Genomic DNA, 144179 nt, shown 5'->3' with positions numbered 1-144179 from the left:
ACAATCTTCTTCACGTGCTTGTTTTACTTTGTCTGTGAGGGATGGCAACATTCTCTTATGATTTCATGCAATGTCTTCCACGTGTCTATGCTTTAAATGGGACATAAAAATGTGAATAAGAAGACCGGCTGCTCTTCCAGAGGACCTCGGTTTAATTTCCAGCACCCACGTGGTGGCTTACAACTACCTGTAATTCCAGCCCCAGGGAATCTGATTCCCTCTGCAGACACCAGGTACACATGGTGCACATATGTGGCCCAGACACGCACTTAGGCAAAACATCCATTCGAATAAAGATAAAACAATAACCATGAAGAGTTGTCTTTTAAAAAAAAGTGAATAAAAAGGATGTGGGGTCAGTATACCCCTGAGTCTTAAAACATGTGTGAGTTAGTTGAGCCCAAAGTTTTTGAGAGAGTTGAGATTTGACAAAACTCCAGGCTTGAGCAGTCGATTGACCCCTCCCATTGCACCACCCTTGTGTCTATTCCCTCTTATTCTGAGATCCTGTGTGAGTTGTGGTTCATTTATTGGACTGTTGAAGTACCGATTTGGACAAAGCCTCTCATGGCATCTCTTTCCATGTATGTTTTCTATCCCCTAAGGCCTTCCTTTCTCTTCTCTGAGACCATTCATTAACATGCTATAATCCATTAGTATCAGATTAGTTTCCTTTCTCATTATCAGATATAGTCACAAATATCTGACAAATCAATATGGGGAGGAAGCATTTATTTTGTCTCAGAGTTTGAGGGTATAGGCATCATGGTAGGGAAGTCATGGCCGTAAGACCGTGATGCAGCGAAGAAAAGCCTGAAGCAGAGAGAGATGAGTGCTGCTCCTCAGTTCCCTTCCTCTTTTTTATTCAGTCTAAGACCTCAGCCCATGGGATGGTGTCACCCACAGTTAGGACAGCCATTTGTACCTCAGTTAATCTAACTTAGAAAATCCCTCACAGACAGGCCCAGGGATTTGTTTCCATGGTGATTCTATATTCTGTCAAGTGGATGATCAGAATTAACCACCACAATTATAGAAACCTGTATCACCTCACTTGCATCCCTCTCAGGCAGCTGAGTTAGGATAATTACATTTCTTCTTCCATAATCCCCAAGCAAGTTTCTATCATTTCATTTGCTGTGTGCTATTAGAATTGTCTGTTTACATGTTTATCCATTCTAAATGTTATGCAGCTTATTATTCTTTGCAAAGAGAAAAAATTGTTTTGAAAAATCCTTTTTCTGAACAAAGCTAGTTTCAGATAATGTAGCATATAGATGCTTAGTGGACTCCAGTTAAATGATCTGTGAAACCAGACACAAGAGCACATGTTATATTATTTCCTTGGTAGGACACATCCAGGACAGGACACCTGGTAGAGGGAGAAAACAGTTTCTTGGCTGCCACTGGCTAAGGGAAGAAACGTAGAGTGATTACTTAATGAGTATGGGATTTCCATATGGGATGAGGAAAAATTCTATGAACTACATAGTGATGATGGTGATAAAACATTGAAAATGTCCTTCAGCCACTGAATTAAACACCAGGAAGTGGCTACAAGACTCTCCTCAACTACAAGACTCATTTGAGTTTTTTAAAACCATAGTTTTTTAAAGTAAAATATTTACAGACAACAATAGCAATAAACAAAATGAGGCAGTTCCCACATGTCTCTGTGTCATTCAAGTGTTTTGATTCTTCACTACCTGAATTCTAAACGCTTGGTAGGATAGAACTCTACAGTGGCCCTGTAAACTACAGACTTTGCCATGGAGTTTTTCTTGTTTCAGTCTCCATCAAGGGCTGAAGAAGAAGGTTTTTATGAGGAAAGTATGGCTGGAATAAGATCAAGTATCTTACCAAGCAAAACCAGAGACTGATTTTCCTCTTTGTAATTTATTGATATTTATTTTAACCTTTGTTTTATTTTATGTGTACGAGAGTTTTGCCCACACATGTGCATGTGCACCATGTACATATGCCCGGTGACAACAGAGACCAGAAGGGGGCATCAGATGCCCTGGAACTCGAGTTATAGATGGCAGTGAGATGCCATGTGGGATCCAGAAACTAAAACCTGGTCCTCTGGAAAAGCAGCAGATGCCCTTAACCAGTGAGCTTTCTCTTCATCACCTATTCATGAATATTTTAAATTAAAAAACTTTACTGTTTTGAATAATAAGTTCACTTATGTAGAATAGGATATAACAGTCACTGAAGAGAAATCCCTGTGATAAAGTTGTATACAACCAGAGTGGGTCTTACTCTTCTTCCTGGACTTGTGAATTGCACCCCTTAAACTCCCATGCAGTATCCAGAAGCACTGTATAATTGTTCTGGCTAAAGGAGATTAACAAAATCCTAATATAATTGCATGAAGCTTCTGAAATTGAAGCACTATTTGTTCTCATTGTATAACTTCTCCTTCTGGATTCTTTATCTTTTAATTTCACTCATCAGAGGTAATTGAATATCGAATTTAGTGTTCAGAGAAAGCATCAAATATTTCAAGGTCATGTCTACTCCTGCTATTCCTTTCAGGTAGCTTTCCAGTATGTTAAGGCAACCTATTTATTGCTATAAGACCATATTCTTTGACAAACCAAACCAAAGAACCCTATTTCCCTTGCTTGGAATTTGTCTTAAATGTCTATGCCATATGATTTTGATTAAAGTATGTTCAAGGGATATTTCTGTTTGTTAAAAAATATGCCTTAAAATTTTTTTTGCTCAACATCTTGAAAAGCTTGTATTGGTGATACAATATATTGATGAATGAAATTACTAAGAAAATGAAGGTTATATGTCAAGCAGAGGAAGGTTATATGCCAATACAACAGCATCATTATTCTTTATGAAACATTAGTCCAATAAATAAACTAACTCTCAAGATATTTTCTAATGGAATTTTTTTTTTTTTTTTTTTTTTTTGGTTTTTCGAGACAGGGTTTCTCTGTGTAGCTTTGCGCCTTTCCTGGAACTCACTTGGTAGCCCAGGCTGGCCTCGAACTCACAGAGATCCGCCTGCCTCTGCCTCCCGAGTGCTGGGATTAAAGGCGTGCGCCACCACCGCCCGGCTCTAGTGGAATTTTTAATGGTGTGATAATAACATTTTCTAATTTTTGGCCATTTTGAATTTTTCTGTTACAGATTAAAGAATCCCAGTATTTAGATTTAAGTGATATTTAATAATATTTGTATTCAATTAATTATCAATGATTTTAATATTTCAAATTGTATTATAACCAATATTATTATATATTATACCCTTATGCATATAATGATATGTTCTCATTATAAAATATCATTATCATATATCACACACACATACAAAAATAAACACACACACACTATATATATATATATAAAATCGTGGGATATTTCTCTAATTCTTTCTATAATTGTATTTATATGTTACAGAACTCAAGCATTTAAACTCTTGAAGAAAATACCATACTTTCTCTAAAGAAATATACTTCCTTTGTTTTTTAAGCTTAATAATCTCAGGATTATCAATGTATTAATTTATTTCTGTCAACCTGATGGGCAAAATATTTCCTTTGTTTCCTATGTTTTTCTTTTGCTACTAATAGAGTTGAAGATCATTTTATATGATTAGTGATTTTTCATACCGATTTTATAAGTAACTAGCTCAGATTTTTTTTTTTTACCAATTTTCTATTGACTTTTGTATTTTTGTGATGATCCAAGTCAACTCTAAATTAAACAGGACTGTCAACCACTGTGTTGGAAATGCTCTCCTCCAGTCAGTTGTTTGATTTAGCTGTTAGCATCTGTCCTTGTGGTAAGAATTTCATGTTACATCTCAATACTCCATCTCTTTCAAGTTGAATGACTAATTTTTTATGTGGTCTAATGTTACAAGTGTCATATGATATGGCTCTGAAGGTAAAGTTGCTTGCTGCCAATCCCTACTGCCTGAGACCTGAGACCAGTGTCTGGAACTCACATTGTAGAAGGAGCAAACCAATTCCCATCAATTGTCCTCTGACCTGTGCGCAGGAGCACACAGGAATACACACACCACAAATAAATATAATAAACAAAATAATTTAAAAGATGTTTCAGTGGCCTTGTCAATTTCTGAGTATTATGCCTTTGATTTTTCTTTTTGAGAGAGGTATTGGGGATAAAACCCAGGACCTTAGGCAATATAGACGAGCATTCTAGCACTGAGCTAAATCTCCAATCACTGTTAAAGGTGAATTGTTCAAATTTGAAGTTGTTGAAGTGATATTTAGAAACCTAAGGGAGTAGGGCCTTCCTAAATATTTTATATAAGAAATGGATTTTTTCTGGGAAGGCACTTAAAAGAACAGAAATATATTTTAGTTGAATGCTTACTGTGTGCTGGACATTATTATTATACCTATTATTATTAGGTGTTTTATATGTGTTTAGTTTTCAAAATTAATCCTTGTGACAGGGCTTTACTTTCACTCTCTAAAAGATGAATAGTGATTAAATATATAGAATAAACAAAATTTGTACCTTGCCCTTCCATGGTTCTCTTTTTTTATACTCATTCTTTTATTCTGAAGCCGAGAATAAAAAAATCTACATGACTCAAGTGCCATTCTTTTTCCATTGTGTTCTCATGAACTGAAAGAATGAAAGAACAAAAGAATGAAAGGATGACAGAAGGAAGGAAGAAAGGAAGAAAAGAAAGAAAGAAAGGAAAGAAAGAAAGAAAGAAAGAAAGAAAGAAAGAAAGAAAGAAAGAAAGAAAGAAAGAAAGATTTAACATTTTTAGCTGTTTACATCAGGCAATTTTTGGCAATTTTCTTTAACAAAGCTGAGCTAATCACCAACATTTTCAAGAAAACTTTCATGATGTCTGGGACTAGCCCCACACTTTGTTTTGTTTAGTTCTGAGACACTGATCTGTTCACCTGATGGCATTGCCCTCTTTGTCATAGGGCTCATTTGTTAGGGACTTACCTTGCTCAATCCCTCCCTGTTTGAACAGTCACTTCCTCCTGTCTCCCCAGGCTGGCTTTGATGTCTCCTCCTGTCTGGTATTATTTTTAAGATGAGAGTGTGGGAAGCAAAGAGGAAATGTGTCTCCGTAATGTACCAACCTCTGATCCACCAGGACGTTTCCAGTTTTGAATTTTAACACATGCTCTGCCAGAGTTTGAAGTTGTTTTTGCATTGAAATTCCAATATGATCCTTGTTGGAAAAAAAAAAAAAAAAGCCCTTTTTAAGCAAACATTCAAAATAGACAACTAAAAGAATTTTAATTCAAGGGCTAAACATGTCCTAAAACTGGAATCCAGAAAAATTCTAAGAATCTTGAGAGCAAACACAAACACACACACCCCGCTGCCCACCTTTTTTGTTTTCTAATTCAGCAAGTCAGGTGGAAGGCTGAGAAGTTAGCGTTTTAACCTGTATTCTGTCACCAATCTGCTGAGTAGAGCTGAGAAGAGCACTTACCCATCTGGATCATAGTTTTATTATACATACAAAGACTTGGGGTGTGTCTCCAAGACCCTTTGTAGTATCACAGGATGACCTTGAGCTCACTACATAGCCGAGGATGACTCCAGTTTCTAATCTTCCATCTCCTACCTCTTCAAGGCTGGGATAACAGGTGTGAAAGATGTGGCCTGGTTAATGTGTGAGAATCTGAACCTAGAGCTAAGCGAATGCTGAGCAGGAAACCTGCCAACTGAACTATATGTCCAGCCTCATGAGCAAGCAGGTTTTACACAAAAGGAGAGAGAAAAAGAATATATGAGATTGGGGTTAATTTTGCAGGAGAGTTTGAGCCAGACAGATACTGGCTATCTGGATGTTGGTGCAGCCAAGGAGAAAAATGACTTGGTTTTGTCATGATGCTTAAAGATGTCATTTGGCACCAGGCAGTGGTGGCACACGCCTTTAATCCCAGCACTCAGGAGGCAGAGGCAGTTAGTTGGATCTCTGTGAGTTGGAGGCCAGCCTGGTCTACAGAGTGAGTTTCAGGACAGGTTCCAAAGCTACACAGAGAAACCCTGTCTTCAAACAAACAAACAAAATGTTATTTGGGTCCTTAACTGCCTGCCTCCAACATTGTCTTTATGTACTGCCATTTCAGAGTTTGAATTTGAGGTCTTAAGTTGTGTTACAGGTCTGCAACTTATAACTGGACAGCTTAATATCAACACAGTAGTGAACAGTGCAGAGCTTTGCCAGGTGCCCTCAAGGCCCTGCAGTGTGTCGTTCCCATCTGCTTCTGCCCCAGTACTTCAGCCACGTTGACATTTCTTCATGAGAACACACAAGTTTTAGCTCAGGGTTTCTGCAACTGCAGCCCCCCCCCTCCCCCGGGCGCCCCGCAGTGTTCTTCCTACAGACCTGAATGGCTGGTACCTCACTTCTCTTAAGGTTCTGTAGTGCCACTTTATCAACCATATGCCTTCCTCAATGGTAGAATTTAAAGTAGCCTTTCCTCAGACTCCAGCTCCCAGTTCTAAATGAATGCACTAGAACATCAAAGCTCAGTGGATAGGCTCCATGATGAAGAGGAACAGATTTTTAATGTTCTCACCACAAAACTGTAAATAAGTGAGTGACGCGATGCAATAGTTAGCTTAATTGAATCTTTCTACAATGTATTTGTAGATCAAATAATTAAGTTGTACCCCAGAAGTATACAAAATCCCTATTGCTAATTAAAAATTAAACTACCTACTTTGGCAAAAAGACAACTTATAAAGAAGTTGTTTGTCCTTTTAGCCTCAAATCTCAAATTATCTGATATATAGCCATGTAAAATTTGTTTAATGAGGAAAAAACCTCAGATTCTTTCTCTGTATTATGATATAGGAAGCAAGAGTCCTAAAGTTATATATCCTCCCTTTTCTTTTGGATGAGCTCATCCCATCATGCATGGTCGAAGTCAGGAAATCTTAAGGTACTAAACAAATGTAAAGCATTTTGGTTATTTTCATAATTCAGTTACTGCCAAGAAATTTAAGAAGGGTGGTAAATCTAAATAGTCAAAACTCAAAAAGTTCATGTGTTTGTTCTAAAACTAAATCTACCTCTTGAAAAACTATACACTGAATCTTACTTCATACATAAGAGTTTATAGTCATAAACTATAGGATGAACAAGAGTGGTGATCAGACACCTATTTTTATAATAGATATTTGTATAGAAATATTTTATATAGACAAGTTGTAAAAATGCAATGTATTATCCATTGATTCTTGTGTTTTATCAATTCCTTTATCTTAAAAAATAGAGTCATGGCTCCTGCTGCCTCTATGAGGGTGGGAGATTTTCTAGCTCCATGGTGGTATGTGAGGAGAACACCTTTGAGGTAGACAGTGATGACCCTGGCACACAGATCAAGAAGATGATGGGCTGGTGGAATCATCACAAGACAGTCCCTTGTGGGCTGTTGAAAATAAGCAAGTGGCAGGGCAAGGAGTTTGGAGGGACAGTTACTTTGATCTCTGAGGAAGATAATAGAATCAAATGGGAAAACTGGCATTCCCCTGCCCCATGTGACAATAGCAACTTAAAATTGCAAAACAGTGCCAGGAGTTCTGCATAAAAAAGATATCCTCGTTGGTGTTTTTCATGCACTGTTTCATTTAATAATTTTGCATAGATGTTTGCATTATTCCCCTTTTCACTGAGATGACCAAGTTTTAATGAAATAAGTTAATTTGCAAAAGCTAGAAACCTAGTCAGGCTAGGCACTGGCATTCACATCCAGGCTTGTCTAAGTTGGATTCCAACGCTTTTAGTCACAATTTCTGATAAGACAGAGTGTGTAATCTATGAAATAAGAAGTAAGTGTGTGTTCTCAGGAGGAAGTCTGAGCATCTGCCATGCATCCTGTCAGAAACCAAGGGAGTCACTGAACTAATTCCTTTCTCAGTTACTCAGCAGTCGACTCAGGTCTCAGGGTGGAGCCTGATACGACACCCCAGGATTTCATACTTCCTGCCTCTGTGTTGGATATTCACAACAGATCCTTCAGAAAAACAGCCACCTCCCATTTATTTTAAAGTGCTAGTACAATTGTGTGTAACTGGGGCTCTGCATTCACTTTTATCTCTGAAAGTATTGGGATATGTGTTATGTGAGTTTTTACATTGAGTTGAGATAAATATATGTCTTATAACTAAACTGAAATAGTTCCTGGCATGAAAGCCAAGAATGATAGATGGAACCCAGTATGATTGGATTATAATTGTACTTTCATGTCTGCCTTATGTCTTTTCCTATACTTAATTCCAAACAGGCTTAACACAGAGAAAGCAGCCCTGATAGATCACACAATATAATTCAATACAGTACTCGATGAGTGTTTGTAAGATAGGTATAATAAGGATGATAGTGTCTTAGTAAGGAGAAGAAAGTCTGGAGAAATGTGCAAAAATATGTTTAGAAGTGCATTTATTTCTTAAAAATATGTAGCTATGTCTCTCTTTCCTTCTTTCCTTCCTTGCTTCCTTCCTTCCTTCCTTCCTTCCTCCCTCCCGTCCTCCCTTCCTTCCTTCCTTCCTTCCTCCCTCCCTCCCTTCCTCCCTTCCTTCCTTCCTCCCTCCCTCCCTTCCTCTCTCTCCTCCTCTTCCCTCCTTCCTTTCTTTCTTAGGCATAACCTAGAGGGTTATACATGTGAGGATAGCACTCTTACTACTGTGCTATGGCCCTAGCCATCAAGTCAATGGTTTCTTTCTTTTTTTTTTCAAGCTTTAGTTATTTTTAAGCTTTCCTTTGTGTGTACATTATAGTGGAGGTGGCAGGTGACATGATTTTCATTTTCTCTATCAAGTTCTTGGGAGAAAGATATCACACAAATGGGTTTAGTAGACAGGAATTAATGTGAGCAAGCACTGATGTTGGTGTTTAAAACACACACACACACACACACACACACGCTGCACAAAACACACACATATACACACACATCTAGACACAAAGACTTGCACATGTTCACAGCAGGAGGTGGCTAGAGGACACAAGATTCAGAGTTATGCTAGAAATCTAGACAGACCAAGAGCAACAGACAATCAACTCCCAGCTGTCCTTGAATTTGGCAAAGATTTATGATCAAGTCTCCAGTTCTTGGCAGCTAGGACAGGTCAAAATAAAACCATTTTGAGTCCCTAGGCAGATTCTTATTATGGCAAGGAAGACTCAGAGAGAACCTAAAGAATTGCAGCTTTCAGAACCAGGGCCCAAGAGCCAAAGAGAAGAGCTAGGCCGCATGGGTCCTGCAATTCCAGAGCAACTGACACACCCCTGTCCTCTGCCAGGACCCCCACAAGGAACTGAAGCTGAGACCACTACAGTGGGAAGGTCAAGCAGATGCAGGTATAAAGTCACTGTATGGTTCGCTTCCTGTTCTAGACTCGGTTGCTTCGGTGTGCACGGTGATTACGAACCACACTAGCAAAGCTGATGATTTTAACAATAAATATATACAATAAACTCAAGTGAACAAATGTTTATTGAGCTCATCAATACCTTTTTCAGTTGCATTCCCAACAAGAAACAGATGGCATATTCGCATGGAATAATTGAAAGGAGTTTAATGAAAAGCTTATCTACAAGTGTGTGAGACAGAGTTATAGAAAACCAACTACAGATGGTGAAGTACTCTGAGGCTAAAAAGAGGAGCTATTACCGTCACTAGACCTAAACATGGAAGCTGAGAGCAGACACCACCTACACAAGTACATACATGACTGCTATTTCAGACAGCTCTTGCCTAGGGAAGTGAGGTTTCAAATACTTCACTGCTTGCTTTAAAATTTTACAAGTCCATTCATCTCAAAGCCATGCCACCTAAATTATCATAACTAGAGTAAGTATCATCTTCTCAAGGTGACAGGTGATGCAACCATGGTAACCAAACAATTGTTTGGTTCTTAGTTGATTGGTGGATCCATGTCTTAGATCCACCAATCCTAAATTATTTTACTGTAACCGTATTTTCAATTATAAGCAAGCCCTATGTTATCTCTTGAAGCTGGTTGTCTCCCACAAGCTTATAAAGCCTTGCTCCTAGCTGGTAGCAGTATTTGAGAAGGTATAAGAAACTTTAGGGTAAAGGGCCTAGATTGAAGAAGTAGATTCTAGGGGCACAGCTGGTCTCAGCTGCCTCTCCATTTTTTCTATCATGTCTGTCATGACGTAAGTGGTCTCTGATACATGCTTCTGTCTTTGTGAGGTTCTGCTTCCCTACAGGCCCAGAAACAGCAGAGCCCCAGTGTAAGAATTGTATCTCTGAAGCCAGGAAGCAAGACAAGCTTTTCTTTTCTTAAACTGCTTATGGTACATTTGTCATGCCAGCATCTCATTGAGGGTTGGGCGGGGGCAGTCATGATTCTATAAGATGCTCACATGACTTAGCAATATAGCATATTAGTTACTTTTCTTTTTCTAAGCTACTTTTACTATTGTTATGGCAAAATACCTGTGAAGAAGCCACTTAAAGGGTTTTCTTTGGTTCACAATTTGAAGGCTGTGGTGGTAGTCCCATGAGGTGGCTGTCTCATATGTGGATGGTTTGGGTAAAGGATAAAGGGAAATGTCAATGTCTGGGCTCACCTAGCTTTCTCCTTTTTCCTCTTTTATTTACCACAGGACTCCTGTTGGATAGTGCTGCCTACACTCAGGCTGGGCCTTCTTTCTCAGATCACCATCTCTGGAAACACCCTCATAGGTACACCCCCAAAGGTGCATCTCCATAATACCTTAGACATTGTTAATCCAACCCAATGATAATGAAGATCAGTCACCACACTTAATGAATATATTTCTGCTGTGAACACTAAGTCCAGCTTTGCCTTATGAATAGATTGTTCTAATAATATTTCTGCAGCCCACATTTGAAAATGCAGTTACTAGAAACTAGGACAAGCATACAAGGGCCACCCAGGATCTGTCACTGTCACAAAGGAGCCCAATATTCTCTTGTCAGGTACTGAGGTGGGCTCTGAAATAAACTCACCTCTTCCATTGTGTCTCCACTGTGTTCTCCCTTTGCCTATTCCAACCTAGAGCTATCAACAGTCATTAGGCTCTGATCATAAGAACAGATCAACACACTTCAAAGTGGCATAACCCCTGTCCTTAAAATTTACATGTTTGAAGTTTAACCTAAGGGTGAAAAAAAGTCCAACCTGGATTTTCTAGAAATACACTGCAGTAATATTTAAAAACTGGATTTAAGATCTTAAATAAGTTGAAAATTGTTCATAGTAAGAATTGCCCTGGAAAATCCCTAAATTGCCCATAAATACAGTGTATAATGTACTTACTGGATGCCTCTGTACAGTAATGTGCATGTATAACTTGGTAATACACACAGCATGCAATTCCATGCAAACACTGTAATCAGCAAGTAAATAATTGGAGGTTTTTGCAACACTTCTGCAATTTTGTGGAAATTTCAAATTGTTGGCTGTTACATTATCATTATTTCTCCATTAGATTTTAGCAATGTTCCCAATTTCGATCAGTTTCTATAAGGCTTTCCAGCCATACTCATAAAAATCGTGATCCTGAAATGAGTCCCAACTGAAAGAAATCTCATGGCCATGTTTAAAGCAATAGTATCTATCCATTTTCTTTTATAATGGGCACACACAGTTTTTTTTTTTTTCTGAACAACTGAAGTACAGATTGCATACAGTTTTACTTAATACTTTAGTATATATTTCCTGAGTATTTTCTTATGTAGCCACAGTCTAGTTACACAACACGGAAATTTCATATCGTTCTCTTGGTTTTCAGAATGTATTGTCCATATTCCTGGCTTACCTGTATCTTCCAGTACAGAATCTGGTCCAGGATGATGGGTTGCATTTGTTATCATGTTTCCTATCTTGTGTCTTTTTAGATTAATTTAGGACAGTCCCTTAGGGCTTTGTTGCCTTCCACTACTATGATAGTTTTGAAGACTGAAAGCTAGAGATTGCCCCTAACTTGATGGTTCTTTACAACTCAAACTAAGAATGTCTTATTTGGGTTGTTAAATGAGTGACATTGTGTCCTTCTGAGCCTTCTTTACCTGTAGGTCAGCCTGAGTGATATGAGCCATCATTTGGTTAACATTTTGCTGGATTTTGACAGTGTAAAATATTGGAATTCTTATAATTACAATTTGTATAGAGATATTTTATCACTAGGTTAATAATTTGCTTCTCACCAATACCCTTTCCCCATTTGTTCCTTAGTTTCTTCTTGGAGGAGTCACTACCCAGCTCTTGCTTCATGGGGTATAGAGCATTTTAATATTTGGAAATCCCTTGGGAGACCACTGAAAGCCTTAAGTTTATTTTAAATTTAGCCAACCTGATTGAATCCATGTAAATTAAATGTCGGTCTATGAAATTCAACTACAATATTCATAAAAGAAAAGTCCTATGGCTTGAGTTATACTTCATCACATTTGTTATAGACAGAATGAATAACAAATAAATGCAATGTTCAGTCCAAAGTTTACAGAAAAACTATTCTATGAATGTAATTTCAATAAAGGAAATATAAAAAACAGGCATTTAACTGTGATGGATAGAAAATTTAATAATAAATTAAAATAGCCTAACGATATTCACTCTGCAAAGTACTTACTTGACATTTTTTACTGTTATTATTATTCTAAATAAAACATTTGAATTGGTAAGGATGAAACATGGATGTCCATGTCACATAAGAATAGGGTATAAATGGCAGGGTGTGATAGCTTGGCACAAGGCTATTAGAACCTGAATGGTAGAGCTGGATTTTCACTTCTACTATTGACTAGATATGCCGATAGGTAAGTTTCTTAACTATTGCATCAATTTCCCTATCTGTAAAATGGGACATTAATAACATAGTACCTTACATGATTGTCTTGAATATTTAAATATTTATCATATGCAAAATGGTAAGATTAGTGCTGACACATAGTTAATCTCAGTAAAATACCACCACCATCATTACATTGTTCCTAATCATTTTAACCTCCATACTGTCTCTTGAAGAGAGGAATGTTTTGAAGCTGGGAAACTCACCAGCTCTGAGACCATTTGAAAGAAGAAAGTAATTCAGGATGTTATTCGTGATTCTTGGGTAGTTACAAAAATGTTATGTTCATTTATAAACTGGGTAACATAGCTGTGGAATTTCTTAGTGCCTAAGTCACTAAGGGAGATCTGTAAACGTTTAGATGATTCTCATTGGAGGTTTCACCCTCGAAGCCTCATTTCAACATCTCTGCTAGAATTACAGGTGTTATCAGGGTTTATTTTTTAATTTTTTAGTTTTTTAACTTTTTGAAATTATTGTGCAGTTATATCATTTCCTCCTCTTTCCTTCCTACAAACTCTCCCATATACCCCTCCTTGCTCTTTTTCAAATTCATGTTATATACATATATATGTATATACATGTACACATACAGACACACACATCGCTAAATACACAAATACCACCTGCCTGTCTGTATCATATTACTTGCATATATGTTTTTAGGACTGATTATTTGATATTGCATGACGAATTTCTGTGCTTTTCCCTGGGGAAGACTATAATCCTGCTCTCAGCATTTCTTGGTTGTCTTTCGTTCTTTGTGTATAGTCGAGTGAGGCCCTGTGGGATTTCTGCTGTCCACTTGAGCATGTATATTGTTGTTGGCCTTGTACAGCTCACACTTCAGCAGTCATGCCGATGAGACTTTATGGTGAAGCTACCGACATTACTAGGAGACATGATCTCACAGCAAACTCCCTGATCCTCTCTCTGGCTCTCACACTGTTTCTACCCTCTCTTCCTTTAATGTGCATAGTATGCTTTGTGTTTAAAAAAAAATGGTCTCATGTTATCTGAACAACATTTGTGAGGGGGGTGTTATTGTTATACTCGTCTTATTTAAAAGGAGATTTTTGAAAGGCTGGAGAGATGACTCATGTTTAAGAGTACTTATTGTTGCAGAGGAGCACATTTCCATTCCCAGAACCAACATTTGGCAGCTCATACACGCATGTAGCTCCAGCTCCAGGGGATCTGATGTTCTTTTCTGACCTCCTTAGGCACCTTCACACAAGTGTTACACACACACACACACACACACACACACACACACACACGTGTGGCTCTTCAAATGTAGTGTTACAATAAATGCTATTTCTTTTTCAATTTTATTAATCAGAGTCCTTTTTTTAATAAATTGGTTTTTTTAAGATTTTTTTTATTTATTTGTTATATATACAGTGTTCTGCCTGCATATATGCCTGCAGGCCAGAAGAGGGCACCAGATCTCATTATAGATGGTTGTGAGCCACCATGTGGTTGCTGGGAATTGAACTCGGGACCTCTGGAAGACCAGTCAGTATTTTTAACCTCTGAGCCACCTCTTCAGCCCCTATTAATCAGAGTCTTACAAGAAAAATAGAGAAATGCATGTGAATTATTTAGGCTAATATAAAGAGACTCTTTATTAAGGCATGTTTGGGGTTCAAGGTTTCAAAGAGTTAACAAAGCCTTCTGAAACCAGTAGCATCAGGAAGATGTCACCATAATTAGGCCAACATGGACAAAACATGTAGGCTACTTCTAAAACCTGGGAGAGCTGCTGCCATATGACAAGGTCTTTGATCACTCATGCTATAGTGCACCTTGTTGGAAGAGAAAACTAACAGTACTCTGGCCTCTATTTCATGCAGTTACCTGATTCCAATTGATGCTCCTTGCCAGCTACCTAGACCCATGTAGAAGCCAGAGGAAAGATTCTGAGGTGACTCCATTACTGGAAGTCATTCTTGGGTACAGATTGAGACTAGATGCATAGAGAATAAATGGAGCCAAGGCTAGGGGATGGCTTTCTGTTCTAGTGAGTAGGACTGAAACATTATTTTAAATTATATTCATGTAGAAATATCAGTGTGAAAACAGGGAGAATCAAGAACATGTAAGATGACAAACAGCATACACTGATGAGGGAAGAAAAACAGCTTTCATTAAAAGAGGATATCCCCAAGGTAGCGCTGTTGTGTGAGTAGGTAGACTGTCAGATATGCAAATGTGATTATGAATCACTGGAGGGTGACTAACTTTAATTTTAAAGTCTGTAAACCTTGCCAACTGCATTCTACTTTGACTCTTACTCTGCATCTTGATGCCAAGGAAATTACCAAACTGATTTGAGTTCAGCTCTGGGTTCTGAATGATCTCAGGGTCCTGTGGGTCAGTGTTTCTTTGGACACCATGTTTACTGTGTCTCTCTGTAGAGAAGAAGGGATTTCTGTGATCATCTGTTTATTCCCCTGTGAGCATCGTCCCATCTTCCCTTTAAGGAGTCCTTCTATGGATGTGCTCACGAGGATTTGATTCATGGGAAGCAACCTGAAAATGAATGTTAATAGTCTGTGTTTTATTTTACTCCTTTTGGAGATCCTGTGCCTTCCCCTCCTGGTGGTAGCTGGTAGCCTTCTGCAGAATTTTAGATTTTTGCAGAGTTCTAGCATCACTTCTGTTTGAGATATCTGTTCTTGCCTCTTAGCACATGAATGCATGCAGCCATGGTCATGCTCTAACAGGTTTGGAGACTGGGCCCAATCCAGATGAGTGCTGAGAACAGGAAACATCTGAAACCAAAATCCATTAGTAATTTGCAAAGCTTATTCTTTTCCCTTGTTCGGCAGCATAGTGTGTAGTCTAGGCACCATGTAAATTATTTCCAGTAGTCTCTTCCAACTGGGGAAGAGAGACTTTCCAAAACCAATCTGGAATAATTGGAAATTTTTAGTTTAAATAATAAAGTAAAATAAAAGACACTTCCCAATAGAGTGGAAAGAGGAAAAAGGAACGTCTGGGCCTCTCTTCCTGTTATAATGTAGTCAGTCACAATTTACTCCTCGATTCATCTTATTTTCATTTTCCTAATGATTGAAGCACTTTGTTTAGGGAGAAGAATTATAAATCAATAGTGAATTACTTAAGTAGGAAATGCAAATCAATAGTAACTTCCTACTGCAGGAACTTTCTGGTCTAAACTATGAGCAATATGCTGTTTGTTCTTAGAAAATGTGGCTTTAGTAAGTGATAGCTTATAGTAATGCTATTTACATATCAAAGCATTAAATAATAAATTTTGCTCAAGGTTCAATCTAATAGCATCTGTATGATATGGAGATAGGTCGAGAATAAATGGGCAAACAAGAATGTTGCTCCAAAAAGATAATTTTCAGTACTAATTAGTATATAACACTTGGTTAATCCAAATGTCTTAGACTTTCAGTTATAAATCTTTAATGAGAATCTGTGCATATAATGATCTTTTAGAAGATCTTTAAATGGCTTTTGAATTGGAAAAATTTATGATCATTTTGTTTGCTCTTGTTTTCATTTTTGTGTTTTGTTAGTTTTCTGTTTTCAAAAAGACAGAAATGCTGAGCCAGGAGAGTTAAAGTGTTTAGCATCTGCTATCATGCTTATAGAAAACACTTTCTACTGGAAAGGAACCTTTAAGTTTATGCTCCTGAGTCACCCACTATCTTGTTCTATCTGGAGTAAATCCCTTATGTCATGAGTTTTCTTTCCAGATTCTTCTGGGCAAATCCCCTTTCCTGTGCTATGTGCAAGTGTTTGCTCCTACATATCTCTTGAGTCTTTGCCCCTCTAGTCACGTCACGTTAACATGGACCTGTGCTGTGCCATCAAAAGCACTTACCCAGAATTCAGCTTGCCCCAGGGAGAGTCTCTTTGCACCAGCTGGGCATTATGACACCCAGTTTACAGGCCTTTAGTGGTTCACTACTTCTAAAGAATGCTTCTACAGAAAGACAAAGTCAGAAGTGATTCTACTAAGCCCTGTGTCTGCCGCTGCATAGGCGTCCAATGCCCCTCCCTCTCCTTTTCCTACTAACCCATTTAACACTCCCTTGGCTTGCATGTGCTCAAGTTGGCTTTTATCTTATTCAGCTATCTCATTTAGACTACTAACTCCTCACTTTCACAAGCCACAACCCTGTATTCCATTTTGCTATATGTTTAAAGACGGTTTTCAAAATTGTGTAAGCTTAATGCCCCCATAAAACAGGCATGGTTTTCATCCTTATTAGTGCAATCTAACATCCCTCATTCTTGGCTAACTTGTTTGCAAAAAATAGGAAATCAATCTTGAAAGTCACTAAAATTCTGAGGCTTTACCATTATATAAAGTATAACTTTCCTTCATGTTCTATTAATTTTTACAACCCATTGGGAAATGGATCCTTTGTTCAGACTTACACTGAAGCTATAATGAGGTACCATTGATTAGCAACAGTTAGTACTTCAAAGAGGAAGTGCCCAGGAGAACTGGAAACTTGAGGGGATTTTAGGTAGAATTCTACCTGTCATAACCCCCTGGAACAGACAAAGGGTCTTCATATTGAAAAGACAATTGCTGAAATGAAAATTTTAGGTATTGTACATTGGGGACTTTCTACATTAAATATCATACTTCCTCTGTAGTACTTGGATGGTACTTGGAAGTTTTGTGGCCTTTGATTCATTCTTTTGAAATTTTTTTCTATTTTATTTATTCTGACATGTTAAAAAGATTCAACTTTTCAGGTACATGAATTATACTATAAAAAGTTTATCACTCAAAAAGCATATATTATTAAGAGATAAAAATTTCACCTTAGTTTTGGGTTGCAGCTTCCCAGCTGTAAGTAGTCATATCATATGACTGGAGTTGCTTTTAATCTCTTTTCTTAGCATGTAATACCTTTTAACATTTTCTGTTTCTAAAGATTTTATTGGTCCTACTCTTTATCTAGTTATGGCTGGCTTTGTGCATTCTTAAGGAAGAACTTGAAGAAACAGGGTGGCAACTCACTAAAGCTTTTCTTTAACTAGAAGGAATTAACAATATAACTAATATATGGGATTCAAAAATAAACTTCAGTTGGATATGATTTTTTTTGTTCTCAATGACCACATCAATTATCAAAATAAGAAGGCCAATACTATTGAGAACTACAACTACCCACTATATATGTATGGCTCTCTTCGGCCTAGAAAGGACTCCTCTCTCTCATTTGAAGCACTATGATATGCAACATTGATTCAGGAATCCTCTCTCTAGTCCAACTCAAATTCTAATGAAGGACTTCAACTGCTTTAGTATTATATGCGCGCGCGCGTGCGTGCGTGCGTGCGTGCGTGCGTGCATGCGTGTGTGTGTGTGTGTGTGTATGCATATGCACATAAAATTCCACATATGTATATACATACAATTTTATGTTTATAATGTTAGATATGTACAATTTCATACATACATATATAAACATATGTGTGTAGATATATGTGTGTATATATAGATATATATGTGTGTATAAAATTGCATATATGTGAAATATATAAATATATATAGTCTCTATATACAAATATAAGTGTAATTAGCCAAAGTTACTCTTAATTTGCCACTAAGAATCCAAAATTAGTGGAGAAAAACATTTGTCTGATTCTAACTAACATAACTTGCTTGGGCTTGGAGAGTCTCTATTGGGCCAAATAAAGATTGGTTGGTATTAAGAAATTAAAAAGATATCCAAAAAGAAAAGAAAAAGGCAGTAACAGAGATCCTACACATATAATATATAGCATTTTACAAAAGAAGAAAAACTGCAACCACGGATTTGACAGAGTATGTAAAGTAAGGAATTTAGTAGATCAACACATTGATGTCATACAGGTATGTTAGATGGAAGGCTCTAGGAAGCATGCAGGCAGGGAAATGGAATCCTGATGTTCTGGGCTAGCTCAGGGTACTTGCACTGGGAAGATTAGTGTAGGGCCGACATGAGCCACTCTGAATCAATTTTGACTCATTCGAAATTAGCTCTTCACACATGGGTGTCAGACTGACATATTTGAGGCATGCTTTTCCCCTATTTAAATATTATAATAACTTCCATTGCCCTCCTGATAAAAGTCTAAACTCTCCAAAATGATCCAAGAATGTTTGTGGCATTGTCTATTTTCACTCCCATTCTCTATATTCCAATACACCACATTGCTATACTTCCAACACACACATCTGCTTTACTCCATGATCTTTTTGCACATGTCCTTACTTCTCTTACAAGACGTTCACCTTTGAAATTCTTCCTTGTCCTTCAAGTCTTAACTGCAATGGTGTGCTGCTTTTATGAAGCCTTTCTTACTTTTTCTCCCAGGAGACTTGGTCCCCACTGTCCTTGTACATTCTCAAATTATAGTAGTATTGTATCTTGCTGCAATTTTATTTCACATGACTATCTCTTGTACTAGAAATATCACCTCATTGTGGACAGATTCCATGTATTATTCATTAACCTTAATGTTTAATATTATGTCTGGCCCATTTGGGCTCTCAATGCTTTATCGAACGAATACTGAGACAGGTTTTCAATTAATCTTGAGAGTAGGGTCAAGGTGTGATATAAAATAAACACAGTAAGATCTGGTTACCAAAAATAGGACAGAAAGTCACAGTATGGCCAACATCAGCAACAATGTCTAGCTAAACTTTTGGTTAAGAAAGTCCTCCAGGACTTTCTTCAAGGTAGAAGGAGGCTTCCCTTTCAATACAGAAGTAGAATAAAGCTAGGCCGTGATAGAGAAGGATAAAAAGCTAGAACTATGGCTACTCAGCCTTCAAAACTGCTACCTTCCCCTGCCCTGGAGAAGCAACAGACAGCTGCTGGCTTCGTTCAGGATAAGGTATTGGATTTAATCTCATCAAATCTCCATTTCCCCAATTTTACAATAAGAATAATAATGCCAACCACAGAGAGTTGGATAGAATCCCCTTCAATTACAAAGCACAAATGTGATAAGGTGGGTCCCAGAAATGTCCGTGTCTTCCATATCTGCCTACTGTGGTGGTTTTTGTTCATTGTCACTGTCACTAGATTAGATTTAGAATCACAACAGAAACACGCCACCAGGCAGGTTTGTGAAGGCATTTCCAGAAAGGTTTAACTAAATTGGGAGAATCCACCCTGAGTATGGGCAGGATTGTTCTAACGGCTAGGCTTCCCAGCCTGAACAAAGATGAGAGAGTAAGTGGAGCTCCAGCACTCCTCTCTCCTGCTTCTGGATTCCAGATGCAATACAAAGAGTCAGCTCGTGCTTATGCTAGCTACCAAGCCTTCACATCCACGATGTGCTGTGTCCCTTCTGAGCCTTCACATCCACAATGTGCTGTGTCCCTTCCCACGTGGTGAGCCAAAAGAAGCCCTTACTGCCTTAAGCTGTTTTTGTAGGGAATTTTGTCACAACAACGAGCAGAGTCACTACTAAATCAGACCCTATCCACTTATTCTTTTCTGACTCTAGAATTTCTTTTTGAGATGAAAAACTCAGTACATAAGTAAAAATATGCATCAAACCTTGTACACAAAGCAAAACTTTAAATGTTGAATATCAGTACTAAGAATGACGGTGTCACCTAGATAACATCTGATAGCACTGTGTATATTTGAAATGTCAGGTAAAAACATACAGTGGATTCTCAACTATTAACATTTTATTTCAGATGTGAGCAATAACTTCCTAAGTATAAAGTTATAAAAAGATAACAAACCTCTCAGAATTTATCAGAAAATTGATTTATCCTTGGCACAATCCTATAGTTCTTAAATAGGACAGATGAGGCATTTCATTGACTAGTATAGGAAAACTGCAGTGATGGGAGCCACTTTTATTGCTTGTTTGTTTGTTTTGAGACAGGGTTTCTCTCTGTAGCCTTGGCTGTCCTGGAATTTGCTCTGTAAACCAGGCTGGCTTCTAACTCTCAGAGATTTACTTGCCTCAATGGGAGCTACTTTAAACACATTATTCTCTCTCTCTCTCTCTCTCTCTCTCTCTCTCTCTCTCTCTCTCTCTCTCTCTCTCTGTGTGTGTGTGTGTGTGTGTGTGTGTGTGTGTGTGTGTGTGTGTGTGTATTTGAATGAAGGATACTGTTCTGAATGCATTTACACTTTTTTTTCACCACTCTGATACTCTGTGTTTCAATACAGAGTTGATCAGGGAAACTCAACTGTCTTAGTTAGGATTTCTATTGCTGCAACAAAACACCATGACCAAAAGGCAAGTTGGGGAGGAAAGGGTTTATTTGGCTTACACTTCAGGGTTGCTGTTCATCATTGAAGGAAGTCAGAACAGGAACACAAGAAGGGCAGGATCCCAGAGGCAGGAGCTAATGCCTGGAGGAGGTCATGGAGGGGTGCTGCTTACTGGCTTGCTTCCCCTGGCTTGCTCAGTCTTTTTTCTTATCGAACCCAGGACCAGCAGCCCAATGATGACACCACCCACCATGGGCTGGACCCTCCCCAATTGATCACTAATTGAGAAAATGCCTTACAGCTGGATCTCATGGAGGCAGTTCCTCAGCTGACGCTCCTTCCTCTCTGATGACTCAAGCTTGTGTCAAGATGGCGCACACCCAGAACGATGCAGTACACCAACTTTTAAAATATTCACTGGTATACTGAGGCATTTCCTGAGATTCTTAGACTTACACAGTTGTGGGATGAGGCTAAACTATTATGCAAGGTTGTTCCCTCTGGCTCTGGTGGTGGAGACAGAAGTTCACAGGATGCTGAGAAGGATGGATGTCAAATGACTGAAGCCAGAACAAATAGGACTTTCAAGGCTAGCTGGAGTTTATGGAGACAGGCTCAAATCCGTCGCAGTCCCCTACTGCCTTTCTGCATTGATTGTGGTGATATCCTGCAGAGGAACCTAGTACCATTCATCATCAAGTGAAATCTACCTAGCACAGGAGCCAGCAATGATGGATGAGTATCTGGTTGTCAGAACTGTAGGGGAGGTGCTACCCAACCTGGGAAGCCAGCAATAACCAGCCATGTGTGTAAACCTGCAGGGAGCCTCACTGCTTTGAAGTTCTGAGTGCAAAAGGAATGTGGTTGTTTCATGTTGACCAAGAGCTAGTAAGGGCATGAACTGGGAAACATTAGAGCTAAATAGACACACACTTCACCCATGACATTCTGAATAATTGTTTGAAGCATACTCCATGTTTTAATTTTTAACCTAATGAGCTCTCAGTGGTGTTCCTTGAAGAAAATCTTGCCCCCAGATATACTAACTCTTTACCAAACTTGACTCTATTTGCTCTTCAGTAGATAAATGAATCCACCTGAATGTATCAACTTTCCAGGGTAATGATTAATTTATCTGTTTTATAATGGATTCCCTGAACTAGTAATCACACTCAGCCCACTGACCAGCAGTGACTTGTTCAAAATGAATTCTGATTTAATGGTTTGTCCATGTTATTCTGAAATGCAGTGCTTGCTTTTTCTTCACTTATATTGTAACTACGTCTTTCATTTGGCAAATGTAGACAGATCTGTATTATTCTAAAAATTTCAAATGGATTATCGAGGTATACTGCATACTGAAAAATGCATTTACTGTTTAAAATGGAAGCTATTTGCTCTAGTTCAGCTTTGAAAAAATATGTAAAATCATGTCATTAGTAATCACTTACTCAGTTTTTATATTTTATACAGATTTAGTAAATCTTTGCATTAAATGCTGCTCCCATATGAAGATCTTCAAACTAAATTTGAAAGTTTAAGCCTGACCAACACACATTGTTAGTCCCCATTCTCTCTGATTACACATGATAAAAGAAGGAACCAAACACAGAGCAACCATCCATCCTCATGAATAGTTCGTACGAGGAGGGCCCAAGGAGAAGGTAAATTCCCAAGCCCTAAGATTAGCATGATGCCACAATGTACACAGGCAGTGAGTACCTGTAACCTCCCATCTTGCTGCTGCCCAGAATACTCAGAATACTAGTGCTTGCTTGTACTATTTTGCAGAAAAGTAATACAAGGCTGATGGACAGCTATTGGTGTGAAAATGGGATGACTTTCTTCTAGCCTTGACAGAAACCCCTCCAGGAGAAGAAAGGATAGAATATTAGAAGCTCTGCAAGAAGACATGAGATATTAGTACATTCCTTGCAATTCTGTTGATTAATTGTATTGTGGACACTCCCACTATTAAGTGTACACTAGAATTTCTTCTGAGGCTGTTCATTTCATCAACATTTGTTGAGTACCTACTAGGTGCCAAATACTAAGGAGAGGGAGAGGAAACATTTCTTTTCTCCCCTCCTTCCTTCGTATCTTTCTTCCTTTCTTCTTTTCAATAGAGTCTCACTCTATATCACACAATAGCCTCAAAATTTTGGCGGTCTTCCTGCCTCTGCCTCCCAATTGCTAGAATTGCTAGCATGAAACACCACAGTGGCTTGTAAAGCAGGAATTCCTTATAAAGCAGGAATTCTAATGATCTCATCATATGTTAAATGTTTTTCACATGAAACGATCCAACTCCATGTAAATTTCGAAAACTCACTTTATGTTCTCCATCTTTGTTTCACGCCCTTCCCTCTTGGTAGTGAGATACAGAAAATAGAACAAGAGTTCAATCCTCACTTCTGTAGACAGCAGAACTCAGCTTTTCCTTTGTCTGAACTCAGAGGACCACATAGTAACTTTTGAGCTTCCTGCGTTGAACTGAGTTGGTTTTGGACATTTTGCTGCAGCATTGAGATTACCTGGCATTTTGCTTAGACTAAAGTGTCTTCATTTGCTGATATATTCCAAAGCTTCAGCACACCTTAGCTATGTCTACTGTATTTTACTAAATTTAATATTAATTTTAAGATATTTAATATAATTTTAGCATGGCACTCATCCTTCGGGTACAGATTGCCTTTTAGGGCTAAGCTTTTATTAGTGTTAGCTAGTAGGTAATACATTAGAAAAGTGGTAGAATTGCAAAATTTAATGTAAAATGTCCTTAGACCCCTTTCTGCTGCTGGAGAAGAATACCTGAGATGTAGATAGTTTGTAAAGAGCAGGAATTTATTTGGTCCCAGTACTGTAGACTAGCTGGTCTGAGAGCATGACCTGGCACCTGTTGAGTGTGCTCTTGCCGTACCATCCCATTTCCAGAGCTAGAAGTACAAAAGTGAAGATGAGAGCAAGAGAGTTTGGGAGAATGGAAGCTAAACTCATCCAATTTAAGAACTCCCACTCCTCTGAAAGAAGCATCAAACCACCACCCAACTACTGCTTAAAAATTGTACCTTTCACCTCTTTTTGTATTGGGGATTAAGATCCTAGCTGGCCATGTGACTCACCAATGCAGGGAGTTTGAGGAACATAGTCAAACCACAGCAAGGAATATAAAAGAAAAATAATTTTAAAAGATCAATCAAACAAACAAACAAAACCTATCTCTTTTGTGTCCTGTGTCAGCAAAACCAGACCCTTAGGATATAGCATCTAATTGGATGTAGTTATGGAGTAAAAAGTCAGTGGCCTTTGTATATGACAGTTCTTGCAGTGAATTCTACTCCACTGTTGAAATAGCATGTAGCTAGCATTTACATGATATCAAAAAGAAAATTCACTACCTGTAGAAAAAAATGCCAAAAAAAATACTCCTTGAGAGTAGTGTAATAGACTAAATGCTAGTGATTCCCCCCAAGTTGTGTTGAAATCCTAATCCCAGTATGTTACATTGATTGGAAATTTGGTTTCGAGGTGGAAGTCTCACGATATGGGATTAACATTTTTACAAGCAGAAACACAAGATAAATAACCGCTTATTAAATTCCTCAACATTATGTGAGGATAAAGGAGGAAGAGTCCTCTTTCCAGGTGGTAGAGCATCATTCTTGGAGTTTCCAGTCTCCAGTGTCATAAGCAAACATTTATGTTTCTTGTTATAGATGCTGATAGTTTTGATTGCCGTTGCTGTGACAAAATATCCTGACAAATGAAAGTTAAGGGAGGAAGGGTTTATTTGGTTCACAGTTGCAGGTTACAGCCCATCATTGCAGGGAATTCAATGTGGCAAGACCTTGAAATAAGTAGTTATATTCCATCCACGGGCAGCAGTAGAGAGCAATGTATGAATCCATGCATGTTGGTGTTCACCTTGTGTTCTCCACTATTAAACAATCCAGAATCCTCTGCCCAGAGCATGGTGAACCACAATGGGAAGCATCTTCCCACATCATTAAGGTAATCAATATAATTTCTCATAGACATGCCCATAGGCCAACCCAGTCTAGACAACTTTTTATTGAGATTGTCTTCTCAGGTGATTCTCGATTGTGCCAAGTTGACAGTTAACATTAAGCATCATAGATGCCCAGTCTACAGTACTTTGTTGTAGCAAGGTGAACAAGCAGGACACATATTGAGATTATTCAACATTCTACAGCATTCAATATCAATTTATTGTATTTCCTATCCCCATTGCCAATAGTTAATTGTGTCATATCAACTGTGTTTATAGCCTTGTAACTGAGATTCAGTTAATGCCTGCAAGATCCCAGAAGAGATGATCAAATATGAACATTCCCTGAACATTTAATCCCCTTAGAAACAATGACTGAGTTTTGTTATTTTGTTAAGATGTTGCTCATTTGACAGAAGTTTGAGTAATGGAAATCTAATGAGCCTTTTCTCATTAAAAGAATATCTCTATCCTAAACAAGAATGTGTTTGTGAAGAGCGATTGTCTTTACACTTTCTTGGCCCAACTTGGGAATAATCACTTATTAATGGGAAGTATGATAATCAGAGCAGTGAGAGAATTGTTTCATTCTTTAAATCATGGACGTCCTGAAACTTCATTAGGAAGACATGGGCAAATGCAAAAATTTAAAGAAAAATGTGCCATTAGATTAATTTAGATATATCACATGCTTTTGAATAATGTAAGTGTCCTTGTCCTTTTAGATGAATTTGTTAATTCATTTGGTGGAATCTGATATGTATATATCTTCCTTAAAGAAGAGAAATAGGATCATTTGCAAGGGATACAATAGAGATCTCAGACTCACATTTGTTTTAATCTCTGGTGATAAACTGCCTGAACTGGGAGAATGTCCCATCTTTATTTCCGAGAGTTAGCTTGCTATTCAGTAGCCTAATACTGATTTAGTATGGGTGTAGGAGGAAAGCAATGAAAAATATTCTCAGGGACAGCTAAATATTAGAGAGAGGAAGGGGGGAAAGTAGGTTTTATGGGATAGCCGTCAACTTCTCATGACTATCAGAATGACATCCCTCCAAAGATGAGCAGCTCTTTGATTATCTGCATTATTGTAGGACAGAAGTGGGGAGGTGCATCTTCATTGCCCCTCAGATTTTATGGCTTCAACCAACAACCCATAGCTTATTGGTCTTGGAGAAAGGGTGGTGTTAGATGATAAGGATAACAATAATCTCTAAATCCAGACCTTCCTTGTTTAAGCATTCATCTACTGAGTGCAAGATGAGGGAGGAAAAGGAGCCAGGTAATGTAGTCACACAGTAACTGACATTTACAAATACTTTTTGACTGTTAACTATCTATATGGAACCAAATTTAGTTTTAAATGTGTTTGAAATCAAATTTCAGAAGTGAACAGCCTTATTTGGAGGGTTTGGGTCAACAGATTTGCTGATAAAGAACTACTAAGAGAAACATGTAAAGGAAGTAGATTAGGGTGGAAAAAAACTAAGCAAAAATGTGCTCTCTCTCTCTCTCTCTCTCTCTCTCTCTCTCTCTCTCTCTCTCTCTCTCTCTTTCTCTGTCTCTCCATCTCTCTTTTTCGTGTGCGCGTGCACGCGCGCACACACACACACCACATATATTTTCTCTCTTGCTATCATGCAAACATTTGTGTACAAACATATTTATATATACATGTGTATATAAAATCTTTACATGTATCTTTATACTATCTATATCTGTCAACAACAATTATATATAAATGAGGTTCTTAAAATGGAGTAAGATCAGACATTAAGGAAGCAGGGTACTTATTATCCTAGGAGAAGGGCCTTTCTTGAGCTACACTCATAGTGATAGCTTTTTGTTTGGACTCAGGACAAAATCCGTAAATATGAGACAAGCTGTTGTTGAAAGATACAAATAGAGTTTTGCTTAATAATGGATTTGGCCTGTCAGTGAGGTGTGTTTTCATAAAGCATTTTTCCAAATGTGTTCCATGATATCCAGTTATATTTTCATTTTGATTTGACACATTGTGGAACAGAGTGTCAGCTGATGGTTTATAGGTCCTCTAGGGGAATTGGGTAACCTTGGGCTAGGAACATCTCTAATTGGTTCCAGCTTTCAATTTCTTGTAATGTACTCCTTCAGAGCTTATTTAATTCTGGTTGGTAATAAATTAAAGTCGTGTTTCAGAGTACTTATCTGATTCACTGCCCACTCAAATATCTGCATTTTAAGATTACAATGAAATGAAGCAAGGTTTCTTTGGAAGTATTCCTCAATATCTGTTACTATGGTTTTCTTATTAATTTTAAACCCCAGATTATAGCACTTGGCTGAAAGGTTGAAGAAGTGAGTAGTCAGTTACTTAATTATGTTCCTAATTTATTACTTGAGATGGTAATATTTCATGTTATTTTCTAATGGTATTACCAATGTCTTGTCATAATGCACTTTTAATCTGTAGCTTAAAATGTGTTTCATTTGAAAACAAAAGAAGAAAAGGAAACTTTCTGTGACCCCCATGATTACCTCCTGTATTTCCTTGTTCTTTCTTTTCATATAAACATTTCTAAACTTGCTTGTATACATGACATTCAATTTAACAGGCATAGTTATACTGTCTAAGTTTCATGATTATCCCTCATTTTTGATGGTTTGGCCTATACATAGCCATAGAGAAGAAATTTCTTATGAAGAGAAATATAGAGGAAGAGACAAAAGTTTTCTCAGTCTCCCTCCTTCCCTCCCCCCTTCTTCCCTCTCTCCTGAATATGTCATACATGACTGTTGTGGAATAATCTTTTTGTACACTGTGAAGATATAGTATTCTGATTGGTTTAATAAAAAGCTGAACAACCAATAGCTAGGCAGGATTTTCAAGCACACAGGATACTGGGAAGAAGAAGACAGGAGTCACCACCCAGAGAGAGAGGAAGCAGCATGGGCAGTACAGAGTAAAGGTAATAAAACCAAGAGACCAAAGGTACATTAATAAAAATGATTTGATTTAAGTTGTAAGAGCTGGTGAGTAACAAGCCTAAGCTATTGGCTGATCTTTTATAATTAATGATAAGTCTCATGTCATTATTGGCGAACTAGCTGTCCCAACAAAAAGGTCTGCTTACATGTGTCTATGATAACACTGCCTGATTAAAATTATAACTGGAACTTGATTTCAAAATGACTTACTTCTACTCTTTTTTTTAAATATTTTTATTTTATAATTAACTTAATTTCACATATCAGCCACAGAATCCCCCATCCTCCATCCTACACCCCCAGCCCTCTTCCCTAATCTACCCCCCATTCCCACCTCCTCCAAGGCAAGGTCTCCTCTGGTTGACTCAGCCAAGGCAGGTCCAGTCCCCTCCTCCCTACGCCAAGGCTAAGCAAAGTGTCCCAGCATAGGCCCCAGGCTCCAAAAAGCCAGCTCATGCACCAAGGACAGGTCCTGGCTCCACTGCCTGGGGGCCTCCCAAACAGTTCAAGCTAATCAACTGTCTCACTTATCCAGAAGACTTCTACTCTTGTAAACTGGGCTTAGAGATCTATGTAGAAGAGGATGTAGAAAGATTTGAGAACCAGAGGGGATGATGACTCAATGGACACTGTGTCTTCCAGATACAATGGGATGGATGCATTATGAACTCACAGAAATGTAGCAATACACCTAAGACCTAGACAGGTTTGATACAGATTGGGTCCCAGCACTGAGCCGAAGAGTGGACATAGGCTCTCACCTCTACCCAGGAAGTTATTTGTAGTTCATACCTGAGGACAAAGGGAATATTAGTTTTCTTAATGGAGTGTCACTGGGTATATCAATCACACTCCAGGATAGGCCCATGTCCAGGAGTAATGGGTCAACACAGAACAAGTTCAATGGTTTTTAAAAGTTTTGGGGCTTTTTTTTTTGACATTTTTTTGTTTGTTTTACTGGTTTTCTGTTTGTTTTTATTTTCATTTCTGAGTGTGTGTGTGTGTGTGTGTGTGTGTGTGTGTGTGTGCTTAGAGAAAGAGAACAAGAACAAAGTTGGGTAGGCAGATAGGTGAGGAATAGGATGAGGGGGAAAACATGATAAAAATATGTTGTTTGAAAGAATTTTAAATAAGAAAATTTAACTTTAAATAAAAAAGCTTTTGGCCAGGTGGTGGTACCTTTATTCCCAGCACTTGGAAGGTAGAGGCAGGTGGATCTCTGTGAGTTCAAGGCCAGCATTGTCTACAGAGTGAGTTCCAGGACAACCAGAGCTATTACACAGACAAATTCTGTCTTGAAACATAAAAAACAAAAGGTTTTGCACCAAAACTGGAGGCACTGGCAATTAATGTCTTCCTGAATTTTGTTACTCTTACACATTTGTTTCTGAAACAAGAGGATTCATGAGGTCTTACTCAAATATAAAAGAGACAAACAAGCTTAGGAAAATATTCCTTTATTTGAATAACTTCTGTCCTTCCATTTGCATGTTTCCAACAGGAATGACTAATGTTTTTCAAAGCTGTTTATCTGTAGAAAACGCAGAAAGTTTAAAGGAAGCATTTTAGTAAATTATGAAAGACAGTAGAAAGAATCATAAAAAGCAATTCTTGGTTGCCCTAATTATGCATTACAGGAAACCCTGATTAACCTAATTAGATAGCTGATTTTGACCATTTCACTAGCATTTCTTAGACCCACCTCTGCAGCTCCTCCAGCACTAATTATTCCTTTGTTGCTCCTATTAAATAAAATCAGGATAAGCTTTCAGTTGCCCTCCCCATTTTTATCTCTATATTTCGATTTGAAATAGAAGAAAACAAGCATTTGAATGATTTTTAACCATTTTTTCTCTCATTAATAATGTTCTACAGTCATTATCCAGTGTTAGTCTCATCATTTAGAGATTCACAATAGCACACATACCTTCCTTCATCATATTCCCTTCTTCCACTCTCTATATGGGTTAGATAACGCTAATTATGATCCTCCCCCATCTTCTCACTCATGCCAACCATTTTGAGGTGGTCACATGGCATAGGTCAACACCTAGAATATCAGATCCTACCAGGAATCATACAAACCTGAAGATGGGCCAATCCATAGATATCCCTGCCCTCATATCCAGACTATACAATGCCATCTTACTATGAGAACAAGGATTTTCTGAATTTTAATTTGTAAGTAGTTATAATCTGAACAGCCAAATGGAAAGGCATTTTGTTCCTTCCACTTGATTATGTAAAAGACAACATGTCAGGAGCTATACCTGCTGTGCTTTCAAAATCATCTAGTTAATATTCCTACAGTGATTCAGAGGTAGGTACTTCTACCAACTCCATTTTACCCATGAGAAGCTGAGGCTTTGAGATATCATGTAGCCCTGTGAAGACCACAGGCTGTTTCTGGTGGAAAGTAGTCTGCCTTGAACTTAGTTACCTCATCTGGAACTTTGTAACCACTGCACAGCATCTGTAGCTATCCAAGTGAGCCAAGGGAAATTCCACATTCCACATTCAACTTGTGTGTTGTAATAGAAGAATGAAGGGAAAGCATGAGAAAGATACAGAGGACATTATGAGTCAGAAGGCCTTAGTCTTTCAATGACTGGAGAGCAACATAAACATCTTGAGCAGTGATGGGACAGAGTAGGTTTTTGCTCTGCTAAACTGAATCCTGGCTAAATGCCTATGAACCCAAATCTACAATTTGAGACACTCTGGGGACATCATGTGACCTTCAGAGTAAGACTTGATGCTGGGTAGAACAAGGTAATAAGCTGTGGTAGTTTGAACATAATTGGCCTCCATAATTTCTTTTTTTTTAATTTATTTTATAATTTAATTTAATTTTACATATCAACCATGGATTCCCCTGTCCTCCCTCCTCCAAACCCCCCCTCCCACCCTACCCCTAGCCCACCCCCTATTCCCATCTCCTCCAGGGCAAGGATTCCCCTGGGGATTCAGCTCAGCCTGTTAGATTCAATCGAGGCAGGTCCAGTCCCCTCCTCCCTTCGCCCAGGCTGAGCAAAGTGTCCCTGCATAGGCCCCAGGTTCCAAACAGCCAGCTCATGCACTAAGGACAGGTCCTGGTCCCACTGCCTGGGGGCCTCCCAAACCGTTCAATTAATCAACTGTCTCACTTATCCAGAGGGCCTGATCCAGTTGGGGGCTCCTTAGCTACTGGTTCACAGTTCATACGTTTTCACTAGTTTGACTATTTGTCCCTATGCTTTTTCCAATCACGGTCTCAACAATTCTCGCTCATGCAATCCCTCCTCTTTCTCGCTGATTGGACTCCCAGAGCTCCACCTGGGGCATGGCCGTGGATCTCTGCATCTGCTTCCATCAGTCATTGATGAGAGTTCTAGCACGACAGTTAGGGTGTTTGGCCATCCGATCACCAGAGTAGATCACCAATACTCTTTAAATTGTTCCACACAATAGAAACAGAAGGAACATTAACAAACTCCTCTATTAGGCTACAATTACCCTGATTCCCAAGCCAAACAAAGATGCAACAAAGAAAGAGAACTACAGACCGATCTCCCTCATGAACACTGATGCGAAAATACTCAATAAAATACTGGCAAACAGACTTCAAGAACACATCAAAACAATTATCCACCATGATCAAGTAGGCTTCATCCCAGGGATGCAGGGGTGGTTCAACATATGAAAGTCCATCAATGCAATACACCATATAAACAAACTGAAAGAAAAAAAACACCACATGATCATATCACTAGATGCTGAAAAGGCATTTGACAAAATCCAACACTCCTTCATGATAAAGGTCCTAAGAGATCAGGAATACAGGGAACATACCTAAATATAATAAAGGCAATTTACAGCAAGCCAACAACCAACATCAAATTAAATGGAGAGAAACTCAAAGCGATTCCACTATAATCAGGAACAAGGCAAGGCTGTCTGCTCTCCCCATACTTATTCAATATAGTACTTGAGTTCTAGCCAGAGCAATAAGACAACATAAGGAGATTAAGGGGATAGAAATTAGAAATGAAGAAGTCAAGCTTTCGCTATTTGCAGATGACATGATAGTATACATGAGTGACCCCAAAAATTAGACCAAGGAACTCATACAGCTTATAAACACCTTCAGCAACATAGCAGGATACAAGATCAACTCAAAAAAATCAGTAGCCCTCCTATATACAATTGACAAACAGGCTGAGAAGGAAATCAGAGATACATCACCTTTATAATGGCCTTCAGAATTTCATAGGGAGGGGCACTATTAGGAGGTGTAGCTTTGTTGGAGTGGGTATGGCCTTGTTGGAAGAAGTGTATTACTGTGGGGGCAGACTTTGAGGTTTCCTATGCTCAGAATACTGCCCAGTGTCTCAGTCGACTTTCTGTTGCCTGCAAGATTAGAACTCTCAGCTACTTCTCCAGCACCATGTCAGCTTATACACTGTCATGCTCCCTGCCATGATGATAATGGATTGAACCTCTGAAACAGTAAGAGAGACACCACAATTAAATGTTTCCTTTATAAGAGTTGCTGTGGTCATGGTGTCTCTTCACAGCAATAGAAACCTTAAGTAAGACAGAAGCCTTGCTTGGTACCCTCTTGTTTGATATGTTCATGCAATCATTCATTCCTCTTTCTATTTTACTATGATAAAGCAACAAATTGTGAGCTATTTTAATTAAAAAAATGATTCATAATATAGTTGATTTGGTTATTGACCTGTAATATAACACAGCTGAACCAAGGGAAGTGTCTCTGATATTAAATTACAGAGATATTTAATTCTTAAGAGTTTTTAGATGACTTCCTGGGGAATACAACAGCTTTAAAAATAACAACCTTCTCTCTTCCCCTGACAGGAAGCTTGAGAATTCTGCAGTGCTTTTAAGAGAAGCCACATTTAAAGGATTTTAGTCTATCATTGGGGAAAATGTAAGACTCACAGGCACATGGATTCCAACTCAACTTCTCACTTGATGTGTGATGCCTTGCAAATTCTTTAACTCTCTGAAGTGAAGTTTCTTTAACTATCATATTGGAATGGGTACTGTGAAATTCAAATGACTTTGTACATATGAAGTGCACCCAATTATTCAACTGCTCAACATATGTAAGGTAATCTTGTCCTATTTCTTAACTATAATTTTCTCATTTGTTAAATTGAGATTATATTTCTTTTCAAGACAGATTGTTCATTGAGGGAAAATATGTGAACATCTGGTTGGCACATATAGATCCTCAATAAGTGCCAAAGTCCTTTGCTTTTCACTTTGATTCTGAAAACTACAAATGACTTTGTAGCTTCACTAGAGAAGTATTTTTCCATTTTTATTGTTTAAAATGTTCTTATATAGATACATACAATTTTCTATGATCGAAACCCACCTTCCTCTTCAATTCTTCCCCTAGCTCCCTACTCACCACTCTTCAGTCCCTATTTCACGTGCTATGCTCTGTTTCTTAGCTCACTGAGTGAACTGTATGCAAATGGGTGTATCATTGTTTACTACAGCCCGGATAGCTTCCACATCCCTGAAGAAAATTGAGTCTCCCTCACCCAGCAGCCATCAATTGTCAATAGCACCTTGGAACTTCATGGTCCCTTCCCCATTCACGTTGTGACTTGGATTGGCTTGATCTTGTGATGCTCTTATACATGCAGTCACAGCCATTGTGTGTTCACATGTATAATATCCCTGTCATGTCTGGAAAATACTGTTTAGTTATAGGCATCCTCTACATCTGACTCTTCCATTCTTTCTATCCCCTCTCCTATGATGATACCTGAGCTGCGAGGGGAGAGAATATGAGATTGATGTCCCATTTGGAGCTTAGCACTCCACTTTTTTTACTCTCTGTTCGTTGACCAGTTGTTGGCATTTATATTAATAACCATATACTGTAAAAAGAAATTTCTCTGATGTTGGCATTTATATTAATAACCATATACTGTAAAAAGAAATTTCTCTGATAAAGGTTGAGAGATTCACTGATACATGTGTATATTGTTATATTGTTTATTAGAAAACATATTACATATGTGAATAATTATACTTTTGTCTCAGATTCAATCATGACTCCCCACTTTGCCAGGAAAGACATAATCATAGGTATATGGTATTTTGCTGACGATGCCACACACTTTGGCTGCAGGATATAGAAAAACCGACCTTAAAGCAACCAGGAGACCTCCTTCTTGCTGGCAAGTTTCCATAGTGCTATGCCAGGTAAGATGTGCTCACTGGTGCAATAGTAGCACAGAAGTAATCACTTTCTGATTGGATTTGAGGCCTTTTAAATGGGAGGGAATTTCATGACTGTTACTATAGTCTTGGTCAACATGGCTGGAGAAAATATAAGCCTTAGAGTATAGCCTGCTATTGTTAAGATAGCTGTGCTAAATGCTCATGATATCAAATTGCCCTCTAAATGTTTAAGTACACACTCAGAGATCTGGACTGCTCGACTTTGATCAGAAAAGCTTATTTTTCCAGTGGTAAACAGTTGATGGAGAGGTCAAAGTATTGAGAATAAGAAATTGAGCTCTCAGGCCCATATCAAACATCTTTGCCAACCTCTTTTCTCCCTGCCAAGGATCAATAAACATGGAGGAAGAGGAAGCAGATATAACTAACGTATGAGCAGGGGAAAGGGGAGTGGTGCCATAAAATGCTGTCTTCTAGACATGATATGCCTGTTACACTCATTAACTCACCAAGATGTGCTTACTTGTATATGACCTGTAAGATCAAGCCAGCCAAAATTCTAGCACAAACAAGAGTGGTACTCTCCAGGCCCTACCCTTTACTGAAGAGCTATTGTAGTCAGGTATCATAGTTTAAATGAAAATGGCCCCCATAGGCCCATAGGGAGTGGCCACTATTAGGAAGTGTGGCCTTGTTGGCGGAAGTGTGTCACTGGGGTGGACTTCAAGGTCTCAGATGCTCAAACCAGGCCCAATGTCACTCTCTCTCACTGCTGCCTGTCAATCAGATGTAGAACTCTCATCTACCTCTCTAGCACCATGTCTGCCTGCATGTCACCATGCTTCGTACCATAATGATAATGGACTAGACCTCCGAACTCTAAGTCAGTCCTAATAAAACACTTTCTTTTATAAGAGTTGCCATTGCTGTGGTGTCTCTTCACAGCAATAGAAAGCCTAACTAAGACAGCAGCTGCTGGAGGGTGGAATTATTGTTTTAGAATGTTGCCACGGATGGGTGTTACATATTCCAGTGGATGTCCCCATACCTATGAACAAATGAGCAGCAATAACTGAACTTACTAGGCTATCAAAATATGAATTTGGAAGGGGATGTGTTAGGAGGGATATGGAGGGGGTAATAGGGGGAGGCATTTTCATTTTTAATTGAATGTATGTATGAAATTCTCAAACACAAATAAAACAAACCAGGAAGTACAACACAATGCCATGTGCTATATAATGAAAATGAAACCAATCAAAACTTAGAGATAGGACAGCATAATTGTATACCCCCAATGTTTTGGTCAATATTATTCCCAATACTTTAAAAATAATGCACTGTCAAGTCCGCCTCGACCAGCAAGGAAGATGCAATCCCAGGCTCTTCTCCAAGCAGTTTATTCAGGAACCTTGAACAATCCTCTGACCCCGGGGAAAGCCATCTTCTTCTTCTCCCTCACTCTCACTCTCACACTCTCATTCTCACTCTCACTCTCACTCTCACTCTCACTCTCACTCTCACTCTCACTCTCACTCTCTCACTCTCACTCTCACTCTCACTCTCTCTCTCTCTCTCTCTCTCTCTCTCTCTCTCTCTCTCTCTCTCTCTCACTCATACTCACTCTCTCGGGAAAGCCAGCCCACGCCCTTTATAGCCACTAGGCAATCAACCCCATCCACGTGGACAATGCCGATAGGGTCAGACATACGCAAGCAAGCCAGATTAGGTCCAGGTGCGCAGAAGCAATCCAGATCCTAGCCTTAGCCAAATAAGGAGCACCTGCCATCGGGAAGGCAGAAGCCGGATGCCGGTGCCATCCTTGCGGCACGGCTGTGCACGGCTCTCTACAATGCACAGAATGACAAACATAACAAGGAAAAAGAAGTTGTTTTATTTCTGCTGTGGAAAAAAATGATTTGGAAATCAAATATTTACTCATTTGCAACATGGATTTTTGTTGTGTTAGGCCCATGCTTTGTAGTTGACAGCCTGGTCATATAGAAACCCAAGTTTTGCTGAAAAATCATTTTCTACTCTAAGTCCCTTCTATTTTCATTTATCCTGGAATAATGAATAATGCAGTGTTCAATTATTTTTTTTTCTTTTTTTCCTTCTATACTGGCAAATGTACTTACCTCTTGAATAATATCCAATTGCAATTCACTGTAAGAGATGAGGGTTGTGGTCATGGTCAAAAGGCATAAGCTTTCTAACTCACCCTGTGATTGTTTTAGCAGTGGACTTCCAGGCATTACTTCCAACGACCTCTGCCATGCATGTCAGGCAACTGGTGAGGCACAATTTTATTCCAAGTGCCCTAACTTCTTGGCTGCAGCTGAATATGGCTTTATTTTCCATTTGTTGGTTCAGAACATCCTCTCAGATTAGAAAGAAGGCAGCTTTGGCCACTTATAAGCACAATGCTGTTCATAGTGAGTAATAACAGCATGGGTTCTGACTTTTTATAGTCAATTTCATTTCTACTTTGAGGAATAAATTCTTCATTACATTTGTAAGCAGCAGCAGAATGGCCTTTGGTAAAAGTTAGAGCATGAACAGAGCTAGCAAGGATAATTGAAATCTACACATTTAAATCTAATTCTATTTGGTTCATTTTCAAAGAGGTATGAAAATGAACTATATGAAAAACACTATACTGATGCATATATGTTGAATTAAGTGTGTCAAGATCTGCTATTTAGATTGGTCTATTTACATTTAGTGTAATCTCAATTTTATGCAGCTACACAATTCAGCTAGTCATGGATAATGTCAATTTCCTTCTTGTCCTATTGTTAGCCATGAAGTTTTAAAGCTTTACATTTTTAAAAATATATTTGCTTAAATCAAAGCTAATTTCATATTGGAAATCTCCTGTTGAGTTTGCAAAACAAAATCAAAGAGACTAAAGAATGATACTTGCAGTTTAGTCAGGCTCTTTTTCCTACAAAGCTGATTGAAAATTGATTCCAAGGTGGCTAGATTTCCATTCATCTTTGCATGACTCCTGACCTGTGGTATTCACCCTCTCTTATAATTCTTTGCCACTGTGTGTAGGATTGTCTGGTGACTTGCTTCCAATCACTAAAATTAAGAAAGATAATGGGGTGCCTCTTTGGAGATTAGGATATACAAGGACACAACTTCCATTGTGTCTGATTCTCTCTATGGCTTTCTCTCTTTAGACACTGGTGAACCAACTGTCATGCCAGAAAGTTCCATGTGGCAAAGAATTGAGGCACAGTCCTTATCAATAGACAACTAGGAAATAGCCTTTGACAAATGGAATTTGACCACAAGACCATGAGATTGGAAGCAGATCTTTCACCCAATCAAAGCTTCAGAGGAGATTAAGGGCTGGTCAAGTCTACAAATGTAGCCTGTGATAGACTTGGATGCAGAAAGTGTATATAAGCTGTGTTTGTATTCCTGGCCCATGGAAACCACAAGAGACCAAATGCAGGTCGTTAACCTGCTTAGTGTTTGGTCATTTGCAGTGCATCAATAGATCACCAAGACATACTAAAATTATGGCTAGAATAAGGAATCATAAAGACTAGACCCGGATTGATAATGTCATTGGCCCAGGCCAAACACTGGACAGCATGGTGGTCAAACAACAGATTAGGAGGAAGATTTTGTTGTTTATTTTATACTTAACCCCTTTGACATTTAGATTTTTTAAAATGTGTAATGTGAGAATAGTAAAAGTAGCTAGCCTCTATGGATATTGTATTGCGTTGAATATTTTCTCTTTGCTATTAATATTAACATCATAATAATATTATATATATATATGTAATTAAAGAAAAAAGGCCATGAATTTGAGATAGAGCAAGGCAGGTACATAGAAGGGGTTAGAAGGAGAAAAAGAAAGAGGGAAAATGATGTAATTATATTTTAATTTCAAAATTTAAAGAAATAAAAAAGTATATTATATGAGTGATAATAAAGAATATTATTTCTTTTAAAAACCAGAATATATTTTCCAATCAATATCAGCAGAACACTCATCAATGAAACAGTTTTCTTTGGGAGAAATTTAGAAACCAATGGAGAGGTTTTCATGTCCCAGGTCAGCATAAAACTAGCCACAGTAAGGCAGGAAAAGAATAGCCAAAACATTTCCAACCATGAACAGGATACAGGGTTATTTTGCATAATATATAAGAAACTTTTACATGTATGGAGCAAAGTAAAAGGGTCTTATATCCAATTAAAATTTGTCTAAAAACTTGAATAGGTATTTCTCCAAAGAAGAAATGCAAATGGACAAAACACCTGTGGAAAAAAGTAGTTGTATTGGTAGATTTTTCATTCCTATGTGAGAATACCTGAAATGCTTTGGAAGGAAGGAAGACTTATTCTGCCTCCATTTCAGAGGTTTCCCAGCCATAGTGGCTTGTCCTTGTGACCATGTCCTTGGGCTATCTGAGTATATCATGGTGGCTAGTATATAGTTGAGGACTGAAGAGTTCTGTTCACCTCATGACAGGCAATAAGATGGGGAGAGAAAGGAGGTGAAGGGAAGGAAAGGAGAGGGGAAGGAGGGAGGGAGGCAGGGAAGAATGGAGGGAGGATTGGTTTAAAGGTACACCTCCAGTGATATATCTCCCCCTGAGTCTTAACTCCTGGTGCTTCTCCTGGAAGGAAGCAGTACCACAGGCTAGTAGCTAGCCAAGCCTTCAACATATGACCTTCAGGGAGCATTTGAGATTCAAACCACAAATAATCAGTTAATGCAAATTAAAAATCACAATGACATATCACTTTGCACTTATTAGGAAAGTTAATTACATAAAAAGCCCTGCAGACTGGGGATGTAGTTCAGTTGATAGAGAGCTTGCCTGGCATGTACAAAGCCCTGGCTTGGATCCTCATCACCTCATCCTCCAGATGAGGATAACATATAAGTTATAATCCCAGAATCTGGAAGGTGAAGACAAGAGGATCAGAAGTTCAAGGTCATTCTCAGCTACGTTATGAGATTAAGGCCAGACTGGTCTACTTGAAAAATTTCCATCACACACACACAAATTAATTAATTTAATTAAATACTGAGAGAGATAGATTGTAAATGGTCCTCAAAAAATTTAAAAGTAGAACTACCATGTAATCCAACAAGTCTACCTCTGGGCATTTACACAGAATTGAAACAGGATCTTGACCTGATATTAGCACTGCACTGTATTTTCATTGAATTACTATCCATAATAGCTGATATATATATATATATATATATCCTAAATACCATAAAGAAATTACTAGAAAGATGTACTGAGGTAGTATTCAGCTTTATAGAAGACAGAAATCTTTCCACATACAACAGTTTGGATAACCCCTGAGTGTGAAATATAAAGATCATGGAAGAACAAATTTTGTAGTATTCAACTTGTGCAAAGTATTTAAATAGCCACCCTGGAAGCAGAGCATAGGTCAGTGGTTCCCAGAAGATGGGAGCTAGGAGGGGGGGACAGGAGAAGAGATGCTATACAGGGTATATAGTTTCACCTGGGCAAGACAGGTTGCTGCTAGAGTTCTCTTATATAACACTGAAGCTGTAGTCAACAATAGCGTGTTGCAGTCTTAAAATCTTAACTGTTAGAAATCAGATCTATGTTAGTCCTTTTGATAGGTTTCTAATAATGTATTATCAGGTGAATTACTCTTGATAGTACATGGAATTTACTCATGCTGAGAAAAGAAGTGTTTATATAGAACATGAACCTTTGTTGTTTTGACCACAAGGACTAGGTATAACTGACAGTTACCGATCCACTCCCCTGTTAGTTATTGAGTGAGATGTTAAGAGGAAGGGGTATGCTGTTCATCCCCCATACGACTTCCAGTTTATCATGAAAGGGAGTTTCGTGATTGGAGAAAGGCTTTAATCACATGGTCAAAGGTACTAGCATTTTGACCTGGACAAAGCACCTACAGATGTGGCTAAGCATTAAACAGCTGCAGGCAGCTATCAACAGCATCCATTGCAATGTGTAGACACTACTGTTGTCACATTTTGTAAAGGAAGAAAGAGAGAGAAAGAGGACTTGAATCCTTAACAAATGTCAAAGATTATCTTGAACAGAGTTAGGACTAAAGCCTTGTGAGAATATGAATTGTTATGAGGTTAACTTCATCTTAAATTAGTTGAAAAAGCAGTTCACATTTAGTAAGAAGCATTTCATGAACATATAATTCTTGTGCACTTGAAGTTTTCCAGCAAGATACTAGATACTAGATAACATGATACAAAGGACCAAGGTTTGGGGAAATTATATCCTAATCTCAACAATACTAGCAAATAATATTGATATGAAGACCTTAAAATAAATGCTCATATCTTTGCTTAATAGTTAAAAGAAATGTAGAATGTAACGCTTCATCTTATTAAAATACATTACGATATAAGAAAATAGTAACTCACAAAACCTTAAAATTAAGGAAAAATTTAACCACAGATTCTCTCAAAATCCTGTAATAAATTTTGCACATTCCATTATAATCTCAGCACACACATTTTTATCTAGTTCTTATCATGATCTGTACACTTTGAAGTATGTGGCATGTTGATGTGAGGTTGACTAACATCAAGGAAAGGCTGTCTATCCTATTGACAATTCATTGTTACCAAAATTCATTTTTTCTGTCTGACAAATGAAAATTGGTTATCCATGTGGTTTCTCCTACTAGAAGGATTGAGTCATTTGTATGTGTTTACTGGCCATTATTACTTTCTTTCTTTAATCACATACGTTTTTCACTGAAGTAGGCAGTGTTCTAGGATGAGAACTGGTCCCAGCTTATTTCAGGGCTAGTCAGACCCTGGGCAGAAAATCCATCAGATAATTGTAAACAGTGGAACTGAAGAAAATAAATAATGCATTCAACTGTGCCATTTAGGGTGATTTGTGATGACGTAATAGGACACAGTGCCTCTGTGTTTCAATATGGCTTGTATGTTTGCTTTAACATCACTACAGAATGCACAGTCACTTGTCCTGTTACAATGAACCTTTCCTTATAAGGTGACCATTTGGTTGCCTTGTGTTTAGTATTATGAATACTGCAGTGATGAACATACTCATATGTGTAGTGTAGTATTACCCATTGTTTTGAGCAGGTAATATATAACCTATTCCAAAATTCAAATGAAAAACAGGCTAAAAATAATTTTCTTTCAGTTTTATGCTCTGTTATACACTTTTCCACTCCAAACAATCCTAAGTGTAAATTATTTTAAGTCCTTCCAGAGATTTTATTTTAATGCCTAAGTGATAACACCCGATGCCTCCTATCCTGTACTTTGTTTTTTAATCAAGCAATATATTTACTTTATTCCACACCAACACCTGATGGATATTCTTCCTATGACTGAACAGTACTATTATTATTTAACATCATTGATGCTTAGCTATTAATATACAATAAATATACTGTAATTGTTTTACTTATAGGCAAGCAGTTACTTTTAGAATTTCACTTCTGGTAATGTCATATGAGATAACATGGACCAAATTCCAATAGGAAAACCAACAGTCTTAGACAAATGTAAATTTTTACTTTAAAAGCTACTTGTTTAGATTCAACTAGAACTAAGAAAAGATGGTTTTTCTTAGAGAAGATAGAGGGAAAATCTACTTATACCTGAACAGAATTTCTGTGCTTGAATGTAATTTACTGGATCAATAATTGTATTGGTTTTCAATTGTCACTATGAATCAAAATCAGCTTAGAAAAATAAAACCCAAACCAATAAAATGAAAAGCATAAAAATTAATCAATGAAAGTCCCTAAGGTTTTACCGCCATTGCTCTGGGGTAGTAATGGTTAGTGGTATATTATTGTTGTTTGTCTTCCCAAGACAATTTGTTTGTCCAGCTAGAACTGGCTAATGCCAATAGTTCAATTCAACTGAAACCATTATTGCTTTTTGGAAGCATTATTTTGTAGGCACAATAATATGAGCTGGCAATATGGCTGTCTAACTGAGTAATAGTGTGAAACTGTACAAGTGACATAATCACTGGGAACATGAATAAATATGTACACAGTTTACCTGCCCCAAACGACATAATCAGTGTGCACTCTGTCAACAGAGAAGGAAAGCCTTCCTGCTTCCTCAATCTCTTCTGATATTTCAATGAAAACCTTCATATATGCTGACTCATTCCATTTTAATTTATCCTGTGTAATGATCATTCACATCACTTTCTTATGGTTTTACTTTTTCCAATGGTGTGACACACATTGTACATAAATTTTTACACTACTTCCAAGTAGGATTTTTCAATGTTTTATTTATATTTGAGTGCTGAGTCTAGTTCTTTCATACATTGAAATTTTGTACTAAAACCATTTTTAAAGATTACATTAGTATATTCTGAGTTGTTATAAGAGGGATTTGCCTTGATTTTTCCCAAAAATTATCTGTTGAAATACAGCATAGAACTAAGTAAGACTTTTAGATATTATGGACCAAGTATTTATGTACCCTTAAAATCCATGTGTTACAATCCCAGCCAGGTAATGTAATGGCACAGGATGTAACAGACACTTGGCTAGGGAAATTAGCTCTTGAGGAAGGAGCCTTCCTTTTGCAGTTAGGGCCTCATAACGCAGACTCGACTAAGGCCCCTTTCTCTCTGCCACTGAAAATACAATGGAAAGTTGATACTGTACAGTCCTGAAAGGCCTCTCACCATCTTAGCTTTGCTGGTGCCCTGGTCTTGCCCTTCCATCCTGTAGAACTTGGAAAAGTCAGTTTATGAGCCATCTGGTCAGTGGGACACTGTTACAGCAGCCTGAAGTGACTAAGACCTTAAGGTAATTGAGAAGGGATAAGAAGTCAGTGAAGGCTCTGCCGTCACTTTAAAAATGTGTACTCACTCATTCAATACACAATCCATTATGCATTAGTGCCGTTCATTAGTCACCATATTGGTGACACACAGACGTAAGACTCAGTCACCTCCTTTGAACACACATGGCTAGTGGGAGACAGTCGCTAAAAATAAATTACCAGAATTCCTCCAGAAACATTAGCAAAGCATGGGGGACAGAGATCTAGTCCAGCTTATGACTCAGACTTTCTCATGTTAAAATTAATGTCCTTATTATATTGATGACACATTTTCAGTCATATTAGGGAAGAAAAACAGAAATTGAGAGCAAATCATTGGTTGTTGGATTCAGTCAACAAAATATTTACTGAATGGCTCATCTTGTCCTTGGGTCAAATGTTAGAAATGAATTATAGCTTTCAGAGGACAAAAAGTCATTATCTAGTTTGTAGTTTACCACGACCATATCAGCCTTTGGTAATCTAGAAGGTTTCACGAGTTTCTCACCCACCTCCATTGAATAGTGGGTGTCATAATATGTATGTGTACATAGGTATAAACAGTTTGATTTTGCTGTGGTAGTTTCATAATGTTGATTCCACCTGGTTTTTCTAAGAAAATAACAGACGTACATTAAAAATAAGGTGTATTAAACATCAAGTAGATAGGTCTGCTTGCTGAGACTGTGATGGACAGTGGCACTCTTTTTTACAAGATTTCTTCAGGGCAAAGTATAATGAATACTTCAGTTCAGTTCAGTAATCTTCCACTATTATCTCAGGAAGAAGAAGAGATTCCACAAAGATGAGGCTGTGGACATTTGGGTTTAATGATATGTAACAGCAAAGCAGAGGCTGGTTATGAAAAATCTATGAAGAATCTGAAAAGCTAGAGGCAATGTGGAGTTTAAAGGTAGATGTAGTCGTATTTTTAAGACACTGATAGGGTCTTTTGAAGGTCAATGCTTTCAGAGAAGAGAAGAGTAATTCTGCAACTGTTCTTTCTTTAATCCTCACATCCAGACATATATTGAACATTGATGATGCCTCCCATATCCATACTCTTTCCTCCTTAGACATCCATCAAAGGTAGGTGGGCTGACTCCATTCTTTACCCAACTGGATTAATCCAATACTGCTTTTCATAGCTATTAGTCTATTGGCAGCCAAAGAGCATTGCTTAGAGGATGAAAATTGAGCTGAGCATTGGAGAAGAGAATTTTGATAACTGCAGAGACAATCACAGGATTTAAAAATGAAGAAACAAGAACATACAAAGTTTATTCAGGGACACTGAGCAAATATTTTTTTAACTACAGCAAAATATTGTACTGTTTTTATCTCCCAGGACTGCCTTAGTGGTTAAATTCAATTCTTACATTCAGCAAGCAATTATTGAATGGTGTCTAGCAATGCGCAAAGGAATAGACAGTCTTCAAAAGAACTTCCTTTAGATTGAGAAGTCCTACTGCAAAGATAAACCCATTGATTTTAGAAGTAAGAGTTTCTAACAAATATTCTAACACAATGCATCCATTTTCAAGAGCAGCAGCTGAAGCTGGTACACTTAAGCAAAGGAAGTTAGCAGTAGGTGCAGGGAAAAGCACAGGTTATGAGAGTCATTTAAATCTCTGTACTTGAAAACCCATCTCCACCAAAGTGGCAGTATTAATAGGAGAAGCTGTAGGTGGGATACCAGGAAATTACATATGGGAAGCTCCAGACACATAATTGCTACTCAATAAATTTGTTTTTCGTGGTCTCTCTTTCCTTTGTCAACAACAAATTAGTAATTCTGTGGTAAAGTTAGAGGTAAGAATGTCTGCTCTACTTGTAGACTAGAACCTAGCATGACCATCGTCAGAGAGGCTTCATCCAGCAACTTATAGGAGCTGATGTGGAGAACCACAGCCTAACTTGAAGCTGAGTTCCGGGAATCCTGCTAAATAGGGGGAGGAAGCATTGTAGGAGCCAATGGGGTTGAGGCCACCACAAGGGCACAACCCACAGAATCAACTAAGCAGGCTCATAGGGGCTCACAGAGACTGAAGTGACAATCAGGGGGCCTGTATGGGTCTAAGATACATCTTCTGTATTATATGTTATGGTGTGCAGATTGGTATTCTTGTGGGACTCCTAACAGTGGGAGTGGGGGTTGTCTCTCTGACTCTTTTGTCTGCTTTTGGTGCCCTCTTCTTCCTACTGGGTTGCCTTGTCCATCCCTGAGGGTTTGTGCCTAGTCTTATTGTAACTTGTTATGCCATGTTTGGTTGATGTCCCTAGGAGGCCTGCTCTTTTCTGAGGACAATCCGAGGAGGAATGGATCTAGGGAAAAAGGGAGGGGGGACTGGGAGGAGTGGAGACAGGGGAAACTGTGGTCAGGATGGAATATATGAGAGAAGAATAAATTAGAAAAAAAAAAAAAGAAGTAAGAATGTATTACCTTGACTAGCCACCACAAGAACTTACTTCTACACAGTACACAGGCCCACTGTTAGAAATCTCATCAGCACTGACATCAAAGGTACCCACCATTCTCCAAATGCTTTGCTTATCTCTACCTGTTCACAAACCAACCTCTTTTTCTTAAGATCTATGGACACCTTCTTAGTAACTCCACTATTGTAGAATGTGGTTTTCCTTATTTCCATCTACCAGAATCTTCTCAGTCACTCATTTACTCCTACAGACAATGGGTCTAAATTGGGTGAGCTAGGAATCAGCAAGAGTCTGAAGTCACAGAACTGAGAGACTAGCCCTGATTTTGAGGACTCTACCCGAGTCTAATTATAGTCTCCTTATGTTTCTCCAGGAAAGGTAAAGGATAACATGGAGATGTGGGCATAGTGTGTAGGAAATATGGAGTTGGGATGAGGGCAAACTTGACTGCATAAGTTGTCTCTCCCTTTACCTCAGCTGTGACACCCACTACTCTATTTCTGTCTCTGATAAACAGAGATGCTACCTATCACTGAACTCAGTGCTAGGATGCTACAAGAAATAAGTTGTATTCATCTAGTCAAAACATGGGTGGTCCAAACAAGGTAAATATGTCAAAAAGCTGCCAGATTTTATTTAGGAAAGGAATAGGTCAGGCAAGTTCAAGGACATAACTCCTTCAGGACAAGCTTAAATGAAGTGTTTCTTTTTATAAAAGCATTTTATTAATGTTTTCTAGAATTTCATTCAATATATTTCATCATATCCCAACTCTTCCTCTTAACTCCTCCAAGATCCAACCCTACCTCTCTACTCCAACTTCATGTTCTATTTTTAAATTTAGTAATCCATCAACTTGAATTTCTGCTTTCCATATATTTCTGGGTTTCAAGCCATCCATTGGAATGTGGTTTAGTAGAATCCACACTCCAAAGAAAATGGAGTCTCCCTCCTGCAGAAGACAAGCATCAACAACCTCTCAATCATGGGTTGGAGACCATGAACCCCATCCCACAAAATGCTAGAATGTTTATTTTTTTTATTGCACTTCTAAAGTAGGCATGTGACCTATGCTCACAGGTGCTGTAGTGGCACAGATGTTACCAGGTAAGTAACTGCTTTCTGCTAGGTTTAAAAGCCCACTTTCCAGAGGGAACAAATACCTGGCACTTCAAATCTGGCCAAGAACTCATGATTAGAGAACTCACGGCTCCAGAGGTGAATGTACTATTATTATTCTACTAAATAGACTTAATATCAAACTGCCCTCTAAATTTGTGTATCTCTATCCTTGGACTAGTGCAGTTCTCAGACTTCATAAAAGAAGTTTCTATTTGAAGTGCATTTTTGTCAATACAAAGACTTACAACTGGATAAAACGCATAGAATAGATATCTGTTGAGTGCTCAGCCACAAATTGGACATTTATATCACACACTTTTCAAGATTTGGGGATTATCACGGGAAAATGGGAGAAAAGATTGTAAGAGCCAGAGTTTGTGGAGGACTGGAACAGAACAGTATATATATATATATATATATATATATATATATATATATATATATATAAAATATGGCAACAAAGTGCAGACATTTGTAGAATACTGAAAATATATAACATGAATAATATATGGTGAAACTTCCTGATGGCTTATGACACTGCTCTGTCTCTTCAGGAGACAGAGGCAGTCAAGCAAAAATATACATCCCGGTATCTTAGGTAGAGATGAGTAAAAAAGTGTGTTGGAAAACAAAGAAGAGGCAAAACAAATTCACTCATTTTGGAGAATGGAAGAAACTTCTTACAGTCTAGTGGTCCTCAACCTGTTGGTCCTGACCCCTTTGTGGGTCCAACATTCCTTTCACAGGGGGTTCCATATCAAGAATTCCTGCACATCAGATATTTACATTACAATTCATAACAGTAGCAAAATTAAAGTTATGAAGTAGAAATAAAAATAATTTTATGGTTGGGGGTCACAACCATGAGGAACTCTACTAGAGGGTAGCAGCATCAGGAACATTGAGAACCACTGTCATCAGCCATTGTGTTTGAGATGAGACACTAAGAACTCCCCAGTGTCTCCCAAGAGAAGAGAGTAAGGAAGGACAATCCAAGTATAGAACAGAACCTCTGGCTGCCATGGATCTCAGCCAACAGGTTTAAGTGAGGAAGAATAAGGCTCTCACAGATTGGGTGAGGCTCACAAGAGTGTCAAAGGGAAGTGATGTCATGAACTTACACCTCTTTCATCTACCAGTTTTTATCATATTTAATCAAATATTTGCTGGATACCTAAGTGGTATTCCCAAACAGAATTTTCATGAAGAACATGTAAGGAATCAGACAACAATTTTCTTGAAATTTAAGCCCCAAAAAAGCTTCCTAAAAAGCAAGATGCTGAGGTCGATGAAAAGAATGAAATAGGTTTCTGGGAGAAAAATGTAGGGGACAAAAGGAAGACAGCTAAAAGTTGAGTTGCTCTGCAAGTGCAAGGCATGGAAATAAGGAGGAATTCTGACAATATGGGGTGGGAGGGGGTTCAGGTAATTTCAGCACTGAATTTAGGGAGAGAAGTAGTCATGAACAAACCCTAATGGTTTTATGTACAGTATGGATAGTTCGTGGTTTTCTTTGTCATTCTGAGTCCATATTCGTTTACTTTCTTCAATATAATTATAAGCATGTAGGGCTGGTGAGATGACTCAATAGTTAAGAGCACTAGTTGCTCTTCCAAATGTCTTGAGTTCATTTCCCAGCACTCATATAGCAGCTTACAACTCCCTATAACTCTGCTCCAGTTCCAGGGGATATGACACCCTCTTCTGGACTCCATGGGCACTGGGATTACACATGATGCATAGATATACATGCAGGCAAAACACCCATACATACAATAAATAATGATGATGATGATGATGATGATGATGATGATGATGATGATAACAATAGATAATTTTAAAAAGAAATACAATTCTCTGCAGGGGATCATGTTTTGATTCTTTTGCTTATTTTGTCTGTTAATTTTCACCAACAAGCTTGGCAGAGCAGGGAACCATACTAAGAAGTCAATAGATAATGGATTCATTAATTGATTGAGAAAGGCAAACCCATACCTGAATTAATGTAATACCCTTAGTCTGTTCTCTGTTACTAATAAGACTACAGAATGAGAGAGGTACAATTAAAAGAGAGTTACTTTGACTCACAGTTAGTGACCAAGGGTGAAAGGCTGCATGTGATGAAGGTCTTGCTGGCAATATCCCTAAGGTGGTACAGAGATCACACAGCAAGAGACAGGGAGCATGAGATGCCTTACTGAATGGACTTTTATTAGAGATCCTCTTTCCAGAGAACAAATTAACCTATTAATGGATCAAATAGTCAATCCTTTCATAAAAGTAGAGCCCTGATCATTTTTTCACATTCCCATCTGGTCTTGTCCCTTAATATCTCATGATTCCAACATAAATTTTCTTAGATGATTGACCATATTTATGCCATTTCATATGGATGCTGTAGCTTATGTTGTGGCTAAACAATCCTAAACTATGTTTCTTAATTCTAACATGCACGTGACAGTGGACCTTCTAGTCTGTCAGATCTTAGGCAGAGCCTGAGATTCTGGAATTTAAGGAGGTTCTGGCTGCTGGGGCTCCTGCTGCCGACTTGGATTTCCTTTTCCAGGGAGCAGGAATCCTTAAACTTTTCTGCCTACTTCAGAAAAGTTCCAATCCTGGGGTTGTTTATGAACTGTGAAGCTGTCTTGAGAGATTTCAGAAGTGGACAAGCTTCACTGGAAGACACGTCTCCTTGGCTGAGTACATACAGCTCCTTCGAGAATGGTTTTGAATGCAAAAGCACATTTTTAATGCCCCTTGGATAGACGTATTATTTGCCTTTAAGGGAAGTTCTGAAACTATTTCCCATTTTTCCTTGAACTCCTGTGTATTGAGCACTACCAGAAAATCCATTAGTAACAGCACAGTAGCTAATAGAATACCAGATCAAGTCAAAGGTTCCAAACACAGCATGCTGTCAGAGTATGATTTGTTTTGGCTTATTTTGAATAGTCCTTTTTTCAGGAATATTCAAGTTTGAAATTTGATTATGAGACAGTTTTTAAAATCTTTGTATTTTTCCTTTTTTCTTTGTTCCCTTTCATACCCTTGTCATATAATGATGGTTTAAATATTTCTTGGCAACACCAGCTTGGGGAAACAGATAGCCACATTGTTTGTGCTCACGTTTGTGGATTAATACTATTCATTACTTTGAACAGTGTTTGGTCTTCATTGTGAGGCTTCCTGATGATCTCTGCAGCAGATCTCAGGGAGGTTTGTCTTCATCCATGGTGCTGGTGTGGGTTGCAGCTCAGACTTCTCCATCACTCACCCATGGAACCACATGGCTGCTCCATCCTCATAAAGCTCCCAACAACTGTGCCATTCTCTACATATCCACTTCCCACGTGGATGGTGTGACCAGCCACCCTTTACATCTTACCTGTAAATTGAGAATCAGTAGTGTTCTGTAATTGCAAAGCTGGTGAGAAAATCAAGCAATTCATTTAAGTTTGTGGCACACAGAAAATGTTCCGTGAATGCTAACGACTCTATACTGCCTTTCTGTGTAACCATGAGCAAATTCCCCTTGAATTTCACTGCAGCACAGCTGAGTGAAACATGACATGGCAGGCAGCTCAGGGATAATAAGAAGGAATTGAATTCAGAAGTACAACTGCTGCTTAGCATGGATACTTTAAGACATAATTGCCTCAAATGTGTCGCTGGGGTCCCTTTTAAAGGGCTTTTAACCTCTCTATAGGACTCTGTCAGGAGACTTCTTTCTCACAAGTCAAGTGCCCTTGAACTTATATAGATTTCTCTGAGTCAAGACTCAAAGATGAGACTGCCATTTGGGGCTTGTTTCCTTCTATGGTACCAGCTCTTTCTCCGGGATGCTGATACCAGGTTCTCTGCTGCTGTGAACAAACTTCCTGTTGATCTACTCCCTGGGTCAAAGGGCCAGTCACTGGCTTCACATCTCCCAAGAAGCCGTTGTTTCCTTTGTGCAGAGGACATTACAGTTGAACTGTCCCTATCAGTCCAGTCTTCAGTTGCCCACCAAATCAATTGGTACAATAATATTAACTAATGTATTCATTCTGTTCATTATCCCATGGCCTCTCAAGTCAAACTGCGTGAGTACTGTTTTAGTTGCTATTCTATTGCTGTGAAGAAACACGACTAAGGCAACTCTTAGAACACATTTAATTGAGGGGTTCCTTACAGTTTTGGAGGTTTATTCCATTATCATCATGGAGATAGGCATAGTGGTCTGGTGGCTTTTAAAATCTCAAAGACCCGCCGGGCGGTGGTGGCGCACGCCTTTAATCCCAGCACTCGGGAGGCAGAGCCAGGCGGATCTCTGTGAGTTCGAGGCCAGCCTGGACTACCAAGTGAGTCCCAGGAAAGGCGCACAGCTACACAGAGAAACCCTGTCTCGAAAAACCAAAAAAAAAAAAAATCTCAAAGACCATCCCCAGTGACACACTTCCTCCAACAAGGCCTCACTCCCAAATCCTTTCCAGAAGTTTAGCTAACTGGTCATTAAGTATTCAAACATGTGAGCCTATGAGAGCCATTCTCATTCAAACCACTACAGACGTATTTCCTATTTCATACTAACTGTTGGTCTCTGGCATTTATTAGACAAATTCCAATTAGCTTAAAAAGCTTTCGTGTATGTGTTATTCCTCTGTTTTGAGACGGACTTCCCTTTGTTATTTCCTTTGACAATGCCCACGAACCTTTGTATCTCCCTCTAATCTGAATTTGCTCTGTGGATATTTCCCTGTAACCTGAGTGATACCCTGTATCCCTAGATCCTAGCCACTATCCTTTCTCAAGGCTTTACATGGCACTTTGGCCATTATTCTGTTAGCCTTGTAATATTGTGATCTTCCCCTCCTGTTAAGATGTGAGAGCTATATGAGAAAGGATAGTTTATGTTATTAATCATAATGTTCAATGTCTAAAACAGTATCTAATCATAGAAGTGTCCAGTAAATGAATGAATATGTATTATTATTTGACATTTTATGACATGTGCATTCAGTTACTCTGATCCTAATATAGGTAAACCAAATAAATAAGGCAAACTTTAGTGAGATTCCCACTTTGTATGTAAAATGGGACAGTTAGGAGAGTGGCATGATTGATCTGCAGACACTGTCAGATAAAGAAAGGGGGAAATAAGTTTTGACATAGTTCCTTGAATCTCCATGTCAATGTTCTTTTTTGACACTTTGTCTTTTTTCCTTTTGACAGAAACTAAAGGGTGAAATCTCATGAAAGACAAAACATGGAGACAAGAAGGAGTTAGGGAAATCACAGCCATGGAGCTCCTTAGTTGTACAAGCAAGGTGGTTTGGGTGTGCTATGCCCTGGGTGTATTGTTAACTGACAAAGGAGAAGAATAAAACATGGGTGTGGGAACGGAGGCATTCAGGGAGAACTACCACAAAATTGATTGTTAGGAAAACCCAGATTATTCTCAAAACCTAGTGCCAAGCATCACCACTCAGAAGGCCATTCTTTTTAGCAGCCCTCTGAGATGCTGTGAGTGCCAGCAAATAATTTTATAGAACGTTTCGGAGTGTTAAGATTTCTTTTCAGAGCTGAAAGCAAAACAAGCACCAAGTCCCACAGAGCTGAGAAAAGCTCTGAAGAGCATGAGGGAAGTCGAAATAGTCACCGGGATGGAGAAGATGACAGTGTACCTTGTTTCTAGCCCCATGAGCAATGTCACCTCACCCATTTGCAAGTCCTGTGGATACACTGAGCTTAGCTAAGGCAGGACAAGAGAGCTGTTGGGGCAGGAGGACTCAGAGCTATTTCAGAATCAGGGACAACATCCGGGAGACCTTGAGTTGCGTCATCGAAGCTGTCTGAACTGTGGTGCCTTCATGCCAAATGTGGTTTCCCGAAAAAGAATCTTGCCTCCTATTTGGAAGCCGTTTGCTGCAAGTCATCTCATAGCTTTAGTGCAGGGGAACTTTCATTTGTGAAAAGCATACTATTTTTCTCAATTATGGGCTTGGAGGGGATGGAAGAAAGTAGTGGAAAAAGCATGGGCTTTGGAGTCAGAGAATGCTAGGTCTGATTCATGGCTCTGCCATCCACCAGCTGTAGGTAGTGACACTGGCCTCAGTTTCCTTACGGTAAACTGAGCTGTGTGGTAGGTGAGTTATTAGGGCTAGATGATTAATGTATGTCAAGAATCTTGAATGGTTTTGATAGTTAGATGTTTTAATTACCACTAGTAATTATAAAGTACCTGACTTTGAACTTGGTGACATTTGATAAGTGGAATTTGACTTGGAGATTACTTTTCCTTGTTGAGTCCAGTTTGTGTTGCCTAGCTAGTCTTAGGATTGGATTCTGTTCCTGTGTTTGATCAGTCTACCAGGAGTCACATAACATTAAAAAATAATAATAATAAAAATAAAACAAAAAAAAAAACAACCTGACTCTCATTTTTCCCGCAACTATTGAATATGAATAGTTCCTAAACCGGTGGCTTGATTATGTATTCACCCCATCGCTCTCTATGCTGAGATTTTGTCTGGATAGAGCTTGCATACATCTTATGCATACTTTCACAACTGCTGTGAGAGTTTGTATATCTTCTCTTTTGTCCCTGGAAAACACTATTTCCTTGAAGTTATCCACCACGTCTGGCTTTTGCAGTCTTTCCTTCCCCTCTTCCTCAAAGATCTCTAAGCCTCCGAGAAGGGGCGTGGTATGAATATCCTATTGAGAGCTGACCACTCCATGGTCTTTTATGAAGTTAAGGGTCTCCGTATTAACTGCCTAACTACTGCAAGGAGAAGCTTCTCTGATAAGGTTTGAAGGTTCAGGGATGCTCTGAAGTATTGGTATAACAATAAGTCATTAGGAGTCACTTTAATACTATGTCCATTTAGCAGAATAATGCTATAGGGTTCTCCCCTAGGGTCTATGACCTGCCCAGTCACAGGTTCTGGGTTTCATTAACAGTGTCAAAAATGGCTTCCATCTCATGAAGCAGACTTAATGATCCACTCAGAAAGTGGTTGGTTACCACCATAGTGTTGATCCCACTATTGCACCAACGGGCCTGTGTTGTCAAGCCAGTCATTGTTGTAGCTTACAGGGTTCACAGAGGGGTGAAATTGAGGCTTGTTTTTCTCCTCCAGCAGCATGCAGAGAACCTTCCAGCAGAATGCTAGCCAGTAGAGATGAAGCTTACAAATGAGTACCAGCTTGATGTCTCCATATTTTGATTTAAGCATGCAGTGTCTTTAGCAACAGAGTCTTGTCTTTAAATTATAGAAAGTAGCCAGGCGTATTGGCAATAGCCTATAATGCTTAGGGTTCCATATGTTCCCATTGGCCGATAACTCAAAAAGAAGTAGCATATTCCTAGTACGGGGATTTTTATTTGCTGGCATGGGGTGTTTATTTGGACTATTGTTCCCCCATTATATGGTAACTCCATTAAACCTCTTTTTTTATAAATGTATGTATTTTATGTGTTTCTATAGTTTATATGTGATATGAAATATATATATTTCAGTATGGCTTTTTCAAAAGGCCTTTAGTGTTAGTTATCTCCCTCATATTCCTTTTTCTATGTTATGCTCCCATCCCCACTTGGTGTTCAGCTTCGAGTATGAACTTATTTTTTTTTCATGTCACATATTTGGGAAAATATGTAACCTTTGAATTTTACACATGTTTCATTTTCTTTTCTCAGAAAAAAAAATCAGGGCTTGAAATGCAGAAGTCGTGGATTACTTGCCTGGCATGTGTGAGAACCTGGATTCAGTTTTAAGTACTGCTGGAGTATCACAAAAAAAAAAAAAAATCAGGCAAGAACGTCAATGGAAAATACTTCATGAGTTAGAAAGAAACACAAATGCAAGTTATGATGACTTTTGTAATCCCTGTGCAGTAGAGAGAGAATTTGTTATGCTGGGACCGTCAACCAAATTCTGTTAATGCTGCTTTTAATAGTCTAAAAGTAACCTTCAGGCTACTAAGTACCTCTTTCCAACACTTGATGGAAGGAGAGTGTACAACTTCCCCTAGTAACTGGCTGTTCTGACCCATGTTTCTTGTGGTGCTCCTTGGTACCCATGGCTACCCAGAATGAGCAACAACAATGTTTAAGGAATAACCCTGAGTCTTTGTCTGGAGTCACCTTCCTGAGTCGTCACCGAACAAATATTTGTAGCTATTGGTTTCTGATCGTCTGGAATGTATTTTGAGTATATACCCCGAGATGAGTACATAATTACATTTCTCTAATGTGATTCTACTCAATAATCACCATCCTCCTGAAAGACCTGGTTAGGATGGAGATTCATAGTTCACACGTGACGTGAATGCCAAGTGTAGTCAAGATGTAGCATGTATTCATGCCTCGTCATCTTTCTGCCCCTTTCTCTGTCTCTGGTTTCTCCTCTGGCATCCTTTCCTTTCCTCACGTTCCCTTCACTTCTCTTTCTCTCCACCTATAGCATCATATGCACCAGCTTCCTCAAACAGAAGTCATTAGCTTCATTAGAAGTGTTCAAAATATGAACAGTTGTCCCTGTTTGGTCCTGATCTGAACTTTTACCTCCCTGTGTATTGTAATTACCTGAAGAGCCTAAATATATATGTCTGTGTGCCAACTGAGTTGTTATCTTTATGGCAGGTGGATCCTACACCTGATTTTTCTAAAGCATCAAGTGATTCTATTATGCATTCATGCTGAATATATTTGGGAAGAAAAGAAGAAAACTACCCTAAAAATAAAACAAATGTGATATCTGGCTCAAAGGGCTGCAATTTTGTGGCTTGGCTACACTTTGCTTGTGTTCTATTCATCAAATAACAAGTGTGTTCTGACAACCACAGAAATAAAAGAGTTGGTTATGTCTAGGTGCCTTTGAAGACAGGATGAATAGCCACAAAATACTTTTAGAGCTCATGCTTGTTGAAACATACTCTAAGCCATATGTGATGCTAAACACTCTCATGTAACTTAACCAATGAGAAAACAGAAGTATCAAGTGATTGTTTATTCCAGTGTAAGATCTAGCTAGTCCTCAGATATGAAACTGGGATAGGTGAGAAAGCAGACTCTCTCTTTTAATCATTGTGGTGCACCTACTCCTAAAGTGACAGATTATATTATAAAAATATATTAGAGCAATATATATTGAGATATATGATTCTTACAGTCTTGGCTGCATAAGAGAATCATTGAGAGAAGTCTTTGAAAAATATCCTTTGTTCAAGTTATATATTTCAGATCAATTTAACTTACATCTTAAGAATATGATTCAGACATTTACTAACTACTTCAGATGATTGTACTATATAATTAATATAGATGTGAAATGACTAAATAAGAAGACTCAAGACAATTCAGGTGAAAGTTATTGAGAAAAGCATCATCAGTAAAATTCTGGTTAATTATTAAGTAATGTGTGGTAACTTAGAAGAGTTTCACCTGCAGTAACAGAACAGTACTCAGTTCAAATCCAACATGACCGCATCCTAGTTTCTGGGACTCCAGATATGTTGCCTTATTGTGGCAAATGCAAAATAACATTACAGATGGAGTGAGGCTGTTAGATTATCACAGCTTCAAGTCACCCCAAGGATAGTGACATGGATCCTTACCCCTGGAAAAAGGAGGCATAAATAGGAGAATTGGAGACATGGAAGCATGAGGAGGACTTGGGCTAATGTTTTAGGCTTTGAAGGTACAAAAGTGACTCTGGTGGTCAGGAAGAAAGTTAGGAACTGCCTGCTCCCCCAAAGCATCTCCAATGAACACGGCCTTGCCAATATCTTTATCAGAACCCGCTGAGGCCCACCTGAAGATTCTGATCTTTAGTACTGTAAGAAAACTGACTTCCATTTTCTGAGCCACCAACCATGATAATTTGTTTCAGCAGGAAATTAATGCAGTGTCTTCCCAGAAATAATTTAAGAAAGGTGTGGTAAGAAAGAAAATGAACAGTTAGCCAAAGATAGATTTTCTGTTGATGTACATAATATAATAGTTTGGAGAGGGGCATGTGGTCCTTGCCTATCAGGACAGGAGAAGTGGCTGTAACTCTTGAAACAAATATGTTACAATTAATAAAAATAAACCAAGCTATATTATGGGTTATCTATGTACTATCTTACCTATCTGCCTTTTGTAAAATATATCATATTCTTGTCTTAAGACCATTTGAAATTGAAGCAGGTTTTCTAGCTTCCTTGAATGTAAGGAAAGAAAGTATGATGTCATGGGAGACCTTAGCATATAGAGAAAAAGGATTCATGTACTAGCTGGTTGGATGAACAAATCCATGATAATAACTGGAATGTTTTTAAATGTTCAGTGACATAGTTGTGTACATGAAAAATTGAAGGCGGTAAATCTGGAGATGGGAGACAGACAGTCAGGAAATTGGACTAACTAAGACTCCTGAGGATAGAGCCTGACTTAGAGTCTGCTTGGCAGTGACCATGGGAGTGAAGAGGATAAAATACAGGAAGCCTTAAGAAGAAAATCAAAGCTAATCCTGGGCTTTAGGGTATGACATGATGAAAGAAAAGTTGCTTAATATCTGGGGATATTTTGAGAGGTGTACTTAGGTTGGGTGGTTTCATACAATAGAGAATTTATCTATGGACAAAACTAAAGTTTCATTTCAACACTGGAGCAAAAAGACATTAAATAATATTTTAAATGCCTATTTCTTGATTGGGGAATGACTTGTGATTTGGGGGCCATCATGATGGAATTAACTATCAGGGGTTTGTTTTGTTTGGATTTTGGAACTGGAGTCAGAGCCTAGAGTATGCTATTCTCTACCACTAAACTATATCCTGGGCTTCTTTTTTATTTTTCATTTTCAGACGTGGACTCATTAGTTTTCCCACTTTGTAGTCCAGGCTGGCCTTAAAGTTCTAGTCTTCCTACCTCAGGCTCCAGAGTAGTTAGAATTCCAGGTGTGTGCATTAGGTCTGGCTATTATTAGGTGTTGAAAGACAGTATTCTTACTTACTATGAACTAGTAGGGATATTACATTCTTTGAGCTTTAACTAATTGTCCAAAAATGGGAGCACCAATGGTATCAATACCCATTTTGTAAAGCTGTGTAGATGAACATAGAGCAGAAAGTGTGATACTGGAAAGATGCTCTGTGAATGGTACTTTCCACTGCACTTCAATTGCTTCCTGTTGGAATGATTCTTACTAAGTTTTTTTTTTTTTTTTTTTTTTTTTTTAGATTTATCAAAAGTTAATGTGGGTGATGCTGAGTCACTGAGTACTCAGTGAAATCTCTTCAGGATGCATTAACATGTTCCCTCAAACACCAATAGTTAAGATTTGACGTGAGGAGACTTTCTGTACCAGAAATATTTACCACCTTTGCTGTGCATGAAAAGAGGCAACTCCTTTGTTGTGCCTGATACTGCTTGGTGCCATATTTACTACAGACTCTCCAAGCTGTGTGTCTAAGCTACACTTAGGAGCTCTGGGCAGCTAATATGGCTACACAAGCTTATGTGACTTTTCTAGGGAAACTAAGCAAGTTTGGAGCCCAGGAAGCAACCCACACCTGTGGATACTTCCCTGCATCCTCAACCTCCTCTCTGGTCTTGCCTTGCTTCCCTTTATGGAGACGTGGCTGCAACTTGGAACCAAGTCAGCTACCAGAATGTCCTTTAACCATGACCTCAAATTTATCCCATGAAGTGGCCAGCCACCTTCCTTGCATGCATTCGTCTCTTGAAAAGGAAGAAAATTTATAAACACTTTTTACTATACAAAATACATTTATATATAAACTCACAGAGACTGTCCAACTGAGCTTCTGTGGTTTTGTCTCTCTGTCATGCAGATAGGCAAACTAATCCCCAAAGCAAGTGATTCAAAGATACAATTATTCTGGAGAAAAGCGGCTGTGTCTCATTCCAAGTCATTTCCTTTCACTTATTTTCTTGGTATTCTCGGTCCTTGCTAGACTTTATTTTTGAGACACTTTATTATGACATTCTCTATTTTTAAAATGTGGCTTAGTCAATAGAGTTTATTTACAATTTCTTTGAAAATAATACAGTGCCAGCCACACCCAAAGTGGCTGTCTACTGGTCTTAAATTTTGTTTTTTTCCTAGTACCATCTTCAATGGTTTGAGTTTTACAGAAATTTATTTATTCTGGAAGCATTGGCAAGGTTTTTTTCTTTTACTATCTCCCTTTAGTGGTAAACAAATCCTGTCTCTTTCCCATGACGTAAGAGCATATGACAAAATGCTTCTCTATGTCATTCAAGGTGACATATTCTCCTACTTGGAGGGGAAAATTTCATTCAGAACTCCCCCAACACCCCACAAAGAGTTTTCTGCTTAAAGCTTGGGCTCCTGGATAGTGGGTTTCTGATTCTCAGATTTGTAACTTTTTCTTTCCTGATTACTGACGCTGCCCTACTTCAGGATGGTGGTGTCTGATTTCCCTGGCTTAAATCTAAAGGCAAAATTAAAAGTGATCATTGATATGTTACACAATGCCTGAGCTATTTGGAGGTGTGAGATCAGATGCATTATGTGCCCTGTGCAAGCTATGGATAGTAGTAGAGAGTCGAACAAACGGCGTTGAATGTCACAGCAGTGCACTGCTAAAGCTGTTAAGATTTAGTAAAATGATGATGATAAAATAAATGAGTAGTGGAGGTCAGGAGAGTAAGATAATTGGAACATTGAGATTTAATGAGATGATGTCTGTAATGGTCTTAAGTGTAGGGCTGTGCTCCTTGTTAGGGCTCAATAAATGACATTTACTGTAAGTACCAAGGTCAGTGTAGAAGCAAAGCAAATAAGAAGAAGATGAGCAAGTGATATCCAGGTTTTTAGCTTTATATAATGTTGCTTTCCAGAAATGCGAATAGGTCCAGAGTTAAGAAACAGGAGTGGTCAGTAAGTGACCATGACTAGTCAGATATTCAAGTGTAGATTGATGCATTCATCCAGACAGGGACGACTCTTTATTTCTATCTTTATTTGCAGATGCCCAGGGTTAAAAAAAGAATATTAATATTACTGAAGATAAAGAAGGAAACTGTTTTCTTAGGTTGCCGGATATGAATCCAGTATCTCACTCTCTGATCCATATAATCAAAATGAGCTTGGAGGAATCCTAGGACTGTGAATTTTTAACAAGCGTCCGAAGTGATTCTTAGGAGCTACTGAGATTATTATAAGGTGTATGCTTGTGGCCAGAGCGACCTGTACAACCTCACTACCCCTAATATCTGCTCTAAAATTCCTAAAGGGTGGGTGCTTTTACAAGTAAAGGAATCATTTTTGCCTAGTTTGTTTTGGAATGAGAGCTCGTAGGACTTCCAGGTGGCTCTCCTGATTCTGGGTGAGAGTGTGCATGTGTTTGTAAAGGAGGGAGACATGACAGTTATGCTCTCTGATAAAACTCATAATGCTGAAGGACAGTATTAGAATGGATGGACCAAAGGAGGAGGGATGGACAGATGACCTCATATTATCTCTTAAAGATCTGTGATTCTATGATAATGATGCAGATTTTATACATTATTCCCCCACAACACCATTTTTAAACTTTCACTTGTCAGAAGCCTGTGAAACATGAAAAATCAAAGTTGCAATAGAAATGTCAAATTGGAAGCCATTTTTGTTTTAGTTATAACAATTTTGTGGAAATATGGCTTAAGCCTTTGTGTCTCAAAAGATGAGCTGGATTTCCCTGGGGAAAAGGACTCATAAAAGCCCAGGAAATGGAAGATTTATTTTGCATTAAATACTTGGAAAAAGACAGAAGTCTCAATCCATTAGTCATAACCAAATGCCAAGGGATGGTGCTCCTCCTGTTATGACTCTTCCAGAAAGATGAACTGTCCTTTTCATCTGACACATCTCCCCATTCCATTCTGGACTCCCACATTTTGTCTGAGTTTCTAGGTCATCTCTTCCAATTTATCCTATTTTCCCATGCCAGAATATTCTTTCCAAAATGCTATATTTCGCAAATAATCGATGTGATTCTTAAGATCACAGTGGCTCCCACAATGGTTTCAGCACATGATCACAGTGGCTCCTACTACAGCATTCACATTCCAGGGGGGATATGACCTCAGACAGGAAGCATCTCAGGCCCAAATATCTTTGTCTTGTTTTCAAAAACACCTATGTACTCTGCATAGTAGTCTTGGTTCTTGTTTAGAAAGGACAGAAACTGGCTTTGATTGAGAAGGAAAATCTAATGATTCACAAAACTAAGCATAGAGGAAGCCAGACCTTCGTTCTCATCAGGATTGTCTACCTCTGCCTGTCTTTTCTCCCTAGAGCCTCTGCTACATCTGTTTTCTCTGTAGCCTTGTTTTCCATTAACACCTTTGTAATTTCACTGAACACAAAACGTCCACTGTAAGCGATTTCAAATGTTTGGATCCTAAGGACAATTTCAAATCTCTTGAATGAGGGGTGTGGAAGGTTTCAGGGTTATCAGACTCAGTTGGAACCACAGGATTTAGTCGGGAGTAAGGCTAGGAAAAGGAGTTCACGGGAAGAAAAAAAAAAAAACCTTCTGGATTAGCAAAACAAATTGATTTAGCCATTGCAATGCAGTGTCTTAGTAATCAGCTCCTACAAACTTATTTTATACCACTCATTAAATTTGTATAGAAGCCACATGGGTTCAGGTAATGTGTCCTTTACTTTGGGCTTTAGAACTTGTCCTGTGCAATTTCTCATGTCTCACACATGCCACGTATAGCTCTCTGCCTGTGGTGTCCTAGCAGATCTAACCAACATGACCTCTTTTGGGCTGCACTGAGGTTCAGACGTGACACTTGATGCCTTTGCTGGGCTTCTGAAACTCAGAGGCACTTGTACATGCTGTATGGTATATCCCATTTCCTCAGACACTAAACTATTTTCAGGATAGGTGCATTTATCTCAGTTTCCGGCATTATTGCTGCTGATTATTATGATGGTTAAATATCTGTTTTTCAGTTTTCTAGTTTGGGGGCAGGGGTGTGGAAAGCCAAGCAAGAAAGCCGTAAAGAGTTTGGAGCTAGTGGTAGTCAACATCAGCAATCATAACTACACTGATTAGACACAGAGCAGACCCTGGGTTACAGGAAGAAAATAATAGAAATTCATCTCTTAGATTAAATTCAACTCAAGAAACAGATTCAAATAAATTAAATATATTAGAACGGAGATGCTTCTGGGGCTAGAGACCTCTGTATTCATAGCAAAGAGTTACATTTCTGAGTTCTATGGGTTTTCCTTTTTCTTCACACTCCTCTCTACCCTCACAGATGAATAAATTATGTTTGACAGTGACCATTTCCCAATGCCAGATTAAATCAATGGACTATATTTCCACTGTGATGGCACAAAAGTATAACCACAGCACTTGGAGGCAGAGGCAGCAGGCTTGGTGAAAGTTTGAGTGCAACAAGATTGATATAGTGACATGTTGTTTTAGAGAAAGAGGCAGAGGCATGGGTATATAGAGCAAAACAATGGAAGACAAGGTAGGTTTAAAGTCAGTGATAGTTTGTAACTGTGTCTTTTCTTAGAGCTGAGTAGAAAGTGCATCCTCTTAAGTAACCCACTTGGTCACTCAGAACATTTTCTAATATAGCAAAAAAAAATTAAGATGATATAGTAAATATAGCTTAACATAGGTAGAATAGAGAATAGGTTATGTTAATAAAAACTTCATAGAATGTTTTGCTGACACATGGAATAAAGACTTCAAAAGTTATTCCTTTATATTAACATTATAGTCCATAAGATGATTCTATTAAGAATATGTTGTAGTATATCTGTGTTCCTACATTGGGCAAGAGAAGATAACAGATCTAGACTCATGGGGATACTTTTTAACTCCAATTGTTTCTTCTACATCAACATTTAAATGAAAAAAAAAAAAACTGACTTGATACATTTAGCTTCCACTGTGGTAGACACAGAACTGGTAGATGTAGAGAGTATGCAAGTTCAAACTCATGAGTTAAAAAAAATCCACTGGAGACCTGAGATTATAACATAAATAAGTGGCCCCAAATCAAAGAGGAGACAGTGATCTTAGGGATAGAAGACATCTAAATGCTAGCTTTCCTGGAGCACAGGTGACTGGATGCTAGGAAGAACAATGCAGCTGGATGAAAAATTAAAGACAGCAAGGATAGGTTAATGGGTCTTAGTAAAAATCTCTGAAGGCTACAAGAAATGGAGGCTTCTTCCACAGGTTCTACTTCTGTGAACTCCTCCAGGTACTAACGGAAGGTCTTCAGAGAGCTCAGAGAGCCATACCATCTTAGAAGAAAGAGGAAGAACAGTAGCCCTAAGTGGAGAATAAAATACCTACTTAGAAAAACAAAACTGTTAAGCCATCAGGGAAACGGGCAAAAACTGCAGGCTTTATGATTTCAGTAATCACTCATCAAAGCTGAGAGCAGAGAGCAAGGCAGAGGAAAAAGTCTTCCTGGGAAGAGAGGCAGGATTCAGTGCTGAGCCCACAGCTTTAAGACCTAAAAAGGCCACACGCATACCTAACACAGAGCCCTAATGAGAACATCAGAGACTGTATGTACCTCCCACTCCCCCAATGATGCCAAGAAGCTTTGCATAACTAGTAGCAAAAGCAAGACAGAACTGAGCACATGAGTGTGCTGAGGAGCCTCTTTGAGGCAGAGCTCCAGGGAAAGTCCAAAATCTCAGTGTAACAGACATTGCTCTTGAGTACAGCCAGCCACCACCCAAGCAACACCATGCACAAGGTAGGGAAATCTGTGCTGCACTGAGTGTAACTGTAGCAACAAGAAAAAAATCACCAAGTAAGCCCTGTTATTAAATAGATTAATATGAAGTCCTCCATTCAAGTTCCAGCAAGAGGGAAGAAAGGAAATCTAAAGGCCAGGTCTACAAACCATTCATGCTCCTGCTCAGTTACTGTCCTAGCCAATGTAGGTTTTAACAAAACCTTGAAGTATATGTAGAGAAGGGTAAACAAACACAAACAAACCCTAACACATTCCCAGGTAACAGAATAATCATCAAAAAATAATTTCAAGACTTACTAAAAGGTGACAACCATTAATAGACTATGGTATCAGTGAAAGGGCAGAGCTAACAAATTAATGGAGCTAGACATGGTGGTGGATGCCTATAATCCCAGTAATCTGGAGGCACAGAAAGGGGGATCTGAGGGTTAAGACCAGCCTTGGATACATAACAAATTCAAGGCCATCCTGGGCTATATAAAACCTTATCTCAGGAAGTAGTATATGACTCAGCTGGTGAAAATGTTTGGAGCACAAAGCTGATTTATGAGCCAAACTCACGTTAAGCCAGATTTGTTGGCACACATTTACTGTCTCAACACTCGTAATGTAAGATGGGACATAGAGACAACCAATCAATCAACAAGCAAATCAAAACAAAAGAAACACAAATGAACGGACTAAAACAGAGACCCAGAGTCAGGAGCATAGACATATTATCAGTTACATTTTTTTTAGAAACAGGCTAATGTAACTCAGTGGACAAATGCTTTCACAAAGCATTCTGCTAGAGCAAATAAAGTTCAACACACATTCTACAAAACTTAAAGTAGTTGATAAATTTGAAGTATAAAACTGTGGAAGTGTGGGTATTTGGATATAAAGTGTACATGGGCACACTTTATATTGCATGGGCACAAACATACACAGAGAGAGAGAGAGAGAGAGAAAGAGAGAGAGAGAGAGAGAGAGAGAGAGAGAGACAGACAGACAGAGACAGACAGAGGCAGAGACAGAGAGACAGAGAGAGAGAGAACACAGACAGACAGACAGACAGACAGACAGAGACAGCAAGACATGGGTGTGACCCAAACCTGCAACCCAACACTCCTGAAGTAGAGGCAGGAGGATTGCTACAATTTCAAAGCCACCATGACCTGTGTAGTGAGTTCCAAGGATATACAGTGAGACCTCATCCCACAGAAAAAGAAGATATTTTGTGTTTTTTTAATAACAGCTCAAATTTTTGCTTTTGTAAATTCACAACAAGAATATTAAAGCTAAGACACAGACTGAGAAATGATACTTGTAAACCACATACAGGCCAAAACCAAGAATATATAAAGAACTCTTAGACAACCATTGGAAAAGATACAATATAATTTAAAATGGGAGAAATATCTGGACAAAAACATTGCTAAAGATTTATAGATGGCAGTAAATACATGGAAAGAGGGTAGCAAGATGGCTTAGTGGTCAAGGGAACTTGTTGCTCTTCCAAAGGACCCCAGTACTGTCTCCATTGAGAAAGACCTAGAAATAGTGATGCACATAACATCAAGATCTTGGTTTTTAAACACTGTTTTAAAATTGTTATTCATTATTATTGAGTGTGTGCAGGATGGACGGGATGCATATACCACTGCACACATGTAGAGTTAAGAAGACAACTTTGTGAAGTGGGTCCTCTGTTCCCACCTATACTTGGGTGCCAGGGATTAAACCAGTCACCAGGCTTGCGTGACAAGCACTTCTGCCCACTGAGAAGTCTCACTGGCCCCTACAGAAAATTTCTTTTCTTTTTTTTTTTCACCTTTGGAAATGCTTTTATTAACATATATTAATTATATATAATTGGTTTCATTATGTTTTTATACATATGTATAATAGAGTTTGATTGTATTCAGTGGTTGTTCACTTTTCTTGTTCTGTCCTCTTTTCTTGTCTTGTTGAACTTGTCAATAAATTACCGCTATACATTTTTCTTTTTCTATGACCCAATGAGTTTTATACGTTTTGCTTAGAGGAGCAAAGGTGAGGCACTTTTGATGATGACAGTGTGTGGACACTTAAATAGTGGCTACATCATTGAAGAAATGTCTCTCTCTTTCCCATAATAAATTGCCTGCTTATAAAACTTTAAGGGAGGGTTGAGCCCCATGAGTTGATCTGTATGCCCACTACTGGTAAAATCTAGTTCAGGTAATTATAATTGCTATAAATTTATGACTTCCACAGCCACATGGTGCTCCAAAATCAATAGTCCACATTACTATTACCTTGACTTCTTTTCTAAATGTCTTTTTTTTTTTTTTTTGGTTTTTTGAGACAGGGTTTCTCTGTGTACTTTTGGTGCCTGTCCTGGATCTCACTCTGTAGACCAGGCTGGCCTTGACTCACAGAGATCCTCTGGCTCTGCCTCCCGAGTGCTGGGACTGAAGGTGTGCACCATCACCACTGCCCAGGCTCCAAATGTCATTTTTAATGAAAGGAAAAAATTACCTAATTATAGGTCTGAAAAAAGGGAAATTTTATTTCTGAATTATAAGTATAAAAGGGAGAGAAAATTAATGATGGGAATTTTTCTCTTGGAAAATACAAAACTTGGAATAAACCAACCCCCAAAGAGTGGTTGAGTAAATAAGAACCTGTGAATCCTACCTTATTTAGAAAAAAAAAAAAGAATTTATTGATGTAATCAGATTAAGGATTTTGAGATGATAAGATCTCCTGGATTATCCCACTGACCCGTTTTCAGTGATGAGGATATTTATAAGAAATACACAAAGAGAGGAATGGGAGAAAGTGATGCGAAGACAGAAACAATAAGAACCTGAGTAAATTTGCCTCGATGCCTTTATCTTTCAAACTAAAGCTTAGCTGACTGGTGTGGACCATTTCATTCTCCGGCAGCATGATCTTCAGTAGATGAACTGGAGCTCCCAAGGAGGAGGTGCAGACTCCAAGTTAATCGCTGGGCTTTTACCTGATCCTTCAATATATGACTTTCACAACTCTGCCTTAGTATGGAAACAGTGGAATCCCCCACCTCAAAGTCACCTGACTTTACCTTGTTTGTTTGTTTGTTTGTTTAATTTCTTCAGTTCTATGTATCTGTGTATGCTTACCCAGCTCTGTTCTTCTTTTCTATGAAGGTAGCCATTAATACATGGGATTTCTGTCAGTGTTACATTCTAAGTATTAGAAAATGAGAGAAAGGAGGAAGGGTAGGTGGACCCTATTCACAAAGTCACTTCTTGGGAAAGGAAATTGATGAACAAGCGCAGAGCATCATTTGGGTTTGTCTTTCAATCAATCCCAGAGTGAGACAATTGGGATCTCTTTTGGGAATATGACACTAAATTAAAAGATAGACCTGTAAGAGTGGAGAAAGTAGGAACTTCCACTCAAATGGAAACAGATTAGTTTACTTCCATCCTTTCTGAAGTTCAGATGCCACCTCTTTATTCCAGCTGCTCTAACAAATTGCCAACGATAGGATGGTTGAAAATAGCAGAAGTATTTCCTCACAGATAGAGAGGACAGAGGTTAGCCCACCAGCCCACCCAGGGCTCTGGGAGAAGCTGTCTGTGTGGCACCACTCCGGGCTTCTTTGACTTTGGGCCACACCTCTTCTGTTTCTTTTTTCATACCACCTTCTCTTTTTCCTCCCTTTGTGTATTTCTTATAAAAATCCTCATCACTGGAAATGGGTCAGTGGGATAATTCAGGTGATCTTCTCATCTCAAAATCCTTAATCTGATCATATCAGTATTTTTTTTTTTCTGAATAAGGTAGCGTTCATATGTTCTCAGGATTACCATATAAAGGAATGGATTTGAGGACCACCTGCAACCCAATCACTATGCCACCCTTCCAATTAAGGTCTTCTTTCTTTTAAAGAGCTAGGGAGTGCCATTTTTAATTTGTTTGCAGGCAGAAATACTTAGTTTGACCTTCTGATGATAGTGGTGTCACTTGTGACTTGTTCCACGTGTACACCAATCCTGACTTCAGAAATTCTCCAGTTTTTTGTATGGGAATCATCACTTTGGAGCTTGTCCTGGACCACACTTGTTCGTCCCTAAAGTTTTTAGCAGTGTGGTCCAGGAATCTGCATTTTAAACAACTCCTAGATGCTTGTGATGATCAAAGATGCACAGGAAAGTTGTGACTGTGTAAGCCCCTTAACGTCTCGTTCAAATAAAAACAAGAGGAAAAGAAATGAAAAATAATTTGAAAACTTTAATGATGTTATTTATATAGTATGATCATAAAATCTTTTAAATAAGGTACATTCAATTTCTCAGAGCATCTAATATTCAGATAATTTATAGTTCATACACTTTCTGACATTAAACAACTGACTATATAATTCATTTTTCTATAAAATGATATTACATCTTACACAGATAAAATTATATTATAAAAACATTCCACACTGGAAAACTGGCAGTATCTATTAGAAAACCCTACAAAGTTTCTATTAAAAATATATTTTATCTCTTTTGTCATAACAATAAACAGAATATTTTTTCTTTCTAAAATTGTCTTATACCATTTCTCTCTAGGATGATAATATGTACAAATCTTATATCTGAGTGAATATAAATAGCAATACTGTAATAGTCTTACAGCTATATTAGTAACTTTTACAGAAGAACATCGGCTTTCTAATAAAAGCCTCTAACACAACTGAAATCTCAAACCTATTTAAGTTAGAGATTCCCATATTTAGAGAGATTCAATGGAGTCTAGATTTTATGACTATTATTATTATTTCCAGTTGAATTACTGCAAGCAGTAATAAGAGAACACATAGTCAGTAGATACTGGGCCAGATACGACAGCTGGATAAACTATTGGGGATTTGTTGAATGTGGGAGGACATATCAATTCTTTCTCCATATCATAGTTTCTTTTAGTGTCCTGCAACAAAGCCAGTTATTGTTGGTATAAGGAATAAAACTGGGTGATCATTTTCAAAATAAAAGTATTTTGAATCAGCTTAGGTCCAACTACAGATGAACAAGAAACATTGGTGGGCTCTTGGTGGCAGTCTGCTAAATAAACTACTGAAGCCCACCCCTGCTTGTCTAGCCAAGCCCCTAACCCAAAGTAAATCTTCAGAGGGAAAAATAACTAACAGTCAAGCTTGCCTAAGACCCTGCCTATGTGATAAGGCTCGTGCACCTGATAAGCATTACGATAAAGAGAATGTAATAGACAAACAGCTTCAGAATGAAGAAAAAGACATTGGTGACAAGTAAGAGAGCAGAAGCCTCCTGATTACTCAGCCATGAGGAAATCGAGGAAGGGACCTATGTTTAGAGTTGTAAAAAATACCCTCTGCTGTCAATCAGCATGCCTGCCATTCTGTGCTGACACTTGGCTTTGCAAAGCTATAAAATAGTCTGCCTCACTTTCACTACTCAGAGTCCTCAGTGTTCTTAATATGGACTGTGGGGGCAGGAATCTTCATTCCCACCGTTGAGGGGAAAGGGATCACTGTGCCTTTTCAGGTGCCTGAGAAACAGTCTTCTCCTCCATCAGAGTTGGCCCATCCCAAAGAAACAGAGCAGTGACCATTTCTAGTTATAAACAGCTTATCTTCACTGCCTGCACCCGGTTCCCTATCATTTCCAAAAACAGCTTCTGATACAACCTGTACATAGTGAAGCTGTGCAAGAACCTGATGGTCTTCTTCAGACTGTGGGTGACGGTTTTGGGGAAGTGGTATGGTTTCAAGTGCTTGAGTGCATACATCAGGCCCTTCAAGGTGTCTTGGTCTCCATTTTTGATCCTCCACAAGCTGAGCAGCTTTAGGAGCTGCTCACTCGGTTTGCATGTCTTCCTCGTTCTTTCGATGTCCTCTGAGCCAACTTTCTTCCCAGGCAAGCTCTCCATCAAGACATAAAGCTGCTCTGCTGTGAGGTTTGCGTGGCCAATGTGCCGCTGAACACTGCTTTCACAGAGGTCAATGTCTGCACGAACGAAAGAGATGCTTATGTCATTCTTAGTCATCTAAGGCCCCAGACAGGCCCTCACACCATCTGAAACTTCATTTTAAGGGTAATCCTTTCCTGCTCTTCCTTAGGTGACTGAAGTGACTCTAGTTCTTTCTGATTGCTAAGATGATTTTGTTTTATGTTATAATAGGATAAACTACAATCTCTTTGAAGCACCCAACAACAGTCATGTGAGAAGCTTGTGGTTTTGACAGTGAACAATGGAAAATTACAGACTCATCACCTTCAGTTTTCAAAGCAAGAACTGCAACTTTAAAATCACAGCATTTCAGGGAAGGAAAAAAAGAAACCAGAAATGAAGTATTCAGGTTCTTTATATTATAATGGAAATTTCATGGGTCGGTATCTAACCTTGGCCCTATTTGGCAAGAGACATTTTAACTAGCCTTTAATAAATATACATCGTGCTGGAGAAGCACCAGAGTGTGGCAGACATGGCAAGCCCGGAACAGGAGTCCAAGAACAGCAAACACATAGCCTGGAGGGCATTTCGGCAATGAGCTTGGGCATAAACATAAGAAGGAGTAACTAATGTCTCTATTAACGACATGAGTCATTTACTATCTGTGAGCCTTAAGGCAACTCTGTTCATCTTTCCGGGCTGCAATGTTCTCATTTATAAAGCAGGGAATTGGGTCCCTTCACATACTGACAGTCCCTGACTTTCCATTTCTTTTTATTTTTGCTTCAGGGCTAATTATAGGTTCAAAGAATAATTTTGTTTTTGCCAAAAACACAAGAAAAGATAACTCTGCATAAGTGAAAGCACTGGCCTGTCAAAGGGGAAGTAATTCTCCTAAAATCTATTGCCCTGACTTCCCATGTCTGAAGCTTTACGGGGAATGTAAGGAGACTCTGTCAGATACTAGGGTGGAGCAGGGTAATTTCTGCTCCATGCTGTCTGCATTAGGAAAACCTTTCTTCATCTCTGCGGCATGTCTTCCCTAATGGTAACTGAAGTCAAACTCTTTCCACTGTATGTCATCAAGTGTACAGTTTATGTGGACTCCAGCTCTTTCTCTCCTCTTTGGGTCTCTTCTCTCCTTCCCTCCATGCCTTGCTTTCTACTCTCCACACTATTTCTAAAAGAGATCCTTTAGGAATCTCTAGCACATTGCTTTTAGCTAGCCCTTTCTTCTGAGAAGCTCAAATGCTGATTGGACTTCACTAATCCTCACCACAGGTGTTCCTAAAATAGTAATTTGGATGTATATATAGTTAGGATTAATGAGAGGTCATCTGCAAGACATTTAATGCCCCTTGGCAGAGAATTACCAATGACAGCAGAGTGTGAAAAAACGTGAAGCAAGAGCCAAGAGACCAAGGACTTTCTTCTAGGCAGACATGGCTGGAGGCTGAGGAAACAGCTGAGGAATCTGGGGGCAGAGTCCCACCATCCCCAGCTTAGTCCTAAATGTAAAAGTTCACACCTCTTCTTTCAATCAGTGCAGAGGTGAGAACGGAGCCTTCCTTAGCTGTGACAGGAATCCTGTCTACACTATCACTTGGTAAGAAATTGTCAGTTCCATGATGATTCCAGGAGGAGAGCACCCACCCCACTACTTAGACAACTTTTATGACAAATAGGTGTCTCTGATTGTTGGTTGACTCATTATTTCAGGAGATGGTACCTTGGATGATCTTCTTCACCATCTCTTGGTCTTTGTTTTGATGCTTCCATATCTTCAGCAGCTGGAAAGTTTGTTCTTGCGAGCTATGTCTCCGCATTATCCTCTCTACACTCTCTGCGTTCACTTTTGTCCCAGGCAAATTGTCTACGAGAACACTGAGCCAATTCGGTGTAAACTTGGTAGGAACAGCAAACCTGAAGAATGCCTCTTCGCACAGGGTGACATCTGTAGAAAAGTGAAAAATAAAAAGATTCACTGAACACATCAATTTCCTGCAGTCTTTCCAGCAAAAGAAAAAGACAAAGCAAATCCAACCACAAAATGAGTATGGGGGTTGAGTTTTCTGTGAGACAACATGCTAAAATGGGAAGTTTAAATAAACAACTTTCTTTTGGTAGCTCTTAGTAGTAAAGACTAACTGGACTTAATGTGTTGTCTAATGTTCTTTTGTCTTCCTTTGTCATTTTTTGGGAAGGGGTAAGTTAATATATGTGTAATGAGAATATTAATATGGATACACACAAATAATAGGCAAAAATTCTATAACTCAATATAAATATTAATACTTTACTAAAAGTTTACTTAGTGACTACTGGGTACCACAAGGTCAATGTCAAAGAAAAACCAAAACACAAAATCACTGCCTAGAAGGAACTTAAACTATAATCAAAATAGTGTTATTATTTTATGTGCAATCATGATAGGGTATTGTTTTGTGTATATTTAGCAAACATGTTGCTTAGCAGTAGAAATGAGGCAGGGAACTTAGAGCTGAGTGTTAAGTCATTAACCATCTACATTTATCCTAAGCAAATTTCACAATGTTTTTCATAAATATCAAACTTTAGAAAGTAAAGGACTTGGCATATACTAAATACTCAGTTGCAAACATAAAATGTAAGCTGAAATAAAAACAATGCTAAGGCTAATGCTAATTAACTCTTTTCATTACCCTTTTCACTCAGTTTATTTGTCAGATAAGAAAAGATAAAAGATAAATTAACTAAGATATTTATCTGGTACCACAGTGAAAAATAGTGGAAGTATTAGGAACTATAAACAATGCCTATGTCCATTCCTGTACTTCATGTTTCTGTGTAGCAGAGAGAGACATTTTGAGAGGGTCACGCTGGTTTGTGTCATTGCTTGCCCTGATGCCAGAAAGCACATAGTACTGGTGTGTAAGTCCCACCATGACTTGTTGAGATCAGTGTGGTAGCAGAAGGACTGGAGAGAGAACACACCAATCCCATCACCCACAGGGAGTGGTTTGGTCTGTATGTGGGGACTACCTGCGAAGAACAGAGTACAACCAAAGCATCCTGGAGCTTCCGTGCGATGAAGCTATGGATACGATTGGTCGTGAAGCCAAGTTTTCATTTCTAATTTCTCATCAGTTTATGTCATTTTGCTTATTAGTTGCCAGTGTATACCTTAGGTAGTAGACATTCTTAGAAATGATAAAAATGTGTAAGTTAATTCGATAATTTGAAGTCTGCTAATTTGGGCGCAAGCAATCAGCTTGCTACCACCAATGGGCTCTGCTGGATTTTAGTGTGAAAGTGTGGAAGCAGTAGGGAGAGTTGGGGGCTTGAGCTGCCCCTGTGATCAGGGAGGAGGCTAGATTGTTAGTATGAGCTTACAGAAACTATTAGGCAGGTTAAGAGTCAAGAAAGGCAAAATGTGAGTTTGTGTTCCTCTCAGAGGAGGAAGATATGCCGAGATGGTAAGAAGGCAGTGTGGTTTGGGGTATAATTACCTATTCCGCATTTTTGTGTTGCTTCTCTGTTTCCAGAACATACATTGTCATGAGATCCATTTCCTCTCTGAATTAGCAAGAGGCCAAGTGCGCTGCAGTTCGTGTGTTTCCTACAGGGGGCTTTCGACGACGTCTCATTTGAGAAGAACCCATCTGGACATCTTTTGCAAACGGTGTTTCGCTCCGGGGTTCCTGTGGAAAATACCCTGCAATTTAGCGCCTTCTTCCCCAACGCTTTTCGCTGTAGATAACGTCTAGGCACAGTTCTGAACTGAATTTTCACTTAGCTTTTACTGCTACCACATAGTGCAGGAAAGTTTCAGAATTTCCATTTTTCACTTCATTAGACAGAAATAACAAAACATCAACAGCCAGCCCCTCCGGCTCTTTCCCCTTCTTGTAATACCCACGCAAGGTTTTTAGTGCTGTTACCTACAAAATGCTCCCGAAGTGGGAGATGAAAAGAGAGGGGGAGTGGGGTACTCATCAGTCCTGTCTCTGATGAAGTGCCAGTAAGATTTGTCAACCGTATTCTTCGCATAATTGTTCCTGGGAAAATCATCAAGATAACTGCTCTGTGTCTGCTTTACTTTCACTCTTTGAAATCAGCACCCATTGAATGTTGCACCGTTAAATTCCAATCATTTCTTGCAGAAGTTCTTTCTCTCCGAGCTCTTAATTGTGAAACTTGCTAACCTTGAGAACAGCACGTTATAGCAAACTCTTGAAGGTGGTGTTAAAGTTGACTGCTGACTCACAAACGTAAGCCCAATGTTGAACTACATAATAAACAGACGATGTTACAACATTCCTTTACAGTGTTGAGTAAAGAGCGTGGCTAAATCTTTAGGATGGGTAACTACAAGGGTATTCTACTTCATGTTTTTAAGGCATTTAATACCTTTGAAGACATCATTGGTTATGAAAACTCAAAACCAAGAGACTTTCGATAGAGTTGCCACCGAAAATAAACATATTCAAACCCTGGACTCTATTACGCATGGACGCAACACACATTACAGTGTATTTGCATATGAAAATACCTCCATCTAGTGTAAGTTGGCTGAACAGATTTAAACTTCAGTATTCAAATGTAGATTGCACAGTCCAACTCTGGCTCATGCAAGATAACAAACACAAAGGAGACAAATGAAAGCTACAGAAAGTTATTAAATTTCATTTATTAAGAAGTTCCACCTCCTATTTCATTGTGTCTTCTACCCTTCCTGGAAAGAAAGCAGTAAAACGGATTGGTTCTAGTCTCATCTCCTTTCTCCTCCTTTATAAAAAGATTGATGATTCATTGACCTGTAAAAATGACAAAGGGCTAGCGGAGACAAGGAGGAGGAGAAACCACAGGCCCCATGTCTCCCATAAATGCTATTTTCAACACTGTCATGACATTGTCTTAAGAACCACCCTCACCAAACAAAGAGGAATTGGTTTTGGTTTGGTTTTCAGTGTACTCTCTTACTACATTCCTCCTATTAAGTGGAACCCCACTCCACACTAAGTTCTACAGTGTTGTAAGTAGAAATATTTAGGCGCCCAGTTTCTGCCAGCTTATTGAGAATAAATGACTTGAGTGTGTGGATGTAAGAATCCATTTGCCATTTGCTACATTATCGACACAGAAAGGGAATTTGTCATTATTCAGCTACATGTTTGTGACTTGAGTTTTCTGATGTCACCTATTAAGAAGGTCATCTGTATAAAATAGTTTCTTAGATAAACTTGCCTTTCCAATTCTTTAACAAGAAGATTCAAGAATGACAGATATAAAGTTTATATTTGTGTGGAGGCTTCATCTAATAACCTCTCTGAGTAAGCCTTCTTTTGAAACACTTTTGTGCCTAAAAAAGATGTAGCAATCTGAGCAATGATTTTGCCTCGTTGGTATCAGTAGAAACAATGAAGGTCTATTCTGGCAGGCAAGATGTGAAACACTACAATGATAAGATGAATTGCAATTCACTATGACAGCCCTAAGTAACTTGTCAGGAAGTAGAGGGCTGGCCAGCTGGTGGATATGAAGAGAAGATGAAACAATCTTGGCTTCAAAACAACAACAAAAAGAGTTAGCAAATATTTTGTAGAATAACATCACACGATCCCTCCTTCCCTTTGGCCTGGAAACCTCTTATTTTCCATGCAGAACCACCTTCCAGGTTTTTGAAAAAGCTGAATAAACTCTACCATGTGCCTTTGTTCTAAGTCTTCTGGCTACCTCTTAGTTCACCCCATAGAAATATTTCCATGCTTGTGAGGACAACCACCTTATTATTTCTGGTATTTCCACAATTTTCAACTTTTGGAGCTGTACTGTCCATGCTTAATTTCTGTATCTGTTCGACATAGCTCATAGAACTGGAGTAAGTAGACTTGCTTGAGTTTTTCTCCCTATTGGTTGGTATAGTATTGAGTCCCAAAGTGTCACACAGTAAGTGGGAAATAGCAGTTCTTTCTCCTTCAAATGCTCCATCTAGCAATGTTGCTATGGGCTCTCCTGCAGTGTTCATTCTTTTAAAGATTTGCTACAGAAGACGCTAAATAGACTCAAGCTTTTGTTTGGGGTTTTGTTTGTTGCCTTGCTTGAAGCATGGTCTCATGCCATAGCCTAGGCTACACCCTTGTTGGCCTCAACCTTGTCGTCATCCCTGGTGCATCTTTAGAGATGGGACTCCCCAGGCCTTGGCTGCTACACCTGACTTTGCTCTTTCTGTGCATGCCTTCAAACTTAAAATATTTGTCATCTAAACTTAAACTTGTTACAAGTAATGAACATGTACTAGGCAAACATGTACTATGACCTCTCAACCAGGAGCAAATTGGCTCTCACAATGGAGGGAGGCCTGCAGCTGGTAGCTAGTTGCTAGACACCAGGGTTGCTGATAAGCCCTCACGGGGCTTAGAGAGAGAGGCACAGGAAAGCCTCCCACAGGGAAAATGATCCAGCTTAAGTCAAGAGTGCTGGGTTGAGGGATCCTGCTTTAAAGTGAGTAATCAGAATATACAGGGATTACTCTTCCTTCCTGCTAAGTGAATGCTCTTCGTTTTCCTAAGCCACAAACAGTTGTAGTCTTCAGGGCAGCTTCACACATGTGCTAGAAAAGGAAAATGTGTTTCAGCTTTCAAAGTTTCTCACTAGCCCCAGCCCATGCTGCTGGGAACACAAGAAGAGAAAGTACTTGTTTCTACACAAGGACTTCCCGTTGGCTTGACAATCTGTTTTGTCTAAGATAAAGAATAAGCTGGTTAGAAGGTTTGCTACTGTCTTTATCCTCCCAAACATTCAACTCCCATGCCCAAAGGAGAACCAGCTTCATTTTTAATAATGAAATGTATTTCCCCAAGCCATTCCCATTTTTACATAATTAATTATAACTGCTCATTGTTAGTGCTCCAGAGTCTCATTAATATCAGCATAATTACTCTCCTGGTATCGATTAACATTTCTGATGTTTGTCAAAATGCCCTGTAATCTGAAGCTGTCCATGCCGAAGTGAGACGTGGTGGTGTATGTATATCAGCTACTCGTGGTGCAACTCAGACGGCAGGCCTTGAAAACAGAGCAATCTATCATGCATCTCATTAGGGAGCAATTTGCTACATTCGAGATTCCTCACTAAATCACACTGTAGTGGCAAAATATTCCTTTGAGAAAAGTCCTTTGGAAACAATCCAGATATACAGCACACAGTTAGCAGGTACTGTTATCTTTTATCAGGACAAGCCTACTCTTAACTAGCTACTGTCTGGTTTGCACGGACCTAATTGGTTTTGCTGCACATTGTTAACAGGTACCTACCAGCCTGCACCACTCCGAAGCCTGGCGGACAGCTTCTGTGCTTCAAGCAGAATTCTAGCTCCAGGTAGCGCCCTTCCTCACATTCACACACGCGGTTGTGGGTACGGTTGCACTCCTGCTTCACGGACTGCAGCTCCTTGCACACTGGGCTGCAGTACACACACTCATCACTGGTGTGCCAGCTGTCTGTGTAAGAGTGGTCAGGGCAAGGGACACACAGTGTCTTCCTTCTCGCTGTACAGTGCTGTTTTAGGTAGGTGCCGGGAGAACACTTGTCACACAGGATCTGACGACGGGTTTCTGCGTCATAATGATGGTACTTTGGAGGAAAGGATTCCTGGGTGGTCCATTCAATGATGTCCAGGAGCTAGAAGAGACACAATTGTTAAATAGAGTGGAAATGTGGTGGTAGTTCTGTGCAAAGGCAACATCTGAGTCAAAAATCACTCACTACCTAACCTTAATGCTATTCCAAGGAGACCCAACACAAAGAAGGTTTCAAAGCCTCAGCTTTGCTTCCCGTGGTTTCTGCCAATAGTCAAGAGGATAAACAGAAACAGACAAAGTGATGCACACTCATAGACAACTATAATTAAAAAAAAAAACAGAATAGAACTAATGATACTTGGGTACCACTGAGTAACCATTTGAGACATCATCATTCCAGGTCTGAGGATCATCTCTGGATTAGTGAGTGGATGAACTGGTCACTCTCACTTTGGCTACACCATAGTCACCTAGACTCCTTGTTAAAATTGAAGACCTCCAATACTCATGCCTGGAAGCAGTATGGTTCTATTGGTGGGGAGTTGGTCTTGGGAGTTAACAACATTAATGAACCAAAGTCATGTGTTGATTCTGATGTATGGAAAAAACCAACTAAGAACTGTTTTCTTACTGACTTGACAAATAGTTACTGAGCCTTTACTGTGGGCCAGACTCTTGTTCAAAGTATTCCAGATACAGGTCTAAGTTAAACAGTTCAGAAATTCTGTGTCATGACATTTACAGTTCAGTTAGAGAAGAAAATACATAGAGTAAAATTAAATGGAATATTAGAAACTAAGCGTCATTTTAAATATACATGGGAAAGCAGGTTAAGGAGATGGAAAACATGGAGTGGAAGATGCGGAGAGTATGATTGCTAATGTGGTCACAGTGGCTGGACTCACAACTAGATAATGGTTCTTTTAGTTTCCTTAATTATGACTTAATGATGAAAAGCAATAGAATAAAGAGTTGATGATGTGGGAAAGTACATGATTATCAGTGGCCATTCATAGCATGAATCATTCATTCATTCATTGATTTATTAATGCAACAGAGCCATGGGAAATGTCTACTAGGTGTCAGGAACTAGGAATATCCTGTAGAGTCACACATGAGTACAGTCTCTTTAAGCTTGCAATCCACTAGGAAGAGTCCTAGAATTTTAAGATTAAAACTTTCTCCAGCAAGCCTGTAGGCTGACAATCTTGTCTTGCATAGGTAAAACACATGCAGAAGGGGAAAGGACTGCCTCTGCCAGGGCTAACTGGGAGAAACATCATGGCAAGGATGCTTTTTGGAGGATCACCTGCACATGAACTCTGACTCTTGTTCTGTGTCCCCAAAGGTCTTCACAGAACACTGAAGAACAACTCCATGCTAATTACTGGAAACATGTTCTCAGAAGAAGCAGTGTCATCTGTGTGTGGAGAGTGGCTTGCTTGGTTTTTAAAGTTTGTTTTTGGGACAGGGATCAACACTGACTGTTTACAGTTTGGGGGACAGTGTCAAAACAAACACCTTTTTTCCCCAAACTCTGTTGCTTGTAGAGCTCAGGAAATGTCCCCCCGCTCACCACCACACACACCAGGGAAAAGCATGCCCAGCTAGAGAAACAGCATTCCCTATTAAATCTGTAGTTGCCAAGGTGAAGACTAGACCCTTTCATAAGCACACATTATTTAAATCTAAGTGACTCCATTCACTTCCCAGTGGAACATAGCCAGTATCTTAGACCATATGAGCTGATAAAATGAAAGGAAAAAACCCAAATACCTCCACCAAGATGATGTTTTTTTGTTTTTTTTTTTTTGTTTTTGTTTTTGTTTTTTTGTTTTTGTTTTTTAGCAGAGAGAATTTTTCAGAGTGCTTTGATGTGAGACACTCCAATCAAGAAGCTGAGAGCAGAGGAGTGCAAAGTCCGGCCTGCTGGTTCACCAGGGCACCCCATAACTTGAGGGGTTCAGATGAAAGCACGTTATTTCATTTCCCTGAGGCAATCCATTAGTTTGAAGGAAGCGAAGATGAAATGACTGCCTGGCTGATTGTTCAATTGAATACGCTATGAGACATGTTTTAAGGATCTGGTTCAACTATTTCTCCAATCGCCAGCGCTATGGCATGAGGTTTTCCTAACACAACACGCAAACCCATATGAAAACAATGAGACACACTTTTATTTTTTTCTATTGCTGTTCATTTTAAGTTTCCTGGAAAGCCACATTTGAGGGTTCTGTCTGCCTTTAGGAGGTCTGGCTCAGAGGTCCAGAGAGGCTGTTTATCTCGAGTGCTACATCCAGCCATGCTTCTCATCCTTGTCCTGTGCCCGTTTCCACAGAGGTCAAGATGCTCATTCGTTCATCAACATTGTGACGATGATTACTCCATTACTCCAATGTGATGAAGATGGGATGGGGAAGGAAAACAGTAACCACTCATATGCTTTACCCTACAGAGCCACACAAACACCACCAACTTAGTACTTCTAATGTGGAAATGCAAAATCGGAAATGCTCCAAAATCCAAACCTTCTCAACTCTCATGTAAGTGCTCAAGAACTTTCAGATTTTGTAGAATTTGGGGTTTAGAATTTTGCAATAAAAGCTGTCAAAGCATATGCATATATTCTTAAATCATTTTTAATAGTCAGAATCTGAAGTGGTTCAGACTCTTATCAACAAGAACACTAGTACAATTGGTATTTTTCTAGGAAGTAGACACGGTGTTGTTTCCCTGCACTGATACTGTGGAAAATAATCATTTCTTTAAGATATAGGGAAATTATGGTGGGAGTAATTGAGAAAAATGAATACACAAGGTGTGGATTTAAAAATTAGGGAGTAATTAGTAGGGACAATTTCCTCAAGACTACTGTGTGGAATTAAAACCCAGAAGGCTTTGAAGAATGATGAACTTGTTTTCAGCAAGTTGAATTGGACCTCTGTGCTTTACTTGGAAAAAAATCCACTTTAGTAAAAGAACAGAACTCTGTGTGGTCAAAATCAGATAGTTAGGTCTCAATCTTTGGTTAGCCCCAATTCCCACACAGAATTTCTGGACTCAGTGGCTGCACAGAGGATGGGCAAGATGAATAGTCTTTTCTTACTTCCTTTTGCATTTCCTGGAGCAATGAAAGATACGTGGTCCTAACATTAGTTGTTACTCCTTTGCCTACTGATAAGATTTAAAACCTAATAAGGCTTTACAAATAGATTCCTGTGTAATGCCATCTCCCTGAACATCTATAGAGGCTGAGACAATATATACACATGTCTGCTGAGCCTTAAAGTGTTTTTTATAGATGGGACATCTTTTCTTTTTTATGTTTGATTTGTAAATGAAATTAAATGCAACTTTCCTTTTTCTTAGTATTTCCTCTTTTGGCCTCTTTCCATTCCGCATCTAACTATTATCTGGTCCAATCGCCTGTACTAGAAAGTCATCTGTAAGTCCTACAGCCTAGCATTTCTCGCCAGTCTGGGATTTCCTTTGGAAGCTTCCATACTATTTTTCTTGAAAGCATAGTTAAAGTTCTATCTCTAAAGGCTTGTTACCCACTTCCATGTCTAATGTTACACCATTAAAGAATCTTCTGTTCCAAGCCTTACATCCTTTCTTATCTACCAAGTGTTTAGAGAGGATGGAACTGAGCGAAGATGGTGAGGAGATTTAACTGGCTCTCTGGGGTCTTTTCTAGCTTTATCATTGCTGTGTTCTTGGGTTTGGCAGTTTGGTGAGTAATGAACTAAGAAGCAAGTCTCCTTGTCTCACCCCCTTTGCTCTCCTCTATTTACCAACTTCTGGGCATGGAGCCTTTGCATACCAATCCCCACTTTTCAGGTTCAGGTTCACCTATGTGTTCCACCCCCCTCTTAAATGACAAGAGATTTGACTCGAGTCTTCTCTCGGTTTATTTGACTTCATGACTTCCTAAAGGACAAAAGAATACACTTCCTCTGGCAGGTTTATTTTTGCATTATGCAATACAGACAGCCCCATACTACTGAGCTTGCTCTCTGGTCTGCAGAACCATGAATGACCGACCCAGTGGGTTTCCATTTATGGAAGATTCATTAAGAGCATCCCACGCAGAGCCTGAAAATAGTCAGTTGGTTTGGGAGTTCCTTTTGTAATCCCCCGTCATGATCTTTGCCACAGAAAACTATTTGAGGACTGTCCAGAGTTAGCTAAACATCTGGTCAGTTTGTAAACCATGCCATTCTCAAGTTCATCTCAGTGGTTAAAGGAAACATCCAGGATACATAAAGTTGAGAGTTTCATGAAGATTGCCTGTTGTATAAATTACAAAACGTGTTTTAAAAAAATAAACTTTTCACATTAAGTTCCATTTATTAATTTTTTTGTCATTTTAGTCTTTTGGAGTCCCCCATTTTCCCTCCATTCCTTAATTAATTAGCTCATTTACCAAACATTGATTAAAACAATCACTGTTCTCTGTAAATTCAGCTAGACGTGAGATATGAATAAGCTACTCATTGATTTAAAAAAAATGGAGGTATAAAAGGAACTAGAGATGAAGGAAAAGACTGAACAGACAATCAGATCAGAGATTATAAGAAACAGTTGATAATAAGGGAGGGAAGGATAGATGAATGTTGGCTGATTTGGGAGGGAAGAGCTGGTAACCAAAGGAGCAGCTGAATTTTGAATCTCCCAAGGTAAGGTCTCCATTAATAGCTGAAAAGAGAAGTGTGAGTGTGCAGGAATAAAGAGAAGTACTCTAGGTAGGAACATTTTTTTTCATATGAGATACAAGCAATGATGCTAAGCAAATAGCTGGGAAATACATACTGAGAATTCAGGGCAGAAATGCAATGAAGGAGCCAACTTTGAAGGTTCTAAGCACACAAATGTCTCTAGGAGCCGAGGAAATGCATTATCCAAGGGTATTGTATACAAGCAGAAGATGGGAAAAATACACACTAACTTTTAGTATTTGCAAATACTTGTGAGATGAGATGAAGAAGAGAAAGTAAAAATGTATGGATATCGTGGACAGTTTTGAGAAGCATACAAAATGTGTCATGAATGAAGCTGTGAAAAGCATACAGCCTGGCAACTCAATGTGGACTAACGTGCACTTTCTGCTGGGGAGCTGGAGAAGTTGCATTTCGATTATGTTGACCGGGTTGCAAACTTAATTCTACCACTGCCTCGGTGACCCTGGGCCACCAGTTCCTAAAATGAGAATGATTCTGGTTTTTATGTTCCCCAAATAATTGTTTTCAAATCAATAGGAATATGGTGACCCTGGGCCACCAGTTCCTAAAATGAGAATGATTCTAGTTTTTATGTTCCCCAAATAATTATTTTCAAATCAATAGGGATATAGAAACTTCTTTTCTTCTAATGATCAATATCAGTTTTTATTTGCTTCTGCCCATAGGCTAGGACCCTCAACTTCATCTCCATTCTTGCACAAACTCTCAAGTTATGTGGCAGGAATTATGGGCCAATTCATCAAAATCACTTTGTGTCTTCACACCATGACTTGTTATTAACTTTCTGTCTTACATTTTAGGTAAATGAACCTTAGAACAATTTTGGGGTAGTCTCCTCTCAAAATGTATTTTTTATGTTTATTTCCTTTTCCTTTTATTAAAAATACATTCTTTTCTCATACAATATAAAGAACATAAGACTCAAATAACCATGTGGCATAGCCATGTATGTTGATTGTACAGGCAGTAGGAAATGAAACATTGTGAATCAAATTCATTTCTGGAGATATTTTGTATTTCTTGGTCAACAGGGAGTTGCACACCTAACATGTGCCTTCAAATTAATTGTCTATCCTGTTCTTAATGATCTCCAAAATGTTCCTTTGACTTGTTAGTAAAATTAGTTTCATATTGAGATTATAGATCACTTGGTAGAATGTCTGGCATGCATGAACAAATCCCTGTGTTCTATTCATAGGAAAGCATCAACCTAGGTGTTGTGGTATGTCTTGTAATCCAAGCAGTTGGTAGGCGAGGCAGGAATATCAGAAGTTCAAGACCAGTTTGGAGTTCATGGACTGTTTCTAAACAGATGTGTACATAATCATATACATACATACATATATATGTATATATATACATATACATACATACATCATATAATAAAATAATTGGTTTCAGTATCTTCCCAATGGTTACTTTCTTGGTTGTGCTAAGGGACTTAAGGCTGGTCAATGTTTTTTTCCTGGAAGATTCAGATAGTAAAGAGTTTGTCTCCATATTCTTTGAATGCTTGGTATGAGTTTATACAGCAAGTCTTCAACATATCTAGATATTTCCTCAATGCAGTAGATAGGTTGAATGCCTTCTATGTAAAACTCAGATAACTGGAGATTACACAGCATAGGTAACGTGTAAAGGATACATTGGCAAGGACATGCACACAACCTGCATTTTCTTGTCTGTAAAATGACAGGGATGAAAGCTTTGCTTAGGGGATGTTTTTTAATGCATCTTTCATTTGCGTGGAGTTTTGCAAGCACTGTTTCATTTGTACTTAGCCTCTGTGAACAAAGGCAATTCATTGGAGAGGCTTATCTGCTCTGCCAGGTCCCCTCCTGAGGAGTAGCCTGCTTAGTAATTTCCACACTACCCAGTGATTTGGCTCAGGGTTATGTCTCCAGGTAAGGAAGTAAAAGCAAATGAATTGAATCTGTTCATCTCTACATCTGTGCTCTGCTGCCAACTGCTTTCCCAGGCAAATGGGGGAAAGGAAACACAAGCAACTGTGATTTATTAGATGAATCACTGGGCCAAATTTGACGTGAGCTTGCGTCCCTTGAGGCTGAAGAACAGTATCCAGGTAAAATTTAACTTTCAATGTGATTTTTTTTCTTCATTTCAGAAGTTTCTGTTAGTTTCCTGAAGGCATTTACATTAATTAGCAGGATTTTGTTTGTGCTTAGACCAAGTCAGAATGGACAAAACAGATTTGCTTATTGGACTTCTGCTATGATGGAAAAGTGGTTAACATTTGACTGCTTAAACAACTTATAAAAGAAAAAAAAAAACGAAATAAAAAGTTAACATTCAAGAAAAAAAGAGCAGGAGTTGCAGGTTAATACAAAAGATGCATAGAAATCTCACATATTTGGGTTCCTAGATCCTAATATTTCTTCTCTTAGTCTTATACGATAATCACCTTATTGGAGACACAATATCAGTTCTGGAAAACAACTCTACCCACAGTACTGGCTGCACTTTTCCTGGGTTCTCAAAACTCAGCCTACCTTGATCATCAGCAAGCAGCATCAGACCTTGATGGCTCTCTGGCTACCGTCCCTCGCTTCAGAGACTGCAAATTGGTGGTGTATTTTGGTATGTTGATACTTCTGAACACAAATTTAAGATTACATTTTATTTCTATAATTATGGTCCTTTCCTGGGAAGGTAACATATTGCTCACAACACTCTGTAGATCCTTTTGATGACTAATAAAACCTATTGTTGTTTAATTAACATAAGGCCATGGGCCACTGTTATTAGAAACGTTAGAAAAGTTATGTTAGCAACAACATCAAATAGAAGTTAGAAGGAAAGGAAGAATCAAATAACATCTGTGTTAACTATGCAGTATTTGCTGTCTACCAATCATGTCTAAATAATCACACTATACATCCTATATGGTATGGAGAGTAACAGCATTTCATTTTATAATATTACTATATAGCAGGCTGTAGCCTAAGCCCTTTCTTCACATGCTACTACCCTTCATCCCCCGCAGCCACCTACAAGGGGATATGATTATCCCTATTTTAAAGATGAAGAAACTGAGTCTTAGAGAGTTGGGTGACTAATCAGAAATGAGAAAAATTTCATACCTTCCAGAGTTCAAACCCAAACCTGCTTGAAACTCACCCTTTAACACCTGAGTGTTCTTGCTAAAGTCTTAGGAGTAAGCGTCCCAGTCATATGAAACAGACAGACATGAAAGTAACTGTAACACTGTGGAAAATATAATCTGTGGCTTGTTTCTGTACTCATCTATTAAACTAATTCTCTCTCAAGCACCCATTGAGGCATTCACTCAAGTTGATGAAGAAATTCTCCTGAAGTAGCTGACATGACACTTTGGTAGAAAGACCTGTAAGACTGGAAAATTAACTACATGTTATGCCAAGCAGTAGATGCTCAGTAGTGCATCTCCTTCCATTGACCCTCCTTTCTTTCCCATCCTTCCCATTACATGCTTGATCTTTCTTCTCCATGCTTTCACTGTCTGATAAGCCGTAAGCTTCTTGCCTTATACTCTGTTACTTAGGAAATTTCAGCTTAGATTCACATCCAGTAAAAAGATCATTGCAAAATAAAATAGTGTCCCCCTTGAGCTAAAAGGCTAAATGGGTCCAGGAAGGAAAAAAAAGTATATGGAATCACTTTTTCTAAGGATGTGGCGGGTCTTATTCTGTTCATCCTTCATACCAGCTGAATGTTCTGGGATGAAGGTACACAAAAGCCTTTTTCTGATTTGCTAGTATTTTCCCCTGGACTTAGTGGCTAGGTAGTAGGATGTTCTGTAACAGAAACCGTAAAAGAAAAAAAATTCTCATCTGGGTAACCTTAGGGAAAATTGAATTTAGTGAAAACTACCCAACTTCTCTGCATTCTCAGTTTCTAGTCTGAATCTCTGAATCCCTGGCTTTTTATTAAAAAAAAAATATGTGGAATGTTACATGTGACATGTAGATGTGATAGTTGTAAACAGTGCAGTGTCTTTCTAATTTATATTTGCCCTCTTTGCAGACCTTAAGTGGGTTGACATTGCAGATGAATGAACCTCTACAGAGGAAATGTCAGCTGGAAATAATGAAGGAAAACATGGATTGTCTTCTTGGTGATGTCCACAGAGTCGGGTATTTAATTCAGTCAACTGCTAACCATCAGATGGCTGCTTTACTTTACAGCCAAGCTAAGGCTTTCTACAATGTTTGCTGCCTAGAATTTTTTTTTAAATATCAGCCAAATAGAGATCTCCTTATGTGTGAATCCTAACTATAGCTATGGTTGGTGATGCCCTTCACCGTGACTGTGTCTTAGGCATCAAATATAGTGGGATGTTAGCTGCTGAGTCAGTCAGGACCAGTTGGGTTTTATTCTGTGCAAATAAGCAACTTGAAAATCTCAAGGACTGTAATCAACACCAAAGGGACAGTTTTCATTTGTGCTATCATGCCCAATTGGTCTGTCAACAGTCAAGCAAAGATTCTTGTCTAGTAAGTAATGTTTGGAAGTTGTTTCTATGCGTGGAAGTATGAGGAGAAAAATCAAAAACTACAGAAAATTTAGTGTGCACCATTAGCAATAAGATGCTTGGCTTGGAAGTGAAAGGATCATTTTAATTCACCAGTCCTCTACCTGAAGTGCCCATATTCCCCTCCCATTCCATCTTCATTAGACTGGAACTTCCTATCAAATTTTAGAAGCGAGAAAAACTGAGAATCCTTAGGGGGGAAAAAAAAGAACACTAATGACTACACCATCACACAGTAAACACAGTAAACATCACTCACATCTTTACAGACCAGTTATTTTTTATTTCTTCCTTTTTACTGGACGTTAAAAGAAGATACAAGAAGCCGAGTGTGGGGATAGAGATCTGCTGTCTGTCAGCTGGTGTATTATTCAAGTGTAGATTTAATGGTCTTGCTGGGCTGCCTATTACCATGCTTAGAATGCCTGAAGGTTTGACATTTATTCCAAAGAGCAGTGTGCAGTTGTCAAGTACTTCTTTGTGAATATAGATTCAAAGAAAATTTTACTCAATGACTCTAAGGAGATTGCTTGTGACCATAATTACACCTCTTCAGTAAGTCCTGGGGGAATGTCTTGAACTTGGCTTTTAACTAAATAGAGAATGAAAAAAAAAACCCACATTGCCATTTTCTATGTATACCAGCTGATGACAAGAATGAGAAAATGTGAATGGTTTTGGTTTCAAGAATAATTTATGACCCTCCAGTACATGTTATGCTTTCTAAAGTTAGATAGCATTTCAAAAGCTGCTTCTTGGATGATTTCCTTGACTTCAGCAGAATTTCTTGATTTCTTATGTATGACCCATGGAGCAAAGAGAAACTTTTAACCATCACAACAAATGAGATTATTGCAAAATCTCCCTGTAATGTTTCATAGATAGACAAGTCTACTTGGTTTTTGATATTTGGGCTAGACAACAATATATAATCAATTCTTTAAAACCAAATCTCAGATGACAAAACTTGAGAATTATAGCAAACATTCCGTGTATCACCTGGCTCAGCGCCGTGATCTCACAGAGGCATAAATGGGGTCCCTGGCTAAACCTTAAAGATAAGGGCAGAAGTAAGGGCCCTTTCGTCCTGCCAGCCTTACTATTGAAGAGTGCTGTCACATCACTCTGCGTCTGAGTGCCCAGGTTATACTGCTGGTTTTGGCAGTGTTATGCAAATTGATGGGAAGGAGATATTGTAAGGAACAGACTCTTGATCCTAACATTGTCTACGGGTAAAATACCTAAGTTTTGAACAAGAAAAGAATTTTTAAAAAAAAGACACATTTGAACCAGAAAATAACAAAACTGAGTAGAAGCCCAAGATGGTGGGAAGATTGAAATCAGGAGAGGACAAGGGCCAAGTCAGGATTGGGAGCACGATGAAGTGGAGACTATGAAGAAGAAGACAGAGACCCAGAAAAGAATACGGACGAAACAAAGCCACAAGCAAGAACAAAGGTAAGAGAAAAACAGGAAGCAGAGAATGAACAAGGACACGGGACAACAGAGCAGCTACCTAACAAGAAGTATGGCAAGGCAACTAAGATTTTTTTTTATTTTTAATCAAAAACCCCAACAGGAAAGTTAATGACCAAAGGCAGCGGGTATGCTCAGAGGAGCTGCCTTGTTTTACATCTGACTTAGTCTTCTCACGGATTCCTCTGCTCTATTTTATGGTTAGTTAAGAAACATTTGCAGAGAGTGTTGCCAAGGCACAGAATGAGGTGAAGCGAAGGCCTGGTAGTTAGGAATTTTATTTTCCAAGATGGTGCACTCCCACTGTGAGGAGAATGTTAATTACCAGGGGCAGAACACAGTGGGGTTCTAATCCAGGGACCTCAAGTTTCAGTCAGGTGAGAACAATCTAGAGACCTCTACGATGCAACAAATAACAATTGCTGCACTGTGCTTTTGAAATTTGTTCAGACTGTAGATCTTCCGTGTTCTCCAACACAGATGTGCTTAGGAGAGCAGGTGGACATATAACTAGCTTTAGTTTAGAAACTGTCTGCACTCTCTCTTTTATATGTATGTTTTCTTTCTTCTTTTTCATGTGTATGTATGTATAGTATGCGCATGTATGTATATGTACTTGTATGTATATAGACCTATGTGCGTGTGCATATGTATGTATACATGTATGCAGAGGCCTGAGGTTGAAGTTGGATGTTCCTTTGGTAGCTCTCCTTGTTATCCATTGATGCAGAGTCTCTCAGCTTAATTCACAGCTTGGTGTCTTGGTTTATCTGGCTAGCCAACTTGTTCTGAGGCTCCCATCTCACCTTGCGAGCACAGAAATTACGTGTGGGCACCACACCCACTTGTCACTAGGTTCTGGGGATTCAAACTCTGGTCCTTGTGCTTTCGTGTTGAGGACTTTCCTCACTGAGATCTTGCCCTCCTTGTACATTCCCTATCAATGTACTGTCTGCAGGCTCAGATGCTTGTGAAAAATCACATGAACAACACACCTACCCAAGCCCTTGGGCTATTGTGTCACCTTACAGTAGGGTAAACTATTCTACTGTGCCTATAGAGCGCACATCACTTACAGAGGTCACATGAGTGTTGGGGGGGGGTACCACACAGCTTCTTACCTAATGTGTTGTAACACTATTCTTATCCCTTACAACTGTCTAAAAGTATTCCTTTTTTAGACTTTCTGTGCTAGTTATTCCAAAATATTCTGTGGTAATGAGTTCCAAAAACTAATTATATGTCACATAAAAATACCGTCCTTGTATCTATTTCAAGTTGGCCGAACCTCACTCTTTTCTTCTTGCACAGATAGTTTAGAGCTGTTGCTAGGATTTCCGATTCACTAGTTCCGGCTATTGTGGGTTGCTAAATTTTATTTTGATCTTTGTTTTCTTTTCTAAACATGGTTGCTACTGCTGCTCTTGTTTGCAAGACTCTCCTTATTAGAAATGAGTCTGAATGGTGCCTTACCCTTTCCTCTCTTGGCCATGTGAAATCAGCTTTCTCTTTGGTTCTCTGGGGTAACGACCTGGGTTGTTAATATTATTTTTATCTCAAGTCTAGGCTCCTTCCAAGGGCTGAAATTCCTTGAGTCTAATCCTCAGGAACTGTTTTTGAATCTTTTTAAATAACATTTTAAATGTATCAGGGAAAAACCAACTGTCTAATGGTTCAGTTTAATACCACGAGCCCTGTGTTCTCTGGCCAGTAGACAGCAGCCCTCCAGCAGTATGGGGAGCTCAGAAAGCTATCCAGCTCTGCTCACACTGCAACTCCAATGGTTTATAAATCCAGTTAATTGTGTTGCTTCCCTAAGAAAGAGCTTTCATGAAGGTTCTGAGTTTCCATAGTAGAAATGTACACAGTGATAGTTAAAATGTTGGCCAGATAAGTAGAGGGTTAGATTAATATTTTGAAAGCTAGTCAAGCCAACCGTAGGAGGTTAAACCACAATCACACATTAGGTGGGTAAACTCTCTTGGAACATCCATGGAGATTTCTGATAGATTACCCAGTGCTCTAGAAAATTTCACCATAGTCCATTTGACTCAGCGAACACGTGCATCATGATGGTGGAAACCTTGTGGGTACAAATGAGGAAGATGAAAATCTGTGCTTGCAGGGAGCCTATGTTTTGTTTAGCATTCTTTCCTTGGAGGAGGGCTGGAAATTGATGGGAATGTTTCTAAGGATGTCATGACAGTTGACATTAGGTATCCAGAAGAATCAAGAACAATTATGTGCCCCACGAGTCTTCAAATGTCCTGTTGGCAGCTAATGAATAACAAACTAAGTAAAAATCATATATATATATATATATATATATATATATATATATATATATATATATATATGTCACATCACTGTAACATTTACCTTTAATTGTCCACTTGACACCATGTAGAATCACCTGGGAAAGGTGTCTCAATGGAGGACTGCCTAGGTCTGACTGGACTGTGGATGATTGATTGTGGGCATGACTGTGAGGAATATCCTTGTTTGGTCTAACTGAAGTAAGAAGACTCATTCTGAATGTGGATGTCACCACCCCCAGGCAGGGGTTCCTGAACTATATGTAAGTCTGGAAACAGAGCTGAGCATGAGCAAGCAAGCCGGTGTGCATGCATCCATTTCTCTCTACTCCTGACTGTGGATGTGATTAGCTGAATTCCCTGCTATGATAGACTGCACCCTGGGATTGTAAGCCAAATGAGCCCTTCCCCTTGTGTTGCTTTTTGTTAAGGCATTTTATCACAGCCACAGAAGTCAAATGATGGCCGTCATCCGGAACTATATCGGAATTCCATATTGTTTATACAGGAAATAACTTTTTTCATCGTTGTTGTCCATAGTGGATTTTCCAGGAATTCAGTAACGCACACTTTGGTAAGAAATGAAATGAAATTAAAATGTTCAGCAAGATTGGCTCACCATTTTAGAAATCCAGAGTGCCAAAGCCAAGCCTGATCAGGCTTCTGGGTCACCACTGAGACATACCTGCCCTGCCCCCGCTTCATTCCTAGCTGCGTGACTGCGGTAACAATACCACATAAAAATGCCAACATATCATGACTTTATTATGCCTTCTACTGAAGCTTGTTTTATTATAAATCACTTTCCTTCTATTACTATTTTACAGTATAGTTACGCCAGGATGTTGATTTTATAAACGTTATATGTTTAGGCAAAATATATGTACACCAGATTTCATTTCAAGAGACGTGGAGGTTGTTTCAAAGGATTTACTGTAAAAGTGCCGGGAAGAGAAAATCGAATATAATTGAGAGCTCTGCCCTATGGAGTAAAACACAAATAATTTTCAGTAAAACACTGATAGTTTTGGCAACTTTGCTCCATCAGAGCAACGTAAGGGGCAGCCAAACACTGTTAGTCTAGGCTTTGAAAGACATATATTTTTTGTTTTGTTTTGTTTTTATGTACCTTAAGCACCCCCACCCCCCTGTGCCCCACTCCACTTCCCCCACCTCCTCCACCCCCTGGCTGCAAAGTACAAATTAAGGCTGAAGGAAATTCTCTTGGCCAATGCCATGCTAAGGAAAATAGTGTTTTTCACAGAAAGCCTTTATGCAGAGGGAGCATGTGGGCTGGGAGCTGTAGAGAGCAAAACCCGGAAGGCAAGTTAGTGAACAGGAAAGCAAGAAAGCAGACTGTGAGCTTAGTGTCCCTTTGGAAAACATGACCATAGCTTCTAGAACTTTCTGAACAAAACGTCTGGCACAGACTGCCTTCTTCTTCCACCAGTGGTACTCAGCAACTGTGGTTTTTAACCTAAGTAAAAGTTAAACCTAGATTGAAATTAGGAACTGCGCTGAAGATTGCTAGGTGACAGAGGCCAGGAAGGTTGCTATGGACACGGGACAGGATGCTGGGCAGGGCTGCCTGGGTGGAGTTGGGTTTATCAGATGCTTCTAGAAACCTTCGGACCATCCACATTCTCAAAAGAAAAGAAAAAAAAAAAAGGTAGGCAAGTTTATGGACTTAGCCACTGGGGAAAGGGGAGGAAAGACAAAATAGAAACTAAAAGTGAGAAACTCCAAGAGCGTTACCCCAAAGGAAGAACAGAAACATCAGGCAGTTTTCCTGAGCAAGGAACAGCTGCCTCTCCTCTCCCCTTCCACTCCCGTCTGTCATGAAAGGATGAATTCAGAGCTTGGCTTTGAGAAGTTCAGGGCGGGTTCTGACATTGCATGATGGATGATGGGAAGTTCTAACCACAGCTAAAGCCTAGACCTAAGCCAGGCTTGATGTTCTCTGCTTTCCTAGCAACTCATGGCAACCAAGAAGGAAGTGACTTGCTATGATGAATAATCTCTCCTTGCAGAACAGCTAGCTCACTGCTTGTCTGTGCTCGTGAGCATTCTAGGAACGCCCTCGACCATGGACCTATCCTGACTACCAGCCTATCTTCTGCTCTCACGGAAGAATGTGGAATATACTTTGTTACGTGGTTTTCCATCTCTCGCTCGGATGTCTTGATTTCATCTCCAGCGACAGTATACCCCATTAATCCCTCAAGGTGAGATTAAGAGGCTGTCCCTTCCTCCTCTGTGTATCGTCAGAGTATACGTCTTATACATAGATGGTTCTGGAGCACCCTTTAGCTATCTGTTACCACACAGGGAGTGCTAATGACAAGTGGAGACTTCAGAGTGATTGTCTTAATGGATGCTTATCCCAGGCTGTAGAAGAGAGGAACTCCAGAGGGAAGAAACACAGCCACTGTTGTTCTCAGGCAAATGGTGTGTGGGCATTTGAACTGGGTCTAGTGGAGAACCACCGTGCTGCAGCTTCCCTTATGAGCTCATAGGAGGTTATTTTGTTTTTGATTTTGTTTTTGTTTTTTAAATTCCCCAATCATCTGGGGCTTCCTGTTTTGTAATTGTTATTACATATGTAATACACGACCCACATCTGCCTCTTCCAATAGGCTATTAGGTCCAGAAGGCAGGAAGGATGTCTACCTGGCTACTCACTTTGTTCCCAGTATCTATCTAGTGGGATGCGTCACACAAAGAACTAAATATCTGTAGCGCTTCTGGTTCCTACAGCCAGGCCTCTCTTTATACTAAGGGGAATTTAGCCATTTTGCATGCAAGTACAATATGTCCATTTCCCACCATTCATAAAATACAATCAATCTCAGCAATTAAAGAAAGAGCAAGGCCTTTCCTATTCATTTATGTATTTATTTATTCCAGGTTTTCTCTTCTGATGTTATATTATCTAAAATTAGTATCATCTATGCACATATCTCCTCATATAAACCATCTATAAAATAATTACCTTTTTACTATTTGGAAAGAATTATTGGAACAGTGATGAATCTCTGAGCAGAATTTTGAAGGGAGCCAACGTGAAAAATACATAAAATCCATATATAAACTTTAAGTACAAGCAAAACCAGTTTCTGGTGTTGATTAGTCTGGGTCTGAACATAGCAGTAAAAGGGAGGGACACCAGGACCTTTGGGGGTGGTGGTGCTGATAATGTATTTGTGGATCTTTCTGCCAACTCACTAGTGCTCAGTTTGGCAAATGTATGTAGGCACTACCAGTTGTACAAGTTCTCAGGTGTTCTTTCCTCTTTTGATACTTCGGTTTACTTATTCTGTGTGTTAGTGCAGGTGCACGTGTACCAGGGAGTGTGAGAGGAGATCAGAGGACATCTTTCAGGAGCCAGTTCTTTCCTCCCACACAGGGATCCAAGGACTGAACTTGTGTTTTTAGGTTGTCAGTGCCTTTACCCACTGACCCATCTCACTGTTCCCAAAAAGTTTCACTTCTTAAAAAGTTCTCCCAAGTGTAACTGGAGAGATGGCTCAGCAGGTAAGAGAACTGGGTGCTCCTCCAGAAGACCTGGGTTCTATTCCCAGCACCCATGTGGCAGCTCACAAATGTCTGGAACTCCAGTTCTAGAGGACTTGATGCCCTCTTCTGGCCTCAGCCAGCCCCAGACACACAAATGGTGCGCAGACATACATACAAGCAAACTATATATATATATACCTAAAAATAAATAAAATTTTCAAAAGTTCTCCATGTGTCCAAACTAGTGGCTATATGCATTACATACACATACATATCTGCATATGTACACATGTAGTTAACATACTCGTGTATAGTCCCCTGCCCACCTTTTCCTGAGTGACTTTGCTATTATATAGGCATGTCTCTGTGTCCCTGGAGCTAAGGTGAAGATAATACAGCTTTCCACTCACACTGTGTGAGTTAGGGGTTGAAATTCAAACACTGACCCTAGTGCATCCCAGACACAAACAGTCCTTAAAGACAGACTTCTCTGTCTGAATTGTAACTGCCTGCGTTTCACATTCTACTGATATAAAGGGAAAAGATTTTTAGCACAGAAAAACTTCTACACAAAGTTTAACAACAATTTTCCAAAAGCCTAAGTTGAAAGGTTTTTTAAAGAAGAAAAGGAGGAAGGAAGGACATATACTATATTAAAGAGATTCCTTTATTTTCCAAATAGCATTTCAAAATAGGTTTGAGCCCTATTTAGGGTTGAACTTGATCTGGTTATTTAAGTATGTTCTAGAACACAATTATCATCAGCCTATTAATATTTTTCATACTATATTGACATTGAGAACTAGAATAATAAAACTTTTTTAAAATATTAAATTGCACAATTAAATGAGAGAATATTTTCTCTATGCCCAAAATGCCTATGTAAGTCAGCCTAGTGATGCACCAGACTATACCCCCACCCCCATCCAAACTGTTCTACACAAGTTTCAAAAAGTCTGCCCTTTCTTTCTAACATACCATCCGCTTCACCTGCAGTCATAGAAAAGTCAGGTCAAGAAAAGGCGTGATGCACCATACAAAATATAAGTCAGCAAATAAATAAGTGAAATAAGATGGGTAAAACCAAACAAAAAGTCTTAGTCTCCTCCTGCTGTCTCTCTCTCCCCTCCACATAAACTCAGCAGAAACTTTTCATGGCAAAGCCACTCATCCTCCAGAGCAGCCTTGTGTAGCTAGAAAAAGGGGTTTGGAGAGAGCCCGGCTTGGTCCCCAACAGCCGGAGGAGTTCCCGAACCCAGGTGGCCAGCAGCTTTCTGCCCACGACTTACCACCAGGAGTGAGCAGCACAGCCACTTGTTCATTGTGGTCCTCGGGAAACCTCAGGCTGCAGCCGCTGGGTCAGTGCTTAGGTGCGCCTCTGCAGCCCAGGCGATCATGACGTTTTATATAAGGTCTGGGCAACAGGAAGTATGCCCTGCCTTTGATCTGTCAAGTCTCTCATGTGGACCAACCTTGTACCTTTCCTTTTTAGGAACCCTGGGGCGCGAGTGGTAGGGGTGCCGGACGCTCCAGGGTTAACGCTTTAGGCGCCGGAGTGGGAGGATCCTGCTGTGGAGGCGTGGGGCAAAGGGAGGGGGTGGACTGACTTCTGTAGGGGGGGGAAGAAAGAAGCAAAGAAGGGAAAAGCCCCCACCGAGCTGTGAATCAGGCTGCAGCTGTCCCGCTGCGTCCTAGGCTTCCCGCCAGCGGCAGCCTCGGGGCAGCTGGGACCTGCTGTGAGAGGCTGGGCACACGCAGGGGAGCCTCTGGGAGCCTCTGGGCAGCCTCCGGGCGCTGGCTCCTCCACCCAAGGTTTCAACTACAACAGACGTCTGCCGAATGTCGCAGATAATATTCCCTTTGTGGGAGAAGTCTGGAATTATCGTTTGACCTATTGTTTGAACCCTTTCCCAGAGATTCTGGAGCCCCCCAAACAACCCCTCTTTTAAAGGCGTGACATTGTCTTCAGCACTGTTGGGAGAGTTCGTGCAAACTGTCCTGGACCCGCGGAAGAAGGCATTTAAAAACAAACAAACAAACAAAAAACAAAAAAAACAAAACAAAACAAAACAAAAAGCTCATATTTGCCCGAAGTTATCAAGAGCTAGGGAGAACCAGAAAAATAAATTCTTAGTCCGTGAAGTAGAAAAACCTTAAAGCAACTCTTCCCTTCCCAGCACCCTCCTTCCCAAAGGGACATTGGCTCCTGAGAGTCCTAACCACTAGGCTTCTCTAAGTGCCTCCTCAAAGATTAAGTCGCCTCTTCACTGCCCTCTGCTGTTGGCACTTTTAAAGATTTGCATACCAGGTTCTTGTCCCGCCCACCAGTCCTCCTACTGCCTGTTTGGAAGTTGGGTATGATTGTTTCCAAATTGAATTCTCATTCCAAGGTGACCTAGGCAGCTCGCAAGTCAATTGTAGGTGGGTACACCACGCTGGTTACAGCACAATGGGCAAAGTCCCTGAAGAACTGGCTTCCTTATCAGGGGCAGGGTTAGTAAGTAGGGCAAATTCTTCTGTCAACAGCAATCAGGGCGTCCACCTCTTCACAGCAGGATGGATCTTATGCTACCATGAGTTAAAAGCAGATCCACAGACCAAACAAATAATTCTTGGTAGAAACATACACGTTGCTGGTTTCTTATGTGAAGGAGTTCACTCCATGAACACACCATGCAGGAAGGCAAAAGTTGCATGATTCTATACCAGCCGCTTGTTGCTTTAGTTTCTGCTTCTGAAACGGGAGATACCAACACTTAAAACTTACGGTAAGATCCAAGTAAATCCAAATGTTAAGTTTCAAGCCCCATGTTTAATGTCAGGACTATTATTTCTGATTAGGAGATAGTAGTCTGGGATATGAGCTGAAAGCATGTTTCTCAAAATGTAACATAATGTCAATATGTAGGAGTGAAATAAACTACAATCACTTGGAAAAAGAGTCTCAATGAGGGATTGATTAGCTTCATTGAATTGGCTTGTCAGCCTGACTGTAGGACACCATCTTGATAAATGGATGTGGGAAGAGTCAGTCCACTGTGGGCAGAACCATTCCCTAGTTAGGGTGTCCCGAACTGTATAAAAGTAGAGAAATAAAGATGAGTACAAGCAAACAAGTGTGTATGTATGCATTCTTTTCTCTCAGTTCCTGACTATGGATATGATGTGACTAGTTTGAAGTTCCTGCCCTGACTTTTCCACAATGATGTATTTTAACCTGGAATTATAAATTGAAGTAAACACCCTTGTTCCCCCCTTACTCTCCAAAAAAGAATTTCATTCTGAAATGTCAATTATAAAAAGATTCATGTCTTTCTAAGCTTGTTTCTACTTTCACATCAACATCATCATCATCAATAACAACAACAACAACAACAACAAAACCCTGGTATTGTAGAAGACAGCAAAGAGAAACATTTTAAGTCACATTAAATATAGCCCACTTTCACTTAGTTGTGATCATTAAATAAAAGAATGGGTGCAAAGTAAATTAGTGCCCATAGGAAATATTTGCAAAAGTCGGGGTTTGTGGTGTGTGTGTGTGTGTGTGTGTGTGTGTGTGTGTGTGTGAAAACCAGAGATTTTTTTTTTGAGACATATTCTCTCTATATAGCCCTGCCTGTCCTGGAACTCACTCTGTATACCAGGCTGGCCTTGAATTCACAGAGATCTGCCTCTGCCTCTATCTGCCAAGCGTGGGATCAAAGTGCTATTTTCCCAGCACTTGGGTGGTAGAGACAAAAGAATCCCTCAGGCTAACCAACATCAAATTTAGCCAAGTGTTGAGTTTGGGGTATCATGAGAGTCTCTACCACCGCAGTGCTAGAATCCTGAGCATGCACCACCACATCTCTATTTTAACTTGGGTTCTGTGAGATGAAATTCATGTCCTTGGGCTTGTATTGCCAGCACTTTACTGACTGGGCTATCTCCCCAGCCTATGAGTTCTGGATCATCATCATCATCATCATCATCATCATCGTCTAGGTAGTGTGGCCCAGTTGGCCTGGAAGTCATAACCATCCCTTACTCCACACCTCAACCTACTGAGTGCGAGGCCTGTGGTCTTCACCACCATGCCTGGCTTCAACTCCAGTTGTGATTGGTCTATGGAAAAACAGATATAAATCCTATAGTCCAGATCCCTAGCTTTAAGCCTTAGTTCCACACCTTCCTACTTCAGCAACCTCAGACAAATGACCTAAGACATTTGTATTTCTTTATCTACATAGAGCAACAATCAGTCTGCAAATTGGTACTACTTAGGGATTTATGGGGAATGGATAAAGCAGAAAAAAACACTCAGAAGATTATCACACAGTTTTCATCAAGTTTTATATGTCTACACACTTGCATATGTGTGTGTGTGTGTTACTTATTTAATTTTAGACAGTTTTCTGTAATCCAAATTGTCTTGCACTTCCTACATAGGCATAGATAGCCTTTAACTCTGGATTCTACTGCCTCTACATCCTTACAGGCTTGTGTCATTACTTCTGGTTTGCATTAAGTTTTAAGTGTTATTAATTACTATTATTTGAGGTCCTTGGGAAACTTATAGGAGTGCAAGGTGAATTTATACTCCTGAGGCCAAGAATCCCATATTTTCTGTAGTATTCCCTGAAATTTACAGCTCAGCCTCTGGCTCCCTGTAACTATTCAGTAAAAAAAGGCATGATAGTGGTGGCTATGGGAATAAGGTAATTAGCTGAAATGGTGATGCTAATTTGGTTATCATTTGTCACTTGATACAAATTGGAGCATCATTTATCTTGAATCACAAAATAGACCAGGTATTGACTATGTATCTCAGACTTTGACTGTGGGCTGTTCATTAATCACTTGCCAGCAGGAAATGGACAGAGACTGTGAGTTATTGGTCATTTCATTTGTTATGTTCTTAGACCAATCTGACTGACCCCCTAGGATATTCCCAAGTGATCTTCCACTGTGGATAGCAGGTCCTGAACACTGGAAACTACAGTTCATCTCAAGAATTAATTGGAATGGACCTGGAGGTATGCACTAATCCCAAGGGGACAGATTTGAACAGTAACCTGGAAGACTACATTCATCTTCCTGTGACAGAGAGGTCCCTCACAGGCAGAGGCCATTGGTATAGTAATCAGAGTCCTGTAAATTTAGCCTCTGTTTCTGGGCACCAGGTATGCATGATGCAAGCGTTCTAGGCAAGACCTCTTTGCACATATCATAAATTCTCTCTCCTGAGATCTTTAAATCAAGTCCTATATGAAAACATTTTCACTGCCCATGTTGCTGATTATCCCCAGTAACATTGTCCCTCCATACCAGTCACTTCTAACACTTAGAAAAATGATGCCTGAATACTGGGTGCTTCCCATAGGGAAGCAATTCATCTTTTCAACACAGCAGCTCAGCACCTGATACAAAAGGTCATTTATAACCATCACCATAATCAGAATAGCTGAAACCCAGGCAATGATTGATTTCAGTCATCTGAGAGAGAAGTCACGCTCTGAGGTGACAAGAACTCTGAGGGACTGATCAGTTGTCATTGTGTGCTTAAGCCTCCTACACTGAAAATCAAAAATAATCATTTTGAATGTATGTGTATAAAAGGGCATTCGCTTGAAGAGTAAGAATGTATTCCTTGTTATTTCCCTGTTATGAAGAAAACCCTTCATTCTGAAATGGGGACAGAAAGAAAATCATAGTGCTGACAGGTTACTGATCTGATCATTTCATTCATGTTTGCTAGTGTCTTCACTAACAATATTTTAAACTTCAATTTTCTCGACTTTAAAGGTATTGTATAGCAGGTTAAGAATTGGATGGGAACTTTGTGGGGTTTTTTTTGTAGTTTTGTTATTCATTTATATACAAAGTATTATATGACAAGGAAACTTCAACTGAGGTCCTTTTTGATGGAGTTGGTCTCTAGTTGATCTAGGCTCTGCTCTTAAGTGTTGGGTTACAGATAAGTAGCTACTACCCTGGGGTGGTTCAAAGTTTGTGTGACTTGTACATCAAAATAATGCTTTTTATGGATATTAAATTTAATCCAGTTAATCCCAGAAAGATATAATTAAGGCTATGTGCCAAGTGGGAAGAAATACATTGCAAAGGGGACCTTTGACCTTGAGCGACTTTAAAGTCGAGCTCTGAAAACCGAGCCTGCTATCAGGTGGAGAGAAGGCAGTGAAGGTCTTGGAGAAAGAACACTGCATGGTGGGGAAACAGGGCAGTAGCCTCTAGGTAGGAGGATGTGAACTGTGACTTCAAGGAACTGAAACGCAAGTGTGGCTGATGCATGGAGAGCAAGACATTAAACGGAATGGAAGGCTAAAGAGGTGAGTGGCATAGGGCAGAAAATTTAATTGAGTTTAGTCTTTCTCTAAAGAGCCACAAGGAGCTTCACAGGGTTTAAAGCTTAGAAGTGTATCTTACTTAACTCAGGTGTCCACAACAGCATAGCACAAAGTGAGTGGTTCATAGCAATGGAAATATGTTTTTCATCATTCTGGAGGCTGCAAATCTGAAGAATATGTTATCCAGGTTTGAGGCTGGTAAGGGTCCTGGGCTTCAAACTTCTGGCTTGTCCTTTTTAGCCTCACATAGCAGAAGAGGGTTAGAGGGCTTGCTCTTTGTTTCTCTTTTATCAGGACCCAAATCCTACCTATGTGAATTCCATCTCATGATTTGCCATCCTCACCTTGGCCAGTACTCCTTTTTCTAATACCATTCCACTGGGGGTGGTTAGATTCAAAATAAGAATTTGGAAAGAGGGTATGACATTGAGCCTAGAAGAGCAGACAGGATCATTATAGTTTCTGTGGGTCATACTTTTCTGTTTCTCACCCTGCCAAACTCTGAGGACCATCCAGCCTAGCGCAGACACATAAGAGGAAGTGCTATCAAGCTACAAATCATTGCCAAATTTATAGTGTCTCTGTAGATGCACATTATGGAATCAGGACCAAAAATGTCAGCAGTCCATAATGCAGAGCTCTGTTCCAATCAGCTAAAGAGGTATGACTTCTTGCTGACAAAATGTGTGACCTTTACTGCTAATCACTGCAATTACTTCAACTAGAGTTTCTTGAAATCCACATATCCATTGTAGTAGCGACACAGTCCCAAGAATTGGTTCCTTAATTAAACAGTGGTGTGTTTTTCAAACAAACATTCACCCCAAGGCTTCTGAACAAACAAATATTTGTAAGAACAGCATGTTAAAGAAACATGTTTATCCAGGGTTCCTGCCCAACATCCTTGCAGAGATCTGGTCATAGCTCATATTAATTTAACAATTCTTATTGTCTGTGAAATTTGTCTGTGCCTACCTAATGGAGATAAGGTAGGTGGGAACCCTTAGAACTATTTTGTTAATGGGCAATTGGCTGCTTCTGTCTGGGAAAGAACCTTCCTTAACTAAATCTAACCTCGTGAAACAGAGGCTTGAATGAGATAGTTCTTAGAGAAATTAATCTACAAGGCTGAATTACTTCTCCAAACAAGGATTTGTCTATAAAAACTTGAACCTAAAGGAATTCTTATATGTAAATATTGAGTTAAAGAGGTATGGTGGATAATCTTCCTTGTCATTCTGACTAGATTCAGAATTACCATGGAAGCATACCTCTGAATGTCTCTATGAAGATATTTCCAGAAAGGTTTGCCTGAGGAGGGAAGCCTACCTTGCAGGTGAGTACAGCGTCCTATAGACTGAGATTTCTGACTGGATACAAAGGAGAAATTGAGCTGAGCATTGATCTCTCTTTGCTCCCTGATTATGAGCACATGGTGACCAGCTTGCTCATTCCTGCTGTCATGACTTGCTGCCCATGACCAACTGTGTCTTCAAACTATGAGCCACAACAAATCTCTCCTCTCTTAAATTGCTTTGTATCAAGTTTTTTGTCATAAGAACGAGAAGAGAAACTAGTACAAGAAGGGAACAAAGGCATCTAATGTTCAATGAATAAACGCTCTAAGCAAAACAGAAGATAAAGTCTATCTAAGCATAAAAACACTGCTAATTTATTCAGAAAATGCTTACTTAGTATCTACTGGATATTCAAAGCCTGTCTCTCAACTCAAACTTTGACCACTTCTTCCACAGACAGTGGCAAGCTACTGATACATCCTATTCATGGGTGAACTAGTTCAATGCACAGGCACAAAGATTACTTACTTCCTGTGATAGAAATGTAAAACATGAAGCAGAAGGACCACTGGGTAGCCAACACCAGGACTAACCTCATTAAACCCTCAGGTCCTGAGAGTTGGAAAAATGAGTTCCAGTTCCATCATTTATAACCAAAATGTCTTCGGTGAAGTCACTATGAGTCTCTCAGTGTCTCCAGCCTCTGAGTTTTTGTTTTTGAAAATGGATATTCTAGTCATTAAATAAATCTGTACAGACTGCATCAGGATTCTAACAGTACCAAATCTTGTAACAGTTTATGAGTCCTAAAGCACTCTAAAGTTTCTCTAGCTGTCAATGACAGTGAACTTCCTTGATCCTACTTTTAATTAACACTCAAAATGGACAGAAGGGCCTTTAAAAACTAAATACAAAAGTGAGCAGCTGATACACTGCCTTACCAAAAAGTACTTTGAGTGTTTTCTTCCCCAAGAACTAATAGATGTTTGAAGAGCTAGACAAGCTTAGTTTGATTTGGCTATTATACAGCGCAAATATGTATTAAGACATTACATGGTATAATATAAATGCATATAATTTTTACTTGTCAATTTAAAAAACAACAACAATAACAACAACAAAAACACTAAGACAGGTTGGGGATACAGCTCAACAGTAAAGCATTTGCTTAGCATTCATGTGGCTTTGAGTTCTGCTCCCAACACAACAAACAAACCAAGTAAGAATAAACAAAGCAAAATAATAGGAAGATATACAAAGAGGTGAAGATCTGGGACCTTTTTAAAGTATCTATATATTTTCTATATACATTGTATTTATTGTTTTTCCTAACAACAATAGCATCTTGAATGCTCACAGTCTGTAAATGCTGCACGAGTATTTCACATGTAACACACTGACATGAATACTGTTGTTTGATTTTCTGTGATGATAAGAGTATGTCTAGAGCAGTTAGCTAACTTACAGACTGTCAGCAGCTAGATTTGGGGCCGCACAGTCTAATTTCAGAGTCTGTGTTTCTCATTATCTCTGCTGCCTTTACTAGATGGAAAGATTTTTTTTGAAGCTGAAATTCAATTAATTTCATTATGCAGAACCTCAAAGTGTTTGGGATATCTTCGGAGCACCCAAGAGTTAGAAGTAAGTAAAGATTAGCTTCTCTTATTAGATAGATGTGCAGATTCACATATACTTATTAGCAATCAGTTCCCAAATTGTGACCCCATGTGAGTTAGTAACTTTGATGAAGTTAGAACTTTCCTCTACTGGAAAGTTATGCAAAAGGGATGAAGTGATTCAAATGTAACAAGATCCAGTAGAAGAATGTAAGTACAGTGCCTCCACTCAACAAACCAGTATTTCTAGAATTGGAATAGAATCCTGGACAGTTGAAAATCAAGCCTCAAGTAGTGATTTTAAAAAATAAAGAGGCGATGGCGGGGGGGGGGGAGTGTATTCTGTATTTGGACACAGGCTTAGGAGATATGAAAGTGCTTTAAGCCAGTGTTTACCATATTTTTGGCTGCTATTACCCACATAGGAGAAAATGTTCATTTAACTTAATGCAATAAATACTAAGGAGTAGGCTGCCTGGCTAGCTTGGTTGGTAGAGCTTGAGACACTTAAACACTAGGGAACAAGATTTGCCCGGTTCAGACGCTCATACCTTATCGTTGCAGTCAGGAGGTTGCCTCCGACTAGTTTTTAACCCTCTTTGACTTTTAACATCAACTTTTGTCTCTTGCAGACAATATTCCCCCTTCTAAAAATGTATAATTTAATAACCATAATTTCCACAACAAGGGCCCACTTAGTATCAGTAAGAAACAAAGCATGTGGTATTGCAAGACTGACTGACTGGCTCTTAGACATGTAGTTTCTTCCCGGAGGAGTAGACATCACAAATAAATCAAATGCCATCCTTGCAGAGAGTAGTTCAACCCGACTAGAGTGCACACAAGGTCAGAGCGCTTGTAATCGAGAGTTTTAAAATGTATGATGGTCATAAAAACCTAGCGGGGCATGGTGGAACAAGCCCGTAATTCCAGCGCTCTGGAGGCTCGGGCAGAACAATTCCAATTTCCAGATCAACCTGGGCTACGTAGGATCGACAGGGAGAGGGCTGGGGAAGAGAACGGAAGGAGGAATGGAGGGCAACAGAGAAGTGAGCAGGAAGCGATCTGTGAGCAGAAAATAGCCCAGGCTAGGATCTGGGAAAAAGAGGGTGATGGGGGTTGGCTTGGACGACTATAAGCAATGCACAGATGAAAAGCACACAAATCTCTGTCATTACCACTCCTCCTCAGACCCAGTGAAATCTCCTGTGGTGGTTCATATTACTCTGGGCACCACAAGGCACTGCTTGAGGACTAGGACTGTGAGCAGAGGGGAACCCGAGAAGAGTCAAGGTCACCTCCTGGTGTCTGGTAGGTGTTATCTGGGCATGGCGTTCTTCTCCCAAAAGGCAGGTCAATTCTCTTGCTGGGGTGGGTTCCAAAAAAGACAAAGGAATACTTGGCCTTCTCAGCCACTTGGGAGCATTTTGCACAGAGGGACCAAAGACTGGGTTCACAAAGGCTGAAGTATTTGTTTCAACTTCAGTCAGTTTGTGGCAAAAATGTTTTCTTAGCAAGATGAAGTCTGAAAATGAGAGGTCTCCTGCCCAGAAAAAAAAAAAAAAATGTATGTAGGCTCATACCAACTTCTCATTCAGTTTCAAAAAGTTCACAGCCTGTGATCCAGAGGGGAAATTGATTTGGAATGAGATGAGAATTTTTGTTGTTTAGAGGGTTTGGGGGCTTATAATTTTCTTTATTTTTTAATTACTTAAGAAATTCATACACCTATATAATGCACTTAAGATTTTTAAAAAAATTATACAAAATATTTTTATCATATTCCTTCCCCTCCCCAACTTCCCCCAGATTTTCCCCACCTCCTTAGCCACCCAACATTATGTTCTCTCTTTCTCTGTCTCAAAAGAAAAAGAAAAAAGGAAAAGAAACAAAAAAAAATCAATAAGACAAAAAAAATACTCAAAAAACCATGGAGATTGTTTTGTGTTGAGCAGCTACTCCTAGGTATTAGGTCTGCTGTGGAGTGTGGCTGATATACCCAGTGACATTCCACTGAAGAAAACTGATTTTCCCTTTCCCCATGGCTATCAATGACAAATAGCTTCTTGATTAGGGGCATATCTATGTGTCTGCTTTTGCTTTTCAGGGCTGGTATTTGTCTGGTTTGAACCTGTTCAGGTCTTTTGTGGTCCCATAGTTCTGGGAGTTTCTATGTGAACAGCAGCATCCTGCTGTGCGTGGAAGACACTGTTTCTGAAGAACGTGTGCCACATGTGTGGGGGTTCTGGAGGAGGCTAAGGGTTTCAGATTTCTTGGCACTGGAGTTTTGCATACAGTTGTGAGGGACCTGACAGGATTGCTGGGAACAGAACCCGGGTCGATCTGGAAGAACAGGAAGCACTCTTAACCACTGAGCCACCTCTCCAGCCCCCAGCTATTCACTTCTAAAGAGAAGTTTGTACGTCGGTTAATAGCGACCTTGTTGCGTCATCCTTTCTCCTACTTCAATATTTATCTTTCCAGGGTTCCTCTCCAGGCTACCGAATTTTCCACGTTTTATAAATGAGGGTTGTTTTCTACTCCCCAGTGCATCGTTACTCCAGCCTGGTCCGGAGCTGGTTTTTACCCTTTGGAATTGTGTGCTTCCTGGCAGCCTCAGAGATTGGGGCAGTTGATTCTACCCGGCAGGTGTGGGATGTGTGACTGAGTCACTCGAGAATCTCAAAGAGATATTTGTTAGAGGAAGCAGCAAACAGTGACTGATTCAGGAGCTTCTTGGAGTCCTAACAGCTTGGTACTTACCGCGGCTTGTGTTTGTAGGAAGCTTGGCCCTTGCTCTAGTGGCTGTTAACTGTAGGGGAGATGAAAGAACAGAAAAGCAGAAGTTCCAACAGCAAGCCCGGGGGGAAGTGTGGAAGAGGGGATTTTTTTTTTTTTTATATGTGTGACCTCTTACATTTTGTTCTTAAACCAATAGGTGTAAGAAAAGGCTTGGACAACGTGGGACAGAGACCTGATAGTGCAGCTGCCTATGGAATCCAGCTATCTGGGGACTTGGTAGACCCAGAAGCATAGGATGTAGGGCTCATGAGTTCAGGCTGTGAAGCTAGACTGCTTGCTTTTGCATCCTGGCTCACTCGTTCAATAGCTCCGTCCTATTTCTTTGTGCTTCCATTTCTCTATCTTGAAAATGGAGAAGATAATGTCAGTGCTCACCTTTTGTAACTTCTCTGCCAATAATAATAATAATAATAATAATAATAATAATAATAATATTAATATTAATAATAATAATGCATGAAGCACTGAAAACACTGCCTGAAAAACTTTAGGTCCCCTGTCTTCAGTAAAATGTATTGCTGAGTTATTAGAGAGTGGCTGTACTCAGTGGTGCTGTGTCCAAACAGCTACCAAGGTCGTTGCCCAGGAAAATTTTATGATTGTAAAGACTAGCCATCCTACAGTTCCCACTTGCTTAGCAGAGACAACTGGATTCACAAAACACAATTCATTCCAGGAGCCTGAAAGTCAAGTCACTTAGGAGGATGTAAGTGTCCTCAGGTGCCTGCAATGCAGAGTCCTCTCCCTTGTCCCCAAGCATCTGTTGGATGTCTGTGTATGCTCCTCACCTCTTACCTGATCTGTTCCTCAGAGTTCTCTCTAGCCTGTTCCGTGCTTTACAGAAAGATTCATAAATGTAGTTGAAGGACTCTCTAACAGGCCCTAGTGTGGTAAACATAGTGCCGATGGGTTTTGCCTTTTTACCCCTTTCCCTCTCCCTTGCTAAAAACTGTTACATTCCTAAAGCTAGACCCCAAGGTCCATTCCCTTATTTGGCCACTGACTCATTACTGAGACAAAACACCAAGGACGGACAATCAAAATTCATTATTTGCCTAATATGTCCAATCAGGATTTACCAACTCACTCCAGCACAGACTCCCCTTCTTTCCCCTAAAAAACCCACTCCTACAGAAAAACAAACAAAAAAACACCCCACCTGCTCACCTGCTTGGTGTTTGCTGTTTGTCTTTATACACCACTCCCCTCCCCCTTCTCCCTCCAGGGTACTAAATCTCATTTGTGCTAGGAATTTGGTGTCTGGGTGAGTCCTGTACTGACTCTGTGGGAGACACCGTCCCTTACTGTCGTGGTCAGAGAGCATAAACACAGAGCTATTATATAAAGAGTTTAGAAGATAAGATGGGCATACTTGAAATTAAATGGGAATGGCATATGTTAAGGCTTCATGAGAAACATTTGTTTTGAAGAGCTAGCAGAGTTTTGAGTGGGACACAGGAAGGGAATGTACCCCCAGACAGAAGAAAGATTACTCATGGTCCAGGAGTTCAATGGGTATGGGGCGGGTGAATAACCATTGGTGAAGAAGGGGCAGGTTATGTGGGGGATGTGGTTCCGTTGAAGGGGAAATGGACAAGGCTGAGAGACATCATAGTCACTAGTGTTTGACACTGTGGAGTAAGAAAGAAGGCTCTCAGGGAAAGAACACATGATGCTAACAATAGCTGCTATTGTTCTTTGGGCAGTAGAGGTTCAAAGGTTTTGACCACAGATATCAGCTAAAGATATCATTTGCAAACTAATCTTTTTTTTTCCATATTTCATATTAGTTTTTCCTGGTATCAAGGCTGTGTGATATTTAAAGAAGCAGAAATGTACCTCATTTTACCTACTTATGTCAAACCCATTGCTCTTAGAACATAAAGACGAAGGGGTTGTGTCTTTCAAGAGGATGCCTGAGATGGGTGACACCAGACAATATAGATGACTGTGGACAAGGTTTCTTCCATTCTGCAAAACTACTTGTTCGGAATTAGACTGGGCTTCTGTTTCTAGTCTGTAGGGTGCCAGGTCTCTTCTGATCTAGGGAGCTAAGGAGGGTCAGACCTAGTTAGCACTTGAATGGGAGAAATGATCTCCCAGCTAGAGAAATGGCTCAGTGAGTAAAATATTTGCCACGCAAATATCAAGATGTGAGGTCAGATCCCCAGAATCATGCAGAAGTTGGGCATGGCATCAGGCACGTTCCTAATCCCTGCAGTCCTAAAACAAGTTGGGAAGTGAAGACGGGAGGATCTGCAGACACCTAGCCTGGTGTCTACAGATGCAAACAAAGGACTCTCAGACAAGGTGGAAGGTGAATATTAATACTGGAGTGGTCCATAACTTCTAAGCACATATATAACTGCAAACGCATGCACACACACACACACACACACACACACACACACACACACATACACATTCATAAGCACACAAAGATAAAAAAGTGATATACTTATTCATAAAGTATTATTTTATAATCCTATCTTTACATGCATGGTATCAGCTTGTCATCTAAATTGCAAGGTAAAAGATAACATTTCCACAGCTCCTATAGATTGATAAGTATCATATGATTACCTAAGCTCCTGACCTTCTCAATAAAATAAGAGGTTGACAGGCTCCAACCTGTCACAGAAGAAAAGGGCTGTCTTATGCTGGAGCTCTACTTCTTGGGCAGCACCACATCTGCATCAAAGTGGTGTTGATTTTGCCACCTGGTTGGCTGAATTTGAATCCTCCTTGAAAAGTTTTTTTTTTTTTTTTCTGATAGTGTTTTTGACCTTTGAATCCAGAAAAAAAGGTTATTTTTGCTTAGAGAGACATCAAGATTTCAACAAGAATTTGAGTTTGGAATTTTTTTTTTAATGTCCTACTCAGTTCCTAAGATAGAAAAATAGCTAAGTCATTTTTAGAGGAGCATTGAGCAAATTGGCATGTCATTCGTGGGCCTAAGGCTGAGCTCATGCTCTGCAAGCCATGCTCGTCTAAATAAGGCTCGAAAACTAGTCATCCCCATGTTGTTTTGCATTACCTAAGAACTAGACACTGGAGTAGGGTGGAGGATGTGAATTCTGGCACTCTCACAAGAGCGTGAAGAATCGTCTCAGTCTCTTTAGAACCTTGTAAGGTTAGCCACTGATTGTGGGTTGCTGAGACAGATAGCAAATGCAAATCCTCCCCCCCCCCCCCACCCGGGAAGGGGCATGCCCTGTGGTAAAGATAGGGAAAGCCCAAGATGAGTCTTTGTCTGTGTATTCCATAGGATTTTCCTGTGTATTCCAGAAAACAACAATGTTCTCCTTTAAAGCTATTGCCACTTAGCTCTCAAGTGAGGCTTCAGTTGAGTGAATGGATGGATGCCTCCGTGCATTTCAAAGGCAGTAATGAAAATGTTCCATTTACTAGGAACAAATCCAACAATTCAGATTGATAAAGCATCTTTGTTGAGGCATAATTAATACACAAAAATTGAAAATCCTTGTTGTGTGCCATTTGAGCAGTTTGTGCCGTCAGGGGAATGGACATACCCAACACCTCTCAAGAGCTCCTCTGAGATTGTTTTTACAGAGAGAAAAAACTTAGCATGCATTCTCCCTACTTAACAGATCTTGAACTTACTCCAATTTATAGTGCTGCTAATTAATTATAAGTACTATGCTTTGTCGCCATACACTAGAACTTACTTGACACCTATCAATGAATACCAATTGAAAAAGTTTACTCTCTTACCCTTTGGCCTCTGGAAAACACTGTCGTGTCCTCTGATTGTATGAGTTGGACTGCAACGGTTATCAGTTGTTGTTCTGTGACTGGCTTACTCAAATTGATTCTTTTGCTCAATCAACAAATACTATAGGGACCTTCTAGCTGCCAGGCATTGGCTATGAATAAGTCGAGGTTCATACGCTAAAGGAAAAATTATTTAGTGGGGGAAAGATTCCTTACAAATATAAATAGAGAAGAGTGCTATGGGGGTCCATGTAGTGGTGCGGACATCTCAACCTGACATGAAGAGGATTTTGTTGTTGTTGCTGTTGCTATTGCTATTGTTGCTGCTGTTATTGTTGCTGTTGTTGTTGTTTAAGGCAGGGTCTCACTATATAGCCCTGACTGGCCTGGGACTCACTATGTAGACAAAGGTAATCTGGCTAATAGAGATCTACCTGCCTCTGCTCCTGAAGTGCTGGGGTTAAAGTCTGAACCACCAAACTAGGCACAAGAAACTTCAAGTTGTTGGGCAAGGTAGATTCAGAGATTCCTAAAATAGTGTAAGTCATTGCTGTTGCCCTAGGTTACTTCGCTGAGGTTAAAGGTATATTACTATTGTGGAAGACAGCACATACTTCAGTCACAGTACTTGGAAAGTTAGACTGGATTTAACCTGAAAGCTGCCTCCCTGAGGTCTAGCTTTCATGGTGTCATAAGGTACCCCACAAGCTACCAATGGAGGGAAGCAATCAATACTCTTACCCATGTGATGCTTATGAACCACAACAATGAATAGCATGGCAAGCTGTTCCTAAAGGTTCCATAGTGTCACTCATATTTTGGTGGTAGCCAGCACCTATTTAACTGGATTTAAGGTCTGTTCAGTAGAAGGGAAAACATGCTTGGTACCAGAAACCTAGCCAAGTACTCCTGGTACTGAGGTCATGAATCTTAGAAAAGAACCCACTAAAACCACTTTACTAGATGAACATAATTCTTGACTGTATTCTAAAACTTATCCTTACACACACCAATAGTTGCACCTCTCACCCCTCATCAAAGAAGTATCTCTTTGAAGCAGACAAAAACCATTACAGAAAACAACTGGTCAAAATGCAGAGGACAACTGATTGTGGTGTGCCCAGCCTTATGGATACATCTACATCACAATTCCCACACCTCAGTCTCTGGGAACATCTCAGAAGAAGGGGCTGAAAGAACGTAAAAGTGAGAGGACCTCGAATCCTCCTGTGAGATCTCTTAGAGATGACAGGGAATATACATCCGTGGCACTTCATCAATATGACTACCTAAGCAAGACCTGAAAACACATGCTTATGTGAAACCCTTCCTCTAGACAAAGAATTCTAGGCTACTAATGACAAGTAAGAGAGTGAAAATTAGTTTTTTCATAGATGTGTGCCCACTAATTGGTATTCACTATCAAGTAGTCAGCCCTAAAATCATATACACACAACAACATTAAGGAGACTTAACAGGTTATATGTGTGTGTTCACACACACATATATACATATAGTGTATGTGTCTATAACAACAGTAATAAAAAAAAGAAGTTATCCATTTGAGACAAAGTTGGGGGAACATGGGAGGGATTGAAGGAAGGTAAAGAAGGAAAGGAAAGGAAAGGAAAGGAAAGGAAAGGAAAGGAAAGGAAAGGAAAGGAAAGGAAAGGAAAGGAAAGGAAAGGAAAGGAAGAAATATTGTATTTATATTTTTAATTATTTTTTTAATTTTTAAAGAATTTAAATGAAGTTTATTTCCGAAGTTATGTAATAAAATCATAGAAATAATTAAAACATCCATATACAGAATTTCTCTTAAATTCAGTGACTTTGGTAAATATTGCTGGTTTTCAAATTAGCAAACAGAGCCTCAAAAAATTGTTCAAGTGCACAGAATAAGGATTGCCATAGCTGGGGTTAGTCTATATCTGCCACTAAAGTCACAATGTGCCACATGAATACAGGGTTGGTTCCTGGTCAATATGTCTATTTTTTCTGATGACTTACTACTATATATAATTCATTCATCAATGCATGGTACTCTCTCTTGCTACATATTGCCTATCTGTATATTCCTCATTACCACATCACCATGTAACATGCATTCTGTTGTATTTCATCAATTTTAAGATGCCCTTTTACTTGTGTTTTGCATGTCTCTAGATTTAGTATGCATCAAAATGTCAATAACAACATCAGGGCAGAACTGAGATACCGTTTTCATTATTTAATGTAAAGTCTATGGTGCATCTTTGAAATGGTGGCTTCTGATATTCTTCAAATATGTATAGTTTTATTTATGCATTTACTTCTTGTTTTCTCATAGTGGATTAGAAGCCCCCAAATGGCATTATTTTTGCTTGATTTTTTTTCACCTTTCCATCTGCTGTCATTTGAAATATTATCTAACTAACTGGTGGCTGAATAGGTATTGTATGCCTACTGTGCATTGAAAGTGCTGTGAAGGGCTGGGTTTAGAGGAACAGAATAGGCATAGTTTTGCCCTTTGGGAAGAGATGCAAGCAAACAGGGAAACACACAAAGCAAACATGTAATTTTGTTTTGTGGTATTGGAATCAAAGGGTCAATGTTCTACCCCTGGAGTACATTTCCAGCCAACAAATGTGTAATTTTCTGTGGGGAGTTGAGAGGAGTGAAAATATTGAAAGTGATGTGGAGAAAATAAATGGAACTGGAGTGTTTTCCAAATTTGGATTTAAAAGTCAGGGAGGAACTCTCTAAGGAGATAACAAAGCTGACATCAGATAAATAAAGATCATAAATCTAGGTATCTTGGCCATAGGCTGCATGGCACACACCCTAGGCAATCCTGACTATCATAATCCAAAACATTATCTCTCATATCTAAGTAGGACATTGGTAACTGTATACACTCATACAATTATCTTTTAATATTTATTTAATTTTTTCATACAATATGTTTTGATCATATTATTTCACCTCCCTCAATTCCTTCCAGATCCTCCCTACCTCTCTACCCACCCAACTTCATGTCTCTCTCTTTCAGGAAAAAAATAGGAAAAATAAAAACAAACTAAAAATAATAAAAAGGGAAATCAATTTGAGGAAAAATACCAAAACAAAACAGAAAATACACATGAAAGAAATATGGAGTCCATTTTGCATTGTCAATTACTCCTGGGTCCACCTTGTGGTGTGGTTGATATACCCAATGACACTCTATTGGAGAAAACCGATTTCTCTTTCCCAGTAAGTATCAATTGCAAATAGTTTCCTGGTTTAGGGTAGAGTCCTGTGTACATTCACCTTTTCAGTGATGAGATTTTGTCTAGTTTGAACCTGTGCAGGTCTTGTGCATACTCTCATAGTCTCAGTAAGTTCTTATGTGTATTAGTCCTATGGTGTATGGAAGAAGCTGTTTCCTTGGGGTCATTCATCACCTCTGGTCCCTTATATTTTTCTACAACATCTTCCACAAGGATCCCTGAGTCTTGAGGGAAGGTTTTTCATAAAGACATCCCATTTAGAGATGCCTGCTCCACAGTTTCTCACTCTCTACCAGTGGGGATTAGGCAACGTTCTGCTCTGTGAGTAAAGCAATATGTCATTAAGAGTTTACTGGTTTACTTGCAGGGATCCTTTATATTGACTAGATTACAACACACAGATTGCTTTCAGTAAACTAAAAAGAACAATAGACTAGGAGATAGCAGGCCACAGTGATGCAACTGGCTTTGTTCCTATTGTATAAATTCTGATGGTTACATAATTTCCCTAATCTTCAGCATACTTACCCATTTAATTGGGAAAACATATTATAGTTATCAATGATGGTACTGAGCTTTAACACTTAAATACAAAACTTACCAATCCTTTAATGGATAGTTATTGTAGAGCTGTTGTCTGATAGGTCACTAAACTGTCTATAGGTTGTTGAAGAACTTAATAAAGAAAGAAAAACACAATTCATCCAGTTACATACTTTAAGATGTTGAAAAAAAGGAGTAACGTTTGATGACTTCAGTGTAATATGAAGTAAAATCTTCCCTGCTTTAACTACTATCATCATGTTTCTATATAAGAACCAGGCCCTGTACTCACCTATCCTTACAAAAGACACACACAAATCCATTAGCCACCAACATGTGGCACAAGTAGTCACATCAAGTAGATGATCTTTCATTGAATTTTAGGGATAGGAGATAGAAGTCTGATAACCCAAGAATTTGGTTGGTATTGATTTTTGGAGATCACAGGACATTTATAAGTCACAGGACCATGGAAACTTGAAATAAAAGAATACTTTGTTATTCTTGAGTTCTGATGGGATGGGATTGATGTGGAATGCATTAAAAGGTCTAGGAAAGAGACACAGTGAGGCATTGACATCCCAACTGCACTACAAAGGAAAGGGATGACTGGGTAGTTCCATCCCATGGGATACCTTCCACAGCAGAGGTGCAAACTTCTTAAGCAAAAGCAAACTCTGTAGGTACAACTATATTTCCACTAAGGCAGGGAAATTCCAAACTCAAATGGCATTCCAATGGCTCAAAATGTCCTTGAGAATCATGTTCTTTCTAGCTCTCCATTGTTGATTGGTTTTTGTTCTGAAGCCTTTTCCTTTTTGATTGAAAAATGACTACCAAATCTTTTGACATAGCTATTTTTCAATTATTATTAATTTATTATTAGTTTACAAAGAACTGGGTTTCATCATGATGTCATGACATTTTCCAAACAAATTTTGTTTTTGTTGTTTCTCTCCACACATCTTCCCCAGTTCCCTTCTTTCCCTCACACTCTCCCATCCATCTCCCTGCACATGGCATAGATACACAATGGAATTTTACCCAGCTGTTAAGAAAAGTCCAATTATAAAGTCAGCATAGTATTTTTATATAGTTCTACACACACACCCAAAAGAGGAACAGCTTTCTCAAAATTCTCTCTACCAAACAGAAGAACCGTATTCCTCTTTCCTCTGTTTCCCCACTTCTCACCCCAGTCTCAGCAGATTTACCTTTATCTGGTAAAATAGCTGGAACACATACCCATGTTCTAAGTGTAAGTGAGTCTGGCAAAGGGTTCACTGGGTATTTCTGTCTCTGTTAGATGGCAGAGGCTGTTTACTAGGAGGAAGCATGTGTGTGAAGGAACATGTGGGATGATTGCTGGGTGGGCATCCAGCACCATCTCTCATGGATCCCATGCTCAGAACCGGGCAGAGCACTGCTTTCTGCATCATAGAAGCTCAATGGACATTCTGTGATTTGGAAATCTTTATCACGGAAATAGAAAATCAATATGAGGTCAGGCCAATGAGTGGTGAAATCAGCTGTTCTTCCCATGCCATGGTCAGGAGAAAAAAAATAAATTTAATTTCGTCACTTGAGTGAACGGCTATTGATATTTCTAGTGGGAGTTACACTGAAATACTAATTCAACATCCTGAGGAGCAGTGGTGGTGTTTTTTTTTTTAAAAAACTGTGTCTAATTTGGCAGTAGTTATATAATCTACAATCAAATGAGGGAGAAAGTTGAGTTAAATGGAAAATGACCAGCTCTTAAGAAGTGGAAGTTCGCTGAAAAGATCGTGTGTGCCCTTTTAATGAAAACAACTGACTGTAAAATGACTCTTGGGATGTGGAAAAGGTTTAGTAAACCCTAATAAGGTACTCACTTCTGTTGATTACACATGGAAACTCAAAACAAGGAGGCAGAAGAGGACGCCGAATTTGTCCATTTTTAAAAATCAACTGCATTCACAAGCAAACATTTAGATGTAAAATTTCTCGCTTTGCTTTTCTACAACAAACAAAAAAGTTATTTGTTGACTATACCAGTAATACAAAGAATGTCACAAATAGGCTAAAAGAAGAAATGGGTCAGCTTGCTAGGAGGGGTGAAATCATTTAACTATGTAGTATAGCTTCTATAAAGTCATGTAGTGAGTTTTGAAAATATTAATGTTGTCACAGCATACTGATCCTTTAAATTGACTTTTCTCCAATCTTTTAATCCTGCTGAGTCCTTTTGCAAAACTGTGAGAGCTTGCCCAGAGAATGGAAAACATTAGTGATGAACATCCGGTTACTTACTGCTGTTCTTCTTTGAATATGATTGGCTTTTTTTTTTTAAATGGCTAGGACTATTTAACTTCAACCACAGTGCGTTTTCCATGGTTTCTTTATCTAGAGTTTTATTCTTGGCACCTTTCTGCCCTGCCTTTCTCATAAATGCATAGGCATGTTCTAACAGAGCTGGTAGGACCATGAGAGGTTGGAGGAGGCTGGCTCATCTTTAATTGTTCCCTCCATCACAGTACTGTTTAAATTTGTGATTTCTATGGGGTTTGTTTTTGGTCCTTAGTATTATAAATGTTGGGTTTGTATTTCTTTTTCTTCAGACTTCATTTTAGTTATGTGTATGTTTGTGTATTTGTGTTCATGCAATGCCAACTGTGTGTGAGGGGTTGCTCACTGAGGCCCGAAAAGGACATTGGACACCCTGGAGCGGGAGTTACAGGCAGTTGTGAGCTACTTGCTGTGTGCTGGAAACCAAAGCTGGGCCCTCTGAAAGAACAGCAAGTACTTTTAACTACTACGCCATCTCTTCAGGCCCTATATTCATGGTTTAATTTAGTTACACTAGTATTGAGAATATCAGAGTCCATTTGGATGACACCAGTAAAACACTAAGGTATTATAAGTGACATATAGAAATTACTGATGTGCCAGGCAGTTGGTAGTGCATGTCTTTAGTCCCAGCACTTGGGAGACAGAGCCAGGCAGATCTCTGTGAGTTCAAGGCCACCCTAGTGTACAGAATGAGATCCGGGACAGGCACCAAAACAACATAGAGAAACTCTGTCTCGAAAAAAACAAACAAAAAAAATTACTGATGTTATAAGAAAGGCTGTTTTTGATGTTTGTTTTTTTGTTTGTTTCTGTAGGCTGGAAATTTTGAGGAATGGATTCCAGCATTTATTGCAATAAGGAAATATGGTGAGAAAATGACAATTAATAATATTATTCCATGTAAGAGTTTGTAAAGAACATCTATTAATTGTATTATGAATAGATGCCTGGCAGGCAGTTACAGCAATGCCCATTGCTCTTCTTCCATGCACTAAATAAACTTGTTTTTTCTTTGTTTGTTTGTTTTTAAAGAAAATATTGAATATATATTGTAGCCCTTTATATTTTTGGGGCTCTAGGCATGTTTTGTTTTAATTCTTATGGGAGAGGGGTTGGGGGTTGGGAGAGTGTCACAGTGACATGTGGAAATCAGAGAACAATTTGTGGGTCCACTATGTGGGTCCTGGGGAACAAAGTCATGTTGTCAGGCTTGACAGAAAGGCCTTACCTGCTGAACCATCTTGTAGATCCGTGTTACTTACAAATGAGAGTGGGACATAATACTCTTAGAGTTTGGGGTCTATAATGATTCTCATCAGAGTGTGAGTTCTTCCTAAGCATCTATCTTAGATGGTACTCTCTTACAGTGCTGCCATTTGAAAGGTGACATTAATAGAAACTCTATAAATAAAACCCTTGTTTTCCCAAAATGTGTGTTATAGACATTGAATCATCTGGTTTGTGCAACAGACAGAAATCACCCAACACATACTTTCTCTCTCCATAACTGATTTTATGGAATAGTTTGTTTTCAACATTGCTGATAATGGAATATAAGTTACACAGACCAAACAAAACAAAACAAAACAAAACAAACAAACAAACAAAAACCCAAGGTGTCTATCTGGGTCCCCAATCTCAGCATCAATAAGGGGAATATTCTAGAGTGCCAGAATTGCAAGCATCTTATGGGAAGCTGAAATATGGAATATCTCATAGATATTAGCATTTTAATACTCAGAATCTATGAATATACTGATTTTTATGATTAAAGAGACTTTGCAGGCTTGATCAATTTCAGTGTCATGAACTAAAGCTACAATTTTAGATTAGCTAGTGGGCCAAACCTAATAATCAGAATTTTTAAAGGATTTTAACCAAGGCTCTGAGAATTAAAGTATGAAGTAGAGAGGTCTTGGAATGAAAGAAGTTGGAAGTCGATGGATCTTGGTGGTACACCTAATCTCTGGAGCTATACTATTTGCATTCCATTTGGAAGAGTGGGTTTCTAGTAAATTTCCTAGTGAATTAATGGTACCCTTCAATCATTCAAGAGCTTGTGACAGTGTTTTCAGATACACATTTTATTTTTAGAAAGGATATTTTGTTCCACAGAACATGCTACATGTTACTAACCAACTGAAGTTTCATCTTCCACAAGCTAAGTGCACATTTTTATGTCAGGATTTGGGAAATACTTTACTCATCTCTGTTGAAAACAGAATGTGAGCCAGCAAATGAATTTGCAATCCTCTGGTGGCTGAGCTGCTAAAAGTTGTTATGGAGAAAGTAGCTTTGTTATGAATGCAAAGTCTATAATAATTTCTATGAGTATTCTCTATCATCAGCAAATAAGAAAGGTAAATTTGTTGGATATCTGTGAGTAGTAGCCATTGTATGGGTGCCAGGGTGCCACTAGATGGATCCTAACTTAGTTAAGTAGCCATTGCCCTACCTAAATAGTCACAAGTTCTTCCAGAAGAGACAGGAAGAATACAGTGGACAAGTGAGGTACTGTCTGTAAGAGCACAGATCACATGGGACCAAACTGAAGAGTTCCAAACACAAGCCTTGACAACTCTAGACTCAGATACCCTTAAAGCTCCACCATGCCACATTATCACCAGCTTTGCCAACTCCTAATAGTAGCAAAATGCAGTCAGAGAAGTAGAGATGCAATGTGTATAAGGGCTATTCACTTTCTCTCTTTTCTGGAAAACAACAACTTGGTGGATTCTCGTGAGAATCCAAATAAGTCTCCTGGCTAAGGCCTGAGCTCTGTGGTATGGTATCTCAAACATCATCCTTTGTGGGCCTGTCTGCTTCTGCATATGCTGGGCTTTGACACTTAAAGTGGGATATCTTTTCATATTGAATTTGGATGGGTCATGTAGGTATTACCTAGCCCTAACATCTGGGATTCTAGATTTTTCTTTGCAGCATTTCATTGGGAAGAAGAGTAAAGAATTCTAACTAGTCAGGAATGAGCCTCTTCTCCAATGTGAGAAACACATTGACACCAAGCACTCAGTCTTTTTGTATTCTTGGTGTAAAATGAATGTAACCTGAAACAGGAAGGTTGATATGGAAAAACACTAGTGGAAATCGCAGTGTTTCTGTGAGAATATCAAGCCTGTCAACTAGCAGAACATGTGATCTTGGGTGAAATGTTTGATCTATATTTTGCTATCTATAATTGGTAACCTCAATATCCATTTTTGGGTGACATTCAGAAGATTGAATGAGTGATATACACTGAGTGTATAGCTCAGTCTGGAGCACAGCATACTCTCAACTGTTCCTTTTCCTTCAAAAGAAGACATGAGGAAGTCTCTTCCTTTGCTTTTGTTCTTGTGGGAAATCATCAGAAAGTGTTATAATGCTGAATGGTACATCCTTCCATACATACAATTTTCACACTTTTTTTCCAGTGTTATAATTGTGTCTGCTTTATAGGTAAAGAAACCAAAACCCAAAAAAGAACAAGTAATTTGCTCAGTAAACATAAAGATGATGTTTGTTATAAGTGAAGTTACAGTCTGGTAACTTTGAGAGTTTTTTTGGAACATAACTCTGTAATGGCCAAATCCCAAGCCAGACTAAAAATGTCTACTAATCTTCCCAACTTTGCTGCCATTAGAAACATTTGGTCTAAAACCATCTCTAGACATTTTCAGACTTTGCTGGGGAGGGGGAAGTTGAGTTAGTGTTTGGATGAGTGTGGCCTCCTCAATAAGGAACTCAAGTGAAGTAGTAGTATATTACACAGTGAGTGCATCTGGGTTAGAAATCTCAGCTCAACCACTTGCTAACTGTTTGATCCTAATTTGCTTATCTTTCTCTTTAATTTGCTTATCTTTCTCTTCTTTCAACTATTAAAGATATACCTACCCAATGGATAGGCTACTTGTCTAGCATGCACCAAGCCTTTGGTTTAACCCCAGGCAGACACAAAAACAAACAAAGAAAAACAAAGCTCCAGTGAGTCATTATAAGAATTAAATGAGTTAATTTGTGCCCATAAAAGCATTCCTGGGAATGGATGTTCATGGTTGAGGTAACTCCTCAACCCACATGAAAGTAAATGAAAACACTGAGGTCCTCTGAGTTTTTATAGAGGACCACGCAACATTCCTTTAACATGAAGTGGAAACTTCGGGCACTTCACTATTATGCTAATGATCATGCACCATCGTTTCACCAAACAAGGACCACATCGCATAGCTGCTCTGAAATGTCTTTTTATGTGCATGTACTCAGCTCCTCTTCAGAGCTTTTACCAGAGAAACCTAGCACTTCCAGGGAAGCTCTTGGTTATAGTTTCAATAAGAAAACACCAGAGTATCACTCCCATGTTACAAGAAAAATTGATTTCCTGATAGTACATCAGGAGCTTCTGACAACTCTGGTCCACACCATCACCTAGCCCCAGGCTTACAACTTCTATCATCTTAGACTTAGTACTTTACTGCCTCACAGACCCACTCTATGCTCATGATCAAGCAAACAATATGTTTATGACTAATACCACTTATGTGTCTCCTTCTCACTTTCCTCCTACTTATAAAATGATACCAGGCATGATGTGACACTTTTCATATATCCATCAGTAGCTATGTTTTCCTTGAATAAAAGAATATGTGTTAGAAGCAAATTCCTGATGCTGAACTCATTCACTGTCTTCTCTTCTGCCTGTCCAGGAAGGAACAAGTGGTCTCAGCAACGGCCTGGAGGGCTTCTCTGATTTCTCATCTAACCTCCCTCTTGATCATATGGAATTCTAGTGAAGAGTCACTTCCTGTTTTACTTTCTCCTTGGTCTTGGGGGGCTGAACGTACCTACATTTACCATTTCACACAGAGAAGGTGAGAACAGGGTGTGTAATCGCCAAGCTTGTATATCCAATGCGCAATTTCTCCCTGAGTTCTAGCCAGAAAATCTTCTTGGCAATGTAGGTATCTCAAACATGGCACATCCAAGATAGAACATGTGTTTCCAACCTGCCTTACCTTCCAACAAATTGCTTAAAATCAAAACAAACAAAAAAACAAACCCTTCCTTTTCTCCGTGTCCTCCATAGGTCAGTTAAAAGTAACTTGAGATGATTTAGCCGTAAAGTTGGCTGCTCTTCCTTGCATAGTTTACATTTAATATATCAGTAAAATATGAGCTCTGCACTTATAATCCATCTTCTTCAAGCATAATCATCTCTGTATACTCTCTTCAGGTCACTGATGTATGTCTCTTTGGTTACAGTGTTAGGGGACTAACCTCTCATCATCTGTCTTTACTGTCTGTATTAATCATGTGTTGACAATAACAAAGCATCACATTTTTTTTTTGTTGTTGTTGTTGAAAGGATACACTTTTATTCTATTGTAGCTTGTGCCCTTTTACTGGGCAAGCTTATCTGAGTCCTCTTCATCAAGATTTCCTATGAGACAGCAACCAAGGTCAGTTCCAGGGCTACAGCCTCACCTGAAGTCCTATAATTGTTGCAAACAAAATTTCAGTTCCTCAAGAGCATTTCTGGATGGAGGGCTTCATTCCTGGTTGTCTGCTAGCTCTCATTTCTAGCTGCCCTCGGTTCTTTTCTCTGTGAATGTCTCCAACATGGTTTCCTGAGACTTCAGAGTCAAGACAAGAACAAAATGAAAATTTAATCTTGCACCCGAATCATGAAAGCAATACCCCATCATCTTCACTGAATCCTCTAGGCTAAAAAGCAAGCCACAGTCTGCTGTAGCTAGAGTTTTCCTGCCTGGCCCATGGTCAGGGCAAATCTCTCTCACCTGCCAGTCCCACAGCTGCTCAGACCCGACCAAGTAAACACAGAGACTTACATTGGTTACAAACTGTATGGCCGTACCAGGCTTCTTGCTAACTGTTCTTACAGCTTAAATTAATCCATTTCCATAAATCTATACCTTGCCACGTGGCTCGTGGCTTACCGGCATCTTCGCATGCTGCTTGTCCTGGTGGCAGCTGGCAGTGTCTCTGACTCAGCCTTCCACTTCCCAGCTTTATTCTCCTCCTTGTCCCGCCTATACTTCCTCCTGCCTGACTAATGGCCAATCAGTGTTTTATTTACCAACCAATCAGAGCAACACATTTGCCATACAGAACATCCCACAGCAGTCTGCTAATCCTTGCTTGCAGGGGATTAATGAGAGTAATGCTTGAGGCAGAAATTACCGAGTGCCATTTGGATCATTGTCTACCATGTCCCCCAGTTAATTTGTATGCAGTAGGTGCAGAAATTCTTCAAAACTAGAGACCATTCATGTCATATCACTTTTCAAACTTTCCCGCTGTTTCCTATTTAAGTCACAATAGACTCCATGTTGTCATGTCTGTCCTCATTTGATACCTTGCTTCCGATACTTGCTCCAAATTATATGCTGGGACTGTCTTCCCTCCTTACATCACCCAGTGGTGCCTGTCACACTTCAGGGTTTCTTTGTAATTCACTCTGCTGAGATCCCATTTGCTCCAGATACATCTTGCCTGACCATTCACTGAATTCAGACCTTACTCTCCTGTCTCCTTTCAGAGAGGCTTCTCTGAACCACACTATATGAACATTGTTCTTTGGAGGCCTCCTAATCTTTCTCAATTTGTACTCTTTGTGTTTATTTTTAACCGTGTAAAACGCGATATACCATACTTAATTATCCATTTTTTATCCCTAAAAGGAAGGCTTCATGGAGTTATGACATTCTATTTCATGAAATACATAGTGACTTATTTGGTGAAAGAAAAAGGAAATCTGATAAGACAAACACAAGGCTGTTGAGGATGTGGGTTTCTTCCTTAACCTATAGTCATCTGGGCAAGCAGAACTGTGTTCTGACCATTCGTAGAGGCAGATATGACCTTAATTTAGATCAAACTTCCTCCCAAAGATATTGAGCTCCCTTTACTGTCTCTATCAGACAATGTCTTCAAAGAACATCTTTGAGTGGCAAGCTACTGGGTATAGAGGGTTTTGTCATTAGACATGTCCATTCTTACTTCTCTCTTGGAACTAATAAAGTAAAATTCAGGTATATAAGCTCGTATTGGAGTCCATTTAAAATTAGATAAAATTATAGAATCAAAATTATGGATGCTAAAATTAGCTGTCCTGTTACCTTTTCTCCAAGAACTGGCATTTACAAGAAAATACTCCAGCAAATATCTGAATTTATCCATCAATGGCATTTACTATTGTTGAGAGGCATTAGTGTTTAGGGAATGATTTGATTCATATTTTTCCTCTTTGGAGGGATTTAGTGCTTTGGGGGCTGTTTGGATTAATTTTAAAGTCAGCATATAAAATCAGGTTTCATTATGGCATTCCATGCATATGTGGCATTAAATTTTGTTTCCAATCATCCCCTTCCCTCAGTGCCCCTCCCCAGCCCCGCTCCTCTTCTTTGATCCTTTCTTTCACTCAGATAGTTCAAATTCATATTTATTTAGTCATCGCAGGTTCTCAAAATTAACATAAATGAGCCTGAAGTTAGTTTGTTTCTGGGTATTGACCTCCCAATTTACTTTTAATGAATAGATTTTCCTCTGGCAAACTGTATCAACATAAAACAAAAGTGCTGCCATTTTTTTTTCTTCTGGCAGCTCCCTAATAGAGCCTAAACTGGCCAACTTCCATACCCTTCAGGGTTCCAGGAACACAAACAGGAAGTTAACATTTCCACAGCAATAATGGTTCTATAATAAAAGCTGAGAAGAAACAATAAAACAGAAGGTCAAGATGAAAGCAATTTGCTTTTTATTAACGTCTCAACACTACATCGAATGGATTTTAAAGATTAAAATGGAGTCGGTGCATAATTAGAAAAGTGTTTGTAATCAAATGACTATATTTTTCTCTTTTAGTCAGGATTCTGCTCTAGCTTTAGAGTAAGGTACAAACTTACACAGCACTTATGAATCCCTTCTGCCCCTGAGTCCTGCAATGTCTTCTCTCAACTCTTATCTTAAGTATGTTTATTTCCACTGCAAATGCCCTTTCTGAAGAGGAGGTATGTGACCCACTGTGCCATGTAAGCCATTGCTGTGAGATACCATGTGCAGCAATGAATTTAGTAAATCCAGTGATTGGAAGCAACCCAGGAGAATTCTTTCGGACACCTTTATTAAGGCTAAGAAGTGACAGAATACCCTATAAGCATAGAAAATAGCCTATCCTCAGTAAAATTTTCCAAATTTCCCAGTGGCTTAGACTTTCTTTTTTAACTATCATATATACATCCCCTCTTACTATGTACAGTGAAGGTAATTTCCCGAGAGAGCAATAAGATACTTGGACGTTGTATGAAGAAGGAAGAATTGAGCACCAAGACAAGAGAAAGGAGAACTTTCTAAGCCCCAGGTAGAGGAAGGACTGAGGCCAGTGTTTGCAGACAGAAGGGGGAAGAAGATAGTCAATTGAGCAGATTATACATGTCATATTGTAATCTAGAGCTTGCCAAGTTTCCAGGACTTTCTGTTATTGTCAAATGACAGGCTTATAGGGCTGATAAGGTAGCTAACAATAGGAACACTGATTCAAAAACTTTGGATTCTGTCTTTGCAAAAAGAACCCATATTTCATTATCTTCTGTATTTCAAAAATGCATATAACTCGCTTACCTCAGTTGTCATAAATACATTCACAATTTCTAACTCTTCCTTTACCGTCAAAATGTGTTGATTACTATACAGAATCCAAGTAATGTATTGTCTAATGATAATTCTCTTTCCTGTTTTATTTTCCAATCTTGCCTATTGATATTGAAATGCAGTTCTGATGTAGAAAACCATGAGCTGTTGAGCATTCGGTTGTAGCCCTGTACATTTTAAAATGTCACTTTTGAAGTCAAACTCTTAGCCCATCCTCCCGAGTGCCAGTGCTTAGTTGGGTTGAAAAGTTTGTTTCCACATGCCACAGTAGGGGTGGGATTAACAAGAGTCTCTTGCTTCAAATGAATATAAGCTTGATGGTCATGCAAATAGTAAAGTGACTCTCCTTGGCTCCAGTTGGGATACATTTATACTCCCATACTTTAAGCAGACAAATTGCTTTGCCTGGCATGGCCCTCAGGTGGCTAATGCTAACAAATGCTGTGTCAATCTCAGACTCCTGCAACTTCTTTGTACCGAGGATCTACAGGAAAAGGTGCAGACAGTCCTGTAAATAGAGTGCTGCCCCCTTATGGTACTTGAAATGCTTCCTGGGTCGAGTAAAAAACGTTCTGGCCTCCAATTAAGGTACTTGACAGAAAGTTTTAAGAAAGAGACGGACCTAAAAACTATAATCGACGCCTTGATTTAGCAGATTTCAATGCAGAGTTGTCTCATTTCAAATTCATCACACAGTACAGAGCCAAATATAGAATGGAATTCATGGCCCTGACACTCTAGTGCATATTTCAACACAATTTTAACTTCAGCTTCTCATATTCATATAGTTGTGAGGAGAGAAATCACAAAATATCTGGTTTTATCCACATAATTTGTAATAAAGTAATTAGAATAAGCTGATATAATGTCAAAGCCCCTAACATGTCATAGAACTTTTTCATTTACTCAAGTCAGAGAAGGTTTCAGATTTCAAACTCAAATTTGAAAATATCTCAAATATCAAACTCAACATATTCCCAATTTGGTGCAACAGTTTTTATTTATATTTTTCTAAGATCAATCTTCTTCTCACTCATCATTTGAGGAGACACAGAAGAAGCTGAATGCTGATCCAACTTTAAGAGAAGTTTATGGCCAGTAGGATGTGGAGAGAGGTTATGTCCATGAAAAATAAATGGGTAGGTAGATTCCAAAGTCATTATTTGCTTCTAGAAATTAAAAAACAATTCAGTTGATGGTGTGAGCAAAAAGATGAATGCAAAATAATGCTAAGTCTTAGACTAGCTGGAAATTGAGCTGTGCATGTTCTATGCTGAGAAAATGAGAACAAAGTGATGGAAGATGTAGGAGAAATGTTTAAATCTCAGAATTACAAATGAGCTAATTACACTTTCAAAAGATCACACAGAGAATGGATGGAAGGAAATATTTATAAAAAGCACCAGAGAAGCCAGGCTTGGTGGCACACACCTTTAATCCCAGCGCTAGGGAAGCAGAGGCAGGTGGATCTCTGTGAGTTCCAGGCTAGCCTGCTCTACAAAATGAATTCTAGGACAGCTAAGGCTGTGACACAGAGAAACCCTGTCTGGAACAGAAGTCACTCGAGAAATAATTTCTGGCCTAAGGGGGAAAAAGCATAATAGAACTGAACGTGATGACCAAATGTCAAAATGATAAATGAAAAAGACCCAAACAAAGCCAAAACATAGGAATGCCACAAAAAGGAATGAAGCACTGATTAACTAATGCTACAATGAAGAATAAACCTTAGAAACCTAAAATGTGAAGTAAGCCACACAAAAAGACCACATATTTTATATGATTCCATTTGCACCAGATACTTAAAATGGGTAAATCCATGTGGGCAAAAACATCCGATTATTCCTTTTCAGATGCTGTTGTACCAGAGGAACGGGACAAATGGCTTGATAAGTTTTACGTCTTTCTGTGATTTGAATGTGGGTCCCTCAAAGTTCGTGTGTTTGAAATTTAATCTTCAGGCGAGCTGTGTCGTTGTGGGGAATACTAATACGCACTTAGGATACAAAAACTCTGTTCCATGAAAAGATCAGTGTCATGACTGTGGATGTGAATTATTAATTATAAGAGAAGACTTGTTATACAAGTGACTTTGGCCTGCCTCACGTTCTCTTATACTGTCCTGCTATTTTGCTTTCTGGACAAAAGCCCTCACCAGATGCTGCCATCTTGGCACTGGACTCTTGAAAATTAATGTGTTCCTTTATTAACTGCATAGTCCCTAGTATTGTGTTTTACCAACAGAAAATAAAATAACATAGGGTTCTCTTTTAGAATAATGAACATGTTTTGGAAGTATGTGGATGGTCCAGTAACATGATGTAACAAATCTACTAAGAACTACTGAAATATATGTCTTAAAATTGTTTTACATCATGTCAGAGTCACTGTTTGCTTGTTTGATAGTGTTGTGAACCAAACCTAGTGTCTCATACACACTAGTCAAGTGCTCTACTATTAAATGATACACTCAACTGCCTGCTTAATTTAGAAGAATAGGTGAAGATAAGAATATTACATCCCTCCTTTTATTCAGCTCAAGGAGGCTAATTTGTTAAACCATTACTCAAAAACAAACAGCAATAAAAACAGAAAATTAACATTTTGTTCTGTTTCAGCTGTAATCAGCAGTTCGTCATTTTTAGAAAATGATGACCTGGTCCCACAGCCTCTTTCTTGGCTGCGTTAATAGAGAGAAGGATCCAAGCCATAAGCTCGCCTGGGTCCTCATTCTCAGAAAGCTGCCTTGATATACAACACTCTAGGACTTCAGGGGCCTGATGGCCTTCAAGACAGATATCTTCATGGACTGAGTCTCCCTCTGAGGAGCCGTCATCTTGGGACTCAGCCTGAGCTTTAGTGTGTGAGCAGAGAGCTCCAGCTGTCTATGCTGGGTTGTTTATCCCCTCCTTCCTGCCAAGCTTCAACCAGAAAAGAACACTGTTGAATGGGAATGAGGTTTCCGTAGAGAAAGAAAAAAAATCATTTTCTACAATTTGTAAAGTTTGTGAAAAAGCCACTATTATGGTTTTTAAATCAAATAGTGGGACATTTAAAAAAAGCTATTTTCATATATATATATATATATATATATATATATATATATATATATATTAAGAATTTTGTGCATAAAGAGAACAAATCTAAAAACTTCCAGATGAAAGTAAATAACTCACACATAAGCAAGAAAGGTAAATGGCCAACTACATTCTGTAAATAACTGAGTTCAAGAAGGTGTGTAGTCCTGGTCAAGAGCACGAGTCAGGTCAAGACCTGAGTTTGGTTCCCAATATCCATTTTGTGCAGCTTATAGCTTGCAACTTGAGCTGGAGAAGAACCCAATACTTCTACACTGTTTAGGTACATTAACTCATGTGTACGTACCTACATACACACAGACACATAGATACACATAATTAAAAATAAAACTTTTTAAAGAGGTATCTAATGTCTCTCTCTTCCTGCTGCCTGAAGACCTAGGTGGAGAAGTTATTTCTTTAGCTATTTCTCCAGCACCATGTCTGCCTGTGTATCACCATGCCCCCTCCATCATGAAGATAATGGATTAAATTTCTGAAAGTGTAAGGAAGCCCCAATTAAATTCTTTCTCTTATAGGAGTTCCCACGGTTGAGCTGGAGATGGCTCAGCTGTTAAAGGTTAGGCTCACAACCAAAAATATGAGTTTCCATGGTCATCTTGTCTCTTCACAGCCACGAACAGTGACTAAGACAGTAACTCTGAATAACTCTAAACTAGCATGACAGTAAGTGTTGTGCTCCCTGGGGAGACATGAACAAAACCGTATTTACAGCAGAGAGGGCACTAATGAAATACCAAGACATAACTCTTAGCTTAGTGAACCAAGATAGATGGATGGATTCTTAACTCACAGGATGGATTATTCAAAGGCAGCTGTATTACTGAAAAGGCCACCTCAGCATCAGTGATAACTCAAGAAAGTTGTATCCCTGAAACTCCCTGCACAACTTGCTAGCTGCTTAGCCAATGAAATACTTGCTTTTCCCAGCTATCTCACTGCTTATATACCCTTGGGAAGAAGCCCTGTGATTCTTGTCATTTTCCAGAGTTCCCTGTAATTTGTGAATTTTGCTCACTTTAGGAGCCTTGCAAGGTTTATTTCTGTTGTTATTTGGTGGTTTTTTGTTTGTTTGTTTGTTTGTTTTGATTTGATTTTTTTTTAAATTTTGTGTGTTTTAACTAATCTCCTTCCAGGAGGGAATGTTTTAGTTTAGTTTGGAGGAAATAGTTGCATAACAATGAGAACTTATTGGGGGTCGAGGTCTTGGGTATTTCTCTATGCTTTTGTACTTTTCTGCAGAAAAAAAATCTCCAGGGTCTTATAGTGAGGATCTGACAAAGATCACAGCTGAGAGAGGAATAACCATTGAAAATTAAGTCTAAACCTTCTCTATAACAGAGGTGTGCTTTTTAATGAAAGATCCTTACCAAAGAACAATTATGAGGCAGGGCGAAGGTGGCACATACCTTTAATCCCAGCACTCAGGAGGCAGAGCCAGGAGGATCTCTGTGAGTTCGAGGCCAGCCTGGTCTACAGAGCAAGAGCCAGGACAGGCACCAAAACTACATGGAGAAACCCTGTCTCGAAAACAAAACAAAACAAAACAAACAAACAAAAAAAAACCAATTATGAATCCTAATTCCAAGTGGGAATTCTTTCCTGATATGGCATCTTCCATCCTATTGGTCTTACCCAAAGGAGCCAATACAGCAAGCAGGGAAAATGATCAAGAGATAGGAGAAAACAGCAGCAGCATTGAGAGTCAGCAGTGAAGTTTACTGTCCTGAGACACACACTGACTAAGACTTAAGTGGAGGATTGCAAAGAGTTCCTTCTTCTCCACATTTATTACTGTGCTAGCAAACATCACAAAATACTACTGACCAAAGATCTACATGGTACGACTCTCTGGCAAGGAACAAGGACACAAAGAAAAACACCATGTCAGCAGGAGAGACAGTAGCAAGGATGATCCATGAATCTAAAATATCTCATACCTACAGCTACAACAAGCATTAAACAGAATCTACTTCTAGCCAAGTCAACAATCACATGAAAGGACTATTTCCCCCAGTTCCTATTGCTGACTACAGAATATCACAAAACATGTCAAAGGATGTAGAGAGAGGGAATAGAAACAAGTTTGAAGAGAAAAGGCAATTATTAGAACCAGAGACAAATGTAATGCAGATATTTAATTATTTAGAAAAGAAATTTAAAATAACTATAATTAATATGTTAAAAATGCCCATGGACAAAAGCAGAGCAGAGCAGAGCAGATGGGTGATGTAAGTAGGTAGCTGTTCTTAGGGGGGAAAATACCATAGATCTAGGAAGGGTAGAGACACCACACACACACACACACACACACACACACACACACACACACACACAAACATCTGGGGCACAGCATAAGAGAATTTTAAAAGGATGAAATTATAGTCATCAAAATTCCCAGGTTACATCAATGTGGTAAAGTGTGTAGTACAGAGAGGAAGGCCAGTGATTTTTTCTTTTTAAATAGGTTATATATATATATCGATTAAACCTATACTATTTCTCCCTCTCTCTGTCTCATCTGTCTCTCTTTGTCTCTTTCTTTGTCTCTCTTTCCCTCTCTCCTTTCCTCCCTTCCTCCCTGTGTGTATCCATATTATATACAATAAAACAATAAGAGTAACAATGGGAACTGAAATTTAAAATAATGTGTGTAACATCTGAATCACTACATGAACAAAGACAAAGAAGAAAACCTTGTCAATAAATTTTTGCTATGTTTACACTAATGATTGAGGTCATTAAAAAACAAGTTAGATATATGTTCAATAAAATCATATTTTTCTCATAGTGTCCAGTAAAAACAAAATATGTATATTTCTATAAATACACATGTGCATTTAAATGCATTGGAAAATGTGCCTCTAGCAAAAAGGAAATGAGTTGAAAAGAAGGAAGAGAAACATTTTTCTACTTATACTATTTGAATGAATACTCACAAAGAGCTGATGTAATTTGAAAAATGATTTTTGTAAAACCACTAGCTTCCTCTAAATAGATTTTGCTTTAATATTCAAAACAATGTGATGGATCTGAATTTCTCATTTTTCACTATACATGTAAGGACAAAGTTAACGTTAATGTTAATACAAAAATACAAATTATTCTTCCACACAAAAACCTTCAAATGTCACATTAGGAGACAAAGCTTTCAAGTAAAATAATTTGTTCCTGGAACACAATTTTTCATTTAAATACAATTTTCATTTCGAAGTGAAAAACCAATGGGTGCAGTATGACCCCACTGGCCTTGTACCCACTCGTGAACCACAAGTGCCATATGAAACCATGAAAGGAGCCACATCAAAGCAGATTAGGCCACTGGGAACTTCAAGGCAATCACACCAGCTACACATGACTTATCTGTGGACCTGTTAGGAGCAAGTAGAGTGTCACAGAACTAACAGGAAAATTCATCAAGGTAGAAGTCATCTTTTGAAAGGACATGAAGGAACAGAAATCTGAAAAGCCCAGACATGCCATCAATTACATTTTCTCTTTGGAGAGTTTCTTTCAGTGAATTAAAACTAACATAAAGAGCTGTTCATTGTACTTCAAGGCATTATCCTCACAAGCTGGGAAGCCTTTTGTATTCACATTCCAGTAAAAATAATTCTGTCTTCTTTTACTTTTTTGTTCATTATCAGTCAGATAATAATTACATTAACTTGAATGTTTAAAGATATATATATACTTTATAATCTAGAAGTTAGTGTTCTGCAGAAAGTTAAGACACTGTAGAAATAGTCAGAATGAAACATGTGTGAGAAGTTGTGTAGAAATCTGTGATTTTGCAACCCAAGTAAAGAAATATAAAAGGATATAGAATGAGTGGGATATTAAAGAACATTGGGTACCAGGAATAAAAGGTCTAAGTGGGGTGGGAACAAGGGGGTGAGGTAAAGGAGGGGGTGGGGACAAGTTAACCAAAATTAAGGATGTAAGTGGATGCTTTATGAAAACCCCCTGGTTTGTCAACTAATTAAAAAAAACCAAAAATGTTCGAACGGATGTACTCTGCATGGGAAGACAATGCTGCTCCCAGAAGATATGAGTCATTAAATGAAAGTCACAGTGCCCAGTACAGTTTACCTCTCTAGAAGTTAATGGTCAAGGAGGCCCCAGAAGCACAGAAAACAAAAGGGCTATTACCATTGTTCTTGGTTGTCCACCACCACTAGATGATAAGACCCTATTGCTAAAAATAAACACACTTTAGACAAAGAAATCAGCTCAGAACTGACCAGAAAAGCCTCTCAGTGATGGCTAGTTTTCATATGTTGTGTGCTATACATGTGGCTGAAAGAGGAAACACATTAATGGTCCTATCAAGCCCCAGCCCCTGAATGCTATAGTACTGACCTGTCAGAAAAAAATGTATCCACTGTGGCAATAGTGGCATGCCTGTTAAAGATTACAAATTTATGTCTGATTGAATTCAAGGATTGTGACAGGAGAGAAATCACGCCAGGTATTGTAAACCCGGTTTAAAAAAAAAAAAAAACAAGTGGCTAGCTGGTCATAAGTCCCATTGTTTTACTAAATGTTCATGTCACCAAACTGCCTTCTAAATGTTTGTATTTATATCTGAGATGTGAACAGGTTCGCAGTCTTGATTGGGAAAGCTTCTTTTTACCGTGGATAGCAGTTAATGCAGAAACTTATAACTATCCAAAATACTGAAAATAAATTATTTTGAGTTCTCAGCCATAGATGGGACATCACCACCATTCCTGCACCAAAAGCTCAGGAACATTGAGGAAGAGGAAGGGGTAGAAAGAATGTAAGAGCAGAAGACAGAGGGATACTGACAAATGCTGGATATGGCATGGCTAAGGTTCGCAGAAGATCAAGCCAGTTACAAAGCCTAGCATGACTGGGCGGTGATGGCACACATCTTTAATTGGAGCACTTGGGATGCAGAGGCAGGCGGGTCTCTGAGTTTGAGGACAGCCTGGTCTACAGAGTGAGTTCCAGGAGAGCCAGAGCACTCAAAGAAACCTCGAGTCAATAAAAAATACAATTAAATTAAAAATTTTAAAGCCTAGCATGTATGGAGGAGGGGCTCCTGAGGCCCCACCCCAGCTGAGGAGCTAGTGGCAATTAATGGCTATGTGGTTGCAAAATTAATTTTCTTTGGACATGTGACAAATGAAAGGTTGTCCAAGTCCAAGTGAATAGCCTTACACTCGTGTGCATTAGGTAAGAATAATTTGACTTAGTGGGTTATTTTAAAAGGAGGGAATATAAAATTGGCAGAATGATGATTAGGAGAAATTGGATGCAGAAAGTGGAGGATGGATATACTTAAGACACATTTGTTTGTGTATGGAATGTTCAAAGAATAAATTTAAATACACATATTCTATATTCACACCACACACACACACACACACACACACACACAGCAGGAAAAATATCATAATCATGAAGGTGGTTTTCCAGTGTCTTATCTATTGTACTCTGGAATCACTGCAAATGAAGAAAACTCAACTGTATAATTTGTGGTAATGAGGGACTTTACAGAAAATTAATTTTGAGAGAGAGAAAGAGATAGGGGAAGAAGGAGAGAGAGAGAGAGAGAGAGAGAGAGAGAGAGAGAGAGAGAGAGAGAGAGAGAGAGATTGCAATCACTATGAAGCATGCATGGAATCACAGCTACACCACTCTCTGCCCACACAACATTGGTCACGTAATTTCTCACTTTGTGTTGATCACCTCAAACATAAAGCAGACTACCATGCTCATTTCATCAAGTTCTGAAGACTGAATGATAATATGTCTCTCACAGATCTTCGTAGGTAACACTCACCGACTCAGACAGTAGACACTGAAATAATCACATCAACCCCAGAAATTAAGATCTCCCCCTATGCACAATGCCATTGAGTCTCTGAAGAGAGACGGTGAGTAGTCACATCTTGCAGGAGGTATGTGGTAATGACAAAGAATACAACTCATTGGGATTTGACTCTCAAATACCTGGTCTATGAACCAATTAAAATGCATATTTTGTAAACTTTTCATGATTTTTACTGTGTTTCTATTTAAACATACACCCTGAGAAAGCATGGGTAAATGAATATCCTACTTTTAGCTTTTTTGAGTAGCTCAATTCAGTGCTTTGGACATGTGCTATTAAATGGGAGGAAATTAACATTTATAACACACCTGGGAAACATCTGCTGAGCACTCTTACTGGGTGCTAAGATAAAGTACATGTCCACTTAACTCTTTCCCAAAGCCTCAGATAGCTGATGTTAACATTCTTCCATAAATGTTGCCTAGAATCGGGTTTCTTAAACTCCTGATTGCAACCCCTTTTTCTTCGAGAAATGTGTATACAATCCTAGGCAAGTGGTACATAAAAGTGGAATGCAAATCAAATATTTACTGATAGTAAACTGTGAAGGTATTTCTCTAAAAACAATTCTTTGACATATACATAATTTTACTGCATATTAAAGAAAAAAGCAACTTTGCAAACTTATTACTTTACATAAGGTATCCAAACTTGGCTGCAGGCTTGATATAGCAGGACATAGGCCATGGTCAGCACTTTTGTTTGACATTTTGATTTTAGAGTCATCAATGCTGAGACTGCTTCTCTTAACATAAGGATATAATACAAAGTGGCAGACATGTGTTTGGGCCACTTCAGAGAGTGTTAGAAATTCTGCTTTATTCCCAAACCAATATTCTTTAATGATTTGAAGAAACTTAAGTCAGCAACTTAAACAGCAACTTTAAATCAATATTCTAGTACAATCCAATCCAAATACATACTAATTCGACACTTTCATGCTAAGGAATGGTGGTAGGAGAGTAGCAAAAGTCTTTGTTTTCTGTAGTTAAACCACTATGTTTCTACAAGAGCAGAAAACTTTGTGGTTTCTTTTTAGTTGTGTATGTGTATACATGGTGTACATGTATGTGTGGACAGATGTTCATGCCCATGCACATGTATGGAGGCCAGAGTCCTTCAGATGACCTCTAGCGCCCTCAGTTTATTCTCTTGTGACATGGTCTGTCACTGTACCTGTAGTTCAGTGAGTTTTGGCTCAGCAAGCTCCAAAAAGCCAAACCAATCCTCCTAACACCGTGTCTACATTGCACTAGGGTTTACGGGCACCTGAGGCTATGACAGGCTTTTTACATGGATGCTGAGGATCTGAATTTGGTCCTCATGCTTGTACAGCAGGAGCTCTTGCTAACCTTATCCATCTTCCCAGCCCCAAAGTAGAAAACCTTGTAAATACAGTAAATACACTCTGAGTTTTGACTGTGAGCTGAGGTAATCCAGGCAGTGCTCGTTGGCATTGTGTGGCATGGTGACATGCACAGTTTCAGGTGCACATGCTTTGTGCTCAGAAACAAGGCTGTGGCATGCAACATGAGTACTGCCAGAAATACCTTGGATTCATGAAGTACTTTATGTTGATTTTACATTTTGGTCATTTCATGTTCATAAACCTTTTGGCCAAAAGTTGTTTCCAGTTTTTTCAGGTCCACGGCATTTGGTGATGCAACTCTATATGGGGTGTGCACCCACAGATTAAGATGTGGTGTAGTGGATGCATGTTTCTTTCCTTGAACTATGCGTTCTCTTTGTAAAGAGCACACTGTAATTGGTAGCAGAATTTTAAAGCCAAACTTGGTAAGAATCTTGATTCTGCTGTTTATTGGGGTCATTAAATTTCTCTGCATTTCTTTCAAAAAATGCAAATAGGAAATAATGCCTACATCAACAAGTATGTATATTAACTGAGTCAGTGCAGTTAAAGACTTATGCTGGAGTTGTGAAAAGTACTTTATAAGGGTTACCCATCATCATCATCATCATCATCATCATCATCATCATTATTGTTATTGTTAATATGAGCTTGAATAGTGTCAGCTGAAGTAAAAACCTCTATTAAATTTTAGCCAGGCAGTCAGTGTGACCTTTAGTATGTCGTCTTAACAGTGGTAATACCTCAACTCCATTGGATGGTGCCTGCCCAGAATAATTGGTTTCTGTAAAAAGGCAAGTAGAATATCAGGAGATGATATTCTTAAAAGTTTTGCTTCTTGGCAAGAGTGTGGCCTGTGATTTATAGAAATGGGGGGTTTGTGATGTTCAGATGGAATTATATACACAGAAAACATTTCTTCTCAAGCCAAAGGAACTGACCTCAAACAGGGCAGTAAAACCAAAACTCTTGAGATGGTATCATCATTTGGTGACTTTACTCAGAAGTTCAAAATTCTCTGGGGAAGAAAACCCCATACATAATATTTTGAGTACATTTGGCTTTCAGAAATGATCAGCTACTCTTTGTTCAGATAAAAACCGATAAATTGAAAGATATTCATAAAATATCTCCCAATGAATTAAAATGTTGACTATTCAAATCAAGCATTATATAATAAATACTATACACAGCATTAGGTATTCTGTGAATAGAATGTGTGGGTATTCTGGAAGCACTCTAAATGCTTAGTATCCCAGTGTTATCCATATGAACATTCATCATTACAACAACAAATATTCAACACCAAGTATGAGGAACTCTTCACAAATGATAAGTTCCAAAAATGGAGCTAGACATTCTGGAATGTTTTGGACTCCATTTATCAGGAGCCTCAAAAGCTGAAAAGCTGCCCAGATTACAAACCAGGTGGTGATTCCAAATGAAGAGTCCCACAATTATTATTTCCAGATATTAGTTGTGCTAGTTTGCCAAGGCTTTCCTAACAAAGCAACAGAGACTGGATGGCTTAGGCAATATTTTATCCAAGTTACAAAAAAAAAAAGTTTCAAAGTTATAAAAGTTCAAGCTCACGGTGTTGGCATGTTGATTTCTCCCCCTGAGGCTTTTTCTCTGACTTCTCAGTCTTCTCCCTCTGCTTTCTCAAAGATTTTCCACTGCATGTGCCTGTGTTTCCATTTCAGTTTCTTCTTATACAGACACCAGTGACCCTGGATGGTCATTTAGCTTGACCTCGTGACATATCCTACTCCAAATACGGGCCAGTGGACAAATTTTGGAGAACTGCGATTCATTCCATTGCAGTGGGTCAGTAGAAGAATCATGTCAAGCCTTGAATAAAGATTCACAGTTTGTAAGTTCCAGTGGTCTGTACTGATTCATTAGTTCAAGAGAGCTACTTTCAGTACCGAAGTCTAATAACAGAACTAGATCTTCTCGAGTGTCAACTGCTATGTCTTATGCCTCTTCAATCAAAACAGAGACCCTGTTGACTCACTAAACATTTTAAAAATGTGGTTGAGGCATAGCTCACTTTCAGGGTTCAAATATTATTATAGCAGTTTGCATTTTCTTTTTGCCTTTCCCCCATCAGCTATCTGGGTGATGTTTCCATTTACTTCTCCATTTCCTCCTGTCTGGTGTATGGCTTGATTCAGCTCTCTGTCTCCAGATGTTTATATTGATGATGCCTAAAACCGGTTAAGTTTCTGAATTGACAAGATGACTGAAATGTTAAACATGAAAATTTAAAAAAGAGGTGAATTTCTTTGGGGATGTAAAAGCATCAAGGCATTGATACAAAGAGAGTCAATGTACACAATTATATGAAAGTATAATTCAAAGTTCACTCATACACTTAATAATTCTGCTGATCTGCTGATAGTGTTTATTTAGTGCTTGGCATGTGTAACTGTGCCTATATGTATCTAACAGCACTATTAGTTATAATAGTTATAATTATTTTCCCTCTGAATAGACTCAGAAACAAAGTCTCCTGATGGTTGTGTCACTTGTTCAAGCTAGCAAAGACAGTAAGAACTAATAAGAAAGCAGAACCGACACGTCAGGCTTTGAAATCCCCACTTATAGGTACTGCTTTGTGCGGCCTTGTTGGACACAACAGAGAGATGGCTATCTTCAGCACAGCTGCACTCACTCAAATTTTAGTACTTTCCATATGACAGCAGTCTGGAGAATGAATTAAAAATACTATTTATTTTAATTCATCTAAGTTATCTATATGTAATACAAAGACTCACTAGTGGACTTCAGTTTGAATGTTGTCTTCCAAACTTAGTATAGAATGACTCACTGCATCATTGTGGTGTGTATGTGTATGTGTGTGTGTGTGTGTGTGTGTGTGTGTGTGTGTTCATGTATGTGCAGATGCACATGTGTGCTCGTGTATATATATGGAGGCCAGGGGACAGCCTCAGATGTCATTCCTCAGGCTCTCTCTATCTTTTTATTTTTGATAAAGGGTCTCTCACTAGCCTGGAACTGGCCAGGAAGACCCAGGGATCTGTCTATCTCTGTCTTCCCAGAATTGGGGTTACAAGTGTGTGACAGTGCACCTGGCTCTTTTACAAGGATTCAAGGGAGCAAATTCAGGTCCTCATTCTCGCAAGGCAAGCACTTTGCTGCCTCTCTCCCCCAACTCCAGTTCACTGCATCTCACAGACTGACAAGGGAACTTTTCACCAGTTAAAGGTTGGTTACTAAAGACTGGCTAATTCAAGACACTGTGGGGGAAGGGCAGAGGGAATCAAACAATATGTCTATCCCCTTCTTGAGCCATGTGTTCCTTGATAATTGAGTCATTTGACAACTTTACCAACTGGAAAACATTGGAGCCTGCCAAGCACACTGCCTGGCTGGTATTCCTTGGGTGGCTTCCTTATTCAGCAAAGGACACTCTTTTTAGTAATGATTTCTGCAGCAGAGGTGTAGGTATTCCCCTGGAATTTAAGCTGGGTGACTTTCTGAGAAAATGCATATAAATGCCTGAGTCAGTTTAGTGGTCTTTACCAAAAATAGCTTGGTCTTTTGACTCACCCGGGCTGCCAGTAAACTCTGTTTTTGTTCCCCCACCCCCTTCCACAGATAGGCTAAATCTAGTAACAACCAGGTCAATATATCTTGAATTAGACTCGATGTTAGATTTGTTTCTGTTAGAAAATCTCTCTTATCAATTCACGTGTTGTACCAGAGGACACCAAGGCAGGATTACACAGGCCAGCCTTATAAGTTTACAGATAAAAAAACAACAGAAGCCCAGAAGGGTTAAGTGACCCATACAAGGTTACGTTGCTGGTAAGCTACAAGCCCAAAATAATTCTGAGCTTCTGGCCCACAAAAAGATCTGTATTTCCAGAGTTCCGGCCAGGGATTCCATGGGTGAGAAATAGCCCACCCCCTGAGAAGTTGTCTGGGAAAGTAATGCAAGGTGTGAACTCCAGCAACTATGTTGTTTGTGCATGCCTGAGAATTAAAGGAGCAAAAACTCAGAGGAAAAACAAAAAACAGATGTTTTAATGCCCAATCGCCATCCTTTTCCTTTCCTGCCCTCTCTCCTTTTCTGTCCCATTCATTTCCTCCTTCCCTTTCTTTTTCCTGCTTCTTTCCTCTCTCCTTTCCTTTGCTCTTCCTTTTTCTTTCTTTTTTTTGAAAATAGTTTTATGAACACTTGGGAGCATTGTTAATTATGGCCAAGATGCTATGCAGCCGACCTCAATGCTTGTATCCATATCACTGAACTGAAAGTTTGTATCTGTTGAAGAACAACAGGCAGTTCTCATCTCCTCACTCTGGGGTGCAGCAGACCAGCATTCAACTCTGGGCTTCCATGAAGAACAGAGTCAAAGACCTCACGTACATGAATTCACACAGTTATTGTTGTTCTGTGTGTGTTTGCCTTTGCTCTAATGATGCCCTCAAGTTCCATCCTTGTTGTCACACATGACAAGGTTTTCATCTTTAACTGTGACATAAAACCCAGCTCTTGTGGCTGTAGTGATGGCTCACTAGTTCAGAGTCTGAAAGACTTCTCTTGTAATTCCAGAGCCAGGGAATCCAACACTCTCCTCTGGCTTCCATGAACATCTACACTCATGTTCACATACCCACACAAAGACACTCAAATGTGCACAGTGAAAAATCAAAATTAAATAAATCCTTTTTAAAACCACATCTCTCACCTGAAACAAAGTAAGAGCTGACTTATTGTTTGCCAAACCATGGCTCAGAAATGTGGACTAAGGTTTCCCCAAGTAACATATTTCAACATGTGAGGAGTTACATGTACTTTTATAGTTACAGGGGGAAAAAAAGAATCATGAATCAGGCATTTGTCAAATACGTTGGTGGGAACATCAGTCAGGCAGGTTAGAACAAAAGGAGAAAATGGCTGTTACAAGTTTTAGATGTTATTTGATGATATTCTTAGTTGTGGGATTGTAGGAAGCTAGTATGTTATTTATGAGGCTTAAAGTCATCCCCATTGGTCTGTGTGTCTGTCTTTTCATTAGCACTATAATGCTTTAATTCTTAGCTTTGTAGACTATTCTGAAACACTTACTTCACTCTTTTTCAAGATTGTTTTGTCTGCTACTGGTCCTTAATGATTCTATATGAAGTTTAGAATTGTTTTCTGTTTTTGTAAAACTGAGTTAGTGAAAATTTGATAGGGATTATCCTGAATCTGGATATTACTGTGGGTTGATATGGAGATTTCCATAATATCCAGACTTCAATTCATGAACATGCACACACTTATATTTCTTCAATTTCTTTCATCATTTTTTGTAGTTTTTCAGACACTTGAAATAAATTCTTTAGATTATGACTAAAATGAAATTATCTCAATATAATAAAAGTCACACATATACTTCTAAATTCAAATTGTGTAATGAAAATGTGACAGCTTTAAGACGAGAAGCTAAACAAAGCAAACCATTCTTACTGCTCCTATGCAACATGGTACTGGAAATCCTGGCCAGAGCAATTAAGGAAAAAAAAGAAATAAAAGGTGTCCCCAAATTTAAAAGGAAGGTTGTTTTTTGTCCTTTGACAGTTTCATGAATGTATGTGATGAATTTTAATTATTTTCAACCTCTATTCCCTTCTCTCATCTTCTTTTTTCCCTTCTTTTCAACAACTTTCCCCTTTTTCTTTCATGTCTCCTTTTTATGTGTGCCTGGGTATAATGAAAGCTACTTCAAACAGTGTTAGTGTGAGATTACATAACTCTTTCAAATGACTTGATCTAACATATAGAATATATATATATATATATATATATATATATATATATATATATATACTCTAGGGATAATAACTAATTCAGTAAAGTTACAGGATTAGAATCAACAACAAAATACTAGCATTTCTATATGTTAACAACTAATTACCTAAAACAGTAAGTCAACAATCCTATTTTCAGAGTATCAAAAACAATAAAATAATTAAATTTAACTGAAGAGATAAAAGAATATCTACTTTAAATGGCAAGATTTTTAATTGGACCCAGGGGAAACACTGATTCCGATGGGTACTTTCCTCTGAGATCCTTCATAAACCTGAGTCATTTCTGTGGCTTTTGTGAGACTCTAGACCTCTTTGTAGGTGGTCCAATGCCACTGTGTTACTCAAAGCAACAATGCTAACAGCTTACTCTTTACCCAGCTGACTGCACCCACTCTCCATTTTTAACTATACTTTTATATCTGAGCAAAATTTTACTTTTCTACATCTTTTTCTCTTTTTTGTTTATTGTCAGTTTGGATTTTAAGATACTTGAAGATTTTGTTTTTGTTTCTCTTTCAATTTACTTATTTAACTGAAATTAGTTATTTACATTGAATTTTCTAGCTCTATCTATTATGTGAAGATACAATTTGTAACTAAAAATGAAACTTGGCTAATCTAAATGAGGCAGATATATCTCTCTTGAATGGATATTAAATGCCTGCTTAGTAGATATGTTTAATATAACTAATACCTATGTAACAACTGTTTTGTTTTTTAAAAGTAAGGTAATTGGGTACGTTATGAAGCTAGACTCCACAATACATGCCATTTTTATAATGAGAAAAAGCAAACCTCAGAAAATGAAGGAGTTGGTCCTATTCTTAGGGTCTTTTGTCTTAAGATTTGGACCTGGAACTCAGGCTTGCCAGTCATTGTGTCTTTTCCACTTTGCTGACGATCAGCTTCTGTTGATTGTTGTATATTTAATTTTCAGAATAGGAAGAAAAAAATTGCTTTGTGCCCTCACATTCACTGAATTACCAATCTTTCTAAAGTCTTGGGAGATAACAAGAAGGAACGTCATCATCGTCCTTGTTTAAGAGAAATATGACTGAGATTCTGAGCTGTGATTTACCCAAAGATGCTACCTATTCAGGAATGACTGATGTACAATTCCAATCATAGTCATAAAAGTCTTAGTCTTACAATTCTACTGAAGTATGGCAGGTCAGATGGATCAGTGGGAAAAGCACTTTTCTCACAGGCCAGATGACCACAGAAACTGGAACCTGGAATATGAGTTCTATCCCCAGAACCCATATAAAGGTGGATGGAGAGAATTGACTCTTTAAAGTTGTCCTCTGACCTCCACACACTCTCTCAATTGAAAATCTTTAGGTATATAAAGAAAAGAGATTGGATTCAAGGGCTAGTTATTGAGACTGTCTATTTGAATTGTATCTTAGATAAGGTTTTTAGATCATCTCTGATGTAGTTTCTAAGTATCTATTGAATCCTCATAAAGACAGAACTGCTTTGCTGGATTATTCACTAAATAAAACAATGTGTTTAAATGTCATGTAAGACTAGAAAATGTTTTTGGTAAATAAACAATTTCTTAAGTAAAATGAACATAAGGTATAACAGAAAATTTTTTTTAATTAATAGAGCTTTTTGATTTGAAGATATTAATCTCCTTTTGCTAATGAATATTTTAGTTACTGTTAGTTTTCATAAATTGTACTTCAGTATTTCAGGCATTTTTATTTTCTGATTTGATGATATGCATAAGAATGATAGTCTCTTGCTTTTAGGAGACATGTATATAATTATGGGAATGAGTAGTGGGCAAATGAATAATTGGGAGCACCTGAACAAGACCAACACAATGATAATACCAGTTGACATGGGAACACGGTCCCTCCCCTAGGTGAAGAGCTAAAGGTGATCAATGACTATTAAAAGAGGGAAAATTATTTTCTTCTAGGGAGGAAATCCAATATAATATGTCCAACCCCAAGTTGTCAATTCTGCACACATGTACATACAGACAATGCTAAATGGACTCAGGAGGTTACATATACCTGTGTGAGTGTGTGTCTGTGTTTGTGTATGTATACACTTGTATATAAATGTAACAATAATAATTAGAGAAGAGACTGTGACAGTTTGAATAGGAATGGCCCCCACAGGCTCATTTATTTGAATGCTTAGTCATCAGGGAATAGCATTATTTGAGAAGGATTGGAAGGTATGGCCTTTTGGACTAGGTATGGCCTTATTGGAAGAAATGTGTCACTGGGAGTGAGCTTTGAGGGTTTCAAAAGCCCATGCTAGGCTCATCTCTCCTTCTCTCTCTCTCTCTCTCTCTCTCTCTTTCAGGATGTAGTTCTTAGCTATTGCTCCAGTGCTACCAGTGTTGCTGTGTTCCAACAATGTTGCCATGCTCCCACAATGCTCCCTGACATGATGATAATGAACTAAATCTCTGAAATTGTAATTATGCCCTCAAGTAAATGTTTTCATTTGTAAGAATTTCCTTGGTCATAGTGTCTCTTCAATACAAAATTCACAGCAACAGATCAGTGACTAAGACAGAAAGTGGTGCCAAGGACTGGGATATTTTTATGACAGGTCTGACCATGCTGCTTATTGGTGGAATATGGATGTTGGATTAGGAAAGAATGTGGCTGGGTTTTGCTCTTGTCATAAAAATCTGCATGTGGCTAAACAAAATAGTTTTGGATTAATGGCATTGGCAGAGGAGATTTCAAGATAGCCTAGTACTGAGTGTGTTATGCGTTTATTATTTTTATTATTTATTAATTATATATTTATTTATAATAAATATATTTTATTTATTTATTATAAATAATTATTCTTTATAATTATTTATTAATAATATATTATTAATATATTAATAATTATTAGTATATTATTAATTACTCTTATACAGGTCTATAATGACAAGGAACAAGTGGGTCAAGGAGAAATACAAAATGTACAGAGAAAAAGAGCACTAGGAAAGGTGATGTTGGTGCCAAGTCCTGTGCCCAAGGGGATAAAAGACCGAAAGAAAAGTCTGATGCTAAAGGGAACAAAGGAAGTGGTAATCTCATGGGAAGACCACATCTAGCTAATCCTGAAACATGTGGAAAGGAATCAAAGGAAAACTTAAGCAGTAGAGGGAACCATCAACAACAGAAAGCTGATGCAAATGCAGTTGAAAGAGAGAGACAAGTTCCAGCCCCATCAAGCAGCAGAACATGGCAGCTTTGGCCATGTGGTTCTGGCTTTAGAGTCAACAAAAAGGGCTGTAGCTAAGAAAAGATACTGATGCCAGACATGTGTCAGGGGTGTCCCTGCATGGATGCCTAGATAGACCTTTGCATAAAGCAGTGAAAGTGAAGAGAAATTAGTTATATTAAAGACACTAGGATGTTAGAGATGCCAGAGTAGTGGGATACCTGCCCAGGAGAGCTGTTAAGAGGGCATGGAACCAGCCCAAGAAAGAGAAGTGTTGCAGTCAACAAAACTGGAAGGAGTTGGAGATCTGAAGAGCACTTTGACATCAGACATGCAGAAGTTGAAGATGTTCTGTTAGTTTTTGGTCTTGCTTTGGTCCAGCATTTCCTCACTATGCTCCGTTTCCTCTATTTTGGAATAGCAATATATATTCTGTGCCATTTTATGTTAGAAGCATATGATCTGCTTTTTGATTTTGATATTGCAGGGCTTATAGTTAAGAGACTGCCATGAGTCTCGGAAGAGACTTTGAATTTTGACTTGAGATTGTGATAGACTATGGGGACTTTTGAAGTTAGACAGAATGTATTTTTGCATTATGATATGACTACAAGCCTATGGGAGCCAAGGAGTGGAATATGGTGGTTTGAATAAGAATAGCCCATATAGGAGTGGCACTACTTGAGAAGGATTAGGAGGTATGGCCTTGTTGGAGTAGATGTGGCCTTACTGAGAAGCTGTGTCACTGGGAGTGGACTTTGAGGTTTCAAA

General features: G+C 38.9%; 1 protein-coding gene across 1 annotated transcript; it reads right to left on the bottom strand.

The window, feature by feature from the left end:
- Positions 1-67624: 67624 nt before the first annotated feature.
- Tnfrsf11b (TNF receptor superfamily member 11b) lies at positions 67625-94992 on the bottom strand. The gene is made up of 5 exons (XM_059247907.1): positions 94763-94992; positions 76627-76993; positions 72819-73010; positions 71060-71284; positions 67625-69383 (listed from the first exon to the last, which is right to left on the bottom strand). The coding sequence occupies exons 1-5, from the start codon at positions 94793-94795 to the stop codon at positions 68995-68997; spliced, it is 1206 nt and encodes a 401-aa protein (XP_059103890.1). The 5' UTR covers positions 94796-94992; the 3' UTR covers positions 67625-68994.
- Positions 94993-144179: the final 49187 nt, after the last annotated feature.

The sequence above is a fragment of the Peromyscus eremicus genome, chromosome 20 (assembly GCF_949786415.1).
Source record: "Peromyscus eremicus chromosome 20, PerEre_H2_v1, whole genome shotgun sequence".
Classification (NCBI taxonomy): Eukaryota; Metazoa; Chordata; class Mammalia; order Rodentia; family Cricetidae; genus Peromyscus; species Peromyscus eremicus.
Note: the sequence above shows the minus strand (reverse complement) of the source record. Positions and strands in the feature narration are given on the sequence as shown.

Excerpts from the sequence above, each read along its gene's own strand:
- Tnfrsf11b (XM_059247907.1), bottom strand. The coding sequence starts at position 94,795 with ATGAACAAGTGGCTGTGCTGCTCACTCCTGGTG. Across the intron at positions 73,011-76,626 it reads CTTCGGAGTGGTGCAGGCTG|GAACCCCGGAGCGAAACACC; the intron begins GTAGGTACCTGT and ends TATTTTCCACAG. Across the intron at positions 71,285-72,818 it reads AACACAAAAATGCGGAATAG|ATGTCACCCTGTGCGAAGAG; the intron begins GTAATTATACCC and ends ACTTTTCTACAG.